The sequence below is a fragment of the Bos taurus genome, chromosome 2 (genome assembly GCF_002263795.3).
Source record: "Bos taurus isolate L1 Dominette 01449 registration number 42190680 breed Hereford chromosome 2, ARS-UCD2.0, whole genome shotgun sequence".
NCBI classification, from domain to species: Eukaryota; Metazoa; Chordata; class Mammalia; order Artiodactyla; family Bovidae; genus Bos; species Bos taurus.
The window spans coordinates 4,675,378-4,797,273 of NC_037329.1; the positions used below are offsets into that span (position 1 = coordinate 4,675,378).

The following is a 121,896-nucleotide window of genomic DNA, read 5'->3' on the forward strand; positions in this document are numbered from 1 at the left end:
AGCAGCTTGGTTAATTGCTTTTCAAACTATTAGGTGTCATTTCAGGGGCTCTGAAGTGCTCTGGTACCACAGTCCTTTATGTCTCAGTACAGAAAGAATTCAGCAAGAGGCAAAGAGGAAGATGAAAAGTGACTTGATTAGAACAGGATGCTCCTGAGGTTTACAACAGGCGGGCAAGGGGATGCCATCTCTGAGAACTTAGTGGGCTACAGTTTTATAATCAAAGGAAAAGTGAGGAGGGGGAGAAGAACTTTGTCTTGAGTACAAGTTATGCTTTCATTATCCGCTCCTTCTGCTGGTTGGGCATGGGTTTTCTTATCCCTACATAGTCCAGCTAGGTCCACAAATTATTTTTTATATGTGCAGAAAGCATGTCCTAGAGATCATTAATTTACTGGGCTCACTAGGTAGGATATGGGTCTCATGCCACCATTGTTTTATTGCTTTCAGGCCTGTCTCCCACTTCTGTAGCATGGTTTTGTTGCTAAGCAAACCAACTCTCTTTAGTAATCATTAACTAACAGGGATCTTTCCTATTTTTTCTACTTAAAATTCTCTAGTGGGATTAACTATTTAATCACCTACATGGTTGCGCAGTGGCAAAGAATCCACCTGCCAGTGCAGGAGAGGCAAGAGACAAGGGTTCCATCCCTGGCTGAGTAAGATCCCCTGGAAAAGGAAATGGAAATGGCAACCTACTCCACAGTTCTTACTGTGAAAATTCCGCTGACAGAGGAGCCTGTCCAGCTATTGTCCTTGGGACTGCAAAGTCCATACCACTGAGTGAGCACACTTGTCCCTTGACTCTGTCCCTATCAATGGCATGACCACACCACAACTTATTTTCTGGTACATAGGTTCCTCTGTCCACAGAAATCTCCAGGCAAGACTACTGGGACAAGTACCCATTCCCTTCTCCAGGGGATCTTCCAGACCCAGGGACTGAACTCAGGTCTCCTGCATGCAGGTGGATTCTCTACTGTCTGAATCACCAGGAAAGCCCTATTACAAATAAAGCTGCTATGAACATTCTCATGTAAACCTTTGGTGGACACGTGCACTCAGTTCTCTTGCAGGGTAACTGCTGCGTTTTAGGGTGAGTGTATGCTTAGCTTTAATAGACACTGTGGAAACAGTTTTCTAAACTGGTTGTACCCTAGGGCTCAAGTTTTATGACTCACTATCCACTCTCATTTAGAAAGGAGCTACTTTAAGAGGCACTGGGAATGCACAAACGACACAAACGTGCTTGACTCAGCTCGGTGCGTTTCTTCAAATTCTTAAGATATTGTCAGCCAGACCCCCTAATTTCACGGATGAATAAACATATTAGCAACTGCAGTACCGCCCACGAACAAATTTCTCATTCAAATTTTCCAAAAAGGGGTATTTCTAAGAGGACCAGGGTTAGCTCACAGGGTGAAGAAAGTAAGGCGGCACCACCTCCCCTAGTTCCTTCTCCCCAAGGAGTGCGGACCTCCTCTCAGCCGGAACAAAGAAGTCGCTCCTAGAGGCCGCGTGAGGTTCCGGTCAGGCCCCGCCTCTCAGCTAAGCACATGCGCAGAGTCAGCCCTACGGAGCCCTTCGGCCCAGGCGCGCGTGACGTAGAAGCGTACGCCGGTGCGTGATGACACACGGACGTGCGCTCGGTGGCTCATAGGGGAAGATGGCGGCTGCTCTTTTGGAGGAGTGGGATTGAGAGGGGAGGAGGGAGGGGGCCCGACGGGAGAGACATTCCTGACTGTGAAGACGAACATATCGCTCGCCAGTCGTTAGGACCTCTGATCAGCGCCCGAGGGTGAGTGCGGCGGCGGCATGGGACCGCTCACCTGCAGCAGGCGGCCGCACTCCGCCATTTTCGTGCTCGGCCGTTGCGTGCTTTGGGGACCTCAGGGGTGCCTGTGGACGAGTTGGAAGAGCTGGGAGGATCGACCTCCCGAGGGCTCTTTGAGGCGGGTTTGGGCCTTACGGGAGGGGGCTAGCAGCTTGAGGCAGACCAGGAAGGGCGGACATGGTAAGGCTAAGGCCCTGACTTGGGACCTGTGGCGACGCGAAGACGTAGGTAGGGTAGGCCGCGGAAAACACTGAAGTTTGGAGGAGTGAAGCGCCTTAAAACTGAAATTGGGGGCGGGAGTGGAAGGGGTTGGGCCGAGAATTGAATGGTTTGAGTGGTTGGTTGAAGAGGTCATGGAAAGTTAGTTAATACGAAACCTGTAAAACGGCGAAGGTTTAGTTAGCCTCGTTTTTATCTTGACCTAAAGTCTGTAATTTTAACACGTATAAGTCCACAGCTAGATAGGCAAAAAACCCCTGCTCCTGCGGAATAGCTTTATTATTGTTTTGTTTGGTTTAGATCGTGCTCTCTGCAGGTGGCCGTTAGTAACTCCCTGCACATTTCTGATTTTGAGTTCTGGCAGTTAGATACTTAGGATCATAGAAGGCATTCTTTTTTTTTTTTTTTTTGAGGAAATATAAAAACTGTTGATACATGCATGTAAACCCTTGTAATTGGTGGTCCTTCCGGAGAGAGGAGGCGGGTCGATAGGGAATTCAGTAGTTGGACATGTTTAAATCAAATCAGAAATGCATAGATTATTTCTAGAAAACCTGTCATGAATGATTTGAAGTATTTTCTACTCAGATGACATTATGTTGAGTGTTCCGGGAACTTTGGAAGACTAGAAAATGAACAAAAAGCCTGTGTAAAAGGAATACCTCTTACGAAGCCTGAATGGACTTTTTTAAAGTACCCTCTGGAGATCTAGCACACGCAGTATTTTTTGCCTGTGAAAGTGATGCAGAGGTAGACCTATTTAATTCAAACAAAAACTTTTAGTTAAACGTGTTCGTTGTTCCCCGATGGCATTTTTTCCCAGCTAATCTTAATTGCATTTGGCCTCTCTTATTACCATACAGTACTTTTGCACTTTTTAATTGGTTTCCTTGCCTAGAAGAAGACAAAATACTGTATCGATTAGTATTTATGTTGAGGCCTTACTTTCTGTATTTGGCCTTTTTTCTTGAAGTTTAGAGAAAATTTTTAACTTTTGGTATTTAGGGGAAGAATTTTAGTAGAAAGTTGGCCTTAAATCACAGTGCTTTAGGAAAAAGATAAATCCTTATCTCTGAAGTTGATGGCTTAACTTGTATTCTTTGGTTGGTGAAAAATATTAAAACGCAGATTTTACCCTGACCTAAGGCTTTAATTACACTTTTAGTAACCATTTAAGGTGCTTATTCAGAGCTCTGCATGCTAAGTAACAAGTTCTATATATTTTTCACACTACTTAGGGAAAAATGTTAATTGATGCTGAAACTATTTCATATTTCAGAATAAGAATGAAGAAAGTAAGGCAATGTAAAGTTTTATAACTGTCACAAATATTTTGACAAAGATATTAGTGAAAGCTTTTCACGTAAGAATCTGTTTATGTAATCCTTTTGAGGTTGCTTAGCAAAAAATAGGACTTTTAGATAAAGTAGTATTAATTAGAGCCCGAAGATTTGAAATCTTCGTTATCAAAGTATATTTAGTTGTCCAGCTCACCAGTTGTTTCAGTATTCCAGATTTGTTTTATAAGATTCCAAATTGTCCTAGTTTTCTGCCAAACATTATTCCAGGATTTTATTTGTGTTGTAACTTTTGCTTATAAGAGATTGTTTTTTTCTTTTAGATGAGTGGAAGTTTCTCTGAGACTCATATATGGCATTGTATTGGAAAATCTTTACATTACTCTCATCCTTTCTGGCCTTAGAACATTTTAGTATTTTCTGGTAGTGACTGACTTTATAATGTTTGTATAGTACCTTATAATCATAATTGAGTGCTTGTTATTTTCTAAGATCTAGGTAGTATTGGAAAGGCTATGGGTTTTAGCAGTAGGTAGACCTAGGTTTGAAGGTCTGTCTACTGGTTAGTCTCACCACTACCTAGTTTTTTACATTTGGGCACTTACATGCTGAACTTCAGTTTAAAAATGTTAGTTATAGTACTTATCTCCAAGGTAAAAAAAAAAAGAGTCTAGTACATAGTAAGCAGCAAATTTTGGCATTTTTCTTTTGTGACTTGAATTTGATGAAGTCCTTTTTTTTTAAAATTGAGATGTTAGTTTTAGGTGTACATATATACAATAATGCTTCACTGTTAGTATATATTGCAGAATAATCACCACAATAAGTCCATCACCATACAGTTATAATTTTTTTTTGTTATGAGAAATTTTAAGATCTACTCATTTAGAAAATTTAAATATGCAATATAGTGTTAACTGTAGTTGCTATGTTTAACTTACTTTAGAATTGGAAATTTGTATCTTTTGACCCCCTTCATCCATTTTGTCCATTTCTACCTTCCCCATTTTTAATTTTTTAAAAAATTAACTCAAATGTCTTTGTTGGAAACAAAGATTGGATCAACCTCATTCCTCTGGTAAAGTAAATACTCCCTTCCCTGTGTTATTAAAGAGTTTTGTGTATATCTCTTCTTAATGTGTTTGTAAAATTTACTTAATTATTTTTGGCTACTCTGGGCACGTGGGTTTTCTCTAGTTGTGGGCTCTAGGGTGCGCAGGCCTCAGTTGTGGCACAAGGGCTCAGTTGTCTCATGGCATGTAGCATCTTCTGGGACCAGGGATGGAACCTGGGTCCCCTGAATTGGCAGGCAGATTCCCAACCACTGGACCACCAGGGAAGTCCTATTTAATGTATTTTGATTGGAGCATAACTTCTCCACTACTTCGTCAGCTCTTAGAAGGCAGATGCCACAGGGCCTTATATATTTTGTGTGCTCATAAAGCCTAAAGCATTATAAAAATTGAGTGAATGATTTTTCTACAAAAATTCCCATCATGACTCTCCTGAGATCTGTATTTCACACAGACTGGGTTTATTTCTGCTCCTTTGCCCTTACTGGTGACCTGTTTGCCCATCCCCCTCCTTTCATACTGCATATCCTGTCCATTTCTCAAAGTCCAGCTATGTCTTGTCTCATTAGTGAGGTCTTCAGTGAATATATGTTTATTTTCAACTGTGCCTCTGGTTAACCTAAGGTCTGTGTGACTGCCGTCTATTACTTTAGCACCTGACACTGTGCCTTACCTTTTGAGCAGGTCCTTGGGTGTGTTGACAAACACACAGCTGTGCTTTAAGGCTGACTTTGTAATATAACCACCTGCTCTGTTTACTGTCCCACTTAGTAAGATACGGTTTAGGAGCAATTTCTCTTTATTTGTGTGTAGGGTATTCTGGTAACTTTTTTTTCTTTGTGTGTTGGGATAAATCGCAAACATCCAGAAAAGCTGAAAGAAGAATGCAGTGAACACCTATTGCCTTTCATTTAGATTTATCTGTTTCTAACATTTTGACCATTTTGCTTTAACTCTCAGCATACCTCTCCCCTCAACAACCAGTTGAAAGTAAATGCTGATATCATGCTATTTGTTCCCTGCTGCTGCTGCTAAGTCGCTTCAGTCGTGTCTGACTCTGCGACCCCATAGACGGTAGCCCACCAGGCTCCCCCGTCCCTGGGATTCTCCAGGCAAGAACACTGGAGTGGGTTGCCATTTCCTTCTCCAATGTATGAAAGTGAAAAGTGAAAGTGAAGTCGCTCAGTTCTGTCCGACCCTTAGCGACCCCATGGACTGCAGCCTACCAGGCTCCTCCGTCCATGGGATTTTCCCAGGCAAGAGTACTGGAGTGGGGTGCCATTGCCTTCTCTGTATTTGTTCCCTAAATACCTCTTTAAACTAATGCCATTTTTCTACACTTTATATATCGTTATTGCAAACTAGCCTCCGGCTGAATGCTTTAGTCAGTTAACGTTAACCCTGGGTCGGGAAGATCCCCTGGAGAAGGAAATGGCAGCCCACTCCAGTATTTTTGCCTGGAGAATCCCATGGACGGAGGAGCCTGGTGTCCATGGGGTCGCGAAGAGTTGGACACCTGAGCGACTTCACTTTCAATTAATGTTGTCTCTGGCATGGACTTTTTAAAGAATATGCCATATTTGGGATTTTCTGACTGAATGCTTAAAATGTCATTTAACTTATTTCTCTATTTTTAAATTTCCTATAAATTGAAAGATCTAGAGAGATTTAATTAAATTTGGGTCAGTATTTTTGGCACAAATACTTCCTAGATGGTAGTATGTAATTTACATTGCATTGCATCAGGAAAAACAGAATTCTGGTTCTCCTCTTTCTAGTGATCTATTAATAAGGTGGTGAGGACTTCCAGATGTTTGCCCCACTGTTTCCAATGCTAAATTTACTTGGTTGGTGTGGTGTCCATTGAATTTCTTCATTGAAAAGGTACATTTTCCCCTGTCACCTAATGGTTGATGATTTTTGGCCTAGTCATTTAATTTGGAGTTATAAAAATTGAATAAGTGAACTTTCTATAAAAATTCTCCTCACGGCTCTGTTATTTCTTGGCTGTTTTCTGTTAATAAAAAAAGTGCTTCCCCCTCCTTTATAGTTTTTAAAATTTTATTTACTTACGTTTTTTGATGATCTGGGTCTTTGTTGCTGTACGTGGACTTTTTCTAGTGTGGCAAGCAGGGGCTCCTTTCTAGTCGTGGTGCACAGGCTTCTCATTGCAGTGGCTTTTCTTGCAGAGCACGTGCTCTGGGCATGCGGGCTTCGATAGTTGCAGCCCTTGGGCTCAGTAGTTGCAGCTGGCAGGGAATTCCGCCTATTCCGTGTGTTTTTTCCTGAAACATCTGGAGTCCTTGATAGCCACTGTGCATCTTTCCCGTAAGAACACCATTCTCTTAAATACCCAGAATATTAATAGATTCTACCGACTGGAGTTTTGAGCAAGCTTTGGGAATTGGGGATGGACAGGGAAGCCTGGCAGTCCAGGGGAAGCCTGCAGCCCCCTGCAGTCCATGGGGTTGCAAAGAGCCGGACGCGACTGAGCGACTGAACTGAACTGTAACTAGGTACAGTATCTGATATTCAGATTTCATATTCCAGTTTCTCCAGTTGTCTCAATAGCATCCCTTACAGAGTTTTTTCCCTCTGTAATTTAGGTTCCAGTCTAGAATTGAACGTTGCATTTAATTGTCATGTTTCTTTAGTCTTTATAATTTTTTTAAACTTAAAAAAATTTATTCGTTTTTGACTCTGCTGGGTCTTCGTTGCTGAGTGAGCTTTTTTCTAGTTGGCGTCTCCTGGGCTCTAGAGCACAGGCTCAATAGTTGTGGCACATGGACTTAGTTGCTCTGAGGCATATGGGATCTTCCCAGATCAGGGATCAACCTGTGTCTCTTGCATTGGCAGGCAGATTTCTTTACCACTGAGCCACCAGGGAAGCCCTCTTTAGTCTTTGGTTGTTCAGTCGTTTCTATGGCCTTTCTTTCTTTAACGAGTAACTTTTATTTAAGAGTCTAGTCTACTAGTTTTGTTTTCTCCTGATTTTTGGAGTATTACTTTTTTATTTTTAATGTGTTAGTTGTAGCTGTTATTGTTTTCCATGCTTAAGTTGTTGCAGACTTGGCCAGCGTGAGTCCCTCTTTAAGCTGGTTCTTGTATCCCCACCCCCACCCCGTGGTTTTTTTTTTTTTTTTGGTCATCCCACGTGACTTATTCCAAGATCAGGGATAGAAACCATGCCCCCTGCAGTGGAAGATCTGTATTCACCAGGGAATTCTCTCTTGTGTCCCTTTTGGCTGAACCTAATTAATCTTTGAGAGCTTTTTTCTTGTTTTTTTTAGCAAAACAAAATAACCCATATCTTTCTTTGTTTTCCTTTTTTGTTTTTTATGTTTTTCTATTTCTCCAAAAAGTCTTATTTTCTTTTGATAGAAAATGATATTTATAAATTTAAGATTTGGGTGCTTGGTAATATATATACTGTTATTAGAATGTCTGTGTTCTAGGCTTCCTTCATTGGACAGAGCTAGAAAATATGTTTTCAGAAACCATCTGTTTATATTAGTATTTTGAATTCCAATTTATTATTTTATTTTTTTATTATTTATATAAATCTGTTTTACTTGGAGGCCTAATTACTTTACAATATTGTATCGGTTTTGCCATACATTGACGTGAATCCTCCAGGGGTAGTTTAAAGTGAGCATTATTATTGGGATTTGTTACAAAGAAAGTAGATTCAACTGAGTGCAGTTGATTTCTTTTCAGTCCTTTTTCCTTAGACTGTATTCCACTGAAAATGAGCAGTTAGCGGACGTCCCCTGGTAGGCCAGTGGTTGAGAGTCCTTCCGCCAGTTCTGGGGACACTGGCTCAGTCCCCGGGCTGGAGAGATCCCACGTGCCGTGGGCAGCTAAGTCCGTGGGATCTAGACCCCGGGCTCGGCAACAAGAGAAGCCACTGCAGTGAGAAGCCTGCGCACCCCAGCCAAAGAGCAGCCCACCACTGCCCCCATCACTGCAACGAAAGAAAGCCTGCCTGCAGGAGCAGAGACCCAGCACAGCCGCCGCACCCCGCCAAAAAAGAACTGTGTTCAAAAGTTGCTTGAAATGACACCTTTTTGTTTATTTGATCAATTTGATTAGTTTTGACTATCAAGTCAGACTTTTTGCTTTTTGTTCATGATTGAGTGTGTTTTTTTCTTTACTTTTTAACATAGTAAATGTTTACGTGGCTTAAAACGTGATACAATATTGAAAGAGTATATAAATCTTGCTTCTGTTTCTAAGCTGTCTATTCCTTTCTCACCCATCCAAAGTATGGCGTGTTTATGTCTGCATCCTCATTTTCTCTTTCTTACAAAAGAGGCATACTGTAAACAACTTGTGAACTTTGTTTTTTCCTAGTAATTTTATTCATTTATTGGCCGTCCTGGGTCTTTTCTGCAGTCGTGGCCTGCAGGCGCTGCCTTCTGGTTGTAGCGCGTGGGCTTGTCGTTGCCGTGGCTGCTCGTGTTGCTGCGTCGTCTAAGACTTGGGGGCTTTAGTAGTGCAAGGGCTCAGTAGTTGTGATTCCCGGGCTCTAGAGCACAGCCTCAATAGTTGTGGCATATGGGCTTAGTTTGCTCTACGGCAACAGGATCGTCCCAGACCAGGGATCGAACTCGTGTCTTCTGCATTGGCAGGTGGATTCTTTACCACTGAACCACCAGGGAAGCTTGGGTAATTTGATTTTTGTTGTTGAGTTGTAGGAGTTCTTCATTTATTCTGAATATTAACCCCTGTTGGATTTGCAGACGTTTTCTTCCATTCTGTAGGTTGCCTTTTCACTCTGTTGATTGTGTCCTTTGCTGCACACAAGTGCTTAAGGTTGATTATATTTTCATTTGTGTGTGTGGGACCCTTATTTTTTCCTAACAGTGTATCCAAGAAATCATGCTATATCAGTTCAGTGCTCCCCCATCCCCCATGTGATTTATAGTAAGAAGTGTGTATTTGGTCTTTGTCAGGTTTCTGGCATAGAACTCCTAAAACTCTTGGAATTTTCTAAATGGTTAGAATGATAAAGGTGTTTTGATATTCATGACAAACCCCTGAAATCACACCTGAGTTTGTGTTAATGAGGTGACTTTTAGAAAGCACCTAGGGGTGAAGGGAACTTTGAGTCCCACCCTCTAGGAGAGGAGGGGGGCTGGAGGTTGAATTAATTGCCAGTTATTTAGTCAAACATGCCCAGTTTAGGAAGCCTTCATAAATACTCTGAAAGAACATGGCTCATGGTTCGGAGAGCTTCTGGATTGGTGACCACATGAAGATTCTCAAGAAGACTGGTGGGCTCTGAGAACTCTGAGACCCATCCTCCATACATTACCTTGTGCATCTCTTCTACCCGGCTTTTTCTGATTTCTGTTGTTTATAATAAAGAGGTAGCCTAGTAAGTAAAATGTTTGGTTGTTTTCACTTCTTGATTATAGCAAGTAATACCGCTATGAACATTCGTGTACAAGTTTTTGTGTGGATAATAATACTTTTTGTTCTCTTGGGAATGTACCTGCTAATGCTGAGTCGCTTCAGTCGTGTCCGACTCTTTGCGACCCCATAGACGGCAGCCCACCAGGCTCCCCCGTCCCTGGGATTCTCCAGGCAAGAACACTGGAGTGGGTTGCCATTTCCTTCTCCAATGCATGAAAGTGAGAAGTGAAAGTGAAGTCGCTCAGTCATGTCTGACCCTCAGCGACCCCATGGACTGCAGCCTTCCAGGCTCCTCCATCCATGGGATTTTCCAGGCAAGAGTACTGGAGTGGGGTGCCATTGCCTTCTCCGTGGGAATGTACCTAGGATTAGAATTATAATTATATCCTTAGAATTTAGGGAAGTTCTGAACTGGTTTCCTAAGAGGCTGCACTATTTTATATTCATTTCTACCAACAGTATATGAGGGTTCCAATTTCTCCACATTCTCACCAACCCTTGTCATTTTCTTCTTTTTGACTATAGTCACCTTAGTGGGTATGAAGTGTTTTCCCTTTGTGATTTGATTTGCATTTTCCTAATGATGCTTAGCATCTTTTCATGTGATTATTAGCCGTTTGTTATCTGTAGAGAAGTAGCTATTGTCCATTTAAAATATTGGTTGTGTTTTTAATATTGAGCTGTGAGAGTTCTTTATATATTCTAAATGCCAGTCCCTTATCAGATACATGATTTGTAGGATTTTTTCCTAATGATGTGGATTGTCTTTTCATTTTCTTTTTTTCTTATACTTCTGTTTATTTTTGTCTGTTCTGGGTCTTGGATGCTGAGGTGGCTTTCTGTAGTTGCAGAAAGCGGGGTGGGGGGAGGCTCCTCTGGTTGCTGTCCTCAGGTTTCTCATTGTGGTGCCTTTTGTTGTGCAGCACAGGCTGTAGAGCGCACGGGTTTCAGTAGTTGCGCCTCCCAGGCTCTAGAGCACAGGCTCAGTAGTTGTGGTGCATGAGGTTAGTTGCTCCATCGCGTGTGTGATCCCTCTGAATCAGGGATCAAACCCGTGGCTCCTACATTGGGAGGCAAGTTCTTTACCACTGAGCCACCAAGGAAGCCCTGTCTTTTCTCTTTAAAGATGGTTTTATTGAAGCACAAAAACATTGTAATTTTGATGATGTCCAGTTTGTCCATTTTTTCTTGGGTTGATTATGCTTTTGGTGTTGTATCTTAAAAAGGCTTCACCTAACCTGAGTCACAAATATATATATTTGCTGTATTTAGTGCAGTCAAGCAATTGATTTTTCCAATGAAAAATGTAGATTGTTGTCCATGAGTATGCCTAAGAAAATGAATTTGACTGTTTAGAAAGCTCTAGTGAGTTTGCCTTTGTGGTTATGTCATGCGAGTGTATGCTCCTTGGTTTTTGTCTCGCCACAGCAAAGATTTGGAGTGACGGACATTAAAGCCCCCTTGGCGTGTCACAGCTCTCGGGTCTTGGACAGACTGTGTTATAGCTCTCAGACAAATCAGCTCTATTTTATTTAGAAGAAAACAGGAAAATCCATCTTCAAGGTGTGAGGGCACGTGGATCCAAAGATGTGAAGAGAAGAGCGCCCAGGCGCGCAGGGGAGAGAGAGAGAGAGAGCCCTTTGGCTCCTCTTTTTATTGTTTTTTTCTTCCCCCTGGGCCTGCCCCATGCAAATTGGGCTTAGTCAGGAGTGCTCTTCTACCTGAAGTCCTCACTCTGGTCCTGGACCTTCCTTTGACCTTCCTCTGTTCTATTTTCGTGGGCTTTTCTCTTCCTTGTCTTTTAGCTTTTAGCCACTGCCATTTTGGACTCCTTTTCCCTATTCTAACTACCTAACAGTTAGAAATTAATAAGCTTTAGTTTTAGCTGTAATAAAAGCAATTTTACGTAACTATACTGAACCTTTATAAAGGGGAGATTCACATAAAAAATAAAGGACATGTGTTTCATTGGTGAAATATTTTTAAACTTTACTTTTTAACTCGGTAATTATAACCTTAATAACCACTGTATTTTTGAAATTCTGACTGATTAGTTTGAAGGGAAGGACCAAACTAAGACAGTATGTGTCATAAAGACACCACAAATGCCAGTGACTGAGGAACTAGTTAGGCTTGTAGGCCAGTGTGGGTAATAAAAGCAGAAGCAGAATCACTGTGCCAAAAGCAGGAGGCACCCAAAACCTCAAGCTTTTCATTTTATCTTGCTGTTGACAAATTTGAAATAGTCAGGACCATCTGCTTAGGATTCTGCCTTTGGTAATGATTGTGTATTTTGTTAAATGTTTTTACATTCAGTTTAGTTGTTAAGCTAAATTTAAAAATGAGATGAAGAGAAACTGGAAAATTCTCACCTGCTCTCTGTATAATCTTGAAATTTTAGAATTATTTTAACTTTAGAGGCCATAAGATCTAGACTCTTAAAAAAGCAGGATTGAAGAGATTGAATTTGTTCAAAGTCACACAGTATAAGAATGCAGGTCACTTGAATACCTGTGTAGTGTTTTTTCTCCACCTTAAAAAAACCCCCCAAAACCCATCAACATTTCAGTGTAACTTTGAAGAGCTTTTTTGTTCACTGTCTTTGTGAGAGAGCTAAAATTATAAGTTTGCATAGCCAGAAAAGTCTAAAATAGGAAGATCTTCCATCAGGAAATAAGTGATCATATTATTCTGTGGTCTTGAAGTTGTTATATCTAGCTTTGTTCAAAATTGATTACCACCTTGGACTTTGGTATACTTCTATTTTAGTAACAATGATTTCAGCCTTTAAATCTAGTATTTGACAGAATAGTTTTTGGTAGATATTTTAGAAATTAATTATATTATTTGGTCGTGCTGGGAAGCTTGTGGGATCTTAGTTTCCTGACCAGGGACTGAACCTGAGGTCTCTGCAGTAGAAGCGAAGAGTCCTGACCACTGGACCGCTGGGGAATTCCCTCTTGGTAGATATTTGTTATCCAAACATGCCACATCCCAAACGAGTAGCTAGGTTCCTCCCTCATATGTGTCACGTTCTCAAATTATAGTTTATAATATGAAGGAGTTTTTCTTTTTTCCGCCCACATTTTCTACCCACAGTGCTCATTTGCGGCTATGTTTTTTACAAGTTTCGTGCCCAGAATATTCATTTCCAGTTCATTGCCTGTGTTCATAACCCTACTTAGTAACTTCTTTTATAAGTTACTTTATCTTTATGCATTTGTTCATTCATACATTTACTTTTATACTGCATTCGTGCTAAGTCGCTTCAGTCATGTCCTGTAGCCTGCCATGCTCTTTTGTCTGTGGGATTCTCCAGGCAAGAATACTGGAGTGGGTTTCCATGTCCTTCTCCAGAGGATCTTCCCAACGCAGGGATCAAACCCACATCTCTTACGTCTCTTGCATTGGCAGGTGGATCCTTTACCACTAGCCTCATTGCCAAAAAAAGTGAAGACTATAAGAGGATATACAGTGATCTGTCTCTTCCCTGTGGCTGTCCTCCAAGCCTCTTTCATTTATCCAGTAACTAGAGTTATCAGTTCATTGTGAATTTTTTTTCCAGAGATAATTTGTGTTATATATATAGAAAATGTGAGGCTTCTCTGGTAGCTCAGCTGGTAAAGAAACTGCCTGCAATGCAGAAGACCCTGGTTCTATTCCTAGGTTGGGAAGATCCCCTGGAGAAGGAATAGGCCACCCACTTCAGTATTCATGGGCTTCCCTGGTGGCTCAGATGGTTAAGAATCTGCCTGCAGTGTGGGAGATCTGGGTTTGATCCCTGCGTTGAGGAGATCCCCTGGAGGAGGGCATAGCAACCGACTCTAGTATTCTTGCCTGGAGAATCCCCATGGACAGAGGATCCTGGTGGGCTACAGTCCCTGGGATCACAGAGTCAGACCTGGCTGAGGGACTAAGCACAGCACATAGCAAATGTATTTCCTACAGATGTGTGTGTGTTCCTTTTTTGTTGCTTTTCACATCCATGGTGGTAGTCTGTACACTGTTTTGTACTTCTTTTCACTTAATACATCTTGGAGATTCTAAATAGAACTACCTTCTTTATAATAGTTGCTTAATATGTATTGTATGGGTGTTTCATGTTAACTAGTTCTCTAATTAATAGACGTGGGTAGTTTCCAGTCTTTTGTTATTAAAAACAGTGCTCCATTGAATAACCTTATGGATATGTGTTGGCGCATGTGTGAACACATGTAGGGATAAACTCATGGAATGGAAGTGCTTGGTCAAAGAATGTGCACTGTCAGTGTGTGAATAGGGTGTTTTTTCTCACACCAGTCTGTCACTTCTACTGTCATAGTTTCTGCTTTCTTGAATGATGTGGCTTCCTAGTAAATGATGAGTCATTTTCAGCATGAATAACAAGGGGAATTTAAAATCACTAATTTGTCCCTTTTTGATAATTTTCATGTGATATATGTTCCAGGGATGATTTATCGTTACGTACAGTAGTGCTTTCTATACTTTTTGGACCCCATAGGAATCTGATAAAACTTACATATTTCTTCCTAGGAAAAAAAGTGAATATCCATATTAGAATTTTACCTGTAATTATGAGGTGGGAGGGTCATTGAAATCCTTTTTTCTTAAATTTAATTTTTTTTTTAACACTCAAATCATTTTGTGTTGGGGTTTAGTTCCAGTTCAGTCCCTCAGTTGTGTCCGACTCTTTGTGACCCCATGAACTGCAGCACGCCAGGCCTCCCTGTCCATTACCAACTCCTGGAGTCTACCCAAACCCGTGTCCTTTGAGTTGGTGATGCCATCCAGCTATCTCAGCCTCTGTCGTCCCCTTCTGCCCTCAGTCTTTCCCAGCATCAGGGTCTTTTCAAATGAATCAGCTCTTCGCATCAGGTGGCCAAAGTACTGGAGTTTCAGCTTCAACATCAGTCCTTCCAGTGAACACCCAGGACTGATCTCCTTTAGGATGGATTGGTTGGATCTCCTTGCAGTCCAAGGGACTGTCAAGAGTCTTCTCCAACACCACAGTTCAAATGCATCAATTCTTTGGCGCTCAGCTTTCTTCACAGTCCAGCTCTCACGTCCGTACACGACCACTGGAAAAACCATAGCCTGACTAGACGGACCTTTGTTGGCAAAGTAATGTCTCTTTGCTAGGTTGGTCATAACCTTCCTTCCAAGGAGTAAGCGTCTTTTAATTTCATGGCTGCGGTCACCATCTCATGTGATTTTAGAGCCCAAAAAAATAAAAGTCAGCCACCGTTTCCACTGCTTCTCCATCTATTTCCCATAAAGTGATGGGACCAGATGCCATGATCTTTGTTTTCTGAATGTTGAGCTTTAAGGCAAGTTTTTCACTCTCCTCTTTCACTTTCATCAAGAGGCTCTTTAGTTCTTCACTTTCTGCCATAAGGGTGGTGTCATCTGCGTATCTGAGGTTATTGATATTTTCCCCTGGCAGTCTTGATTCCAGCTTGTGCTTCTTCCAGTCCAGCGTTTCTCATAATGTACTCTGCGTAGAAGTTGAATAAGCAGGGTGACGATATACAGTCTTGACATACTCCTTTTCCTATTTGGAACCAGTTGTCCTAACTGTTGCTTCTTGACCTGCATACAGATTTCTCAGGAGGTAGGTCAGGTGGTCTGGTATTCCCATCTCTTGAAGAATTTTCCACAGTTTGTTGTGATCCACACAGTCAAAGGCTTTGGCATAGTCAATAAAGCAGAAATAGATGTTTTTCTGGAACTCTCTTGCTTTTTTGACGATCCAGCGGATGTTGGCAATTTGATCTCTGGTTCCTCTGCCTTTTCTATAACCACTTGAACATCTGGAAGGTCATGGTTCACGTACTGCTGAAGCCTGGCTTGGAGAATTACTTAACTAGCATAACATGCCAAAAATGTTGCTTTTTTCTTTCATCTTCAGTTTTAAAATAGCTACACAAAAATGCATGTTTAAAATGTTGCTTTTTTCTTTCATCTTCAATATTAAAATAGCTACACAAAAATTCACCAGTGTTGATTTTTTTTAAATGCACGTTGATATGACAGCTGTCACAATACAGTCTTAACAAGACTGTTTTCAATGAAGTTAAAGACAGCTAAATGATCCTAGAGATAGCTTATGGAAAAAACTGAATGAGTTTCTTGGCCAGCCCAATATTTATTACCATTTTTAGTGTGCCAGGTTGTATGCTAGACACTGGAATACAGAGATTAAAAAATGTTCAGTTCTTGCCTAAAAGGAATTTATATTTTAAATAGGCAGACATACAGGTTTTACCAGTATAATGTATGCTTTTCCATGATTATGGCATAGTATACTTTGGAAATGCAGACTGCTGAATAAATTTAAGTGTAATAAATAAGCATAAGTTTACAAAAGTAATTGAGAGCATTGGTATAGAAATACACCAGCAAAGGATGTGAGAGTATTTGGCAGACTTAGAGATTTCAGAATAGCATTGAAAAAAGTGAAAGGAAAAAGCTCCACTCCTAGCTGCTTCCATAGATCTCCTTGTCCATTGTGGACAACTTGGAAAAACTCAAGGTGTAAAGAAGACAACAGAATTTTACCATGAGTCCATGCTCTGTTATCTTCGTTATGTGTTCCTTCTCATTTTTTGGCTTTTGAGGAAAAGTGTACAGTTCTTTTAAAATAATTGCAATTGTTTCACAGTCTGAATTTTCCACTTAATATTAGATCATGTGCAATTTTTAAAATATTTCAAGTATTTTAATGGTTATCTAAAATTTCATAATATAGATATGCAGAAGTATTGATAACTCAGGTTGCTTACTGTGCTTGTGAACTGAACTGAAAAACTTTGTTGTAAGACAGAATTTCTTAGTTGGCTACGTGAATCCCTATTAAATCATAGAATGGTTCTCTGAAATTTATAAATATATAAAGGTACTCCTGGCACAGCTAGGTGCAGCATGCTTTAAAAATTGCAGAAGCTTTCTTGCATTTCAGATAGAAGATATAAGTCATTCTGTGCTTTACAAATTTTAACTATTGGGTAATATTAATGGTTCTTAATACTATTCCTTCATTTTCAAAATTAAGGGAAAAAAGACCCAGAAGTATCACAGATTTCTTCAGGGTAGGAGAGCCTTAAATAGAGTCCTATCTTCTCCACTTGGTTGTTGTTTGCACTCTAATGATACAGTATGCCCTTCCCCCAAGGCTTAGGGGTTCTAGGGAGGAGTTGTGAAAAGCATTACAGTGGTACAGCTTTGCTGTATATTTTTTTTTTAATTTCATTTGCTTATTTTTGGCTGCGCTGGGTCTTTGTTGCTGTGTGTGGGTTTTCTCTAGTTCTAGCGAGTGGAGGCTACCCTAGTTGTGGTGTGCACGCTTCTCATTGCAGTGGATTTCTTTTGTTGCCGAGCACAGACTTCAGGGTGTGTGGGTTTCAGTAGTTGCTGTGCGTTGGCTCAGTAGTTGTCATATTGGGTCTTTCATTCAGGCTCATGGACTCTAGTTGTGACACTTTCGGGCTTAATTGCCCTGCAGCATGTGAGATCTTAGTTCCCCATTTAGGAATTGAACCTACGTGTCCCCTGCATTGGAAGGCAGATGGTTAACCACTGGACTATCAGGGAAGTCCTTCTTGAACTTACTTTTAAGATGTAGCTTGAAGAAAGGGATCTACAGTTGAAGGAGTTTTATAAAAAATGAGAATTTCCTGGTAATCCAGTGATTAGGTTTCTGTGCTTTCACTGCTGAGGGGCCAGGTTCAGTTCTTGGAGAGAAAAAGATAATGAGAACGTCCTTGAGAACATCTTTGAATTCTTTGTCTTATTCAGTCTTCTGTTTTTCACTTGTGAATAGTAGGTGCTGCCAACTCCAGTTGATTCTTGTTATTCATAGCACTGGCAGGTCTGGGAAGTCTCTTGTGGGGTCACTGGTCTTTTCTCCTGGGTCCTGGTGCGCACAAGGTTCTGTCTGTGCTCTCCAAGAGTCTGTTTCCCCAGTCCTGTGTATGTTCTGGTGGCTCTGTGGTGTGGTTAATGGCGACCTCCTCCAAGAGGGCTTATGCCATACCCAGGTCTACTTTACCCAGAGCCCCTGCCCCTGCAGCAGTCCACTGCTGACCCGTAGCTCCACAGGAGACACTCAGACACAGTTCTGTCTCAGTCGCTGTGGGGTCTCTGGGTCCTGGTGCGCACAGTTTGAGCCCTCTGAGCATCTCTGGGGGATATAGGGTTTGAGTTTAAACACGATTTTGCCCCTCCTACCATCTTGCTGGGGCTTCTTTGTCCTTGGATGTGGGGTATCTCCTAAAAGTTGTTCCAGCTCCTGCCGTCTTGCTGGGGCTTCTCTGCCCTTGGAGGTGGGAAATCTCCTCACAGTCGCTCCAGCGGTGCACTGTAAAGAGCAATATTGCTGTAAAGAGCAGTATTGCATAGGAACCTGGAATGTTAGATCCAGGAATCGAGGCAAATTGAAAGTGGTCAAACAGGAGATGGCAAGAGTGGACATCAACATTTTAGAATCAGTGAACTAAAATGGACCGAAATGGGTGAATTTAACTCAGATGACCATTGTATCTACTACTGTGGGCAAGAATCCATTAGAAGAAATGGAGTAGCCATCATAGTCAACAAAAGAGTCTGAAGTGCAGTACTTGGATGCATTCTCAAAAACAACAGAATGATCTCTGTTTGCTTCCAAGGCAAACTGTTTAATATCATAGTAATCCAAGTCTGTGCCCTGACCAGTAATGCTGAAGAAGCTGAAGTTGAATGGTTCTATGAAGACCTACAAGACTTTCTAGAACTAACACCCAAAAAAGATGTCCTTTTCATTATAGGGGACTGGAATGCAAAAGTAGGAAGTCAAGAGTTACCTGGAGTAAAAGGCAAATTTGGCCTTGCAGTGAAGAATGAAGCAGGGCAAAGGCTAACAGAGTTTTGCCAAGAGAACGCACTGGTCATAGCCAACACCCTCTTTTAACAACACAAGAGAAGACTCTACACATGGACATTACCAGATGGTCAATACCGAAATCTGATTGATTATATTCTTTGCAGCTGAAGATGGAGAAGCTCTATACAGTCAGCAAAAAGAAGACTGGGAGCTGACTGTGGCTCAGATCATGAACTCCTTATTGCCAAATTCAGACTTAAATTGAACAAAGTAGGGAAAACCACTAGACTATTCAGGTATGACCTAAATCAAATCCATTACAATTATACAGTGGAAGTGAGAAATAGATTCAAGGGATTAGATCTGATAAACAAGAGTGCCTGAAGAACTATGGATGGAGGTTCAATGACACTGTACAGGAGGCAGTGATCAAGACCATCCCCAAGAAAAAGAAATGCAAAAAGGCAAGATGGTTGTCTCAGGAAGCCTTACAAATACCTATGAAAACAAGAGAAGCAAAAGGCAAAGGAGAAAAGGAAAGATACACCCATTTGAATGCAGAGTTGCAGAGAATGGCAAGGAGAGATAAGAAAGCCTTCCTCAGTGATCAGTGCAAAGAAATAGAGGAAAACAATAGAATGGGAAAGACTAGAGATGGAACTTTTCATGCAGAGATAGCACAATAAAGGACAGAAATGATATGGACCTAACAGAAGCAGAAGATCTTAAGAAGAGGTGGCAAGAATACACAGAACTGTACAAAAAAGATCTTCATGACCCAGATAATCACGATGTGTGGATCACTCACCTAGAGCCAGACATCCTGGAATGTGAAGTCAAGTGGGCCTTAGGAAACATCACTAGGAACAAAGCTAGTGAAGGTGATGGAATTCCAGTTGAGCTATTTCAAATCCTGAAAGATGATGCTGTGAAAGTGCTGCACTCAGTATGCCAGCAAATTTGGAAAACTCAGCAGTGGCCACAGGACTGGAACAGTTCAGTTTTCATTCCAATCCCAAAGAAAGGGAATGCAAAGAATGTTCAAACTACTGCACAATTGCACGCATGTCACACGCTAGCAAAGTGATGCTCAAAATTCTCCAAGGCAGGCTTCAACACTACATGAACCATGAACTTCCAGATGTTCAAGCTGGTTTTAGAAAAGATAGAGGAACCAGAGATCAAATTGCCAACATCCGCTGGATTATCGAAAAAGCAAGAGAGTTTCAGAAAAACATCTGCTTCATTGACTGCACCAAAGCCTTTGACTGTGTGGATCACAATAAACGCTGGAAAATTGTTCAAGAGATGGGAATACCAGACCACCTGACCTACCTCCTGAGAAATCTGTATGCAGGTCAAGAAGCAACTGTTAGAACTGGACATGGAAGAACAGACTGGTTCCAAATTGGGTAAGGAGTATATCAAGGCTGTATATTGTCACCCTGCTTATTTAATTTTTATGCAGAGTGCATCATGAGAAATGCTGGGCTGGATGAAGCACAAGCTGAAATCAAGATTGCCGGGAGAAAAATCAATAGCTTCCGATATGCAGATGACACCACCCTTATGGCAGAAAGCAAAGAAAATCTGAAGAGCCTCTTGATGAAAGTGAAAGAGGAGAGTGAAAAAGTTGGCTTAAAACTCAACATTCAGAAAACTAAGATCATGGCATCTGGTCCCATCTCTTCAGGGTAAATAGGGAAACAGACTTAATTTTGGGGGGCTCCAGAATCACTGCACATGGTGACTGCAGCCATGAAATTAAAAGATGCTTACTCCTTGGAAGAAAAGTTATGAGCAACTAGACAGCATATTAAAAAGCAGAGACATTTATTTGCCAACAAAGGTCCGTCTAGTCAAAGCTATAGTTTTTCCAGTGGTCATGTATGGATGTGAGAGTTGGATTCCGAAGAAAGCTGAGCACTGAAGAATTGATGCTTTTGAACTGTGGTGTTGGAGAAGACTCTTGAGAGTCCCTTGGACTGCAGTGAGATCCAGCCAGTCCATGCCAAAGGAAATCAGTCCTGAATATTCATTGGAAGGACTGAGGCTGAAGCTGAAACTCCAGTAACTTTGGCCACATGATGCGAAGAACTGACTCAGTTGAAAAGACCCTGATGCTGAGAAAGATTGAAGATGGGAGGAGAAGGGGACAACAGAGGATGAGATGGTTGGATGGCATCACCGACTCAATGGACATGAGTTTGAGTGAACTCCGGGAGTTGGTGATGGACAGGGAAGCCTCACATGCTGCAGTCCATGGGGTTGCGAAATGTACTCGAATGAGTGACTGAACTGAACTGAACTAATTCATCAAAGTTATGTTCTATGAAGTTTCCACAAACACTGGACTGGCAAATACTGTGCCATTGGTCCTCGGAACTTTAGATTCCTGTGAGCCTGTGTGACACTAGTTCAATCAGTCTACCAAAGCATATCCTTAGTTTATATGTGCTTCTGTTTAAAGATACCTTGTGCTGTACTCAGTCATGTCCAACTCTCTTCAATCCCCTGGACTGTAGCCTGCTAGGGATCCCTGCTAGGGAAAATCCCTTGCCAGGATTTTCCAGGCAAGAATACTAGAGTGGGTTGCCATTCCTTTCTCTAGGGGATGTTCCCAGACCCAAGGATTGAACCCAGGTCGCCTGCTTTGCAGGCAGATTCTTAAGCAATGAGCCACGTGGGAAGCCCTTAAAGATAACCTTAGTTATTAATATGTTAGGTTGGTACAAAAGTAATTCTGGTTTCAGACACTGAATTTTAAATCCTTATAACTAGACTCAAACACATCTTTATTAATCAAAATAGAAACACATTATAGTCAACACATTTTTGCCAGTGAGAAATAAGTTTATTCCTGTAGCATAAAGATCCATGCTTTGGGGTTTGATGAACTCTTGGGACGCGTTTTCTGCCTCCCTCTGGTTGTGGAAGCATTTTCCCTGCAAAAAGTTGTCGAGATGCTTGAAGAAATAAATGATGGTTGGCAAGAGGTCATGACAACTCCTGACCAGACATCACACAACCAGTGCTTCCAAAGCTGAACAAATTGGGCTGTGAAGTTTTGTCTCATCAGCCATTTTCTCCTGACCTCTTGCCAACCAACTGTAACCATAGTTAATAGAATTATTTTACCTCAGTAATGTGCATACGCATGGTAAGTCGCTTTGGTTATGTCTGACTCTTTGAGATGCTATGAACTGTAGCCTTCCAGGCTCCTCTGCCTCTGGGATTCTCCAGGCAGGAATACTGGAATGGGTTGCCATTCCCTCCTCCAGAGGATCTTCCAGACCCAGGGATTGAACCTTAGTCTCTTAATATGTCTCCTGCATTGGCAGGTGGGTTTTTTTACCACTAGCACCACCTGGGAAGCCCACCTCAATGATAATCTTTATCATATTTCAAAATAACTGTCTCTATATGGGACATTATTTCAATCTTTACTGACTCATAGGCATATGAAGGTGGAGAAGGCAATGGCACCCCACTCCAGTACTCTTGCCTGGAAAATCCCATGGGCGGAGGAGCCTGGTAGGCTGCAGTCCATGGGGTTGCTAGGAGTTGGACACGACTGAGCGACTTGACTTTCACTTTTCACTTTCATGCATTGGAGAAGGAAATGGCAACCCACTTCAGTATTCTTGCCTGGAGGATCCCAGGGACGGGGGAGCCTGGTCGGCTGGCGTCTATGGGGTCGCACAGAGTCGGACACGACTGACTCTGTGCAGGCATATGAAGGAGTGCCAGCTTCTGCTTCTTCTTTGTTCTCTTCTTTCAAAGTAGATGGCATTATTTAATGTGTTTAATGCAGGAGAATTAACACTTTACAAACATACACAGTTAAGGTTAAAGTAATTGACTAGGGAGCTTGCATACTCAATTCAAAATTTAATGTATTTTCCTCCATAAATACTTAATTTGTCATACATAATTGTCATGAGACAGCAATTAGGTTTTCAAAAACCATATTTAGGGATACATTCATAGGACTGATTAGATGGTCCAAGTGAAATGGTTATAGATACAGAGACAGTGGCATCTCACAATAGTCATTTATATATCAAACTGTATTTTCTGAAATGTACAAAAACTCTGAAGTTTGCAGAAAGGCTGAATTCTTCAAACTAATTATGCCTTCTCCAGCTAAGACACTCTTCTCTTGGCAAGAGCCAGCTGAAACTTACCCATGAAGGTAAAGTACGTGATGCTAAACTTTTCTTCTAAGCTTAGATTTGAACTGCTTAAAAAATGGTGCCCCAAAAACCAGCTTGGTCTTTTTCTACATTTTTGCTATCTTAAGTAAATCATGTCATATTTAATGGAACATTTAGGAAGTTGTTAAAAACATTTGCAAAGCCTTCTGTAATATGGAAAACTCTTAACCTGTAATTTTTAAGGGGGAGAAAGTAAATAATTTAGGTATAATCCATGATTCACGTACAATTAACAAGCAACAATGGGGCTATATAGTTGTCTCTAAGTCTCATTGAAGGATTGGTTAGAGGCATAGTGTTTGCATAACCTACAGACATCCTCCCCTATATTTTAAATCATCTCTAGATGACTTATACAGAATGTAAATGCTATATGAATAGTTGTAAATGCAAGAACAATGTTTTAGAAATAGTTCCTACTATGTGGCAATTTCAAGTTTTTTGAAACTTTCAAGAATTAAAAAAAGTTTTTTCCCCATCCACACTTGGTTGAATCTGGGGGTATAGAACTTACGGATTTACTTCCTCTCTCCTTACTTTCTCCTTTTCTCCCAGATTTCTATCATCACCCTATATTGTTTTACAGTGGATCAAGGTTTAAAAATATGTAAATTGTTGATAAGAAATGCAGATTTGGGTTGGGCTTCCCTTGTGGCTCAGCTGGTAAAGAATCTGCCTGCAATGCTCCCCCATTCAAACCCGAACCTGGGTTTGATCCCTGGGTTGGGAAGATCCCCTGGAGAAGTGAAAGGCTACCTACTCCAGTATTCTGGCCTGGAGAATTCCATGGACTGTATAGTCCATGGGGTCGCAAAGAGTTGGACATGACTGGGTGACTTTCACTTTCATTGCAGGTTTGGGTTACAGTATGTATTAACATATCATTAGTGTCTGTATTAATTTGACACTAAGATGAAACAGGATCTTCAAGTGCCTTCTAATAGTCATTCAGTTCAGTTCAGTTCCATTGCTCAGTCGTGTCCGACTTTTTGCAACCCCATAAATCGCAGCACGCCAGGCCTCCCTGTCCATCACCAACTCCCAGAGTTCACTCAAACTCATGTCCATCAAGTCAGTGATGCCATCCAGCCATCTCATCCTCTATCGTCCCCTTCTCCTCCTGCCCCCAATCCCTCCCAGCATCAGGGTCTTTTCCAATGAGTCAGCTCTTTGCATGAGGTGGCCAAAGTATTGGAGTTTCAGCTTCAGCATCAGTCCTTCCAATGAACACCCAGGACTGATCTCCTTTAGGATGGACTGGTTGGATCCCCTTGCAGTCCAAGGGACTCTCAAGAGTCTTCTCCAACACCACAGTTCAAAAGCATCAATTCTTCAGCACTCAGCCTTCTTCACAGTCCAACTCTCACATCCATACATGACCACTGGAAAAACCATAGCCTTGACTAGACGGACCTTTGTTGGCAAAGTAATGTCTCTGCTTTTGAATATGCTATCTAGGTTGGTCATAACTTTCCTTCCGTGGAGTAAGCGTCTTTTAATTTCATGGCTGCAATCATCATCTGCAGTGATTTTGGAGCCCCAAAAAATAAAGTCTGCCACTGTTTCCACTGTTTCCCCATCTGTTTCCCATAGGGCGAGGTTAAATTGTGCTACGTATTGCAGCATGGTTTTCATTTATTTGTTTAGTTTTTCTTTTTTCCTGAACTCTGAAAGATACAGACTTTTAAAATTTCAGTGTTCATCATCTATAGAAATAAAGAAATTTTCTTAAATGATTATAATGGTGTTATCAGACAAAAATTAGGAATAATTACCTCATTATCTAATTCTTACTCTAATTTAATAAGGTCTGTTTACCAAATTTGCCTAATTGAATTGTATCAGTTGAATAAATTATCTTATATAACTGTTTGGCACTTAAAAAGCTGAAGTATAATTGATATAACATTTTATTATTTTCAAGTGTTCAACATAATGATTTCATATATGTTTACAGTGCAGAATTATCACCACAATAAGTCTGATTAACATGTTTTACCTTATTTAGTCACAAGTTATTTTTCTTTTGATGAGAACTTTTAAGGTCTGTTCTCTCAGCAGCTTTCAAGTATGCAATATAGGATTATTAACTGCTGCCGCAGTGTTGTTCATTACATTCCCATGACGTTTATAACTGAGAGTTTGTACCTTTTGACCTCTTCACTCATTTCACCTACTTTGCACTCCCTCCCTCTGGAAACCACCAATGTATTTTCTGCATGAGTTCTGTTTTTTGTTTGTATTTTAGATTGCACATATAAGTGAGATCATATATTATTTGTCTTTGTCTGACTTATTTCAATTAGCATGATGCCCTGAGGGTTCATCCATGGTGTCACAAGTGGCAAGATTTCATTCTTTTTAGTGATTGAGAATAATACTGTGATACATAATATGTGTGTGTCTATAGACACATTGTTTCTGTATCTGGCTATAATAAATAATGTTGCAGTTAATGAGGGTGCATATATCTTTCTCAGTTAATATTTTTGTTTTTTTTTGGGTAAATACCCAGAAGTGGGATTGCTGGATCGTATGGTAGTTCTGTTTTTAATTTTGAGGGGAACCTCCATACCATTTTGTAGCTTACTTACCTTGTAGTGATAATCATCAATCTCCAGCGGCTTTTCTAATTAGTATCTTACAGTTTGGGAATAGAAAGAATTGCTTAAGCACATAGGAAAGGACAACTTTTTTTGAAAGTTGTACTTCCTATTTTAAGTTAATTTTGGTTACAGATGTTTCAGGTAAACTCTAGATATTAGACTTGTGCCTTATTCATTTAAAATAATGTTGTAATGAAGCTGATTGTCAGGTCTCTAGAAGTCGTGTATTGGACAGAATTCTTCATCTGGAGGGACTAGTTCCGTACATGGCATGCATGTTGTTTTTCAGTCTTACAGAGCTTCCAGCTAAGAACTATCTCAGGTTTTCTATTGAAAACTCAATCCAATAGAGAGTTCACAACTGAATTTATATTTCTGTCACATAAATTGATACCATCCAGTCATTAAACGAGATTTAGTTAGACTTCTTTTGTTTTAGAAAGATTATGTTGTTGTTCAGTTGCTAAGTCATGTCCAACTCTGTTCGACTCTATGGACTGCAGCACGCTAGGCTCCCCGTCCTTCACTATCTCCTGGAGTTTGCTCTAACTCATGTCCATTGAGTCGGTGACATACATACCATATACTGGAATGGAAAAATATTAAAAAAAAAAAAATGAATTGTCTTCTGCTTCCCAAGTTGAATGAGGGTGGAATTTAAAAAAAAATAGACGTATATGTTTATTTTTTGGCTCTGGTGGATCTTTGTTGCTGCATGTGGGCTTTCTGTAGTTACGGTGCTGCTGTTTGTTGCCGAGTTGTGGTGGCTTCTCCTTGAGCACAGACTCTGGATGTATGGGCATCAGTAGCTGCAGTACATGGGCTCAGTAGTTGTGGTGCATGGGCTTTGTGGCTCCTTAATATATGGAATCTTCCGGGACTGGGGATCAAACTGATGTCCCTTGCATTACAAGGCAGATTCTTATCCACTAGGGAAGCCCTTAAATTGAATTTTTAATGTACCAAATCATTATATATTTAACTGTGAAAGAAACTTCATTTGCTTTTGGGGTGATACATATATAGTCTAAAATTCAAAAGGTGTTAACTGAATTTCTTTTTTTCTAAAAATTTGATTTATAAATTGTGTTAATTTCAGATTCACAACATGGTGATTCAATTTTTTTCTTAGATTATATTCCATTATAGGTTATTACAAGATCCTGGGTATTCCCTGAGCTTTACAGTAATCCTTGTTGCTTATCTACTTTATGTACAGTAGTTCTTAAAATTTTTTTAAATTGTTTTTGGCTGAGATGAGCCTTTGCTGCTGCACTTGGGCTTTCTCTGGTTGCAGTGTTTGGACTTCTCACTGTGGTGGCTTTTCTTGTTGCAGAGCATGTGCTCTTGGGCACGTGGGCTTCTGTAGTTGTGGTGTATGGGCTTAGTTGCCCAGCAGCACGTGGAATCTTCCCAGACCAGGTATTGAACCTATGTTACCTGCATTGGCAGGTGGATTTTTTTACCATGGGATCATCAGGGGAGTCCTGTATAGTAGTTTGGATTTGTTAATCCTGTACTCTTAACTTGTCCCTTCACCCTTCCCTTTGATAACCATAACTTTGATAACCATAAGTTTGATTTTTACATCTGTTTCCATTTTGTATATAGATTCACTTGTATTATTTTTTAGACTGCACCTATAAGTTTATCATATAGAATTTGTCTTTCTGCCTGACTTATTTCACTAAGGCTGATATTTTCCAGGTCTGTCCATGTTGCTACAACATGTTTCCTTCTTTTTTTATGATTGGGTAATCTGTCACATTTTCTTAAGCCAGTTGTCTGTTGATGGGCACTTGAGTTGAGTCCATGTCTTGGCTGTAGTGCTGCTGCGAATGTTGGGGTACAGGTATCTTTTTAAAATTTTTTCCAGATGTATATATACCTGAGTGGAGTTGCTGGATCATATGGTGACGATGTCTTTAGTTTTTAAAGGAACCTCCAAACTGTTTTCTACAGTCACTGCACCAGTTTCATTCCCATCAGCAGTGTGTGTATGCTGCTGCTGCTAAGTCTCTTCAGTCGTGTCTGACTCTGTGAGACCCCAGAGACGGCAGACCACCAGGCTCCCCCATCTCTGGGATTATCCAGGCAAGAACATTGGAGTGAGTTGCCATTTCCTTCTCCAATGCATGAAAGTGAAAAGTGAAAGTGAAGTCGCTCAGTCGTGTTCAACTCCTAGCGACCTCATGGACTGCAGCCTACCAGGCTCCTCCGTCCATGGGATTTTCCAGGCAAGAGTACTGGAGTGGGGTGCCATTGGCTTCTCCAGTGTGTGTATGAGGGATCCCTTTTTTCCACACACTCTTCCAGCAATTTTTATTTGTAGACTTTTTGATGTTGGCCATTCTTACTGGTATGAGGTGATACCTCATTGTGGTTTTGATGTGTATTTCTCCAATAATTGCTGATGTTGAGCATCTTTTCATGTGCCTGTTGACCATATACATCTTCTTTGGAGAAGTGTCTGTTTAGATCTGCTCAGTATTTGGATGGGATGGGTTGTTTGATACTGAATTGTATAAGCTGTTTGGAAATTAATCCCTTGTTAGTTGTATCAGTTATAAATCTTTTTTCCCATTCCTAGGTTGTTGTTTTGCTTTATGATTTCCTTTGCTGTGCAAAACCTTTAAGTTTGATTAGAGTCCTGTGTGGGTTTTTTTTTTTTTTTTTTTTAATTTTTGCTTTTGTTTCTTTTGCTGTGGGAGACTGATCTGAGAAAACATTATTATGATTTGTGTCAAAGAATGTTGTGCCTATGTTCTTTTCTAGGAGTTTAGTCTTCCTGATAAATTCAGAACAAGACAAGGATGCTCATTCTTACCACCTCTATTTAACATAGTGTTGGAAGTCCTAGCCATAGCAATCAGATAAGAAAAAGAAATAAAAGGTATCCAAATTGGAAGGGAGGAAGTGAAACTGTCAATATTTACAGATGACATGATACACTATATATACAGAATCCTAAAGTCTCTACATGAAAAACTGTATTGGAACTAATAAATTGTTTCAGCAAGGTAATGGGATTTAAGACTAATACACTGAAATCTGCTGAATGTCTGTACACTAATAATGAACTGTCAGGAAAAAAATCCTGTTTAAAGTTGCATCAGAAAACTTAAATACCTAGGAAAAGATATAAGGAAGGAGGTGAAAGACCTATACGCCAAAAACTATAAACCCTAAGGACAGAAATTGAAGATGATTCAAAGAATTGGAAAGATATTCTGTGCTCTTGAATTGAAAAATTAATATTGTTAAAATGGCCATACTACCTAAAGCAATCTACAGATTTAGTGTAATCCCTACCAAAACACTGATGATGTTTTCCACAGAACTAGAATAAATAAACCTAAAATTTATGGGACCACTAAAGACCCCAAATTGCCCAAGCCATCCTGAGGAAAAAGAACAAAGCTTGGAGGTGTAACCTTTCCAGACTTAAACCTATACTGTAGAGCTGCAATAGTCGGAACAGTATTCTACTGGAGCAAAAACACATACATAGATAGCTCTGTGGGACTTAATAGAGAGCCAAGAAATGAACCCATGCATCTGCAGTTACTTATCTACAACAAAGGAGGTAAGAATACACATTGGAGAAAAGCCAGTCTCTTCAAGTGGTGTTGGGAAAGCTGGACAGCTGTGTGTGAAACAATGAAATTAGAACATTCTCTCACATCGTATACACAAATAAACTCAAAATGTAAGCTCTAAATGTAAGGCATGACCCTGTAAAACTTAAAGGGAGCATAGTTTAAATTTCTTATCCCGAGTTATCTAATTCCCTTCCTGAGGTCATCACTCATAATATTTCTGGTGTATTTGTCTGTAAGTGATATAATCCTATAAAAACATGAGTGCACTTATAAAATAGCCGGCTTTCTTTATTTCTTTATTTGTTTTATCACAACCAAGTTTAGTTTTTTTTCTTTTTTAGATCCTGTAGAGCTTTCTGTTTCCTTCTAAGGTTTATTTCATCAGATGAAAGTGTAACTTGATCATTTTCATCAGTGAATTTGAAAATGGAATTAAGAATGGATCACTTTTTTAGTATTAGTTGTCTGCTGTGAGTACTATGTGAATACCTTAAATTCCTAATAATTTTTGCAGTTTATAAAATTTTTTTCTATGCTAGTTATTTGAACTCAAGTCTGTAAGGCAGTGGTGAGTTCTCAAAGAGAAGTCAGAACTACTAATGCTTCTCAGGTAGCACTAGTGGTAAAGAACCCCCCTGCCAATAGGTGTAAGAGATTCTGGTTCGATCCCTGGGTGGGAAAATCCCCTAGAGGGGAGGACATGGCACCCACTCCAGTACTCTTGCCTGGAAAATCCCACGGACAGAGGAGCCTGGCAGGCTGCAGCCCATGGGGATACAAAGAGTTGGACACGACTGAAGCGACTTAGCACACAAGATATTACTAGGCTTTTTTCCTATATTGACGTATGCAGTTCTGGTATAAAAGGCAGTAATGGATAAACATGCTGACTCCTTAACATGATTCAAGGCAGTGGCACCAACTGTGTTAGTAGTCATTTCATGTTTACTGTCTCCTTACACTGGTAGTTAAAGTGAAGAAAGCTCAAGGATGGCATTGGAAAGCAGTAAAAATAATTTATTCAAATGTTAATTGTTGAATGTTGGTTTTTAAATACTGTGTAGTGTACTGTGGACAGAATCGTGTCCCTGTGAAATTCGTATGTTGAAACAGTAACTCCCAGTGTAATGACATTTGGAGATGGGGCCTTTGGGAGATCGTTAGGTTTAGATGAAATCGTGAAGGTAGAGCCTTTGTAGTGGCATTAGTGTCTTTACAAGAAGAGACATCAGAGAACTTCCTGTCCCTTCTCTGCCCCATGAGGAAGCAGGAGGAAGGTGGCCACTGGCAAGCCAGAAAGGAACCCTCACTGAGACTTGGACGGTGTTCGTACCCTGGTTTCAGATTTTCAGCTCCATAACTGTGGGAAAATAAATTGTTGGTGTTTTAAGTCTTTCAGTCTGTGGTAGTTTGTTATGGCAGCCTGAGCAGACGATGTACACTGTGTAATGAAATGAGAAGTACGGATAAAGCAGTTTTTCCCACTTAGGAAAGTATGGCATTTCTCTTGATGGAAAATTATGTAATGATTATACTCAGTTTTTCCCATGGAACCCGTTTTTTACATGAAAGAATGACGGGCTGTTCATAGAGAAGTGTGGCAAGTATAGAGGGCAGGGGCCTAAATTAACCATCAGGAATGAAAGAAGGGCTATCACCACAGAGTTTACAGACATTAAATGACAATGAGGGAATACTAGGAAAACTCTGTGCCCTAAATTTGATAGCTTGAGTGAAAATGATCAATTTCAGTGACAACACAAACTACTAAAACCTACTCAAGAAGAAATAGATAAACTGAATAGTCCACATGTTTGAAAGAAACATATTTTTTTCTTAGTTAAAAATCCTTTCAAAAAAGGAAACTTGAGATTCAGATGGTTTTACAGGTGAAGTTTATGAAGCATTTACGGAGGATATAATACATTAGACTTTACTGGTGGTCCAGTGATTAAGACTGCTCTTCCACTGCAGAGGGCATGGGTTTAATCACTGGTTGGGGGACTAAGATCTGGCATGCCAGCAGCCAATTAAAAAAAAGAGAGAGAGAGGAAATGATACAGGTTTTATAGTCTTTTCCAGGAAATGTTAGAAGAAACGCTTTCCAACTCAGTATATAAGGCTTAATATAAAAACCAAATACAAGAAAGTAAAATATATCAGTACACCTTGTAAACACAGATGCAAAAGTCACAAAATATTAGTGATTCACATATAGTCAATTATAAAATAGTAAGTCATGACTAAATGGGATTTATTCTGGAAATGAAAGGCTGTTCAACATCTGAAAATCAGTTAGGGGTAATTTATCATATTAATAGGCTAGTCTTTGTAGAGGTTAGTCATTTGATACAGTTTTTCATACTTTCCTGCTAAAAATTCTTACAAACTGCATTCTGGCATGCCATGGAAGGAATGGGAGGGATTTTCTTTTATCATGAAATGTGTGCACGCTCAGTCGTGTCTGACTCTTTGCAACCCTATGGACTGTAGCCCACCAGGCTCCTCTGTCCATGGGATTTTCTAGGCAGGAATACTGGAGTGGGTTGCCATTTCCTTCTCCAGGGGATCATCCGGACCCAGGGATCAAACTCCTGTCTCTTGCCTCTTGTGCATTGGTAGGTGGATTCTTTACCACTGGCGCCACCTAGGAAGCACCATTCACTCATGAACGGCAGCTGTAAAAGTTTATGACTAATGTCATATTTGGGCTTCCCTGGTGGCTCAGACAGTAAAGAATCTGCCTGCAGTGCAGGAGACCTGTGTTTGATCCCTGGGTCAGGAAGGTCCCTGGAGAAGGAAATGGCAGTCTACTCCAGTATTCTTGCCTGGAAAATCCTATGTACCAAGGAGCCAGGCAGGGCTACAATCCATGGAGTCATGAAGAGTCAAACACAACTGAGTGTCATAACACGATGTCGTATTGAATGGTACATACTTTAATGGTGAAAGACAGTGCTTTTGCTCTTAAAATTTAGAACAATGTAATAAGACAGGGGAAAAAAAGTACAGAGGACTTTCAGAACAGAAAGGAAGAAATAAAATTGCCTCTATTTGCAAATGACTTGATTGTCTATGCAGAAATCCCTAAGAAAACTGCAGGAAAGCTTCTAGAACTAGTGAGTTTAGCAAGATTTCAGCATATATAGACAATTTATACAATTAGTTGTATTTCTGTGTACCAGCAATGGAATTAGGTCAAAACTGGTTAACATTTAAGTAGCACCAAAAAAATAGATGTAAGTTTGGCAAAATGTGTACAGGATCTCTGAGCTGAAAAGTATAAAACACTGATGAAAGAAATTAAAGAAGGTCCAATTATAGAGAATTTACTTGTTTGTGGTTTTGAAGACTAAACATTAAGATGTAATTTCTCCTCAAATTGATCCACCAGATCAGAATCCCAGAAACATTTTTTGTAGATAAGAATGATAAGCTGCTTTTAGAAAATCATAGAATGGCAAAGAAACACAGATTGCTAAAAGGCTTTTGCTAAAGAACAATATCATTGGAGAATCTGATATGAAATTTAGCTGATTTCAAGGCGTTCTTTACAGTTAGAGTAATCAGGGTGTCAAGGTAGACCTCTGGAAAATGCAAAAGGCTGTTTAGTAGAAAAAAGAGTTTTTTGTAATTGGTTACAGAATAATCGAGAAATGTAAAACAGTAAAATTGACACGAGAGAAAACAGAAAAATCTTTGTAGCCTTGACTTAGATAGAAACTTCTTAGATATAATCAAAAGCACAAAATCAATTGATTTGATTTAGTTAACACGGAAACTTCTACTCTGAAAGAAACGGAGAGAATGAAAAGTGTTAGATTGACAGAAAATACTTGCAGATCATATATCTGATAAAGATTTTGCTTGTAGATTGTTGAAAGAACTTTCTAGAAACTCAGCAGTAAGAAAACAGCCCCAGGCCATTGAAGTCCAGTGATTATGGCTCCCTGCTCTCAGTGCCAAGGGCCTGGTTAAATCCCTGGTTGAGGAACTAAGATCCCACAGGCCATCAAGTGGGGCCAAAAAATAAAAGAAGGAAAGAAAACAGTCCACTTGAACAGTAGTAGGCAAGATTTGAACAAAAGCTCTGCTGAAAAGATTTGAGTGACAAGTAATACCTGAAAAGACTTCAACATCATTAGTCTCTAGGGAAATGCAAATTAAACCTCAGCAAGATGCTACTTCTTGGGACTTCCTTGGTGGCCCAGTGGTAAAGAATCTTCTTGACAATGCAGGAGATACATGGGTTTGATCCCTGATCCTGAAAGATCCCATATGCAGCAGAGCAACTAAGGCCAAGCAAGCACCACAACTCTTGAGCCTGTGCTCTGGAGCTTGGGAGCTGCAACTGCTGAAGTCCGTGTACCCTAGAATCAATGCTCCACAACAAGAGAAGCCACTGCAGTGGGAAGCCTGCATGCCGTAGAGTAGCCCCTGCTCACCATAACTACAGAAAAGCTTGCATAGCAGTGAATACCCAGCACAACCAAAAGTAACCAAAATTATATACATAGTTTTATTTATATGCCTGCTTAGTTGCTAAGTCATGTTTGAGTCTTTGCACCCGCCATGGACTGTAGCCCACCAGGCTCCTTTGTCCGTGGGATTTTCCAGGCAAGACTGGAGTGGGATTTCAGTTCCTTCTCTAGGGGATCTTCCGACGAAGAGTGAAACCCACGTCTCCTGCGTTGGCAGGTGGTTTCTTTACCCCTGAACCACCTGAGAAGCCCGTGGGTGTGGGTGTGGATGGGGGTGGCTGTGGGTGGCTGTGGGTGTGTTTACCCCTGAACCACCTGAGAGGTGTGTGTGTCTTTTACTACTTCTCAACTATTAGAATGACTAAGAAGCAAGACAGCCTTGTCCTCCACTTAGCGGACTATATACCAAGTGTTGGTGAGGATGTAGGATAGGACTGAGCTACTGAGCACACAGCAGAGAGCAACTGAAACTTCTACATATTGCTGTTGGGAATGCAAAAATGGTACAACCACTTTGGGTAACAGTTTGTTTCCCATAAAATTAAACTTACATGACCCAGTAGTTTCAGTCCTAGATATTTACTCAAGAAAAATGAGAATTTATGTTCACACAGAAACTACTGTGAATGTTCATAGCAAAACAGTAACAGCTGGTGAGGATATGGAGCAACACAAAGTTGCATTCACTGCTGGTGGGAATGCAAAATGGTGCAGCCACTCTGGACAGTTAGTTGTTTTACAAAAGGAATTATACTCTTTATCAGTGGACCCAGTAATCACACTCCTTGGAGTTTAACCAAATGAGTTAAAAATAAGTGCATCGAAAAGACCTCCATATGAATATTTACAATAACTTTATTCATAATTGCCAAAACTTATGTAACCAAGTTGTACTTTATAGGTAAGTGGATAAATATGATCCATCCAGACAATGAAATGTTAGTGCTGAAAAGAAACGAGCTAACCTATTGTGGAAAAGACCTAGAGGGGTTTAAACACATATTTCCATGTGAAAAGCCAATCTGAATACATCTTTGAAAACGCATAGGATGTACAATACTGAGAATGAACCCTCATAGAAACTTCGGGCTTTGAGAGGCAATGATGCATTAATGTTGGTACACTGGTTTTAACTTTCACTCTGATGCTGAATGCTGTGGGGGAGGGGCACTGTGTGTGTGTGTGTGTGTGTGTGTGTGTGTGTGTGTGTGTAGGAATTCTGCGCTTTCTGCTAACTTGCTGTGGAGCTAAAAACTGCTTAAAAAAAGAAGTATATTTACCAGGAAGGTGAAAGGCTTAACATGCTGAGAACTGTAAAACTAATAAAGGAAATTGAAGATGACTCAGAGATATGAAAAGGTATCCCGTGCTCTTGGATTGGAAGAATTAATATTGTTAAAATCGCCATACTGCCTAAAGCAATCTGCAGATTTAATATGATCCCTGTCATATCACCCATTATGTTTTTCACAGAACTAGAACAAAGAATTCTAAACTTTACATGGAACCATAAAAGACCCAGGATTGCCAAAGCAATCATGAGGGAAAAGAACCAAGCAGGAGAAATCACCCTCCAGACTTCAGACAATACTGTGAAGCTATAGTAATCAAAACAGCATGGTGCTGGCACAAAAGCATATATGGATCAATAGAACAGAATAGAGAGCCCAGAAACACCCCCCCACACCTACAGTCAGTTAATTTTTGACAAAGGAGGCAAGAATATACAATGGGGATGAGATAGTCTTTTCAGCAAATGGTGTTGGGAAGGTTGGACAGCTTCATGTAAATAAAGTTAGAACATATCCTCACATCACACACAATAATTTAAAATGGCTTAAAACTACATATAAGAGACTATACTATGAAACTCCTAGAAGAGAACATAGGCAAAACATTCATTGATGTAAATTGTACCAATATTTTCTTAGGTCAGTCACCCAAGGCAATAGAAATAAAAGCAAAAATTAACAAATGTGACCTATTCAAACTTACAGGTTTTTACATAGCAAAGAAAACCATAAACAAAAAGAAAAGACAGCCTAGGAAATGGAAGGAAATATTTATAAATGATGTGACCAACAAGGGATTAATTTGTAAAATAAAGTTATATTAAAAAACCCTATCAAAAAAATGGGCAGATCTAAATAGACGTTTCTTTGAAGAAAACATAGATGACCAATAAGATGTGAAAAGATGCTCAGCATTGCTAATTATTAGAGAAATGTAAATCAAAACCACAATGAGGTATCACCTCACACTGGTCAGAATGGCCTTCATTAAAAAATCTACTCAGAATTCTCCAACCCAGGCTTCAACAGTACATGAACTGTGAACTTCCAGGTGTTCAAGCTGGATTTAGAAAAGGCAGAAGAACCAGAGATCAAATTGCCATCATCCATGGATCATTGAAAAAGCAAGAGAGTTTCATAAAAACATCTGCTTCATTGACTACGCCAAAGCCTTTGACTGTGGGGATCACAACAAACTGTGGAAGATTCTTCAAGAGATGGGAATACCAGACCTCCTGACCTGCCTCCTGAGAAATCTGTATGCAGGTCAAGAAGCAGCAGTTAGAACTGAACATGGAAGAACAGACTGGTTCCAAATCGGGAAAGGAGTACGTCAAGGCTGTGTATTGTCATCCTGCTTATTTAACTTCTGTGCAGAGTACATCATGAGAAATGCTGGGCTGGAAGAAGCACAAGCTGGAACCAAGATTGCTGGGAGAAGTATCAATAACCTCAGATATGCAGATGACACCACCCTTATGGCAGAAAGCGAAGAACTAAAGAGCCTCTTGATGAAAGTGAAAGAGGAGAGTGAAAAAGTTGGCTTAAAGCTCAACATTCAGGGCATCTGGTCCCATCACTTGATGGCAAATAGATGGGGGAAACAGTGGCTGACTTTACTTTTGGGGGCTCCAAAATCACTGCAGATGGTTACTGCAGCTATGAAATTAAAAGACACTTGCTCCTTGGAAGGAAAGTTATGACCAACCTAGACAGCTTATTAAAAAGCAGAGACATTACTTTGCAAACAAAGGTCCATCTAGTCAAAGCTATGGTTTTTCCAGTAGTCATTGGATGTGAAAGTTGGACTCTAAAGAAAGCTGAGCACCAAAGAATTGATGCTTTTGAACTATGTTGTTGGAGAAGACTCCTGAGAGTCCCTTGGACAGCAAGGAGATCCAACCAGTCCATCCTAAAGAAGATCAGTCCTGAATATTCATTGGATGGACCGATGCTGAAGCTGATACTCCAATACTTTGGCCACCTGATGTGAAGAACTGACTCATTTGAAAAGACCCTGATGCTGGGCAAGATTGAAGGTGGGAGGAGAAGGGGACAACAGAGGATGAGGTGGTTGGATGGCATCACCAACTCAATGGACATGAATTTGAGTAAACTCCAGGAGTTGATCATGGACAGGGAAGCCTGGCGTGCTGCAGTCCATAGGGTCGCAAAGAGTCGGACACAACTGAGTGACTGAACTGAACAAATTTAAAAATGCTAGAGAGGGTGTGGGGAAAAGGGAACCCTCCTACACTGTTGGTGGGAATATAAACTAGTGCAGCTACTATGGGAAAATAGTATGGAGCTTCCTCAAAAAGCTAAAAATAGAGTTGCCATAGATCCAGCAATTCCACTCCTGGGCATATTATCTGGATAAAATGATAATTCAAAAAGTACCTGCACCCCCCTATGTTCATACATTACAGTAATCAAGACATGGAAACAACCTAAATGTCCATAGTCAGATGAATGCATAAAGAAGATTTGTTTGTATAGAGTGGAATGCTATTTATTCATAAAAAGGAATGTTGTTTGCAGCAATATGGATGGATCTAGAGATTATCATACCAAGTGAAGTTCAGTCAGAAGGAAAAAGACAAATACCATATGATATCTTCTGTGGAATCTAAATTATGACTCAACTTATCTATGAAACACTCACAGGCAGAGAGTACAGACGTGGCGGTTGCCGAGGGAGAGGGAGGGATGGAATGGGAATGTGGGGTTAGCAGATACAGACTATCGTATATAGACTGTATAAACAAGTTCCTGCTATATCACACAGTGAACTATATTCAATGTCTTGTGATAAGCTATAATGGAAAAGAATATTAAAAAGCATGTATATATGGGTATGTATAACTGAATCACTTTGCTGTATAGCAGAAATTAGCACAACATTGTAAATCAACTATAACTTTAAAAGGTGTATAGAGTATTAAATTTAAATGGAAAGGGTGACGAGCTATGGCATTCAGACTTCTTGAGTATGTGTTAAATATTTTTCTTGACAGTAAATGTAAGTAGACTGTTGCTTCAAGGAAAACAACTGTTAGTATTTGTTGCCAGTGATAAAAATTTAGTTTTCAAGCAAGAATTACAGTTTCGGAAAACTTGTGTCTATGAGGTTGACTTTCCCAGTAGTTAGTAGTTTTTATGATGAGGTCAGTGGTGATTTTAATAAAAATTACATATGTTTATAAGAAGTGTGACAGATGAAATACCTAATTTTGTGGAACCATTGCTTTCCAAGTGATCAGTACATCATGTTGTAAAATCACCCATGGTTTAAAGTTTCAAAGTGCAAAATAAACCAGTGTATTTTAACATAATAGTACAAAAAGCTTATTGATGTTGCACTACAGTTAATATTTAATAAACTATCACATCAAGTTTTGTTGGAATATCAAAAAGTACCTATAGTTTTCTTCCTGTTTCCTAATATATATTTCTGTGTGCCCAGACATTTTTCCTGTATTTTAAGTAACGTACTGTAACAGATTGAATACAGAAGCTGACAAGAGGACTTCTGTGGTGGTACGCTGGATGAGAGCCCACATGCCAGTTCAGGGGACACAGGTTTGCCTCCTGGCCCCGGGAATGTTCTGCACGCCACGAAGCAACGAGTAAGCTCGTGCGCCACAACCACAGACCCCATGCCCTAGAGCCTACACACCGCAGCTAGAGAAAGCCCTCCAAAAGCCCTCACAAAACCCAGTGCAGCCAAAAATAAAATAAAGAATTTTTTTTGAAAAGGTCCAACTTAAAAAAAAAAAAGACATGAGATTTCGCCTGTTTCAGTTAAGCTAGACATTAAAGAAATTTGCAGAAATGTAAAACACAATGTGATTCTCACTGGTTGTTTTTGGTGAAGGGAAAATAGTTATTATGAGCTTATCTTTGTTCTAAAATAGGTTAAATACTTTGAATTTTTCTAATTTTAAAATTTTAATTTCTTTAATTTCTAATATGGTAAGTATCTATAGCTATAAATACCACAATAAACAAAAATTGGGTGGAAAGGAAGCCTCAATTTTTAAGAGTAAATGAGCCCTGAAATAAGAATTTGCTACTGTAAAGAAACTCTTTGAGAGAATTCTGTGGCTGTCTGTTGGTTAGTATTTGGCATTTTCACTGCTGTGACCTGGATTTGATCTTGTTGGGAAACGAAGATCTCACAAGATGCTGAGTATGGCTTTTTAAAAAAAAGAGCAAGCAGCTGTTTTATAACTAGGCTATCCAAGTTATTTTGTTCTGTGGTTCCCAAACTTTGCCACACTAAAGTATCACCTAGAAGTTTTTAAAACTCTCAGCTGCCCAGTTCATATCCCATACTATGAAATCTGAATGACGTTGAGAGCCGTAAAGTCTAACCTTAGGAACTGCTGACTTCAGCTCATCCTTGAATGTTTGAATTCTTTGTCTTTAATTTAATTTGGGAGGTCACTTTATGGTTACCTTAGCTGAGGCATAGCTTTTGTTTACTTGTGCAAAGATGATTCACTAATCCAGTGAGAATTTGTTTAGTTTTTATTGATTTAAACAGTTAATAAATTAATGTATAATTCAGTTTTAAAAACTGTAATAACGGGAAAACCCTCTTTCTATGGTAATGACAAGCGGGGGGCGGGGGAAACACACCCAATAACCACTGACTTTATTTCCATTGAAAACAGTTGATGGTACAGGTTCCTTATCCCAGAATCACACTTTTGAAATACTAAGTTGTACTGTCTAATTAAGTAGACAGATTTGTGGTCATATGCATTACAGTTATTTTTAATATTTCTGTGCCTTTAAAATGGCACAGAAAACTGAATGTAAAAGCCCAAATACAGTATCAGGAAACATTCATTAAGCTGATCCAGTTCAATATCCACTAAAATGTCTCAGTTACCTTGTACCTAGGTACACAACCAAAGCTGCTTACCCCAAGTAAGTACAAAAAATGGTGTAGTTAAATCTGAGGCTGAAAGCAATGAAAGTCGGAAAACTCCTGCACTGAGGATTAACTGAAATTGATTTTTAATGTCATATTTAGTTATCAACAAGATACAGTCACGTGAAGTTTTTTTTTCTAATGGAGAGTTGATTTTATTTTTTTTCCCATTTTTAAATGTAAATATATTTTTAAAATGTTAACAGTGTTCTGTTGGTTTCTGCCATATGATGACGCAAATCAGCCATAATTGTACATACCTCTCCTCCTTCCCTAGCTTCCCTTCCTTCCCTTCATCCTATCCCTACAGGTCATCACAGAGCGCCAGACTGGGCTCTGTGCTACACAGCACGTTCTCATCAGCCATCCATTACACATCCATTACAGCTAATAGTGTGTATATGTTGATGTTACTTTCTCTTTTTGTCCCACTCTGTCCCTTCCCTACCGTGTCCACAAGTCCAGAATCATGTGAACTTTTATAAACTACTTACTTAAACAGTTTCCTTCCTGTTTGTTTTTCTGTGGAATGGTCTCAGTATAATGTCTCCTGACTTGTTCAGGATTCATATTTATCAGTGATTGGACATCCAAGAGAGAATACAATGTTCATTTTGTTATTGGTCTTTTTTTTTTTTTAACCACTCAGCGTAGAAAACTCCCAAGTTTTGTGACAGTTCAGTTCAGTTTAGTCGCTCAGTTTAGTTGCTCAGTCGTGTCCAACTCTCTGCGACCCCATGGACTGCAGCACGCCAGGCTTCCCTGTCTATCACCAACTCCGGGAGTTTACTCAAACTCATGCCTATTGAGTCAGTGATGCCATCCAACCATCTCATCCTCTTGTTGTCCCCTTCTTCTCCCGCCTTCAATCTTTCCCAGCATCAGGGTCTTTTCAGATGAGTCAGTTTTTCTCATCAGGTGGCCAGAGTATTGGAGTTTCAGCTTCAGCATTGGTCCTTCCAATGAATATTCAGGACTGATCTTCTTTAGGATGGACTGGTTGGATCTCCTTGCTGTCCAAGGGACTCTCAGGAGTCTTCTCCAACACCACGATTCAAAAGCATCAATTCTTCAGTGCTCAGCTTTCTTTATAGTCCAGCTCTCACATCCATACATGACTACTGGAAAAACCATAGCTTTGACTAGATGGACCTTTGTTTGCAAAGTAATATTTCTGCTTTTTAATAAGCTGTCTAGGTTGGTCATAACTTTTCTTCCAAGAAGCAAGCGTCTTTTAATTTCATGGCTGCAGTCACCATGTGCAGTGATTTTGGAGCCCCCAAAAGTAAAGTCAGCCACTGTTTGCCCCATCTATTTGCCATCAAGTGATGGGACCAGATGCCATGATCTTTGTTTTCTGAATGTTGAGCTTTAAGCCAACTTTTTCACTCTCCTCTTTCACTTTCATCAAGAGGCTCTTTAGTTCTTCGCTTTCTGCCATAAGGGTGGTGTCATCTGCATATCGGAAGCTATTGATATTTCTCCTGGCAAGCTTGATTCCAGCGTGTGCTGCCTCCAGCCCAGCATTTCTCATGATGTACTCTGCACAGAAGTTAAATAAGCAGGATGACAATACACAGCCTTGACGTACTCCTTTCCCGATTTGGAACCAGTCTGTTCTTCCATGTCCCGTTCTAACTGTTGCTTGTTGACCTGCATACAGATTTCTCAGGAGGCAGGTCAGGTGGTCTGGTATTCATTCCCATCTCTTGAAGAATTTTCCACAGTTTATTGTGATCCCCACAGTCAAAGGCTTTGGCATAGTTAATGAAGCAGATGTTTTTCTGAAACTCTTGCTTTTTCAATGATACAATGGATGTTGGCAATTTGATCTCTGATTCTTTTGCCTTTTCTAAATCCAGCTTGGACGTCTGGAAGTTCTTGGTTCACATACTGTTGAAGCCTGGCTTGGGGAATTTTGAGCACACTTTGCTAGCGTTTGAAATGAGTGCGGGTATGTGATAGTTTGAGCCTTCTTTGGCATTGCCTTTCTTTGGGGATGGAATGGCGGCTAGTCCTGTGTCTACTGCTGAGTTTTCCAAATTTGCTGGCATATCGAGTGCAGCACTTTCACAGCATCATCTTTCAGGATTTGAAATAGCTCAACTGGCATTCCATCACCTTGAGCGTTGTTCATAGTGATGCTTCCTAAGGCCCACTTGACCATCCATGTTGCTGCAAATGGCATTATTTCATTCTTTATAATGGCTGAGTAATACTCCATTGTCTACGTTTTCTATATGCCACATTTTCTTTATCCATTTCTCTGTTGGTGGACATTTAGGTTGCTACCACGTCTTGGCTATTGTAAACAGTGCTGTAATGAACATTGGGGTGCATATATCCTTTCAGATCATGTTTTTGTTTATACAGTTTTTATTTTTACATTTTTTATAGTTTTTATTACTTTAATCAGACAGTCTCAGTGAAATGAGTTATTGTTTCACACAATTCAGCATGAAACTTGTAGTGACTTCTTTAAGAAAAATATTTGTTTAGAGACTTGCTTGGCAGTCCAGTGGTTGAGACTTTGCCTTCCAGTGAAAGGGGCATGGTTCAATCACTGGTCAGGGAACTATGATCCTACATGCTGTGCAGTGTGGCCAAAAAAAGAGCATTTGTTTGTTTTCCCTATCTTCATTTGTAATCTTGGTAATATCAGATGACTAAGATTATAAAAGAGGTTATTTTGTAATAGTTGGGACAAGAAGCAGAATTAGAATGCTTGTATGGATTTGCATGCTCAAGCATCTGAGAACTAAGTCTGGGTATTCCAGTTTGTTCACAGACTAATCAGTACATTGGCTAAAGGAATAATATATTTCATACAAAATAGTATCTTTGAGCAAAAAGTATCTTTGGAGTTACTTACATTAAACTGTTGTCCAGGTTGAGAAAACAGATGGAGAGAAGTTGCATGACTTGCCTAATTTTGGAGAAAGCTGCTTGCTTTTGTGGATTCAGGAGTCTTTGTATTTGCCAAAAATAGGCGTGGGGACCAGACACCACAAAGTACGAAATCGGTTCTGTGAACTCAGAAGTGATACTCGTTGAGTCAGAACAATACGTTGTACCTGATGTAAGGTACAATAAAAAGTAGGCACTTGGTAAAATTGTGCCGGTTCCTTGCAATGTTGAAGGTTAGTGTGTATGAGAAAGACAATGAATTCAGTGTTTCAGGTGGAGTTTTTTTTTCCTTAGCAGTTTGGTTCTGTTGTTGGTATGTATTTAATAATCATACACAAATTTCTTGTTCTCATTCTACCTCAGTTTCTGTCTTGCCTACAGCCTCCTTCCCCCTACCCCAAGCTCCACCCCAGATATGAGATAAATACACTTTGGGGATGACCCTGACTACTAGTTTAAATTTGTCGTTTCTGTTAGTGTAGCTCAAAAGTGAATACTGCAATGAGTAGAAATTACAGTAATTATTTTTATGAAAAGTACAGCTCTTCTTTTTTTGTATTTGGTTATTTATAGGGTTTCTTAAATTACAGTCTACTGAGTGAAGCTTGGAAAGAATAATTTCAGTGATTTGATTGATGGTTCTTTCTATCTAGGCCACTCAGTTTTAACCTCATATATCAAGTTTTCTGCTGTTGAAATCAAAGAGACCTATTATATCATTATTGTAGACATCTTTTGGCAACCCATGTTGAAGGAGGATCAGGAGGTCTAGGTGCTTTGCTTTGCCTCTGTGTTAATCTGCTTGGGTTGCCAGGACAAAGTGCCATAGACAAGGTGGCTTAAACAGCAAACAATTTTCGCACAGTTTTGCAAATTAGAAGTCTAAGAGATGGTATGGGGAGGGAGGAGGGAGGAGGGTTCAGGATTGGGAACACATGTATACCTGTGGCGGATTCATTTTTATATTTGGCAAAACTAATACAATATTTTAAAGTTTAAAAATAAAATAATTACGAATAAGGAAAAAAATGTAAAAAAAAAAAAGTGAATTTAGAACTCCCCCCCAAAAAATAAAAATAAAAACAGAAAAAAAAAAAAAAAAAGATGTGAGCAGGGGATTAGTTTCTTCTGAGACCTCTCTTCCTGGCTTGTAGATGGCTGTTGTCTTCCCTTGTTTTCACATGGCTCTCCTTCTGTGCATGTCTGTGTCATAATCTCTTCTGATTAGGGTACTAGTCATAAGGGTCAGAGCTTTATCTCCACATACAGTCATATTCTGAGGTATTGGAGGTTAGGACTTCACATGGGAATTTGTGAAGGTAGCAGCTACTAAATGGCTTTGCTTTTGACTTTGGACAAGTTATAGCGGTTTGCACGAAGTGATGCTGACATGTGTTAAGACATTTATGAAGATTGATTACTGTATTGTCAGGAGGTTTGTTTATGTTTTATTTTAGGGCTGGATTTTGATTTGGAATATACTTTTTTTTTCCTCTTTTTCTTCATGCTGGACCTTTCTTTCTAAAATACAAGTGGTACTTGACCATCCACGGAAAAGTGAAAGGCCTTTTTTTTCTGAACAAGTTTTATCAACAGATCAGTAAGTGGAAATATATTTTCTCCCACCCTCTGTAAAGTCTTTTTGAAAGCTCTATATCTATTTGTCCATGGATTGGACACGACTGAGTGACTGAGCTGAACTGTGTTTAGTTTAGTCTTGTTTTTGACATACTTCGTGGCATGTGGGGTCTTAGTTCCCCAACAAAGTATGAAACCTGGGCGCCCTGAATTGGAAGCATGGATCTTAACCACTGGACTGCCAGGAAGTACCTGGCAGTGATGTCTTAAATGAAAGAGTAATTTTATTTTCTAGCTTTAACAAGTGAATTATTTAAAAGTGTTAGTAACAACATATTGATTGGTTTGCATTTGACTTCAGCATTGACTTCAAATATTTTCTCGTATTTGTACAGTAGATCCTAGGTTTGGCTCTTGATTAATGCTTTATATTCGTGTACCCATCACCCAACTTTAATAGCGTCAGCTTCCTGTAAATGTCTCATCTGTGGTGGTGGGTTAGTCACTAAGTCCCGTCTGACTCCTGTGACTCTATGGTCTGTAGCCTGCCAGTGTTTCCTTTACTCCATATGAAATTTTTTTCCAGTGGACTAAACCCCTATATTTTAAGTGAGGTAGAAGTCGTATAACATAAAACTCACTGTCTAACCATTTCAGTGTCTAATTCAGTACTAAGTGCATTCTCTGTTGTGCAGCTGCCACCTCTTCCTAGTTCCAGATACTTCCACCATCATCAGAGGAAGCTCCATCCCCATTCTCCCTTTGCCTGCCAACCACTAGTGCGCTTCTGCCACTGTGTATTGGCCTGTTCTGGATTTGAGTGCACGTGAAGGCGTATATTACGTGACCTTTTATCTTTGGCTTCTTTTGTTTACGTAGTGGTTTTGAGAGTCATCATGTAGCATATGTCAGCACTTCATTCCCTTGGTTTTTTGGCTGAATAATTAAGCCTCTTTTGATATGTATAAAAATCTTTATTCTCATTTGATATCAATAATAGAAACTAGAATATTAGGATAATTTTATTTTAATAAAATTAGAAATTTGATGATTATAAAGTGAAAAAATAGTAATTTAAAAGTATACTTACCAAAGCTGCATTCTTTTAGAATTATTGACAGAGGCATCGAAATTAAAGCCTTTATTTGAAGTCTGGATGCTGAAACTTAATTGGACTCATGAGATAGCTGAATAAACAGATTCCCTCACCAGCTTTATTGAGGCAGTTGTAGTCTGTTTAATTCATACGTGCACAGCTTGAAAAGAGAGACAGAATGTTTCTCATTGCACTGGTGTTGTTTTTAGTTGCTAAGTTGTGTCCGACTCTCTGTGACCCCATGTGTTATAGCGTGCCAGGCTCCTCTGTCTTTGGGATTTCTCAGGTAAGAATACTGGAGTGGGTTCCCATTTCCTTCTCCAGGGGATCTTCCCAATCCAGGGAATCCAACCCGCATCTCTTGCATTTAGAGGCGAATTCTTTACCATTGAGCCACCAGGGAAGCCCTGTCTCATCTCATTACAAATTAACATTTGTTAGGGTCTTCCGTAATTGTTCTAGAGTAGTGGAAATAATACTACATTCATGTCTTATTGTTTTGCTATGAACAAAGCTAGTGGAGATGCTGGAATTCCAGCTGAGCTGTTTAATTAAAATCCTCAAAGGTTATGCTGTTAAAGTGCTGTACTCAATATGCCAGCAAATTTGGAAAACTCAGCAGTGGCCACAGAACTGGAAAAGATGAGTTCGCATTTCAGTGCCAAAGAATGTTCAGACAACCATACAGTTGCACTCATTTCACATACTAGCAAGGTAATGCTCAAAATCCTTCAAGCTAGGCCTTAGCAGTACGTGAACCAAGAACTTCAAGGTGTGCAAACTGGGTTTAGAAAAGGCAGAGGAGCCAGAGTTCAAATTGCCTACATTCGTTGGATCATAGAGAAAGCAGGGGAATTCCAGAAAAATATCGACTTCTGCTTCATTAACCACACTAAAGCCTTTGACTTTGTGGAACACAAAAAACTATGGAAAATTCTCAAATAAATTGGAATACCGGACCACCATACCTATCTCCTGAGAAACCTATATGCCAGTCAAGAAGCAGCAGTTAAAACTGGACGTGGAACAATGAACTGGTTCAAAACTGGAAAGGAGTATGTGAAGGCTGTGTATTGTCACCCTGTTTATTTAATTTCTCTGCAGAGTACATCATGCAAAATGCCAGGCTGGATGAATTACAAGCTGAAATCAAGATTGCCAGGAGAAATATCAACAGCCTCAGATTTAGAGTGGTATTATCTGCATATCTGAGACTGTTGATATTTCTCCCTGCAACTCTAATGGCAGAAAATGAAGAGGAACTGAAGAGCCTCTTGATGAGGGTGAAAGACGAAAGAAAGAATGCAGGTTTAAAACTCAGCATTCAAAAAACTAAGATCGTGGCATCCAATCCCATCACTTCATGGCAGATAGAAGGGGGAAAGTGGAAGATTTTATTTTCTTGGGCTTGAAAAATCACTGTGGATGATGACTGCCTCAGTTAAATTAAAAGACGTTTGCTCTTTAGAAGGAAAGCTATGACAAACCTAGACAGCAAATTAAAAAGCAAAGGAATCACTCTGCTGACAAAAGTGTATATAGTCAAAGCTATAGTTTTTCCAGTAGTCATGTATGGATATGAGAGTTGGACCATAAAGAAGGCTGAGTGCTGAAGAATTGATGCTCTTGAACTGTGGAGCTGGAGAAGACTCTTGAGAGTCCTTTGGACTGACTGCAAGGAGATCTAACCGGTCAACCCTAAAAGAAATCAACCCTGATATTCTTTGGAAAGACTGATGCTGAAGCTCCAAAACTTCAAGAGCCAGCTCACTGGAAATGACCCTGATGCTGGGAAAGACTGAGGGCCGGAAGAGAAGGGGCAACAGAGGATAATCGGGTTGGATGGCATCACTGACTCAATGGACGAGTTTGAGCAAACTCTGGAATGTAGTGAAGGATAAGGAAGCCTCATGTGCTGCAGTCCATGGAGTTGAAAAGAGTTGGACATGACTTAGCAACTGAACAACACCAACCACAACAACATGTTTTATTTCTCAAATTAAAAAAAAATTAATTTCAAAAGTTTGTCTGTGCTGGGTCTTCATTTCGACACGTGGGCATATCTGGTTCCTGCACATGGGCTTGGTTGCCCCAAGACATGTGGGATCTTAGTTCCCCCACCAGGGAGTAAACCCAAGTCCCTTGCATTACTGGACCTCCAGGGAAGTTTCTGTTTATTTTTGGTATCATGGGAGTCAGGACTTAATCTCCCCACTCCCACCTTTCCTCCTCCATTTCCTTTCTGTTACCATCATCAGATGGTTTCAGGAGACAGTAAAGTGACAAGGATGTATTAAGTAGTACTGATTTTCATCCACAGGAAATCACAAATTTATTTTCAAGTCCTTAATTTAGTGTCTGGAATTAAGAAAGGCAAATGTAAGAATATAGAAAAATAATCATTGCTCTTTTTGAAACAAAAATGCAGAAATGCTAACACCCTTTATATATTTTTCATGATCTGATTTTTAAAATATGCTTGAAATGTGTTTTTAATTCATGCACATTTGTATTATTGGAATGTAAATTTAATTGGAGAGCACTCAAGTTGAAAAACTAAGCCCCTAACATTTTTTCTTCAGATGTTAGCCTAATATTGCCTGTATAGAAATGTAGATGTACATACTGAGAAATACATTTCTGTGGTTGTTACTTTGAGCCTGAAATTAGATAGACATACTTTTAGTATTCATTTGAAATAAGATAGTTTATTCTACTTTTTACACTCGTCCTAAGAAATTTAAGAGGATAGAAATGAAGCTGAAGGTTTTTTTAAAATAACTTGTATAAAATGAGGGTCTTACAATAAACTTAAAATGATCTGTTTTATTATCAAACATCTGATGAAAACTTCATTTTAAAAATGTGAACAGTTCTCAAGTGATTTTACCTTCCTTTCCCCTGCAGTTTAGCCACCCTACACGTACAAAATACACTTGCCCCAAGCTCTGAAAAACAGATGTTTCCTTCCACCAGGCTAAATTTTACAACAAATACTTACTAAATTATTTATTTATTCTTTTTTGGGGGCTGGTGTGCTGGATCTTCATTGCTCTGCATGTGCTGTCTCTAGTTGGGGCTGCTGCTGCTGCTAAGTCTCGTCAGTTGTGTCTGACTCTGCAACCCCATAGACGGCAGCCACCAGGCTCCCCTGTCCCTGGGATTCTCCAGGCAGGAACACTGGAGTGGGTTGCCGTTTCTTTCTCCAATGCATAAAAGTGAAAGTGAAGTCGCTCAGTCGTGTCCGACTCTTCACGACCCCATGGACTGCAGCCTACCAGGCTCCTCTGTCCATGGGATTTTCCAGGCAAGAGTAGTGGAGTGGGGTGCCATTGCCTTCTCCCTACTTGGGGCAGGCAGGGGCTATTCTAGTTGCCGTGCTCAGGCTTCTGATTGCAGTGACTTCTCATGGCAGAACACGGGCTCTAGGGGTGCACGGGTTTTAGTAATTTCAGCACATGGACTCAGTAGTTGCAGTCCTTGGACTCTGGAGCATGGGCTCAGTAGTTGTGGCTCACAGGCTTAGTTGTCCCATGGTATATGACATCTTCCTGGACCAGGGATTGAACCAGTGTGCCCTGCATTGCAAGTGGATTCTTAACCACTGGACCACCAGGGAAACCCCTACAACAAATACTTATTAGCACTTAATCTGTCAATTGACCTTTTTTCAAATTGTAACTGGTTTCTGCCATTAAGTCAAATTGTTCATTTTGTAAATAGGTTGACTAAAAGCTAGAAATGATGCATATTAGATAAAGGTACAGGAGTGTAAAAAAATGTTCATTTAAAAATGTTTTCTGGTAGTGTTACAGTGCTGACATATTTGTAGTGAAAGTACTTTTTCCTTTCCCAGGTGTCATAGAACGAAAACATCGCCATGGCTACAGAAATTGGTTCTCCTCCTCGGTTTTTCCATATGCCAAGGTTCCAACACCAGGCACCTCGACAACTGTTTTATAAGCGACCAGATTTTGCACAGCAGCAAGCAATGCAGCAGCTTACCTTTGATGGAAAACGAATGAGAAAAGCAGTAAACCGAAAAACCATAGACTATAATCCATCTGTAATTAAGTATTTGGAGGTAAGTTCAGTTAATGTGCTTTAGATGACCAAACTTCGGTTTTTTAAAAAGAAGAAAAGTTTTAAAATGTAGGGTAATGAGTATACCTGTGTTTTTTGCGTTAGGAGGATGAAATAACATTTCAAATGAGGCCAGTAACCTCAATTAAGTAGAGTACTGGGTGGGTTTTTTTTTCCCTTTGAATGCATGAATAATTTCAAAAAATTTTAAAGACACTAGTTTAAAAATACACTTTGTTCTAAAGGTTCACAACATATATCAGAAGAGAGTACTTTTGTTCCAGTTGTAAAGCACTCATTAAACTTGTATGTAAAATGTTAAGAGATTACCAACATAAGGATATTTGTACGAGAACATGTGTTCAGAGTAAGTGATGTGTGTGTCCAGTACGCTGGACTCTTCAAGGCCCTCAAGGAAAGGGCCTCTGTTTACTTAGAGGATTGAGCATGTGCTACAGTCTTGTCGGGTGAAACTCTAATACGGCTCTGATAGGGCGTGTGAAGGCAGAGTAGGGGTCTACCTAAGCCTGGGTCAGCTTGACAGATCTCCCCTGTGAGTTCTTTATTTATCTTAACCTTTTTTAAGTCTCTGATTTGCTTTTTATTACCATCTCCACTTTAATCGGGTTTTGGTCTGTTTTGCTTCCTATGAAGAAAATTTGTCTGCTTTTCATTGCTGCTGCTGTTAGGTCGCTTCAGTCGTGTCTTCTGTGGACTCTGTGCGACCCCATAGACGGCAGCCCACCAGGCTCCTCCGTCCATGGGATTTTCCAGGCAAAAGTACTGGAGTGGGGTGCCATTGCCTTCTCATTACCTGAGACAAATTGCTAAAAGACCTATATGCCTAATTTGTATGTTGCAGGGACTTAGCAGAAAAATATTCATTCAGAGGTAAAGGTAGATTAAGGCTTTTTCAGATGTTTCAGTTGAAAAACTAGACTAAGAGAGTTTGGGAGGAGTTAAGAAAACCAAGACCAGGATAAGAGGAATTGTTTTGTGCTGAGAAATGTGAAGGAATTGGGAATGTCTGTCTATGAGAATGTGTTGGGGTCACCAGCATCTTGGATGATTGGTTGGGCATAATATGAGCAAAGAGAGGAAATTCTAAACAATGTCAGTAGGAAAAGGGGGAAATCTCTTAAGATAAATACTATTATCTATGTTTTAGAACATAGTGAAAAAGTTTTATTCTTCTTTTTCCCCATTTGATGACAGCTTACATTCTGTAAATATTTACTTAAGCTTCAAGTTGAGTATAGACTATATATTGATTGATTGATTGATTGATTTTTAACAGAATAGAATATGGCAAAGAGACCAGAGAGATATGCGAGCAATTCAGCCTGATGCAGGTTATTATAATGATGTAAGTATAAGATATGTCATATTTGTTTAATAAAAACCTCTTTGCTTGGACCTAGGAACTATGAGATCTCTAATTTAAACATGGACTTTTCTTTTTACATTTTTTTTTTAATAATTAAAACATTCCTGAAAGGATAGTGTATCTGCATAAACCATGTTTTTTTTTTTAACCTGCATTTAAATTTTTCTTTTAATCTGATAATGGATGAACTTTTGATTTGGGTCTTAAAGCAATGTCCAGCAAAAGGTTGCACTGCCTAAGAGTCCTTATAAGAGAGAAGTTAATTTTAAACCTTGCTTGTTACGAATATGTTTAAGTGTGTTGACTTTGAGAAGTAATTTGGGAAATCTGGCCCTTGATTTTATTGTTTATTTAGTAATAAATAATAGGCATTTAACTTTCCTGTACTTTCATTTTCTTCATTTGATTACTATAGACTAATATATTACAGTACTGTCCTGTATGGTCCTGAATTTGTCTTTAAATGTTGAAATAATTACCTTACCATGTCCCTGGTTTATACCCTGTGCATGATCAGAAGCTCTTTAAATCTAATTCTCTTTTTTTGTAGCTGGTTCCACCTATTGGGATGTTGAATAATCCTATGAATGCAGTAACAACAAAGTTTGTTCGAACATCAACAAATAAAGTAAAATGTCCAGTATTTGTTGTCAGGGTAAGTATTCTGTTTGACACTTTTTGGAAAAATTAATTTTGAAAAATTAACCTGCAAATATATTTAATAGGACAAAGAAAATGAAGCAGTGTTTAAAATATATAAGTGGGATAAAAATCAGTGTATTGCTTTTATTTTTATTTTGGACTATCCAGTTTATCTATTATATCCACGTTTAGTAAGGTAGTACTTTTGGATTGCTTTTATGTTGCAATTTCTGTAGAATTCTCTCTGAGCTGGCCATGGATATATATTGCAGCAGGTGTCTGACTTGCTCTTGAATAGAAATGTTCTGTTGCAGTTTAGAGAACAGCATCTCAAGGTGAATCAAAACTCTTAGGGTTACTGGGAAGGGAAACACCCAAGAAGAGCTGAAGCCCAAAGGTAGACCATAGTTGTCATCAGTGAAGGTACATTGTGGGTACTCAATACATTTTCGCTAAAATTTTTAAAATATAATATTAAAATAAACAGTACGTTGACATGGTTCAGATTATTAAAATTTGAAGGATTTGTAATAAAGAAGTCTTCCCATCTCTGTGTCCCAGGCATCCAGCTAATATTCCTATAGATAATAGTATAATCTTTTTGTGTATGTGTTTTGCTAGTAAGAAAGTACTTGTTGGTTAGCAGTATATCAAGTCCAGAAACATAAGATAGTTAATAGTCAAAGTTGAGTGAATAAGAATTGAAAAAATAATGGGACAGAGGAAAGACATTTGTGGCAAATGAGCAAAATAAGCAGGTCTTCTTATTAGAGAGGTGTGATAGACAGCCCAGAGAACTCAGAGGGCTGAAAGAGATGCTGGCTTCAGCTCCATACAAATGTGACAGTCAGTCAGGCCTCCTCTTTGTTTCGGAGGCCTATTACAGTAGAAAACATTAGAAAAGGAACATTATTTGAATGGCTTTTGTGTTAGTAGAGCCAACCAATTTGTAGTGTAATTTTGTATGGCAGAGGATTTGGTGAAAGGAGTATGATGTGCAGCTAATTTTAATTTCTCGTTAGCATAACACAGAAAACCTTTTTGAGGTGAATAGAATCTGAGCATTCCATGTGCTGTATCTCGTTAGATGGGTAAATTGCTCATTTGGGAATCAAGCTATAAGGTCTTAGGAAATTTGCACATAGTGAAGACAAGTCCAGATTACAAGCGTTAAAGACATAAAGACTGTGGGTCCTGTGTCTACAGGGTGGTAGCCTGTAGTCTTTACAGAGTTGGGATCCATAGCAGATAGCAGAAACTAGGAAAGTAGAAGGGTTTTTTAAAATGATAGCAAAATCGTGATCTTCAGGTAAGCAGTAAAAGGCTGGCTTGTCATGTGTATCTGTGTAATTTACCAAATAAACTTGATTTCGTATGTCTCATCCTATAAGCACCCTTGTATTTTTCAGCCCTGTGTCACACTTTTTACAGGGGAATGTAGGATTGTTGTATTGATATTTCTTGTGTTTACATCTATGGAAAACGTGTGTAATCTGTCATAGAAACTTGAAAATAAAAGAAAAAGTACGTTGCGTTTTGAGTTGATAAGCATATGCCACAGATTCCTTCAGAATGCAGATTGTGACGTTGAAATACTGGGGTACTGTTAGTCATGCCTCTGTTGTATTGCTTTTTTTTTGTTTGATGCTAGATTAGCATGAGACTTGTCACTGCTTGATATTGTGAATGAAGAAGAACTTTATATGTATTGTACATTTAGTTTCCAGGAAAAGTTTGATAGCCTTGATTTCCTTAAATTGATATTTATTGTTATACTGTTTTGTTTTGTTATTTTCATAAAACACTGGTAACTTTTCTGCCCAAAGGTCCACTAGCAGCTGTAATAAACCAAATCTTTCACTCATTCAGTCTCTGAGTTTTTCTGGTGACTGACGATCTTATTTATTAGTATGATGATCTTCCATGTATTCTAGAAAAAGTAGATCTTCAGATATTCTGTTTTGAAATGCTCTTTAGGGTGCCTAGGTGTGTGTAACTTAACAGGTTATTGTAATGCACTTACTCTTTTTAATTTACTTAATGAGCCAAGTGCTAGAGTTTTCCTTGGACTGTGTTAATTTCTTTTCTGGCTAAGTATTTGCTTATAAATCTGAGCCATATTCTGAAGTGAAAGTATTGTCCACTTAATGTCAATTGTTGGATATTTTATAAAGACTTTCTGAGTGTTTTAACAATTAATTAAGGTTGTGGATTTGTGACCTTGTATAATGTCTTTTTCTTTCCCAGTGGACTCCAGAAGGAAGAAGGTTGGTCACTGGAGCTTCTAGTGGGGAGTTCACCTTGTGGAATGGACTCACTTTCAATTTTGAAACAATATTACAGGTAACAGTAATCATCAGATGGTAGCATCATTCTGTGTTACTGGCGTTTTAAAACTTATAATTGGACAGATCATTGCCTTCCATTGTATCGTCTTTGATATGATGTTTATAAATGTTTTGTGTTTTCACAGGCTCATGATAGCCCAGTGAGAGCCATGACTTGGTCACATAATGACATGTGGATGTTGACAGCAGATCACGGAGGATATGTGAAATATTGGCAGTCGAACATGAACAACGTCAAGATGTTCCAGGCACATAAGGAGGCGATTAGAGAGGCCAGGTTTATACACAATATACCATTTTCTGTAGTCCCTATTGTCATGGTTAAATTATTCTCTAAGTGTATTCTGGGTGCAGAGATGCATGGGTTCTGTCAGATTCTGGGAAACTTTTTGCACCCTATAAACACAATATTTTTCTTTGTTTTCACACATTCACCATTTTGCTGGCACTTTTCTGAAGTAGTGTTGTCCCGATATGAGCCTTTGCAATATGTTAGAGATGTATTGTCTGCCGCATTTTGCACTGGTTTTCTCTTTTCATTTATGGTTAATAATGTGTATACGTTATTCATTTTTATTACCTACTATGTAAGATAAGAATATTTAATTCCAAATAAAGAATTCAGTCTTTAATTATACAACTGAATAAAATCTAAAGCCTACAGAAAACACCTTCAGAGTTCTCACAAAATACAAGAAAAAAAAGGCTTAAGTGAAGACCTGGTTGGCTTGGTTATGCCACGACTTCAAAAGAAAAGTATAGTAGGGCTAAAAAGTCTCCAAGTAACTCTGGATGTGGCAAACATTAATGGATTAATGAGCGGGTTCTTTCAAGCTTTGGAGCTGTGAGCAGACCATTGTCAAGAAGACTGTAGGACTTTCCTTCTGATTCACTGTTGTTGACATCAGTAATGCAAATGTATGATAAGTGGGAGTTTAAAATATTTTCATTAAGTTGTATATTTTTACATATCAGTGAGATATGTATAGTAGAAATGGAAAAGAAAAAGTTTCAAAAACAAGCTTGAAGAAATGCTGCAGCTTCAGAAGAAAGCTAAGCAGCGTTCTTTATGGTTGTGCCACCCACACGAGGGAGGAGGTTGACATCTTTATAGAAACATCGTCCACTGTAGTCACTTGTTTCTACTTTCAGAATCTTAACAAAGACTTATTGGATAAACACACATCTGCAAAGACTGTGCCTTATTCTCCTGACTATACACTGAATTTTCAAAAGTGGTCCTTTCTTAAGCATAAGGTTCAGAAGTTCAGGGGAGTTCTTAGAGTTAAGTGAGAAACTTGATGGTCTTTTACAGGGAGGAAGAAATGGATCCCTCCTTTGCAGCATATTCTTTGGCTTTAAACAGTCGGCATGTCCCCATGTTAGTTTCCTTCAAAAAGTGTAACATTCATGGGATAACTTGAGTGAAAAGAAGGTGTGAACATTTTCCACAAACCTTTTACATAAGTGAGAAACATCATATGAAGGAATGTTTTAACAACTAGTCTTAAAACAGCCTGCCTGAAACTTTTCAGCTTATCATTATATGAAGTTCAAAGCAGAAGCTGATGCTGGTTTTTTTGAGCAGTATTCCTATGTGATTTTAAAAGACTTTACAGGAATATTGCAAAGAGAATTTGTTTAGTTCTATACTTAATCAGCTCTATGTTTTCTGTTGATACCATAGGAAATACTGTACTGTGGGGAGTCTGGATAGCATTAGTACTAATAATACCCTCATTAAGTTCTCTGAATATTGATGATTGAAAACTAAGAAGCAACTACTGTGAATTATTCTTTTGTTGAGATAGGTTGTTAGCTAACAGCAGTCTCTTTAAGGCCCTTCACGTTGGATGCTTCCCTCTCCTGTTTATCGCGCAGCGCAGTGTTTTATTTTTCCCTGTCTGAGACGCGCAGATAACCTGTGAAATGCTGACTTCTTTCCCCTGCTGTGTGTCTTCACGTAACAGTTTCTCACCCACGGATAATAAATTTGCTACATGCTCTGATGACGGCACTGTTAGAATCTGGGACTTTCTTCGTTGCCATGAGGAAAGAATTCTCCGAGGTACGTGTCCTAACAGTACTGATTGGAATATTTAAATAGGGAAGGCATTTGTGGTTTAAATCATCACAGTACCACAATACCAGCTTACATCTTCATTCAGTTGTTTTACATACACACCATCTCAACCAGGCTCTTGAAAGAAACCTGAACTCTTTCTGGTTCACAATCACTTTTTGTCTATTTTTACTATTAATATTTTGAGCTGTAAATTAAATACACACACATTTCCTGCCTTGTACCCCGGACGGCTTTCTCCAACATATTGACGCTATAATTTTATTTATATAACTCACATTCTTCTGACATTGCTTTTTCAATAGGCATTAACCAAAGTCTCAGTAGCTACACTTCTCAATATTGGTATTTCTGAAAGGAGGTGGTTCTTCAGTATACCACATTTATACTACATGGGCCATTTGTTACTACATATTGGAGGGATTTTTATTTACTTTTATTGATTTCATAGTTATAAACTAACATCTGTGAATTACTCTATCCTAGAAAAGAAATCCATATTTTCACTTGGATTAACTTAGTTTTCTAAGTGGGGCTGTTGAAATAACTCACAGTAGTACATCAGCACTATTGATGTGAATTTAATAGTGTTAGAGTTAAGGAATTAACTGTGTGTTTTATATATTCAATATAAATATTGACACAAAAAACATTTACGTACATCTTGGTTTATTATTAACTAGGAAGGTAGTTTCCTCAGGTATTAACGAAGAGTACATTGTCTTCCATACTCTTGATTCCATTATGCCATAAAAGTATCATCTTCCTCTTACACATACATGCGTAGAGAGAGAATGGGTGCCACAGACATTGTGTGTCAAGAAATTACTATTCAGAGATTGCCCTTTTTTGTTCAAGAGTTGGTAGAGTGAGTTATCTTGCTTGACTTGTTTCTCACACCTTTTCAGAGTTTTATTTACAGCATATAGAGTTTATGCTTTCTAGACAAGAAGTTTAGTGTTCTTGATATTTAACCCATATTTCAAGCCAGTGTATTTTTTAATCACAATTTTTAAACATTCCTGGCTTTACACATTTTGTGGGTTTTATCCAGAGTAATGTATTGTGATAGCTAGAATAAGGATATCATACCTGTCCTATTGAAGGGGTATACTCAGGATGAGGTCATAATATTGACAACCAGAAACTAGATGGAGCCTTTGAAATCATCTAATCTGCGTTCTTTTATGGATGAGCACCAAGACCCAGGAGATTAAGTGAAATAGTCAAGGTAAAATAAGATCAGAGCCAGGACTAGCTTCCTATCACTTGACACCTATCCTAATTCTACTATGAGAAGTCTTAGCTGTTAAACAATGATAGCTTTTTCTAGACTTTGAAAATCCTAAGAAATATAGAGGAAACCAAATAATTTTATGTATTGATGTAATTCTAAAGGATCAAAACCATTAATTTTACAATGGCCTAGACTATAATAACCATGAAGTCTGATATAATACGACTGTGCATCTTGTATTAAATAAAGAAGAAAAACTAGTATAAGATAGTGTCTTTAACCCCAAGTGCCAATGAAGTGTTTTTCAGTTATATTAATGAAACTGTTTCTAAACAGTGCTTAAGAACTTGATTCTTCTGAGATTTAGAGTGTAAGTTAGGTATTAATTAGCAGGTAAATATTTTCAAATTTGAGTCCAGGTGAATTTGGATAAAATTACATGAATGCTGAATCATAACCTGTTCTTCATATAGCTTAAAAAACAGACCAATATCATGTCTGTATTAACTGAGGGTTGAATTTTATATTTGCTGTGGGTATTCTTTTTAAGTTTTTACTATGAATATTTAAAAATGAACAAAAATGCAGTGAACCTCCATGTGCTTTTAGGATCAGTATTGTAGCTTACTCATGTTGTTGTCTTCCTGTAAACAGTGTTATATTTGGTTTATGGTCATGACTGTTTTCTTAGTACCTTAGTGAGTACATGAGAAATAGAAATACAGTCAACCAAGTTAATTATACCACCTAAGTAGTACTTCTGATAGTGGATCTGGTGTAGTGGATGGGTTGTTAGGGTCTAATTATCTGACAGAAAACTATCATTCCTCATTTTTCTAAATTTTCTGAATTTTAGACATGATTATAAAGTGATGAAACCAGTGTTGTTATAATTTTCCTATTCACTTGGTGGGTTTGGGATCAGGGCACTATGGCACTCAAGTTGTCTCAAGGGATGAGGTGAAATTCTTAACAAAGTGAAGTGAATTTAATTTAGTTCTATTCATAGAAAATGGAATCCCCAAGTTAAGCAAATAGGAGGCTTTTAAAATGCCTCTTGCCCTTTATGAAGGTGCGATAGGCTCTATGACGTCAGGCAGGTAAGCACACTTCCACGGCATGTTAGTGTTGTGCATCAGACCATCACCTGGGATTAAGTTAAGGAAATCCAACAACATTTTGATTGAAGGGGATATTTGTGAGCACGTAGTCCAGCTGTTTATCGAATACTTTCCCACATCACTCCCCCAAACCATTTTTCTACTCACAAAACATTTTTATTGATACAGTATTTACTATGCGTGCGTGGTTACTCGCTCAGTTGTGTCCGACTCTTTGCGACCCTGTGGACTGTAACTCACCAGGCTCCTTTGCCCATGGGATTTCTCATGCAGGAATACTGGAGTGGGTAGCCATTTCCTCCTCCAGATGATCTTCCTTACCTAGGTATTGAACCCGAGTGTCTTGCGTTGGCAGGCAGATTCTTTACCACTGAGCCACCAGAGAAGCCCATATGATATTCACTACCTCACATGAACCTCTCAAAAGAGGTTCAGTTTTATGTAGCTCTAATTTTCAGAAAGTTCTTTCTTTAAATCAGAAGCCTTCTTTCTCATAACTTGTCCTGCCTTCTGGAACACAAAAAATTAAATCTGAACTCTTCTACATGGCAGCTCTTCAAGTATCTGAAGACAGCGCTCATATCTTCTTAATGTCTTGTAGCTGTAAGCTTACAGGATCCCTGTGTGTGGCAGAGGCCATTATATGGTACTTTTGAGTACAGAATTTACAGTTGCTTTTTAGTGAGTGTCCTTACTGAGATTGTTCTTATGCTTCTTGGAAAAAGAAGACGTTACACAAGAGAAAATAATCAGTATTTTTAATATTTAAATGAGCATCGATCTATTGTCAGATTTGCTACTTTGAGGTTGTCGTATTTGTTCCATAGATGGGAAAAGGACACACTTGTGAAGCTGAATATATTGCAGCATTGAGAAATACTATGTGTATGCCCACCCATTTCCAAAGCATATGCATATCAGCATAATTTACACACATTTATCTTTCTTTTCTAGTATGAATTACAGCACTCAGTTTAGGGACTGGGATTAAAACAACCTTTAAGCACCAAGAATACATAAGTCTAAATGAGCCTGTAGGTGTTTATGCACTTGACTTCAAGTGAAATAGAGGCATTAAGATCCATTTATTAGTGAGCATATATTGTATTCATGCTATCATAGGTAGAACACATTTTTAAAAAATAAAGTATGATGTCTTCCTACCCTCATGCTTCTTAAAGTTTATTTTCACAAACTTAAAATGTTGGGTATTGAGGGAAAGAGTCAGTGAGAGTCTTAGAAGTGTGCTTTTATCAATATAAAGTTAGAAACAGATCATTTGTGACTAAAATGAAAATAAGAAAGATTGGAGATACAGAATCAATAAGAATACTGTAGTTAATTTTAATTAGAAGTGAAATTTTATTTTTTTGTGCTTAGTTGTATCTGACTCTTAGTGACCCCATGTCTGCCAGCATAATATATACTAAAAAGAATCCAATTTACTAGCTTTAGTATGAATTGTTTTACCTTCTTGATTTTAGCAACAATAACTGACACATTACACTTATTCTAAGTAGTTCATTTAATCTTACCATTACCCCTATGAGATAAATATAGTTTATTCCACGTTTTAGAAAAAAGTGAACTTCCCCAAGGCCATATAACTTGTAAGAGGTGAGGCTCAGATTTGAACCCCTCTCAACTCTAGAGTTCATACTCTGAAGCGTTATGTTAAACTGCCTCTTTTATGTTTTAAAAGTATCATCAGCATAGATGTAATGTCTTCCTGAGCGGTGATGATCAAATTGTAGAATAAAGGTTTTTGTAGGGAGAGAAGAGAAGTATTGGGTAGAGAGAACTGTAGATTCTCAATTTTTTTTTGCCATTCTACTTTAAAGCTGTCCATATAGGGTATAGGTTTTCAATCACAAAGAATAGTTCAAACTGCAAATGAGTTACAAGCTATATACTGGGTTAAATAAATAAACATGAACATAAGGAGTTATACTGAGGCTTACTCAGGAGGTAAGATCTGTTTTCAGTTTTAAAATACACCATTCATGGAGAGGAAATGAACCCTTGAGTACACACAGCATAAGAAAATAATACTGTTAGTATTTTTGATAAGTCTCTGTGTATCTCTGCCTGACTGAATGTGACTGTGGTTCTTTAATGAGATAAGCCCCTCTGCGAAGATCTTTTGGTTTGGCAGTGTGTTTCTGAACTGTGTGAAGACATATTTACAAAGTCTTGAGTGTTCAAAAGTCTCTGATGCTTTTTTATTGATAATGTTTTATTTAAAATTGGCAAACCATGAAGTTTGCGATTAAGGGACCTTTATGTATTTGTACAAAACATTCCACAGAATCCTTTGTGTTCTCCCCAAGATGAAAAGCAAATACTCAGCTTCCTTTAAAATAGCCTGTAGCAGAATAACCCCTTTCACTAACATAGCATGTTTTAATATTAAAAGAACTTAGGGTACATCTTATATAATCGTCCAGTCATTCATGTGGGCCCATAAATATATTGGTTGATAACCTGTTTTCCCTGTGTTTCCTTATTTTGAGGAAGCGTTTATTGAAGGCTCTTTTCCCCCTGCTCCCTTGAACAGACTGGATCATGGTATGTTTTCCTACGTAAATAATTATCTGAGTATATCATGAGAGGGAAGAAGACTTAATATGTATGTCTAAAGCAAATTATTTGAAGAAATTAGTGTAGTAGCATCCTGAAATATTCATTTACTATGGTCCATTCATGTTTTACAGTATCGTTTTAGGTTTTTATACTGAGCTTTGTTCTAACTATGTACTTATTTAAAATATTGCACATATGTTCCAAAAACTTGTTGAAAATAGATCTTGGCTTTCTTGGGATGCCAGGGCTGCACACTGTTACAGTCATTCTGTTTTAATTAAGAGCAATTTCCAGACATTCTTTTGTGTATAGAGATTCCAATTTTTTGACAGCAACAGATCACTATGACTTGTCATCTAGGCAGTCAGTTTTTATCTTTGCATTTAATAAATATTCTGTAATTGTCTGCTTCAGTTTGAGTGAGGCTTAAGTTTTTGTTTGCCAGTGAATTAGTTACCCTCTAGAGCTCGGCTGATGAAGATTTTTATAGTTTTTAAAATTAGAATTCAGGACATTGGAAAGAGCTGATAAAAGTAAAGGTATAGTATGCTTTTGGCATCTTCATTTTCAGTGGGTAGATCCTTTAATAAAAATAGTATAGTTAAAATATGGTATCACCACAAGTAAGTTGTTTGACAGTGAAGGAGGTTAAGTACCAAAACAAATATTGTTTTTTTCATAGTCACTTTCTTTGTTCACTTTTATTATGTATCTGAAAGCCATCTTAAAATTTGATTTAAATCAGATCGTGGGAATTTCTAAGAAGCACCTACAGTGGTGTGATCTCTTTAGTTATAAGAGACTAAGAATTTCTGTTTAAAGGAAGAAATGGTAGTTTCTTGGTCATTTATCCTTTTTTTTTTTTTAACAAATCGTGTCATAAAATAGTCTTAATTTGTCCAAAACACACTATTATGACTCAAAATCAATCTGCTGAGGCTTCTTTTTTTTTTTTTTTTCTTTTTCAGTGAATATATTTTAATATAGTTCTCTCTGAGAGAACTTTACCTTCTTAGCCTGGTTTTAGAGTGTCACGTTACTTGCATTATCCCAGTGAAGTGTATCTACCTTAATTTGATGTTTTTAACTATTGAATTGGTTTCTAGGGAACCCCAGGAAGGGCCCAGCCACCACAAGACGCCTTTGCATAGGGACTGGCAGAGCTCCTCTAGCAGTGTGCAGCCCAGTGTGCTGCTGTGTGATAGCCCTGCCCTGACTGTGCATGCCTCTTTGTAGTTCTCAACAGGCAAAGGTACAGACATGGTGTTGAGATCCAATTTAGGTTATATAACTTTAAAAGTGGCTAAGTTGCTGCTGTTTAAATCATAAGTGTTCTGCCACATTAAAACAGTTAGGAAGTACTGAGGGAAATCAAGATGAATGCAGACCAATTCTAGGCCAGAATACTGGAGTGGGTAGCCTTTCACTTCTCCAGGGGATCCTCCCAACCCAGGGATCAAACCCAGGTCTCCCACATTGCAGGTGGATTCTTTACCAGCTGAGCCACAAGGGAAGCCCAAGGATACTGGAGTGAGTAGCCTATCCCTTATCCAGCGGATCTTCCTGACCCAGGAATTGAACCAGGGTCTCCTGCATTGCAGGTGGATTCTTTACCAACTGAGCTATCAGGGAAGCCCAAAGAGTATTAAGGTGAGTCCAAGAGACTTCGTACCTGGGAGCTCAATATTTTATCTGCAACAGAAACTTCTTGTATAAAACAAAAGTAATTTGTGATAACAGAAGTCACCAAAGGTTAGAGCAGTTGGTCTTAGTCCTGTAAAGCCTACTAATTGCTTTTTAAAAATAGTTTACTCTTCTGAAATGAAATTTATTGATAATAACCCATACATATAAAACTTTTTTTTAAAAAGGTACCAGTGCACATCCAAATAGACTCTGAGAAGGAAAGTCTTTACAGAATGCTTATTAAGGGACATTACTGTTTCCATTGAAAACCAGTGGTTTGGAATAGAAATAGGTCATGCTAAAACAACCCTAGTTTTATAGAATTACCAGAGGGGGAGATAAAGGAATTGTTTTAAACCATAGTCAGTCTTTTGAATTAATCTGTAGGTCATAGTAGATCGTGGCATTATAGCTGCATGACTGACTGTTATTTCCAGAAAAGTTCATTGGATGTTTGTTACCTGTGAGGCATGTATGCAGAAAGTGCTGCAAGATCCTTTACTTGGCCTCTCTCCTGTTTAATATTTTTTATTAAAGATGGCTTTTGCAAGTTAACAGGTGATTCACAACTATAAGCAGAAATTCTCATCTAGAATGGATAGTGTCATCTTAAACCTTGTGAATAGAATATTATTGTATAAATTTTAATTAGAGATAAATGTGAAGTTCTGTATTTAGATTTTCCGTCTCAATTCTGGAGTTTACTAGATTGGTATATGAGAGTTCATATAAAAATAACCATGGGTTTTAGCTGATAGGTGTGAATTCTTGAGGTGTCATCCCATCCCTCACTTGTAAAAAATGTATGTTTCAGAATGATATGAGTGTGTGTGTTTAGTCTCTTTAAGTCGTGTGCAACTTTTTTGTGACCCCATGGACTGGAGCCCACCAGGCTTCTCTGTCCAAGGGATTTCCCAGGCAAGAATACTGGAGTGAGTTACCCTTTCCTTCTTCAGGGTATCTTCCTGACCCATGGGAATCAAACCCATGTCTCCTGCATTGCAGGCATTGTAGTTAGATTTTACGACTGAGTCACCAGTGAAGTCCTTCAGAATGATGGGGCATAGTTATCATGGGAGTTGATTAGAATGGAGAAGGATCTGGAAATCATGAGGAAAAGTACAGCGAAGTTTAGTATTCAGCTTGGACAAGAGAATCTGAAGAAAAATTTTGTCATCTTCAAATATTTAAAGGCTTTTGTATGGGAGTAGGATTGGATTTGACTGTGTGGATCACAATAAACTGTGGAAAATTCTGAAAAAGATGGGAATACCAGACCACCTGACCTGCCTCTTGAGAAACCTATATGCAGGTCAGGAAGCAACAGTTAGAACTGGATATGGAACAACAGACTGGTTTTAAAGAGGAAAAGGAGTACGTCAAGGCTGTATATTGTCACCCTGCTTATTTAACTTCTATGCAGAGTACATCATGAGAAACGCTGGGCTGGAAGAAGCACAAACTGGAATCAAGATTGCGGGGAGAAATATCAATAAGCTTAGATATGCAGATTATACCACCCTTATGGCAGAAAGTGAAGAGGAACTAAAAAGCCTCTTGATGAACGTGAAAGAGGAGAGTGAAAAAGTTGGCTTAAAGCTCAACATTCAGAAAAATAAGGTCATGGCATCTGGTCCCAGCACTTCATGGGAAATAGATGTGGAAACAGTGTCAGACTTTATTTTTCTGGGCTCCAAAATCACTACAGATGGTGACTGCAGCCATGAAATTAAAAGATGCTTACTCCTTGGAAGAAAAGTTATGACCAACCTAGATAGCATATTGAAAAGCAGAGACGTTACTTTGCCAACAAAGGTCCGTCTAGTCAAGGCTATGGTTTTTCATTGGTCATGTATGGATATGAGAGTTGGACTGTGAAGAAAGCTGAGTGCCAAAGAATTGATGCTTTTGAACTGTGGTGTTGGAGAAGACTCTTGAGAGTCCCTTGGACTGCAAGGAGATCCAACCAGTCCATTCTGAAGGAGATCAGCCCTGGGATTTCTTTGGAAGGAATGATGCTAAAGCTGAAACTCCAGTACTTTGGCCACCTCATGCGAAGAGTTGACTCATTGGAAAAGACTGATGCTGGGAGGGATTGGGGGCAAGAGGAGAAGGGGACGACAGAGGATGAGATGGCTGGATGGCATCACCAACTTGATGGACGTGAGTCTGAGTGAACTCCGGGAGTTGGTGATGGACAGGGAGGCCTGGCATGCTGCAGTTCATGGGGTCTCAAAGAGTCAGACATGACTGAGCGACTGAACTGAACTGAATTGAGGATTGGATTTATTGTATATAGCTCTATAAAGGAGCCAGGGAGAAAATTAGGACATCATCATGTGTGCTAAGTCACTTCAGAAGTATCCAACTCTTTTCAACCCTAAGGACCCTTTGCAACCCTCTAGGCCCCTCTGTCCATAGCATTCTCTAGGCAAGTATACTGGAGTGGGTTGCCATGCCCTCCTCCAGGGAATCTTCCCAACCCCAGGGATTGAACTTGGATCTCTTACGTCTCATGCATTGGCAGGCTGTTTCTTTATCAGTAGTGTCACCTGGGAAGCCCTAGGACTTCATATTTGGAGTTAATTATGGAAGTTTTTTTTTTTTTTTAGAAAGATAAGATAATAGGATATTATGTGAGCTATCAGGCTTTCCTTTGCTGAGATTTTGCCATGTTTAGCTTTGCCAGCTGTTAGGGAGATTTGAGAAGGCACTGCTTTTTTCAATTGGATGGTTCTATTTGAAAATAATTAACCTGTATTAGATTGTCTGTTTCCTGTAGTTTCTTGTTTTAAGGCAGACCCAAAAGCCTGAAAGTCAAGCATGTGGATACATTTATTATCAAGGGTTAAAATGGGTAGGGTAAGTCCCATGAGATACTGCCACTTTGCTCTAAAAATACTTTTGGTAAGACGGTAGATCATTTAATTAATCCTATTGTTTGAAGTAGTAAATAGAGCCTCAAAGCCAACTCATGTTTTTAAAGATATTTAAAAGTATTTATACTCTTACATCATTGTACATATGCATATACAGTAAAATATACAAATCTTAAGTTTACAGTATGAGGTATTTTTACATACTTAAACATTCATCTGTAACTACCTCTTAGTTCAAGATACAGAGTATTTTCAGCGTTCTAATGTTTCCTTCATGCTTCTTTTCCCCCTATGCCTTTTATTAAGTAGTTTAGACTGTCAAAGATATTTTCATTCAATTATTTTTCCTTTTTTCCCCACTATTCTTTATTTTGTCGATTTGTAGTTTCTGTCATCTCACCTTCTCTTGTGTATAGCTTTCTTAATTTCCTTTCCTTGATTTGTTTCTGTAGCCTTTTGAAAATGTCTGTTTACTTATTTTGATTTTACTAGTTTTTCATTTTTACTAACTTTTCATTTATTAGTTTCCTGTTACATAATAAAACTTAGTTTATAAAGAGATAGTATTACGTATTACCACAATCACAGGCTCTGGAATCTGAATGTTGGTCACAGTTTTAGCTGTTAGCAGCTGTGTGAGTCACATTGCTTTGGTATGTCCTCGTGTATATAATGGGGATTAATAATAGTGCCGACCGTACTAAGCTGTGAGAATTAAATGGGTTAATTCAGAAGAAGCACTTAACTAGTGCCATAACAAGTGTTCAGTGAATGCTATTTGTCAGGTTCAAAGCCAGTTTCAGAACCTGTTTCCCTAGCTCTGCCTAGTTAAGCGCAAAAATGGTTGTTTCAGAAGTGTATTTTACTTTTCTTGTTAAATGTTTTTCAACCATTGTCATTGGTGTTTCACTAGTACAGGTTTTATTTACAGGTCATCCGTAAATAGGAGTACTTGTTTAAACACAGTTGTCATGATTTTCTAATGTTTTCAGGTATAAAAAACTCAGCACTTAGAACTGGGTTTTCTAGGATCTCATATGGAAACATTCAAGGGATTCCCAGGGGGCTCAGTGGTAAAGAATCTGCCTGCCAGTGAAGAAGACACAGAAGATTCAGGTTCAATTCCTGGGTCAAGGAAGATCCCCTGGAGGAAATCTTCCCACTTCAGTATTATTTCCAGAAGAATCCCACGGACAGAGGAGCCTGGTGAGGTACAGTCTGTGGCATCGCAGAGAGTCAGATGCGACTGAGCACGAACACATGAAGACACTTCAAGGTTCTGTTTTTGTTAGATGACCTGAGTGTCTAATGACTACCCACTGTTCAAGATTCTGTGCTTGATTCTTCTGCGGATACCTGGCACGATCTTTACACTTAAGCTGCATTTTCAACATTTCCCTAGTTTTTATTTTTTCACATGTTTTGTAAATTGGCCTAGTCCCATGGTGAACCAATTCAGAGTGCTGAATAACTGAAAAATAACTGAAGCTATTCAGTCTTCACTGTTTATCACATTGCAGTAGACTGTGGTAATTGGTGTCTAGACAGCTTCATCAAGACAACATTTATTTTTCTCTGGGAAAAGAACAGGTATTTTATGCAATGACCAAATTGATCACAGTTTTAAACTTCAGACTCCATTTAGCAATGTAATAAAGTTGGGCGAGCTAGTGATAGCCCCAGTAAAATGTCATTTTTTGGTCATCTTTGATGAGTAATGTGACCAGCAGATAAGTTAGAAGTCTTGGGGAAAGAATATTCCACATATTTTTTTTTGTCACAGTAGACAAGACTTAAACACAGAAATCTAATATCATCTGTCTGGGCTTCCTGATCATGTTCTGTCCCTGTCCCATCCAACTTGGCAGGTGACAACAGACTGGCTGGGGTAAGGCTTATTTGCTGGGTAGGAGCTAAATCTTTATATAAGGTGGAGCAGATATGGGCCCAGCTGGTAAAGTGAGCAAACAGCATGATGTTATAGGACATACTAGATGGTAAAGAGCATTGTAAGTTCCATGATTTATGAATGTATACCCTGCTTCCCTCTTGAGGTCGTATAGTACAGTGCTCACTTGTAATGTTCTCTGTAGGCCCTGTAGTGTTCTTTCCCAGCTAATGCCTGTACTTTGGGCCTTTCCTAATGACTCAGACGGTAGAGTCTGTCTGCAGTGGGGGAGTTTGATTTGATCCCTGGTTTGGGAAGATCCTTTGAAGAAGGAAATGGCAACCCATTCCAGTATTCTTGCCTGGAAAATCCCATGGAACAAAGAGTCTGGTAGGCTACCATTCATGGGTTGCAAAAAGTCAGACATGACTGAGCCACTAATGCTGGATAGTAGGCCCTGAATGTTTTGAAATACTTCAACCAAAAGTTTTGTGTTTTTAATATTTTACGTATTTTTTGTAATGGTCAAGTCAGGTCATTTTATTTAGTTCTCAGAGATTTAGGAAAACTATTTGATTTACATAGTTTTCAAGTGGCTTGTCAATCTAATTTTTGAGGATATTTTTAGTTTTACAGATTTAATGTTTTAATATATCATAAAAATATAAATCACCAAGGGTGTTCTGGGTAAAAATAAAAGGTTTATTGACACAAACATTCAAGAGTATATGCTAGGCAAGTTATTTGGTTTATTAAATTCTAGCAGAAACATCATTAAATGTTACATAAATGTTACTGTAATTAACCTTTTCAATTAAGTGTTTTAAATGTTTTTCCCTTTATATTTTGGACCATATTTTTAAAAAGGAAAAGTTTCTGTCATCCCACCATGAGGAAATAAGATGATACAGTTCTGATTTGGGGAATTGGATATTAGAAATTGAAGCCTGTGGTATGATGGGTATTAACAGACTCACTATGTTAGAGGAGAATTTTAGTCCTGGTGGAGGCTCGCCAAGGACTGTGATGCTTGAAAGGGACAAGGCTTGGCACTGTTGTTAAGGTCTAGACTGTAAAAAGAATAGTAGTCAGTATTGTGATGTTTCCTTCATCATTATTTTACAGTCACATTTGAATAAATGTGTTAAAATCCAATGGGTGATTAATCCACATTTCTTGAAAGAATTAAATGTAGAAGAGATTTACAGAGGAGGTTGAATTTAGCGGAACAGTCAGCCTTCTTGGATTACTTCTAATACTCTGGTACAAATGTTGGTGAAAGGATATAAAACTAAATAAAATGTAACATGAGTATTTACCAATACTCTCTAAACATTGTGGACTCATTTACCATGTGGACTCAAGGGAGACCACAAGCTTCCTTTTCCTACTGTAAGTTAACACTGGCATTACATGCTTTTGAACATTTTTTATTGATACATAGAAGTTGTGGTTTTTAACTGCATGATCCCCTCAGTTCGGTTCAGTTCAGTCGCTCAGTCATGTCCGACTCTTTGCGACCCCATGAATCGCTGCACGCCACGCCTCCCTGTCCATCACCAACTCCCGGAGTTCACTCAAACTCACATCCACTGAGTCAGTGATGCCATCCAGCCATCTCATCCTCTGTCGTCCCCTTCTCCTCCTGCCCCCAATCCCTCCCAGCATCAGAGTCTTTTCCAATGAGTCAACTCTTCGCATGAGGTGGCCAAAGTACTGGAGTTTCAGCTTTACCATCATTCTTTGCAAAGAAATCCCAGGGCTGATCTCCTTCAGAATGGACTGGTGGAATCTCCTTGCAGTCTAAGGGACTCTCAGGAGTCTTCTCCAACACCACAGTTCAAAAGCATCAATTCTTCGGCGCTCAGCTTTCTTCACAGTCCAACTCTCACATCCATATATGATCCCCTCATATAAGTGTAAATCATTGCTTGTCCTGCTTGTTGAGTAACTGGGTATTCATAGCCTGCAAAAAGTAAATCTGACGAGGGGAATCAGATTGTAACGCGTGTAGCACACGGATAGACGGCAGTGGTGGTGAAGGTGTTTCTTCTCAACCAGAATGCCTACACAGTGCACGTTCCTCAGGAACAACGTGCCTTTGCAGACAGCGACTTCCATGTTTGAGACCTCCAGACTGAAGTTCCTGGCATGTCTTCTGTGGCCAGGGAGGACACAGTAGACACCTGGGGAACTGCATGCACTCACCTCTGTCCCCAACCCTAGACATGATAATCTTCCAGTTTTATCTGGAAAGTAAGTAATGGGTGATTTTTTTTGTTTGTTTTGTTATATAGGGCTTTTTTTTTTTGAAAAGCAAATTTTATAGTTGACAAATTTAAAGATATTTTGTTTTTTTCTTTGGTCCAGAAACTTCTTTTTTATTATTATTATCCTCAGGTTCTTCAAGACTTAATAGTTTTTAACTTCTGTGTTAAACATATAGTTATGAGTAGATTAACTTTAAAATATTTTTTGACAGAATCCTTATTTTACTGTCTGTAGTAGATTTGGTTCTGTTATAGAAACTTGTTTGTTCTAAGTTAGCAGATTAATTCTTACAAAAAAAACATTCAGCTGCGAAGAGAGAGTTTTTCGCACATTTAAACAAATCTTTCAGTGAGAAAGTACATATTAAAATCTTCATTTTCTTCTCATAGCTAACCTGTTATCCAGGTCTTTCCAGTAGTTATGATGAGCACTGTTGTTTAAGAAAAAAGCAAGCAAGAGTTATTTTCTTTCACCTTTTCCTTATATACCTTTGGTTTTATTGCTGTGTATTTCCATGGGACCCTTGGTTTTAAACTGCGTTTGAGTCTGGATGTACGCAGACACTTTGCACATGCCTCTACTTGAAATGACTCTTGATAAACTCCTGCTCATTCTCCTAAACAGCTTGGCTAGATGGGTTTCTCCTATGCCTTTTCAGTATGACTAGCAGTAATACCTGCTTTTCATCTGAATTCTTCAGCACATTTTAGCATGGTTTTGACATTAAAAGCAAAATGGAAGAAATCTTACACCAAAATCATCCAAAGTGGCCTTCCTTATGAATAATGAAATGAGTATTAATACTCATGTTTTAGAGTGTTTAATACCCATGTTTTAGAGTCATTTTGTAACCCTAGAAGACTTAGTCTGTTTTTATTCTGCAATTAGTATTGACAAGTATACCTGCAGTCAGAGACCACCAGAAACATACTTGTAGTTTAACAAGTTTATTTATTACTCGTCACAGCAAAGAACATAGGCCTTAGGGAATTTGAGGTGTCTCAGTAAGAGGATCTTATGAAGATTATATTATAGGCTTTGGACTGGATCATTGGGACGAGGGTTTAAGGACGTGAGGGCTGTCATTCTTTTAGCATAAGAGAGACGTTTGATATTTTGTGCTTTGTGCAGGACCTTATTTTTGTCTCACCTCATCATGATCTCTGACTTAATTTAATAGATGTTTAGTGAGATTGTCCAACAGAACAGAATGGTTTAGCTGTAATTGTCAGATCAGTTTGTAATAACATTGAGGCTTAGTTGTGAGCATTAGATTAGTTCTCAGAGGAAGTGACTGCTCCGACCCCCCGCCCCCTGCCCCCCATAGCTTTTAAGTCCAAGTGGCCTTTGATTATGTAGGAACCAGCTGATGGGGAGGCCAAGATTTAATAGCAGTGACATATTTGGTCTGTCACTTGAACAGGCTGCGATGATATTGACAGGGACATTTTTATAAAACAGCAACTGGGAAGCTTGCCAGTTTTCAGCTGGTTATAAGTAGTTATAGGTTTCCCCCACTATCCTAAAGTAGGACACAGCTTACGAACAGATGTACAAAATAAATTGATCCAAAGCATGGATGCTTACGGTTGCAGTGCACAGCTACCATGGCTTGATGCAGAGATGCTGAGTGTAATTCCTAAGGAAAGAGCTTGATGGCACCACTTTCGTTGTTCAGGGAGACCACTCTTCTATATTGGCTTTCCTGCAAAACCTGAATGCTTTTGCCTTTTTTGTAAAAGCAGAAATCCTCTTTGGATTTCCTTCTGTCAGCGTTTTTCACAAGTTGAGGGTCTGTTGCTAACCCTGTGTTGCACAAGCCCTATCATGCCGTTTTCCAACAGCATCCGTTTTTAATTAAGGTATGTACACTGTGTTTTTAGGTGCACTGCTCTTATACACTTAATAGACCACAGTGTGTGTGAGCACAAGCACTGGGACACCAGAGGTTCGTGTAGTTTGCTATATTGTGGTGTTCTAGAATCAAACCCACAACATCTCTGAGGTATGCCTGTACTAATGTAGGTCTTTCATAAAAGTGAAGCGGTGTAAAGTGAACTTTGGAAAAGCAGGGGATACCTGTAGTGGGTAAAAACATGTTCTTTTTTAAGAAATAAGATCAATAAACTTTTATTAATCTCTCTGGAATCCTAAGGGTTTACTCCACTAAATTTAGCATCTCAGGATTAGCTTTTTGTACTTCAGGAGTTCTTTCTTTACATCTGGGAAGAATCAACTGTCTGTTTTCTGAATTGTCTGTGTTAATACGTAGCCATATACATCAAAGGGATTGTAAAGGTTTTTAAGACTTAAGAACACTGTTTGAAACCTTACAATTAATAATTAAAATAATTGTAAAATTCTTTATGAACTCTCAAGGCAAAAATAAAAGGACCATGTTTTTCATAACTCCACTCTAGTCATATTCATTGAAGGTCACTGAAAAGAAATTTATATTTATCCGTTTATTCATTCCCGTTTTCATGAGCAGTACAAGTGATAGCTGGAGATTTTTAGTTTAAAAGCATCTATTTTAATATCTTCATATATATCCTAAAGTAAGCACTGCATTATTTTTTTTTCCTCTTCCAAGTGTTTTTTTTTTTTAATATATTTTTTTATTGAGGGATAATTGCTTAACAGAATTTTATTGTTTTCTGTTAAACATCAACAAGAACCAGCCATAGGCACACCCATGTCCCCTCCGTCCTGAGCCTCGCTCCTGTCTCCCTCCCCATCCACACTTCTAGATTGTTGCAGAGTCCCTGTTTGAGTTCCCTGTAAGCACTGTGTTATTATAGTGCAGAAAAAAGTATCACTCTAATTCATGAGGTAGTTCTTACAGGTTTGCAGTTTTTAAAGTGGTAACTTTTTAAAATCAGATATTTTAGAACATCTCGTGCAAGTCTAGAGGTAATCTTTTTAAAATTTGAAGGTCTTCAGAACAAAATTGCCTCCTAGGAAACTGCAGAATAGGCTTTTTCTGTTGTATTTTACCTTGAACAATAAACTAAGAGTATTTGCCTTAACACTGAATCTTTTTATCATTTGATAACAGCTTAGTAAGTTTTAATACTGGAAAAGTTAGGTTTGTAATTAAGACTTTATTAAAAGTATAGAGCACATTTGGGTAGTGTCACATGATAGAATTCAAAATGTTTAGCTCCATTAGACAAGCAGACACATTGTAGGTAAACTAGTCTCTTCATGTGATATCACTAGTTCTGCCATTGGTGTATAGAATTTTCCTATAGATAAAAGAATATAATCACATTTTGTCATTAAAATCTTCATGCTAGCTTTGAATGTTTATGAGAATCTCAAAAACCTTTAAGAAAGAATTTAGATTGCAAAACTTTTGACATCTTGATGCTTTTAGTAGAGCACTAATAGCATAAAAAATGTGGTTGATTTGGACCAAACTAAGGATGATAACTTTTCAAAATAAGGTTTTTTCTTAAAGACCATTAAACATAAAAAAATGTATTTAAAAAAAATGTGTTTAATCATGGTTTTAAACACTCTATAATGAACTATTTAGATTTTATTTAATAAGTACAGTAAATATTTTTGCATGGGAAAGAGTATTCCAGAGTTATCACAGATTTCAAGATTGATAGGGAACTTACTATGGTACCATTTTTAATCTGTGTGTACGTTACATGTAAATGCCAGAATATATCTCCTTGTAATTTAGGCACAAAGGTTTATGATATGTTCTCTTGATTTAAAGTAACCTTGATTTAAAGGTTTTATAATTTATCTGGGCAGCATCCCACTTTCATGATCTCCACAAAATTGACTCTACTGTTATTTACTGTAACCAGTAGATTTGCGTTTATGTTTTCTTTGTAGCTGTCCACTTAACAGAAGTACCAGAATAGTACAAGTACACTATGTCTTTTCATAGTCAATGATGTGTGCAAATCTTATTTGTAATGTCATTTTTTTCTATAAAAAAACAGAGGGGTAAATTCTCTGCTATGTGTATTGTTACCTTTAAAATATAGGAGAGTATAGTGTAATTGCTATTTCCAGTGGTTAAGGGACAAGGAAGAAGAAATCATTAATGTTACTGAACCTCCTTCTAGCTGTTCCAAAATTCTGGGTACACTCACAGTTTCTACTTGGGCAGTCTTTGTTTTTCCTCCAGAGTACCTTAAACATTACTCACTTAAGAGCAGCAGGTCTGGCTTTGAATCCCAGCTCTGCTACTGGGCAAGTCAGTCTCTTCTGTATGTGTTTCCTCCTCTGTAAAGTGGGGCTAATGATACCTACCTCACAGGGTTGTTGTGAGGGTCCCAGAAGTACACAGAAGGCACTTCTCATGTTGCAGGCTTGAAGCAAATGTTTGTTGCTTAAATCATATATGTGCTAGGAAAGATGGGGAAAGCATGGAAGATATAAAGAACGTAACATTTAAGTTAACTTGATTTAAGAGGAGGTTGAAATTGATTAGGAAAGATTAAATAAAGGGTTTATTTATGAGGCGAATACTAGATCAAGAGTTGGGATGGGTTATATAAGATTATCCTATTTCGGTAGTGATTCTTAGGTTTAGAAGTGTCATTGATAAAATTAATTGTATTGTAAGCCATATTTAAATAAATAACATTCTACTGAAATGGAAGTATGACTTATTTTTTGAAGCTTTATTTATATAAGTCCTCATACTTTATTTCCACTGTCATCTTAGAACCACAGCACTACCTTAAGGCAGTTGTTCACTTCCATTATTCCCCAGGCACTGTGTCCAAAGTTCTGTTTTTTTCCTTTTTTTTGGTTGCTTGTTTGGCTTTTGAATAGATACTATATTTGAATCTTTCCTGAGAATCACTAGGCTTCCCTGGTAGCTCAGCTGATAAAGAATCCGCCTGCAATGCAGGAGACCCCGGTTTGATTCCTGTGTCAGAAAGATCCCCTGGAAAAGGGATAGGCTACCCATCCACTCCAGTATTCTTGGGCTTCTCTGGTGGCTCAGCTGGTAAAGAATCCTTCTGCAATGCGGGAGACCTGGGTTCGATCCCTGGGTTGGGAAGATCTCCTGGAGAAGGGACTAGCTTACACTCCAGTATTCTGGCCTAGAGAATTCCATGGACTGTATAGTCCATGGGGTTGCAGAGAGTCAGACACAAATCACTAGCTGGTTTTTTGAGTTCTGGTTAGGTAAATTTATACTTGGTGAATATATAAAATATACTGAGATATTCCATAGATACAGCAGAATATTCTGTCCCAATCTTATTACTACTAGGTTTATAATATCTTGAAAAAATATAAAGGCCAAAAAAATGGTACATCTCTGTGGTGTGAGTTATTTGAGCATTTTAAATAGACGTTTTACTTTAGATTGAAATCACATTCTCCAGTTTTAGAGAGATTTATATAACTGTCAATGTGGTCACATTATAAGTCCTTATTCTGTTTTTCTTCAGTCTTTGATTTTCTCCTTTTATTTTTGCCTTTTCTGAAAATTAGTAAATGAAAAGTCATTCTTCAAGCACAGTAAGGTTGAGAAACCTTCATTCTGCCACATTACTTTTATTTGTGTTTGGTGTGATGGCTGAAGATGAGAATTAAATACCAGAAACTGAGAACTGCGTGGTCCCACACTCCTCACCATCACACTGGTCCCACAGAGTGCAGACAGGCGGTGTTGCTGCAAATACCTGGCTAACCTACGTTTTCTCTCTGGGAAACATTGATGACTCAACTTAGTGTGGCTGACTGGCAAAGAAATACATAAACTGTGGTTATGCATTTACACAAGTGTGTTCAAAATACAATCAAGAGACTGGAGCCCACTGTCAGTATTTACCTTTTAAGAGGTGTCCTCACTAGTTAATATGGGTTTATGTTGACTTTTCCACATCTTGTCCTGTCACCAGAAAGATTACAGATGATGAATACAAATTCAGGCTGACTTCCTAACACTTACTGAACCTACATGTGGATATTGTTTGCAACCTTGGCTTTGTTAGCCGCACCATTCCCTAACCAACCAGGCTGAAGACCACATGCAACATTAAGATGCATTTGTTTCCATCAGTTGTTCATGGCAACAAGTATATTCTGTGTAACACATGGAGGTGAGCTTTGGAGAGAACTGTAATGTCTGGATTCACACATTCCCACCCTGTGCCACATGGAAGGCTGAGATCTATGATACATCAGTGTTGGGGGAAGGGAGGGGTGGACAGGTAAGGAAAGAATTGGGTGGGATTAATTTTGAAACTTTACTTTAGAATTTTCTACCTTTTACAAAGGTAATAAAGGTTCATAAAACGTTCAAGCACTTAGAAGTAAAAAGTCAGTGTCTTCCCCCTCCTCGAGAGATAATCACTATTTCCTTCATGGTTTGGTGTGAATGTTTCTGCAACTCTTATGCATCTATAAAAAGACGTTGAAGAAAACCTACTAAAATGAGGTTATACTACATGTATTATTTGGCTATTTGCTTTCCTCACAACACAGTATATCATGATCATGTTTTCATGTTGTTACTATTCCCGTTTTCTCAGGTAACTGCTCTATAACATTTCATAGCATGTGTCGATCATAGCTGATTTCACCATTATCATTGATAGGCGTTTAGGAATTGCAAGGAGTTTTCCCATAGTTGTGCACCAAGCTTTCTGTACCTTTTGGTTGTTCCCACTTATGTAAATTTTCCTTTATGATAGAATCCTAACAGGAAACTTAATGGATAACATTCAAACTTTCTTTTGAAAGATACTTCTGAGATTCCTCACCATCTTGGAGTCATTAATGATTAAGAATGTTATTATGGTCCAGCCAAAAATTATAGATTCTGTAGGCTTAACATTTTAGAAAATTTCTACCATTTAAAAATGTAAGCTTATTTTATTTACGTTTATTTTGGGAGTTCTTTTTTACCGTGCCTCGAGACAGGTGGTTTCTTAATTAGTTCCCTGACCAAGGATAAAACTCACTCACCCTGTAGTGGAAACTCAGAATCTTAACCAATGGACTACCAGGGAAATTCCTAACCTTATTTTACAAATTTATAAATAAAATGCACATGTAGAATTTTCTCCGGCACCACAGAGGGATGGAATTTGGACAGTCCTTCTAAACTGTTTATTTCTGTGGTTACCATCAGAATTTAAAATAATACATTTCTTGGTATATCTGCCTGACACAGTACCTGTTTACTTCCTATCATGAAAGGTGAAGAATTTCAAGTATTGACACCACCAGTCATGCCTTTGTTCTGAATTATGGTTGCTTTGATAGTTTCTCATATAGCTTTAAATGTTCTTAGTTCTTTATTTTTTGGGGCTGTCACCTTTATACAACATTCCTTGACTCACCATTTTGTTACCTAAGGAAATCTATGCCCTCAATGTCTTTCTACCTTTTTTTATCTGTCTTTATTTAAAAATAAACACTAAAAAAAACCAAACACTCCCAAGGATTTTTAACTACTGAACATTCTTAAAAAAAAAAGAAACCAATAAGTAGAATTGTGACTATGAATGATCCTACTGATCTCAGTGTTATCAGATTTATAATAAACTGTGTGGGCAGTTAAAAGTTGTCCTACTTGAATGTCAAGATCAAGTGAGTCTGTTTTCTTAACTGTTGTCTTATAAACTGTTAAAATAATGTCATAATTTAGTTTTTCTTAAAATTTCTAATTTCTTTTCTTTCTTAATGGCACTAAAAGCCTTTATCATAGGAAGTTTTTAAATTCTGCGATGACAGTAAATATTTTGTTTTTGCTTTTGAAGATACTTTTCACCTGTTTCTCTGACTTCTTGCTCTAATTTGGACTGATTGTCTTCTGTGCCTGCAACTGCAGACACACTGGGACTTCTTTGCCTTTCCTTATTAAGTCCACTCCCTGCCTCCCAGTTTAGTAAAAGATATACTCTGTTTACCACCTTCGAACAGTGCTTGAGAGGTAAATACCAGATTTCTTACATCTGGAGAGGTCTATAATTTGTCATCATACTTGACTTATAGTTTGGGTTTCGAATTGTGAATTTGAAATCCTTTTCCCTCAGAATTTTAAAGGCCTCCACTACCTTCTCTCAGTTCTGCTGATTAGAAATCATATGCTATTCCAGTTCTCATTATTTTGTATGTAACCTGGCTTTCCCTTCTGAATGTTTTTTAAATCATCTCTTTTTCTCTGTGGACTTTTTTCTTTTTTAATTTAAATTTCATTTCTTTCTCTCACTTTGATGTGCAATCTCAAATCTTTATTCCATTCAAACAATTTTTGTCTTTCTTTGATTATCATTTCCCATTATCTCTGCTGTCTTAGGGATCTCAGTGTTCACCTCTTGGAGCTATCTACCTTGTATTACCTTTTCTTTCATATTTTCTGCTTCTGTCCTTTGCTCTAAGAACTGGGGGATTTCTTCTGTTTTATCTTCCAGAATACAATCTTCATTCATGCCCAATCTGATACTCAACCCTTCTGGTGAAATGTTTATTTTATCCACTTCATGTTTAGTTTCAAGACCTCCTGTTGGCTCTCTGGCCTTTCCATTTTTAATGGTAGTCTTGTTTTGTTGTTTATTTGAAATGCATGTACCCTTTAAAACTCTTCACATAGCAACTCAGGTGTGTGTATATGTGTCTTTAGTTCGATTAGGTCTGTTCTTCCTGTGTTTTCCCTAGAATCACTTGAGTTTGTTTCTTTTTCCTGGTCTTTCTTCCTGTTTGATTTTTCTCAAATGTCCAGTGATCCTTAGTTGGCCAAATATTTAAATGAAAACTTAGGTTGGTTAGTAAAAGTCACAGTCTTTTATTTCTTTTGCAGTTGAGAAAGTCGACTTGCCCAGAACACTCCTCTGTCCATAGTAGACCTCACTATAGACTCTGTGTGTGCCACACTCACGGGTGTATGTTTGTGGGTAGTGAACTAAATGGGGAAGAACAGTCTTGGCGTAAACAGGCAACTACCACAATTGCCAGAGTAAGTGTGTTGTGTTCTGAGATGGAGTCCTCAGTTTATTTCACTCTTGGTTGGATGGGCCTCCGCTCTTCCCCCTCACCTTTCCTCCTCCTCTCCTATCTAATCTCCCCTCCCCTTTCTTTCTTTTTCACTTCTCCTTTCTTTTTCCTCTCTCCAGGGTCATAGTGTGGCATTGGCACAAGCTTTGTGCTTTCCTCTCCAACTTTAAGTCCTGTCTGGGATTTCTTCCCAGCTACCTTTTGCTTTGTTTAGAAACCATTGTCTGGCTTTAGTTGAATGCAGCTGTTCTATATAAATGGGAAGGCAGGAGGAGAGCCTGGACAAGTTGCTCTATGGAGAGTTCTGTAATTACCCTCATTATAGTATCACAGCCTTTGTCACTGAGCTGTCCCTAGATCCTGTTTTGTTTTTTTTTTTTAAAGGCCCCAACAGTCCATTCTGTATTATGGGTTTTATTTTCTGCTCTGGTTTATTCATCATGAACCCATCTATTTTTGGAGCATGTCAACATTTTAAGTTGAAGTTTTTTGAAATTTTCATAAATTTTATAGTCAGTGACAGTCTTGGAATAAGTACATCCACTGTAAATTTTTAAAAAGTAATTTAGGAAGGAGCTTGGGTACATAATTTTACTTATTCTATTATCTGTCATCAAATGTATTACCTGTTTTTCTTAGTTAATTAAAATACAGTCATAATAAATGCAATGATGACTTCAATTTTGTAGGTCTTCCAATTCTGAGAAAATAATGGCATTAGATCAAGTCTAATACTTAGGTTGGGTATTGGTAATTAGAACTCATGGGTTATTTGAAGATTGAAATTTAGGAAAATCTTAAGAAGTCTGACTTTTGGGAAGTACTTTCCAGTGGATCATTTTCTGCTTTCCCGTACTCTGTCCATGGTAGTGACAGCTCTTGCTGAACAACTAACTCTACATGGAAATCTGTCCTTGTGGTGAGCTTTTTCCAGGAAGAGATTGGATCAAAATAAAGAACTTTTATAATTTGACTATTCAAAATGTGTGCTAGGCATGGTGCTAAGTGCTTCATACATTTCGTTTCATTCTTGAAACTGCCCCCAATAATTGAGTAATCCATTTTACACATGAAAATATTAAGGTTTAGCAAGGGTTATGTAAATTATATAAGGCCAGAACTGGTAAATGACATCTGAGGTTTAAACAGATGGTTTACTACAAATCTTTTCACTATTAACCCTTGTATAGCACATGAACACTAAACATAGTACCTACATAAAATATATTTAATATATCCTTGATTCCAAATGAAACTGTTCTGACACTGTACCTGTGGGCCTGTTGGACAAATCTCATTTTATCTCTTGATTATTTCTTCCAGAGGGAAGTAAATATAGTAGATTGTACGTGAAGTTGAGAATCTGTATAATTCACTCTTGACACTGCTCAGAGAGGGAGGCAAAATAAAACACTCATCTGTTGTTTTCCCCAAGAACACTCTTTTGTTTTGTTTGTTTTTGAACTCTGAGCTTTTCATCATTCATTCAAGTACAAGAAGATGGCAAATTTTAAACACCTCCATGAGGAAATCATGGTGTTCTTTATAATATGTTACATTTAATTTGAGCTGTTTTGGATTTTCACATTTCCTAATAAGCATTACTTGGTTTCCACATTTCTGGAATAGTTAATTTTTTTTTACTTCTGAGATCTATGAGTGAAATTCTGAAAATTTATTATATGTCTTCATTTATAGTGAGTCTTTGGCTAGATACAGAATCCTAGATTCCAAGCTGCCTGCCCCTCTCATTTTAGCACTATCAAGGTTTTGTTTCTGTGTCTTCTTGCTGCCAATGTTTTGATGAGAAGTTTTATGGTAGTTGTGGAATGGCCCTCAATTGGGATTTATCTCATATTTCTCTCATGACTGGTTTTGGTGTGGTGTTCTGGAATTTGGGGAGGAGATTCACAGAGGTAAAGTGCCACTTCTGTCACATCAGAATATGAGGTGTATACTGTCAACATGACTTAATGTTGACTTTGATCACCATGTTGAAGCAGTGTTTGTCAGAGTTCACCAGTGTAAGGCGACTTCTTTCCCTCTTCTCCATACAGTTCTCTTTGAAAGGAAGTCATGAGGCACAGCCCACACCTAAAGCATTGGGAATTATGCTCCACATCCTTGAGGGTAAACCTAAGTTGTTTGGAATTTTCATGTATGAGTGATTCAGCTGCTCTCCTCCTCTTATTTATATCACTGTGAACTAATGGATATTTATTTTATTGGAATATGTTTTCATTATGATGGAAACTAGATAACATGACCAAGCTTCCAGTTGAGGTTTTCTCCATTATCTATTTCTGCTTTGAAATAGAAATGAAAATAATGATCAAGATCCAATTAGAGTGTACGGCTGTATCTGAATATTCTTTTGTAGGAAAAAACTCCTAATTGTAGTTAGAAATTACACAGCCTTCTGGGACTCATGTGATATACACTTACCCCAGCAGTATTTAGGGGTTCACATAACCTTTTTGTTCTGATATAGATAAATTTCTCTAACTTTGCCATTGTTACCTTCCTTTCTTCCAAGGCATGAGTAGTAGTAGATGGGCAGAATTATATAGGGAACCACATTTACCAAAAGTGTGCAAATATTCCCAAAAAGATTCTGGCAAAACTCAAGAGATTCAGAGTACAGTTGATACTGTGCATGGCTATGATTGCCCTGGGGTTAATAAACTGTACTTTGACCTGGATTATGTGTTGTGTTTATCTATCTAAACTTTCAACTTAAAAAAAATGGTCTCTTTAAATGGTCTCATTCAGCTGGGTGAATCATAGTTTTACCTGTTTTCAGAAGGAAAGCTTACCTTTGAAGTACCCAAAGGTATCATTGTAAATGGTTTTGTTTTTTCTTCTTTATTAGGAGCTTCAATTAGGAGTTATCTTCATTCTTGGCCAAGGTATCTTCTGGCATTAATTAGCTTTATTATTAATATTGCATAGGACTGCTCTTTCTGGTAGTCCTATTGATTCTTTTAAAGTTTTTTTTTCTTTTTTTACATTTTCTTTCAATTTTTCAAGCAATGACTATGCTTTTTTCTTGACCCTTTAAAAGAATATTGTACCATCTGTATATTACTGTTGAATTGGGTATATGCATAGAAATGTTTGCTAGAGAACCTTTGACTAGCTAATTACACACAGACACAGACACACACACAGACACACATACAGACACACACACACAGACAGACAGACAGACACACACACACACACACACACACACACACACACACACACACACACCCCCCCCCAGTGTACCCTTTCTTAAAAAGGACTTTGCTGCTGGTTTTTGTGTTGGATGAGACACCAGTTATCTCCCATCTTAGACAAATAAATGGCTGAAGTGCTTTATAATATTTATTGTTAACATTCATCAATGGGGCAGTATATCAGCAATGAGGCTGAAAGAATATTTGGTTGTTGCATTCCTTCTCTTTAATCTTCTTTGATAAATATTCTCCAAAATAGCCTTGTATTTTTTGAATACTTTAAATTTTTTTTTTGAATACTCTAAATTTTTAATTGGACTCAAATTATGCACTTAGTCATATATTCTTTTTTTTTTTTTTCATTTTGTCAGAAGTAGTTACATGGCATTAATTTTATGTGTGTTTGATTTCAATTTTTAAAGTACTTGACAATTTCTTTTAGGTCAGCTTTTGTCAGTACTATATAAGCACATGGTACAAACATACAGAAACCATTTTCCTTGCATATGCAAATTAAATATGTACGTTAAGTAGAAGGTTGGCAAATTTATGATGTATCTACTTCCTATTCCGTATGAGTTTTTCTGTTTGTACACCCGATGCTCTTCTGACACTATATCTTCTACAGTTTTTTATAACCTGATAAACACTTCTGTGTTACCACTCAGCTCTGTCAAACCCTTACCTTTTGGCTTACATATTTATGAATTTTAAAAAGAAGTACACATTACAGATATGGTTAAAGGGCCTTTTACTTGTTCCTCTCCTGCTCCAAAACTGTCTGCTAACCTGAATTTCCATTCATCATTTCAGCTAGCATTTCAGAATTTTGCAGATTAGTCTTTTGAGGGGCTTGGAAGTATTGGAAGTATTCAGGAAGAAAGACTCATGGTCAAATTCTCACCTACAGATGTGTCATATACATTGAAAGCCTTGTAAGGCCCTCAGACATGGAAAGAAACTTGTCAGTCTTTAAAATTCAGCATTGCCCAGCTATTTGACCAGAGAAACCCTTTACCCATGATTCTGTGCACTGTTGCTGCTTAGGAGATGCTTTGTGTAAGCACTGCCTAGAGGTGTACTCTTTCCAAAATTTATTTTCCATTTAATTTAATTTAATTAAATTAATTAATTTATTTATTTTTCCATTTAATTTTATAGTTTTTTTTTTTTTTTTTTAACTAACATACCTTTCTGGATTTAAAAGACAAAGATAGTAATTACTCCCAATTGATGTTCAGTGTTGGATCAAGTTTAAAATCATCCTACAAAAAAGGAAGGTAAAAGTGCTAATAAATCGCATATTCATTGACCAATGTACAAGTAACTTAATGTTCCTTAATTTTTAAAATTCTTAATTCTGCTGATCTGCTGAAATGTCTGGCTATGGACCATGACTACACATTCCCTTTGCCTTAAACTGAACTGTTATATTTTCTGTTTTTGTGGCTGAAAGTAGCTTGAGTTTGTTGTTAATGTTTGACACACTTTCTTGAATAGCAATTCTTCAACTGTTAATGTTGTGCAAAGTGGTACTTGAATTTTGTTTGCTTTTTTTCCTTCCTGTATTAGAAAATCTTGGTGTTTTGTAAGCTATGTATGAAAGAAAACTTTCTTAAGATTTGTTCACATAATGATCTGATCCAGGAAAAATAAAATGGGGAAATGGACGCTATTTCTGACCTTCAAATAAAATTCTGTATCTTGCTTTTCAGACTGTTCACCAAGCCTTGGGACATATGCACTGTCTTAAGGCAGGGCTGTTTACCAATGTGGGCTAATAGGTCCCTTAGGGTCTGGTGAGGCTGTGAAGGAGAGATGAGGTTCTTAAAATGCATAGGGGTACTAAATTCACACACAGTTTCACAGAGGCCAGGGAAGCTCCTGTAAGGGAAGATCCAAAAACAGACCTTATTCCTTTGTTGGCTTCTAGCCTTCACTGCACCATACTTTATGGTTCTGGAATCAGTTCAGTTCAGTCACTCAGTCGTGTCCGACTCTTTGTGACCCCATGAATTGCAGCACACCAGATTCTGGGATAGGAAATTATTGATAAACAGGAAGCCTCCAGTTTCTACAAAAATAAGCCAAATAGCTAAGGACATCTATCCTGTTATTCCTAAAATTTTAGGATTTATTAAGAGTCTCTGCGTTATATTTCTAGGATAGCCTTTAAAAACAATAACATCTAAACATTTTACCATTAGGAAAATGTTTTTTTCCCTGCATTCTGCACCTTATTTCAAGATAGTTACGTGACACTTACTTAAAAAGGTTTTTTATTTGTTTTGTGGACAGCTATCTCTAAAAAACCTGTATTAATTTTTGCTGGCTTAATTTCCATCTATATTCAGAAAACTTTTTTAAGCATTAACTTTCTTAAAAGCTTTTGTGCCTGGACTTTGTGGTTCCACAGATACTTCCCCAGAGTTCAGTTCTGTTTGTTTGCCTGATCACCTACTTTAGAGATTGAGCCCCTGTAATAGGAGCCCAATAAGTACTGTTGAGCACTTTTATTTTGAATTAGTGAACAAGTGAAAGATAGATGAATGCATGAAAGAGTAATCAGGTGGAATAAGTAAAGTTATTAATCTCCCCATTCAGTATAAATTCTAATGCACAATTAATGGTTTCTTTCAGCAAACAAGTGTATGAAGTAATAAGCTAAACAATTCTGGGTGTCAGACACTGGTTAACCCACAAAGCAAATGCTACCTGTCTCCCAGAGATGCTAATTCTGTCACTATTCGTTTAGCGAGGATCCTGAAGGAATGTTTAGCTACCGAAGAAATGATGCAGAACTCACTGCCCTCAAAACTTAAGTTTGAAAATGTATGATTAGATTAATTTGGAATTTCTTTGGGTGGAGTTGAGTCATGGTTGTCACATTTAACAGGACCTTGCTCTTCAAGGTCAATGTGATTACTTCTCAGGTAAAAGTAATTCTTATTTTTGTGTTTAGGTTTCACCCCTAAATTCTTTCCATATTTTCAAGATGGAAAGATATTTAGAAGGTTTCCTTCTGCACCCTCCTCATTTACATTTGTGCAAGCAAAATTTGATAAACAAAAGAAACTCTTTGCCCCTTTATATGGATGTTTTATATTTGGTGAGGTGAAGGGAAGATTGGACACGGGAAGGAGGCAGTCCTGGCTACCAGTGGTCAGTGGACTAACCCAAATAGGCCTCAGTTTTCTCTTGTAAAACTTTTACAAGACTTTATAACTTTGCAGGTCTTCACTAGTTCAAGTATTGATTGAAGATAATTTTTTGTTGTTGCTATCATTTTGTAACTGAGATAGTAAATAAAAATAATGTGATTATGGAGATTTAAGAAGAAAGTTTTTTTAAAAAATAAATGTCTAAATCAGTGTTGTCCGATAGGACTTCTTGTGGTGATGGAAATATTCTATATTTATGCTTCCGATATGCTAGTCATTAGTCACATGGGGTTGTTGAGCACTTGACATGTTGGTAGTGTGACTGAGGGATGTATAAAAACATTTAAATAGCCACATGTGGCTAATAGCTACTATGTTGAACAGTGCAGGTTAAATTCTTAAGTGTTTATAAGCATTCAAAAGGAGTCTCACATGTAGATTTATCATGACAGTCTTATTTTTCATTTGATGAGTTGCAACTGGCATATATTAGAATTTGGCAGTTGTACCTCCAAGTATCAATATTGAAATTTTTCTTCAAGCACAGCCTCCATTTCTAGTTGCTGTCAAATACAGCCAAGCTGGGCTTCCTTGGTGTCTCAGAGAGGAAAGAATCTGCCTATAATGCGGGAGACCTGAGTTCTATCCGTGGGTCAGGAAGATCCCCTGGAGGAGGGAACGGCTACCCACTCCAGTATTCCTGCCTGGAGAGTTCCTGAACAGAGAAGCCTGGCAGGCTACTCTGTCTGTGTGTGGTCTGTGTGGTTGCAAAAAGTTGGATACGGCTGAGTGACTAACACTACTACTGCTACTACAACCAAGATCCTTGTTACCTTTCTCAGGGATCCTAGAGTTTTTATTTGGCAACCATGTGCCTGCATCACTGGCTTCTTAAAGCTCTGCCATCCTAATGATGATTGTATGTGTTTGCTACAATCTACCTGTAGACTCCCATCAGTACCCTACAGATCTATACGTTGTTCCTTTATAGTATCTGGAGCAGGTTTGGTGTTGTTGAGAGTTTTATCTTTGTATTTTTTATAAGCTTAAACCTGAAACATTTAAATGTTGCTTTAAAAAATATTTGGTCTTTCATTGTTAAGAAGTTTTTAGTCCTAAAATCTTGAGCCATTAGCAAGATGTTTTTACTTCTAAAATATCTAGGTCACTAGGCCAATAAAAAGTCATCATGTGGATATATATATATTAATTGCTTTAGCATTAAAAATACCGCATTCTTGAAATTTCCATGTTTGTGGATAACAAAGCACTTTGAATGATTCTATCCTGAAATTATCTTTGAAATAATAAAAATTATTTTATAGGCATTCTGTAGGAATAATGGTTGAAATTGATAAGCCATGTGTTTGGGACTCAAGTCATTTTTCCATGAGATAATAATTTATATAAGGTTAAGTTTTTATATATGGCATGCTAGGTCACAAAACCTAATATCTTTGAACTTAATTCAGTCATACCAAGTCCAAAAGCTTTCAATGAAAACTTGCATTCCCACAGAGGCTCTGAAGTGTATCTCCCTGGGACCCTAGGCACTGGTTAGTTCTGTACTGGCAAACCCAAGTGCTAACTGGCGTCAGTCAGTCCTTGAGTTTTGAATAGAAGGAAACCAGAGGCAGTTGCCGTTATATAGAGTAATAAAAGCACATGTTGGAGATTTCAATCAGTATAGAAGAGTAAATTGCTTCTTAAACCCGTACCATTTCTTCTCCCTACACTATTAACAGCTTATGTTTTCTTCTTTACAAATGGAGCTAAAATCTGCTTCAGATATTAGAAATCAGGTTTATTGAGATATAAATTATGTATAGTAACATTTACCCTGTTTAGGTGTACAGTTCTATGAATTTTAACAAATATATGCATGATAATCAAGATATATAACATTTTTGTCCCTCCAAAAAGTTCCTTCCAATTGCCTCATTTTTGTAACCATCACCATAATCAAGATATAAAGTCTGTCACTCCAAAACGTTTCCTCTTTCAGTTCCAACCTCAATTTTAATAGCTGTATTGTATTGAATTATATTGATGTACCTAAATTTTTCTAAATAGCCCTTTATTGATATAGATTGTTTCCAGTTTTAGAATTCAAATAAGGTCCAATAAATACCTTTAAATATAAATCTTGGTGTGCTTTTTACAGCTGCAAACATGGTAGATTCCTACCAGAGGGATTACAGAATTAAAAGCTGTAAGCATAAAACATTCTGATTGGGCCAAAAGCCCCCAGAAAGTTGTGCTAATTTCCTTTTCAACCAGTTGTGTATAAAATGTCTATAACTCATTAACAGAATCCGCCTGCCAGTGCAGGAGACATGGGTTCAACCCTTGGGTGAGGAAGATCCCTTGGAGAAGGAGACGGCAACTCACTCCAGCATTCTTCCCTGGGAAGTGCCATGGACAGAGGAGCCTGGAGAGCTAGTCCATGGGACTGCAAAAGAATCGAACACAACTTAGTGACTAAACAACCATCTTAACACTGTGTCACCAAAATTAATTTTTGCCAATTTGATGGATAAGATATTACCTAGCAAAGTAGCTTGCATTTTTTTTCTCATTTTAAAAGCACATCAGAAAGTTCATACACACAGTATCTACCCATGTTGTTTATGACTAAAACCACAATATTTTAGGAAATGTGGATAGAAAAATCTTACCTTTATTCTCACAATTTCCAGTATAATTTTCCTTTCCCGCTTATCTGTATGTACATTTTTATAATAATTGTTTATGTGCATTTTTATAATCATCTTTACAGCATATGCATTGTTTGTGCATGTATAGTTTGCTTTTTAAAAGTCCACTTTATTTCAGGGCATTTGTCTTTGTCCCCAGAAGCTTCATTGCAGTAGTTGTACGTTTCTTCTGTTTGGGGGCTGTGGTGCAGTTGATTTAGTCATTCCACTTCTAAACTATTTTATACTTTTTTACTATTATGAACAAGGCTTCAAATACCATGTTTTGAAACTAAGTTTTAAAAAATCCTTTAAAATTATTTTCTTAGGATAAATTTCTACTTGTTTGATTCTTCCGGATTTAAATGTGTCATATTGACAGGAGAGGGTAGAATTTCATCATTTGAAGTAGTTTTTGTCTCTTCATTGGGAATTCAGTAACTTTTTTCCTGGGGAAGGAATCAGTTGCATATTAGTTTCCTTCTATGCCAGCTCAATCTATTTATTTTCTCCTTTTTCATGAAAAATTATGAAAATGACTTACACTACTTGTAAAAGATTTCATAAAGGTAATCAATCCATTAAGTAAATTAAAATTTTTAATTGACTTTTTTTTCTCCGAAGACCATTTGTTTTCAGTATTTTAAAGTTAGCAGATGACACACGGCGAGCTGCCCTTGCCCGTGCTCCCTCCATGCCCAGCCCTCACGCTTGTGGCACTTGCTGTCACCACACTCTCGCGTGTCCTCTCAGACACACGGTCTGTATTTTCAGCACGTGTGTGTCCTCTGTGTGTGTGCGTCTCTCTATTTAAACCACAAAGGTTAGCAAGCTACACATACTTATTGTACATATCTTCTTAGATTATTTGTATTTATTTTTTTAAGTAGATAATATATGTACGTTTTTCAAAGATAAAATAATGAAAAGATTTGCATAGTCCCCCTTGTATTTCAGTACCCTGTCTGAAATATACCGTCCTTTGGTGAGTCTTTATGCATAGAAAAGCAGATATTCAGTAGGAAGGTACGTATTTTTGTTTTCCTCTGTAACTCTCAAACTGACCTTTCACATGTAATAAGGCAGTATGGAGTAGACGACAAGAGCAGTGGCTTAGGGGCCAGCTTGTTGCATTCATATATCGGCTCTGCCACATATCAAGTGTATAATTCTGGGCAAGTTAGTTAGCCTATCTGTGCTTTGTAATCAGATGTAAAATTATGGCTCAGTATACATACTCTGCTTAGAGTAGTACCACACATAAGGAGTATATGTGTTTGCTACTGCTATTATTTTTATTATTAGGGACAGTGACCAATAAAATAATATTCAAGAATCAGTCCAGACCAATTTGACTTATATTAGTGATATATATGAATATGGTGGCTCAGACGGTAAAGCGTCTGCCTACAATGTGGGAGACCCAGGTTCAATCCCTGGGTTGGGAAGATCTCTTGGAGAAGGAAATGGTAGCTCACTCCTCCAGTATTCTTGCCTGGAAAATCCCGTGGACCGAGAAGCCTGGTAGGCTACAGGCCATGGGGTCGCAGAGAGTCAGACATGACTGAGCGACTTCACTTTCACTTTCTTTTCAAGTTCATTTAACAAAAAGGGATGAATGGGATTTCTCACTTGTTTGAATTCTATTTAAATATTTCAGAAAACTTCCAAAAACAAAAGTAAAGCAACTAAAATATACTTTGTTGTTCCTTTCTTATGGGTTGATAGGGTTTTTTTTAGGGGGGGTTTGTTTTTGCATGTACGTTTTTAAACAAGTATACTTTCTTTATGTAGTAAAAGTGTCTCAGAGAAAGTGAGGTAGAGGTGACTGCTAAGAATATGAACTTTTTTTGCATAGTGCATCACATTTAAAAAAATACTTTCTCATGCGCTTTCTACTCAAATTTGATAAAAATACATATCTATACAATATTAAATTTTAGGTGATAGTGACCCATAAAGTTTTAAAATTCTCTGGTCATATCTTTTAAGGATAAAGTTATTAATAAGATTTAAAGTTCTTAAGGCAAGCAAGAGGCCGGGAGCTTGATTTATATTTCTATCCAGTTTTTCCATCCTTAGCTCTTAATGAAAAAAATTAAGGGAACAACAAAACCTCTTTCCCCTTTCCCTTTGTTGGTTACAAAATAATATATATTAATTGTAGGAAATATAAAAGCAGAAGACAGAGAAATAATTACCTTGAAATTACTATTCAGTTTAATGTTGTAACAGCTTGGTATCGAGGCTTCTTGCCTTTTTTCTCTATGTAGCTGGACACACAGTCCCTCATGTTATTAATTTGTTTGCTTTCTACAGTGATAGCATCAGGAATGCTATACACAGTTGTTTTTTTTAATAAACTTAGTATTATGATCACTTTAATCATGCTGTTATCTATAAAATCATTTATAATAGGTGTATCATGTTCCATTGAGCACATATGCCATACTGAAATTTAATTTGTAGTATATTTCCTACTCAAGAGCATTTAAAAATAAACTATATCAGTAAATATCCTTACAAATCAAATTTTATGGACACACATTATATCCTTATGATCATTTCTGAGACATGGAGTTATTGGGTTGTAGGTCATACTCTTTTTTTCATGCTTTTTCATACACATTGCCAAACTGCTCTCCAGATAGTTGGTACCTTCTGAGTGCTTACTAGCACAGGGATGGTCTTTAGTTAAGTCCTTGCCTATTTGAGGTGCGAATTCCCCTTCTCTCCAGTGCCTCTAGAACCATCTCTTCTTCCTTCCTTCCCGATTTTTCTGTTCTTCTGTATCCTTCCTCCTTCCCACTTCATAGAAGCTGGATTTGATCCAGGTTAGAGAAGGAGCTATTTCAAATGCTGTTTACCTCTCTCCATTTGCTTCTTAGTGCATTTGCTGTGTAAAATACTCTTGAGGCTCTTTTTTATGGCAACCAAGTTTTCAAAAATCATGCTCTTTTTTTTTTTCAGTTTTGTAAATTCTGATTTTTGCTTTAGTGATTTTTAGTAAGCTTAGTCTATTACGCGTGTGAAGTAACTACAGTGGTTAAGAGAACTACTATCCCTAATCCAGGAGACTGGGTTCAGATTCTAGCTCCTGTTCTTGTTGAAGAGAACAGCTTTCCTCAGGATTTTGTGAGGATTTAAAGAGGTGATGATTGTAAGTGCTTCATACACTGCCTATCATATAGTGAGCACTTGATTGTCTAGCTTTTATTATCATCTCATCTGACATAAGTGTGAGTGAAACAGGGATTATTTTTCTCATTCTATATTTCAGGAAATGATATCAGAAAGATGGAATGCTTTTCCTATTGTCACGTCTAGAAAGTGATGATGTCTGGATTTATAACTTACGATCTGTAGGGACTGCTGCAAAGTAGGAAAGCTAAAGTGAACAAGAGTTGTTTCTAATACTTAGGATAATACACAGAAGATCATGAAAAGTTTGAAAAGCTTTATATACAGGGGCCTGAGAGGTAAAGCTTCCAAAAAGTCTTGACTGGCCTACCAGCAAGTAAGTGAGAATAGTTCCAGAAGAGAAATGGTTCCTGTGCCTTGTGGCATAGGACAGGTTGCATTTTAAAGTTTAAGAAGACTGAGCACTAGGATCAAAACATTTAATAGATTTCTCTACTTTGGTATAAATTAGAATGGAGTCCTGTTTTAAGTATCTATGTTGATTAGGTTTTTATCTTAACTTGTTTCCGACAGGGCACGGTGCTGATGTGAAGTGTGTAGACTGGCATCCAACGAAAGGGTTAGTTGTTTCAGGAAGTAAAGATAGTCAACAGCCAATCAAGTTCTGGGATCCCAAGACTGGGCAGAGTCTTGCAACACTGTAAGTGATAGGAACCCCACCTTGATCCTTAAAAAAAGGGGAGCACAGCTGACTGGATTGTTAACTCTTAGCCTTCTTTCCTCTCATGTATTCCTGAAAAAGTAGTGTAGACAGTAGATGGATTCTTATCTATAGGCCTTTTATTTATTAAATATGGTTTCTCTCTGAATTCCTCATCAAGTCAGGCTTGATGTTTGTTCTCCCACATACATGTAAATTTAATTTGGGTATCGTGGGGGTGAGGGGTAGGGAGGAGGTGGATATTACTACCACTCTAGGTTACTCATAACACTGATACACTTGGCACTATATAGAGTTGATATGTGTGCCACGTGTGAGACAGCCCCCTTTCTCCTTCTCCCTACAGCTCTTCAGAGGTAGGGAGGGAAAAAACAGAGGGAAACAGAGAAGTTTTCCCTCTGTTTTTAAATCAGTTTTAATTTTTTTTTCTGAGGTGTTTAGTTACAATGCAGCCACATCGTAAAATTTTCTCTTTGACTCATCTGTGAACATTCACAGTTCATTTAATATTGATTGATTGTTGTTGATTTTTTTTTTCCAACTAAGCAGCTGTTTCCTAGTCCCTCTGATTGAGAACTGAGCCATGTCCAGAGTGAGCTGGTTGGCAGCAAGGCTGCTTTGTTGCACAGCTCCAGTGGCCACGAGCAAATAGAACACGTTGTTAATGGTGCTCCTAGGAGACGTGTATTGTCCTGGCCTCAGCAGTTGCAGAGTCTTTAGTTCAAATTAACCCTCAAACTGTCTCAAGTTCTTTTTTAACGTTTGACTTAATAAGAGCAGGTTATTGAATTTCTAAAATTTAATGAGTTTTATTGTATATTAATTTATGTGTTCAAGTGCTTTCCTTGCTTCACAGATAAAATTTTCTACCCAGTTGAAGTTCTGCTGCTGTTTTAAATTGGTCAGTAAAAACTGCTTAGATAATGGACATTATTTCTGTCTTTGACCTATTTCTTTCATGTATATTTTAACGGTAGTCCTGTAATGTTACATGCGTTATTACTTCTAGGCCAAACTTCTTCCATCTTGACTACCGTGTGCTTTTCAAGAAAATGACCATTGATTTACACTTGTTTTGAATTCTGACCAAGGATTATATTCTTGGTACTTTGTTTCTAGTCATGCCCATAAAAACACAGTAATGGAAGTGAAATTAAATCTCAATGGCAACTGGCTACTCACAGCATCACGTGACCACCTCTGTAAACTTTTCGACATCCGAAATCTGAAAGAAGAGCTTCAAGTCTTCCGAGGTCATAAGAAAGAAGCTACAGGTCAGTAGCTATGATATGCTTCTCATTCTATCACTGTAGAATTCTGACATCCTAATAATTTTGTTTTTCTCTATTGTTTTTGTTTACAGCTGTGGCCTGGCATCCTGTTCATGAAGGACTTTTTGCCAGTGGAGGGTCTGATGGCTCTTTGTTATTTTGGCATGTTGGGTATGTGGCACTCACTACATAAAGAAGTTGTAAATTATATGAAGACCACACCCGAAAGTGAAAAAAATGATAGTGTGTTGTATTTTTCTCTGAGTGTTCATATGTCCTGTATCTGTAAACCCAGTTTGGAATAGAAAACATAGCACTTCTCTTTCTGGCTATGGAAGTCATAAAGGGAGAGGAAGACCAACTTCCTTGTTTCCTGTGATAAGGTAATTTCTAAGGCACTTCCCCTCTGAAGTGCTCTTTGGAAAAATGTTATTGATCACAACTGGGTACCTCTGAAACATGTGGAATTGACCAGATTCAAAGTTACCAAGTTTGGTAGCTTTGTATTACGCTAAAAGAAAGTACCTTCTTTGGCAGAGGAGAAGCTGAGTAACTTTTGTGAAAAAGACTGCTTTCTGTGGTGCCGTTACAGAGTAGAGAAAGAAGTGGGTGGAATGGAGATGGCCCATGAAGGAATGATCTGGAGTCTGGCTTGGCATCCCCTTGGACATATTCTCTGCTCAGGCTCAAATGACCATACTAGGTAAGCTTTATGTCAAAAGTAACGAGGAATTGCTGTGTTTATGGAGCAGCTGGAGATAAATGCATATTTAGTCCATTCATAGATGAATGTATTTATTTATTTTCTAACTTACTTTTAAGGACATGTTCGCAGTGGTTTATAAATACACATATTACAAGGAGATTGAGTATTGAATATGACTTTGTTATTTGAATTTTGTTTTACCTTCTAATTTGAAAAAAACTCTCTACATTAAAAATTTTTAGAATAGGGCATTTTAAAACTTTGTTGTTTTTGCCAGAGGACTGCTTACTACTACTGTTAAGTGCCCAGAGATACACTGAAACTCTGCTCCTCTCCTCCTCCCTCCAAATACTTTTATTTTGACAGCAAATTTTGGACCCGAAACCGACCAGGTGATAAAATGCGAGATCGATACAACCTCAACCTATTACCTGGAATGTCTGAAGATGGAGTGGAATATGGTGAGGTTCTTGCATGTTTATTCTTCTTTGAAATATGATATTCTGTAATAAAAGTGTTAAGTATTGAGAAGATTATGTAAAATGAATTTTAGTTTTATAGTTTATTGATTTATGAATCTCTAACAATTTTTATCAAGTGTTAATTTTATTGGCCCACTACATTCATGAAATCTCTATTAACAATGGCTATATTCCTATTTATAGATGACCTTGAACCTAATAGTCTGGCAGTAATTCCAGGGATGGGAATACCAGAACAACTAAAATTAGCTATGGAACAAGAACAGATGGGTAAGAGAAGTTGTTCCTATAAATTTAACTTTTTCTGTAATTTTACCTGTTTCCTATAATTGTGATAGTAAGTTATTTTGAAAATGTCAAAATGATGTATGTTGAGAAGCATTGATAAAAGTGATATAAGCTGTATAATATTTAGAATTTGTTCTTTCAAAAATACATTCACTGGTGAGGTGGCCATTTTCTTTCATTTCCTTGGCTAACCGCTTCTCTTCTTGGTTGCAGGGAAAGATGAATCAAATGAAATTGAAATGACAATTCCAGGTTTAGATTGGGGAATGGAGGAGGTAATGCAGAAGGATCAGAAAAAAGTGCCTCAGAAGAAGGTTCCGTATGCAAAACCTATCCCTGCTCAGTTCCAGCAGGTGAGCAACTCCAAGGGCACCCTCATCCCCTCCCCATGCCCTCCTCATGCGCTGGGGAACTGGTGAGTCTCACTGATGTGCAAGGATAGGTCTCCCTTATATTATCTCATCTGTTGAAGGTATGTCTGTCTGTACTATAGACTTTGTGGAGCTTTCTTCACGTATTTCAGGCATTATTAGACATAGTCTCCATCTGCTGCTTTGCAGTTAGTGCTGAGTTTGTCATGAATCTTCTCTGGATATTCTTTTATTCTCACCTTGTTATTATCCAAGCTATTGGAAGAAGAAAAGAGACTTGGAGTGGAAAGAGTATGTTGACACTCGTCAGCATATTTTTTCTGTCTTCCACTTTGTTTGTCCCTCACACAATGTGCAAAAGTGTACACGCCCTTTTGAAGAGGCAGGCAGGCTTTGCATCTTAATAGCATGTGAAATCTTGCAGCTTTTTCAACTTGGCAGTTTCTACCTAGTAATGTGCTTTGCCTAACTCTATTCCTGTGTCACTAAGAATTAGAGAATTAGAGTTAGCAATAAAGATAATTCACCAGCTGCATGAACTTGTATTCACCAGGTTGGAATGAGCTGGTGATATTATAGAATGGTTTTCTCATTCTGTCATTATAATTTACACACTTAGGGTATACTTTAATGTTCTCTTCATTCCCAAGGCATGGATGCAAAATAAAGTTCCAATTCCTGCCCCAAACGAGGTATTGAATGACAGAAAAGAAGACATTAAATTGGAAGAGAAGAAAAAAACACAAGCAGAAATCGAACAAGAGATGGCCACATTACAGTATACTAACCCACAACTTCTGGAGGTGCGTGACACTTTTGAGGGAATTCAAGATGATCTAAGAAAGTAGTGGTTAATGTTTTTTTATTGATCTGCCCTTGAGGAGAAGGAAAGGAACTCTTACATGGGTCAGATGAGCAGTATAATTTCTTATTGCTACATTAGGAAGCTAGTTTCTAGCAGAATCCTGTTTCTAAGACTTTTAAAACCAGACCAGTCAAGCAATGAGTAGACCTCAGTTGAACATACATTTTTAATAGACAAGGTAAAACCAACAGTTTCAATTTGGAGTCACATATTTATCCATAGATAAAAGAATTTTCTGTTAGCTTTAGAGCAGGTGGTTTGTTCTTTTTTTTTCTACCTTGGAAGCTACTTAGAATGATAAAACACTAGTAAATTGTTGTGCTTTCCCCGATCAAGATGGATATGAATAGTCCTGGCTGCTGTTTCCCAGCACCTGGAAAGAAGCATTTTAGAGTCTGGAAGCCTGAGTACCTTCAGAACATATGAATATCATATGGATTCTAGTTATAGTTGGGGCATTAAGAGGTCAATCAATAATGTCTTTATGTTTGTTTTGAGATTCCCCAAACTAAGTGATAGTAATAATGTCATATTTATTAGCATGCCTTTTCTCTCTTTCTTTCTAGCAACTTAAAATTGAAAGACTTGCACAGAAACAGGCTGAGCAGATTCAGCCTCCTCCTTCATCTGGCACCCCTCTCCTGGGACCCCAGCCCTTTCCAGGACAAGGTCCAATGTCTCAGATTCCTCAAGGTTTTCAACAGCCTCATCCATCTCAGCAGCTGTCAATGAACATGGCTCAAATGGGGCCTCCAGGTCCACAGGGACAGTTTAGACCCCCTGGACCACAGGGACAAATGGGACCACAAGGCCCTCCACTGCATCAGGGAGGTGGGGGGCCGCAAGGATTCATGGGACCACAAGGGCCCCAGGGACCGCCCCAGGGGTTGCCAAGGCCTCAGGACATGCATGGGCCCCAGGGAATACAAAGGCATCCTGGACCTCATGGCCCTCTGGGACCTCAAGGACCACCTGGACCCCAGGGTAATGCTGGTCCTCAGGGTCATATGGGTCCTCAGGGCCCACCTGGCCCACAAGGTCACATAGGCCCCCAAGGCCCACCTGGTCCCCAGGGTCACTTGGGCCCTCAGGGACCTCCTGGTACTCAAGGTATGCAGGGACCACCTGGTCCCAGAGGAATGCAAGGACCTCCCCATCCTCACGGGATACAAGGCGGGCCAGGGTCTCAAGGGATCCAAGGTCCTGTGTCTCAGGGACCTCTGATGGGATTGAATCCAAGAGGAATGCAGGGTCCTCCAGGCCCCCGAGAGAACCAGGGTCCTGCTCCCCAAGGGATGATGCTGGGTCACCCACCTCAAGAGATGAGAGGACCTCATCCTCCAAGTGGACTGCTGGGACATGGCCCTCAGGAGATGCGAGGTCCTCAGGAGATGCGAGGCATGCAGGGCCCTCCACCCCAAGGATCGATGCTGGGCCCTCCCCAGGAATTGAGGGGGCCTCCAGGCTCACAAGGTCAGCAGGGGCCGCCCCAGGGCTCTTTGGGACCTCCACCCCAGGGTGGCATGCAAGGGCCCCCTGGACCTCAGGGACAGCAGAACCCGGCAAGAGGGCCACATCCATCTCAAGGGCCAATACCATTCCAGCAGCAGAAAACAGCTCTGCTAGGTGATGGGCCCCGGGCCCCCTTCAACCAGGTATTACTTATTTCCAACTTGTAGATATTACACTTTGGGAAAATACACTCCACACTGAGGCAGCACTTCAAAATGCTGTGAAAGGAAGGAACAGCTGGTGTAGACGTCTCAGGTAGTGACAGTGGCTTGAGAATAGCATCATGGCTGAAGGAAGAAAGAGTAATTAAGTAGATCATTAAATATATTGCAACAGAATCTTTACTCTCAGCCTCTTCCAGAAGAACTCCCGATTGAATACAGTTCATATTTGTCTCAGGGCTCTAAAAGAGCTGTGGTGCTGAGGAGGGAGCATGGGGGCTCCAGGTCTATTCTGCTGCCTTTTCTGGGCTCTTTATTTCATAGGCTGGTGTTTCATGGGCTTCCAGACAACTGAGCCACTGCCTGCCAGCTCTACTTTTAAGATAGTCTGGGATGTTTAACTCTTGAATATACTGTAGACTATGTTCTCACTATTTTCATTTCCTTGAATACTTTTAGAGATATGAGTTCAGAATTGCATGTTTTCAAATGGTGACCCTTTGGATGAAACTCTATTCAAATTGTTTTTAGTTCACGTATAAGAATATTTTCAAGAGGAAGTATTTTTGCAGAAATTTTCTTGGCTCTCTTTAGAGAATTCTGTTACTGTCAGCCAAGTTTTTTTAAACCCATCTGCTGAGCTGTGCTTGAGAGGTAGTGGAAGTTCAGTTTTCTTGGGCCGAATTACAGAAGAATGCATGGGCACTGTTTGGCTCTGTGGGTTTTTATGTTTTACTGAATTTCATAGTCTGAAAGAATTATTTGGGTAAGAACAACTTTGTTTGTGTCCTTGAAGTCAGTCATGGACCAAAGTGAGTGAATGAACCACTGTTGATTCCCTGGGTCTTCACCTTTTGAAAAGCACTTGATTCCCGCCGAAGAGGGCCTGTTGTGGATGCTGTGTGTAGAACATACACCACCTCTGAGTGTCTGTGATGTGAAGGTGACCAGTGGATTCACCGAATTAAAATAACTAGATTATGGTCCTCTTCAGCACATCTTCCAGAAGTTAAAAATGGCATAGCAATGAAGAATTTGATGGCATTTGAATCTATTTCCAGAATTTATTGGGCACATTTCAGAACTTAGGATGTTTAATAAATCTAAGTTTACCATCCAGAACTGTCCTAAAACTTAAAAATATTTTATATTTTATTAATACAGTGTATATTTGTGTGTGTTTTTTATATTCAGTTCAGTTCAGTTGCTCAGTCGTGTACTACTCTTTACAACCCCATGGACTGCAGCACACCAAGCCTCCCTGTCCATCACCAACTCCCGGAGTTTTTATATTATATTTATATTATAAATATTTATAATATTTACCTACCTAACCTTATGTTAGTGAATGAACAGCTTTCATTTTGTAGGCTAAAAATATGATGAACTTTAGCTATCACTTTGCGACTGAAATTATATAAACGTGTCAGATTCCAGAGGACAGGTCTGTGGGAACAATTTAATGTTTTTATTGTATCATATAGTAGAAGATTTTAGACATGAAAAGCAAAATGGCTCTAAAATTTAATTTACCTGTAGAAATACTGGAGTGAAAATGGAGGATTAATACATTAGAGGGCATTTCACGTCTCAGAAGTTGTCTGATGAAAAGCTTTGCTTATATTTCTTATGCTGATATCTGACTTTCTTCACCTTGATCAGGTCAGTTATTTAAGCCAATCATTATAATTGGTTAAATTTAATGGAATTGCTTTCAAGTGTTAAGGTGATAACATGAAAGATGTTGAAAAGAGCTGCCCTCCAGTAAAAGGCACAGGACACAAAGGCGTGTGGACGTTAGTGGTACTGAGTCCATGGTGGCAGTGTTTAACTGCGGAGCTTGAGTGAGTCCTGCCGAGGCTGCTCTTGTAGCTAGTTTGAAATGTGAAAGCAGTTTTGCTGTTGATGGTAGGTTCAGTCACTAATGCATTTTTTATATGAAGGAATGACTAGATGTATATTTGATTATTTGTCAAGAGTCCAGATCCAAGATCACTGGACAGTGTGGGGAATCAGAATTTAGAAATGGCTAGGTAAAAATACAGAATATTATTTATTCTGTGGAACAAGGACTAGGAACAAGCTAAGGTTGAGCTCTGGGGCTGCAGAGCAAGGAGGTTATGAGGATCAGAGCAGCAAGTACATGTCAGACAGAAGCTGTGAGAACTCAGGAGCCCTGCTAGCGAGCAGTGGGTGCTGGGCTCAGGGGAGTTAGCCAGTAGAGAGAAGGCAGTGAAAGGAGAGAGCAGTGAGTGAGCGCCTTGCTCAGCAGGGGGCCCTTTCCTATGCTCCTGCCCCCATCTTTTAAACCTAGTCATAACCTTTTGAGAGGATGAATTATTTTCTGTAGCTGGAAAGGGATTATGGATGCAAGAGCAGAGTTTACCTGTCCTGGAAGGTCTCCAGGTCTTTACTTTTGCCAGAAGTTCCATCTCTGTGTAGTGTTGTTTTTATGTTATGATTTCCGACTTTCCATTGAGGTTTTGGCTTGGAATTACAACTGAAGATGTAGCTTTAAATAAACCTATCAGCAGGTTTGAAATATATGTTTCCTTTTATTATGGTCAGAGAAATATCTTCTTTCCCCCAATATAAGGACGGTTCTGCTAGCTGTTTATGTATTGCTGGAAGATTTGCGGCAACGTAGTATTTTTATCTTGTCACATTATGATAAAATTGCTGTTCATGAAGCATAAGCCTTTGATTTCACACCCCCGCTTTAAACACATCTTTTCAGGAAGGACAGAATGCAGGCCCCCCACCCTTGATACCAGGACTAGGGCAGCAGGGAGCACAAGGTCGCATCCCCCCTCTTAACCCTGGACAAGGACCTGGCCCTAACAAAGGTAAATATCTGCTCGGCTGAATAAGAGATTATATTCTACCTCCTTTGGGTAAATTTTTCAATAGTTTTACTGGTAAGTAATTGATAGAATGTGATCATTTGAACCTCTAGGAAAAATAAGAGCATAGTCAATTCGGTCATAGCTTTGCCTTATGCTGTCTTCATAGATTTGTTTTGGTTAGCCTGAATGCTGCGCAGAGGGCACAACTCCTCACTACCAGAGGCGGGAGATGAAACCGCTTGGACAGCCACCAGGAGAGCAGGGCCTGTGCTGCAAGCCAGCCTTGTCCTCCTGGGAATGGGAGTGGTTCCTGTGTTAATCCAATGCAAGTGTATCTTTTTAGCATGCCAGAAAACTGAACTGTTTCGGTCTGAGTTTTTGATGGGATAAGGAATTCAGTTTTAGCAGTGTTTCTAGTATTATCCCTCCTTCCCCTCAAGTTGTGTCAGGCAGTGTTTCCTGGTGGCATTGTTCTGTACCTTTGAGAGGACGAAAGCTGTGTTCCAGTGTGTTGTGCCCCAGGTTGTGGATACTGTGAAAAGCAGAGTTAAGAATTTTCAGTGTAGGCTCTGTGGACATTAAGAATCAACCCTGAGTATCAACAGGGGGCACGTGCAGGAGCCACCATCTTGTTTTGCAAGGTGTTCAGCTCTCCCAGGAGTGTGGGAAGAGCAGGAGTGCAGTGGGGAGGGGCAGCGGCTGGAGGCAGTTAGAGGGTGGGGCTGGGAGGGACGTGGATGGATGGAGTTGCTGCCTTTTCACGGAGGAACACACCAGAGAATCATGAATATCGTGGAGACATCACTGCAGAGAAAGAGACCCCTTTTCAGTTGTAATTGGCTAAGCCCACAGCACCTTGTAGTACATGTGAGGTTCTGCCCAGATTTGATCAGATTAGGCAAAGTCCTTGTCAGCATATTCAACCCCGGGGCTTTGGGAATTTAAAGCTTAGCTGTGAATTTATGCGATTTGTTAGAAATAGGAAGGGAGAGGTAAAAGAATTAGGAGAATGTTTCTTCTAGTCTTACCAAGTGGAAGTGGTGACCACCAGGGAAAAAGAAAGCATCAAGAGCCAATCTCTGGATTTGGGGACCCTGAGAAAAGAAGTCTGTTACCCACAAGGTACAGCCATCAGCAAACTGAGAGCCTGCCTCTCTCCCTCTCCCCTACCTGTGTCTGTCTCCACCTACTTCCCTTTCTTCCTCGCTCTTCCCCTTTTCTCTTCACTGCCCCCCAACCCCCACCCCTCTCCTCTTCCTCCTCTCTTTCTCCTCCCAGGGACCAAAGGGAGAAGGGGGAGCCGAGAAGGTGGCCCTGCCATCCCCCACTGGATTAACCAGCGCCGCCGCCCGCTCACCGGCGGCCACATCCCTTCTTATTTGTAGTGGTGGGTTTCTTTCCTTGGAGGAGCCAGGGTACTTTTAAGCATGGTAGAGGTAATGGGAGGATTGTTATTCATGGGTAAGTCCAAATGGGATGTGTTCAGCTTCCTCAGGTCAAAGGTCTGCAGTGTCTGAGGTCACACCACTCTACGTGAAGTCAGAGAATGAGCCATTAGCTGCAGGATCACACTGGGAAGTGAGGGGCTGTTTACCAGGAGGAAATGAGCCTTGAGGTATTTGAACAAAATGGCAGCTTAGAAGACACTTTCCTCAGCGTGGGAGGACTGGCTTAATGGAAGGAAAGTAGGCAGAGGGGATGGAAAAAGCTAAAGAGAAGAGACTTGTCTAATGATGTTTTTAGAAGGAAAACACTTCTCATGGTGTATTTTTCTACTGAGATTTCCAAGTTTTTTACCCATGTTGAATGATGAAGAGGAATTGAAATGGCTAAGAGAAATGAGTAAAAATGAAAGAGGAAGGTGTTGGGAGGGTAAGGATTACGACTGTGACGTAAGGAAAGGAAGTTTGTCTTTATTGCTGGGAAAAAACAGTAAAAGTCATGAGCTGGGAAAGTGCAGGGATGACATTTTTAGAAGTTAGAAGCAAGAGTGTCCGTTTAGCTACGTACCTTAAAAAAATATTTGATTTAAATTGTATGTTGACAGAAAAGAGATGCACATTTACAATGGCTGCAGTCATCATTCAGTAGCCAGGAAAACAAACCCCTTTACAGTTGGGAGATAAACAAAGTGTAATTGGTCTCTTTCCATTTTTATTCAGTAACTATACAGCATATATTAAAATATTTATTAAAAGAAAGCTTTAATTTCCAAACACTGTGAAGAATGGTGATGATACTGTGATGAAGAATCCAGAAAAAGTGTTTATATAAACCCTGAAACTGAAGGACAGCAGGGCACCCAGCAGTTATTAGAGAAGCCCATGCTTCCACGTATGCTACAGAGGATTTTGTTAAGAATCAAAGCATCAGCTAACAAATCAGGTTAGATGGACTAGGAGTTAAAGGAAAGACCTCAGGGCAGTGTGGGCCCAGTGGCCCTGTGGTGGGCTTTGCAGGCTGTTACAAGTGCAGAGGTGAATTTGTTTACTTGGCTTCCTGGCCGAGCTTCAGCATGAGTTCCCTGGGTGTGGAGCAGTGGGCCCAGCAACACTCTGAAGGAATGGGGGCAGGAAGGGAGGCTTATCCTTATACCTGTGATGTTCTTGTGTTCTAAATGAGCCTTCACTGCGGCTGTTGAGTTGCTTAGCCAGTGAATTGATGAAGTTGAAATCTGTATCCCCAAACCCTTGTTCTTTTCATTATATGATGCCTTAGAGACATTTGTCTCCTAAGTACGCTGGGAACCAAGGAGGGAAAACACTCTCAATAAAAGACTGCATTCTGAAATTTTAAGATGCTGAAAATCAGACCTGTGTTGACAGGACTCCTGGAAGACAAGGTAAACATCAGTTTTGTTTCCTTTAGGTGATTCGCGCGGCCCTCCAAACCATCACATGGGCCCAATGTCAGAGAGGCGGCACGAGCAGAGCAGCGGCCCTGAGCACGGTCCCGAGAGGGGGCCTTTCCGGGGCAGCCAGGACTGCAGGGGTCCCCCTGATAGGCGTGGCCCTCACCCCGAATTCCCTGATGACTTCAGCAGACCAGACGACTTCCACCCTGACAAGCGCTTTGGCCACCGGTTACGAGAATTTGAGGGGCGAGGAGGCCCTTTACCACAAGAAGAGAAGTGGAGGCGTGGGGGCCCTGGGCCTCCATTCCCCCCTGACCACAGGGAGTTCAGTGAGGGGGATGCCCGGGGTGCAGCCCGGGGCCCCCCAGGGGCGTGGGAAGGCCGCAGACCTGGAGACGACCGCTTCCCCCGGGACCCTGAGGACCCGCGGTTCCGAGGGCGCAGAGAAGAAAGGTGGGCCAGACACTGTATGGGTCCATGTCCTCCTCCCTGGAGCTTCCCGTCTGTTCTGTCCACATGGATCTCTCTCCTCCTTCACTGGGGGAAGAGTGCCCTCCCCTCTCTAGGTTTTGTGTTTAGACCTAATATGCCTTTTAACATCTGTGTGGTTCTTTATTATCTCTGCAGTTTAGAAATCTTTTTGCTTATTTCTTGGTCCTTTTAAACAGATGGGTGGGCCTGTGTACTATAAAGTTACTTGGATTTGAATAGAAATCTCCAGGTTCTCTTGGTTAGAATGATGAAATATGAGACATCTAGACAGAGAATAAAGGAATTATTGAGTAGATAGTTTTTGTGTAATTGCTTAAAGATCTTAACAAAATGCAATCAAGCTGAAGAATAATCTTGCTGTTCAAATAGGCTGAGGTCAGGCTTGGACACTTGACTTGTTTGGGGTAAAAAAAGGAATAGAGGAAGTAGGGAGTAAAAAGAATTAGTGAAATCTCAAGTGAGACTCAAAATAATCAATGATAATAATTATTTGCTGTGTGCCAGATGTTACTTCATTCAGTTGTTGCCGTGAGTTGTGAGTTTAGGTGTTACTGTCAGCCTGCACAGGTGAGGGATGCCACTGAGAGAGCAGTTGCTTGACTTTGGGAGGTCCCATGGATGGTACGTGTAAGAGCAGCTCCCGGTCTGGCCATCCAGTTGGCAGAGCCATGCTCTGCTGCGCAGCACCCCTGTCTTCCTGCCGCAGTCATCTCTCCCACGTCTTTTCTCATCACTCTATGATTGTTGCTAGTAGGTAATTGAGGTGAAGGTTGGTGATCTCCGTTCTCATGGGTATGTTAGAAAAGAGTGGCTGATAACACGTCCAGGGAGGGTGAAACGGAGGGGTCAAGGGAAGCAGCTCTTGGAGGGGAGTTTTTAATAAAAAGATTTAAGAGCTCACTAAATGATATCCAAGAATTCACTCTTTGAAGTGGCTTTTTATGTCTGCAGGAGCCCCATTTCCAGTGGCCTTGGCACCAACATAACGTTCACTGATTTCTTGAATCTCTGTCTGTGCACAGTTTTAGATTTTACTCTGTTTGTGTTTTATTTCATTTGTCAGTGACAGCCCCACACCTAGACACTGTGCTGTTCACAGTTTGTACTCCTCTTCTGACATGCCAGGCGTATCCTGCTCATGTTGTGCTTGCTTTTTCCTTCGCCAGGAATACAGTCTCCTAGGTGTTTGTGGCTCACTGCACTTGGATCTTTCTTCCTGTCCCTTTCCTCTGCTTTATGTTCCTCAGAGCACTTAGCAGTCCTTGACATGAAGTGATATATTTATCTGTGTATCACTTGTATCTCTCAAAACCGTGGCACATTCCTGAAGGGAGGTCCTCAGAGCCTAGCGCAGTAGTGGTGACGCCCTGTGGGTGCCCAGTGACTGTTGAATACATGAATCTGTTACAGAGGGAGATATATTTTAGAGGGGTCAGCTTGTTAGCAGATACACTACTCAGCTGACAGATACGGACTGAGGGGTTTCAACAACAGGAATTGATTTTTGTCACAGTCCTGGAGGCTAGAAGTCCCAGATCAAGGCCCAGCAGTGTAGGTTTCTGGTGAGATTTTTCTTCCTGGCTTGCGTACAGGCACCGTCTCCCCTTGTCCTTGCGTGATGGAAAGAGACTGAGCAAGCTCTTTGTGGTATCTCTTCTTATTAGAGCATATATCCCATCATGGGGCCCCACCTGCAGAGCCTCATCTAACCTAAATAGCTCTCAGAGGTCCATTTCCAAAGTCACTTTGGGGGATGGAGCTTCAGCATATGAATTTTGTGGAGGGGACAAAAACATTTAGTCCGTAACAGGAACTATTTTCTAACTAGGGCAGATTAGATTTCCTCTGTCCTTCTGTAGTCAGAGCAGTTGTCTAATGGATGCCTGGATAAGAGAAGAGTCCTGCCATGTGTGGGGACTCCTCCCTGAATCTGCCTCGGGGGAGGAGCGCCCTCTGCTGACACTCCTGCTCCACTTCTCGCCCCTGTCAATTCTGCCCTCACCCTGAGTGGTAAATTCCCAGCATCTGGAGTACCCCTCCTTGGCTTGCAGGAGCACGGCTCATTAAGTTACAAAACAGGTGTTAAGAACACATCTAGATCGTTGGAATGGTGGAGTGAAACAAGGAAAGCTCTTTACAGTAAAACAGCAAGTTACAGATGCAGACTTAGAAAATCACTTATTTTAAGCAACCAGTGTCATAATTAATTCAGGGAAGGATCCTCAGCAGATACGGAAAGCCATCATCAAATAAAAGGATTGTGGAGAATCCGTATATTTTCACACTGCCCAGGTATCACTCCACAGATTACTTAATTGCAAAGGAGAAAGTGGACCTTTACAACAGTGAAATTTGGTTGCCATATCACTTTTACATCCTAAACAGTGAGACAGACTGGCATCACTGTGAAGGTATAAGAAGTTTTACCAGAAACGTTTTACCTGAATCTAATCATAGGAAAATCAGAATTCAAATTGTGGAATGGTATGTAAAACCCCTGTATGGACCCTTCAAAAATGTCAAGGTCTATTCCAATAAAAATTAAAAAGTCAAGGTCACAAAAGATAAAACACAAGACGGGGACTGTTGTAGATTAAAGTAGACCAAAGAGATGGGACCGCTGAAAAACAGTGTATGATTGAAAACTATAAAGACACCTGTAACGGACATTTTGAGGACAGAGAAATTAAAATTGGATTGTGTATTAAACACTATTACATGTTATTTAGAATGATAGTAGTGTTGTTATGTAGGGGAAAGTCCTTATTCTTAGAAGAAATCTACTGAAGGATGAAGAGGTGAAGCATTATGTCACAGCTGGTTTTGAAAAGGCTTAGAAAGTGAATTAGTAAATAGATAGTGAAAAGACAAGGTTTGTGTGGCAGAATCTTAAGAACCGATTAATGAATTGTGGTGAAGAATGTCTGGGCATTTGTTGCTCTGTATGAAATTTTTCAAAATGTTGGAGTATAAGATAAACAAATGGAAACTCGGGAGAAAGCAGAAGGCCTGGTGGGCCCTAAGCCCTTGCCCCTCTCTGATCCTTTCTCCAGTTTCCGTGGCCTCTCTTGGTTGCTCACGCACCTTTCCTACTGGCAGGCCCCTCTTTCTGCTTCCTCACAGGCTTCTGCTGCAGCTCTGGCACCCCTCATTAATGGTCCTGCTTCAGTAGCACTCCTGGCCCACTTAGTTTCCCAGTTCAGAATTCTTGAGAGGTGGTGACATGGTCCACTAGCCCAGGCATGAGATGGTCACCTTGGCAGTGGTGAGCCACCCACAAACCAGATGCCTTCCTGTCCATCGGTCAGGTGTGGCTGGGGCCACTGGTGCAGGTTATGGCCCCTAGGCCTGCCCCTGAGTAGAGAGGTGGACCAGGGCACATGGCAGAACAGATGCCCCCAAACAAGTCAAGTACAGTGAGTAGGCATGATCTCTAGTGATCTCTGCCCCCTCCCCCCGCTTTTTTTTTCTGATTATGTAAGCCATGTTTATATATAAAAATGTGAATGGTAAAATGAAAAATATTTGGGAGGCAGAGGTAAAGAGCCTGCACTGAGTGTCAAAACTGGCTGAGTTTAAATCCCAGCACTTAACCATGTGTCCTTAAATAAGTGACTTAACTTCTCTGAGTCCTGTGTAAATAAATACTCAAGGGTAGAATAGTCACTTTCATAAGGTGGTTGTGACGATAGAACAAATGAAATAATACACTGTAAAGCACTTGGCATGAGATAAGCACTTTAAAAATGCTCACTGTTATTATTCCTAAAAGCCTAAAAGAAAATTAAAATAACCCCACATTTTAGTACATTGCCCTCTTGCCCGTATTTACCTGCCATATTATAAAATGGGTACTTTAAAAAATACTTAATTTTGTTTTGTTTTTCTCTCATTCAACATTGTATCATATTTCCTCACATAATTAGGCTTTTTTGAAACATGAACTTCGACCTACAAGGTATTCCATTAGATGGATATGCTGTTGATTTTCCCTAACAGCTTCAGAAGAGGAGCACCCCCAAGACATGAGGGCCGTGCTCCCCCCAGAGGAAGAGATGGCTTTCCTGGGCCCGAAGACTTTGGACCAGAGGAGAATTTTGATGCTTCTGACGAAACAGCCCGAGGAAGGGATCTCAGAGGTCGAGGTCGGGGTACCCCCCGAGGTGAGCTGAGAACCATGGCTCTGGGAAGGACAGGGATGAAGAGTTAGGTGGTTGTGAGCACGCCTGGAATAGTCTGTGACTGTGGTGGTGTTTTGTTTCACTGTGTAGGAGGAAGGAAGGGTTTGCTTCCCACTCCTGATGAGTTCCCTCGCTTTGAAGGAGGACGGAAACCAGACTCCTGGGATGGAAATAGAGAGCCAGGTAAGGCAATAGAGCTGCTTGTGCCTTAGGGTTGCTCTGACCGACAGTTCTCAGAGTGTGGTCTGAGGACTCTCCCAGGGGTCCACTGCATTCTCTCTTCAGCAGCTCACCTCTCCCTGGGAGGCTGGGTTGTCTTCATATCTTTAACCCACAGTGTGGACTGAATGCAGGAGCAGGTGGGGACTTTCTCCTGCTGAGCCAGATATTAAAGAGATTTGTCAAAATGCCACTCTTTTCACTAAACAGTTTTGTTTTTGGAAAATATAGTTAAATGAACGAAAGTTTTCTCAGTCTTAATTTCTCACATGGCAGATGTTGTTAGAACTCTCATAAATTAAATCTATTTGGGGTCTTCAATAATTTTTAAGAGTGTGAAGACGTTCTGAAACTAAAAAATCTGAGAATCACTTTTGTGGACCTTCCCAACTCCTCTTATTTTAGGGGGTGTGTTGATTCCTAATCTTGACCTTTCTGTGTATTCATGATGTCACTGGCCTACGGCGGGTATTTAGGAAATGTTTCTTGCGTGAATGAATATTTGTTTTCAAGTTGCTGCTTAACAGTATAATTTCTGTCTTCTTTTGATCACATTGTACTTTAATATGGGGTTCCCCAGTGGCTCAGCGGTAAAGAATCCACCTGCAATACAGGCGATCTGGGTCAATCCCTGGGTTGGGCAGATTCCCTGGAGAAGGTTATTCTCCAGGGAATCTGGAGAAGGTTATGGCTACCCACTCCAGTATTCTTGCCTGGAGAATCCCATGGACAGAGGAGCCTGACGGGCTAGTCCATGGGGTCGCAAAGAGTTGGACATGACTGAGCAGTTGAGCATGCGTGAACGTACTTAAATATAATGGGATTGTCAGATTCTTAGCCTTGTGGATCTGTGCTTCCTATTTTAGGGCCAGGACATGAACATTTCCGTGATGCTCCCCGCCCTGATCATCCCCCTCACGACGGTCATTCCCCAGCTAGCAGAGAACGGTCCTCTTCTCTCCAAGGCATGGACATGGCATCTTTACCACCCCGAAAGCGCCCCTGGCATGATGGGCCGGGAACCTCTGAGCACAGAGAAATGGATGCCCCAGGAGGTCCTTCTGAGGATCGAGGAGGCAAAGGTAAGTGAGGCTGGTGATTACAGCTTGGGAGCTGTGGGTGCTACAGCCCTGCCAGGAAGGCTTCAGGGTTACTGGAAGCCCCATCCCAGTGTATGCCTGTTCTGTCTGTCCCTACTGGGGCACCCCACACTGGGGTACTAGGGGTCCTTTACCCTCCAGGGCTTAGACTGCAGAGATACATGTTCCCAATTGTGGTGCAGCCAGTGGATGACTGCAAGCTCAGTCTCTGCACAGGTCTCCTCCACTTGCTTCCAGGAGTGCCTGGTTTGTTCACGTTTTCCACTACGGCTCTTTTTCAGACTGTCCCAGCACTTTCTCTGCTGATCTGTGAGACTCTTGCTCTGATTGGCAGATGTGCTCTGGTAAAGACTGCTCTGAGCCCTCGGGGCCGTTGTCAGGGGCAGGGAGGATTATCTTCTCTCAGGTTCTGTGCCTTTGTTTTTAGAAGGAGCTCTGCTTGTGGCCAGAGTCACAAAGACTTTGGGGAACATGGTCTGGAAGTGGTTTTCTTTTCATGGGGGCAAATGTTGCAGTGTCTGTCATCGTAGAGTAAATGTTTGTACCAGGAGTTACTAAAAAGTTGAAATAAAAGTCACATGTAAAACCACTGTTTCATTTCAGGCCGAGGGGGCCCAGGACCTTCTCAGAGAGTGCCTAAGTCCGGACGTTCCAGCTCCTTGGATGGAGACCACCATGATGGATACCACAGAGATGAACCTTTTGGGGGCCCTCCAGGCAGTGGTACCCCTTCTAGAGGGGGCCGGAGTGGCAGTAACTGGGGTAGAGGGAGTAACATGAACTCTGGCCCACCAAGGCGAGGAGCTTCGAGGGGGGGTGGGAGGGGTCGGTAGAAGTTGGGGCTCAAACCCCCTAGGCCTCTCTGGACAGTATTTAAGAGCTTCTGCGGACTTTCCAAGAGAAAGAAAAGGAGACCTGCACCGTGTGGCCCTGAACTCTCTCTGGGCAGCTGAATCCCAGGAGCCCCTACCGAGGTCTTCAAGATGAAGAGACTGCTGCTGGCGACCCAGAGTAGCTGGCCTTGTTTTGTCCTGTCCACCCTCACTGCCCGAAATCCCACATGGGTTTGTGAAGATAAAAGCTGGAATCTTTTTTTTTTTAAGTGTCACAAGACATGGAGCACCTCCACAAATTTAAGTTCATGTCCAATCGAAAATTTGTTTCTATATGTACAGTTGTCAGAGAAAAAACATTAAGTTGTTTTTGTATGAATACAGAATGTGATTTACGCAAGAATTAACAGAAAACAACTAGTCGTCAAGTGCTTGCCTTAAGGAAACCTTTAGTTTCCGTCGCATCTGGTCTGCTGAGAGGTGTACAACTACTGCTTACATTTGTGAACATCCTTGATGGGAATCTCTAAGTCATCTAAATTAACTCATCTGTGAATTTTGTTTTTAAACAAATTCTTATCTAGCCATTCTGTCACACTTACTTTTGTAGCATAGTGAAAAATACTTCAAAACTATAATGTGGTTTGAAGTTAGATTCAAAGCCTTATTAGTTAGACCTGCTGTGGCAAATGGAAAATTATACACTGAAGAAAAAAAAAATCTGGATGTCCAAGCAGAGGTCTCCCTTGGCTGCATCTTCTAGTAATTACACCTTAGCCTTGAGTTGTTTTTTTCTGATTAGAGGAACATAAGCTAGAAATCATCTACACACACCTTTTGAATACTGTAAATCATTTCAAAATGGTTTTAAGTTGAAAAGGAATGGATCAAAATCTTTCTTAAAACAGTTCTGCAAAATTTAAATAATGTCTTCCTCTTCCACACTAGCTCTGTGGAAACACCAGTGTTTAAGGCGGAGGATTGTTCAATTAAAAGTGAGCCAGGAAGGTCTCATCCACAACAGATTCTTTTAGTTTTAAATGAATAGGACAGTTGGCCCACTTTGAATTGGAAGCCAAAAGTTCAGTTTGAGATTACCCCAGGATACTTTCTATACTGACCCCTTACTTTGTTTTTATAAAAAGTCTTTTTTATTCTTCAAAGGACATCCTGTGGTCACCCTCACTACTTCGACAACTTCAGCTGGGCACTGGAGACAAGTTTATTTGACAAATTTAGTGGTGCTGGAAAGTGTCAGTAGTTGCTTAGAAAAGGGATATTGACATAGTTGGCGTATATAAAAACTTCTAATTGGTTCTCCACTAATTTAAAAAATGGTAAAAAGCTAAGTTGCTTATGCAGATAAAATGTTTACCACACATAAACACTGCCTTTTTTAGGGTGTTAGAACCTAGAGGCTTCAAGAGATTTTCTCTTTACTTTGCAATTTGAAACATCCTATTTATCAGCACCTTGCTCTAAACACACCTATAGGAGGCTCAAGATTGCTTTAGGTTTGTGGATATTCTTTATTTGCCCTCTACTGCTGCTAAGTCGCTTCAGTCATGTCCAACTCTGTGCAACCGCATAGACGGCAGCCCACCAGGCTCCACCGTCCCTGGGATTCTCCAGGCAAGAACACTGGAGTGGGTTGGCATTTCCTTCTCCAATGCATGAAAGTGAAAAGTGAAAGTGAAGTCGCTTGGTCGTGTCCGACTCTTAGCAACCCCATGGATTGCGGCCCACCAGGGTCTTCCATCCATGGGATTTTCCAGGCAAGAGTACTGGAGTGGGGTGCCATTGCCTTCTCCATGCCCTCTACTGGTATAGCTTAAAAAGAAGTTGTAATCAAATTCCAAGAGGATAAAAAGGGATCCAGAGCACAAAACCATAATAGACAGTTTATTGTTGTTCAGTTGGTAAGTTGTGTCTGACTCTACGATCCTATGGACTGTAGCATATCAGGCTCTTCTGTCCTCCACTGTCTCCTGGAATTTGCTCAAATTCATGTCCATTGTGTCAGTGATGCCATCCAATTATCTCATCCTCTGTCTTCCGCTTCTCCTTTTGCCCTCAGTTTTTCCCAGCATCAGGGTCTTTTGCAGTGCATTGGCTCTTCATATCACATGGCTGAAGTATTGCAGCTTCAGCATTAGTTTTTCCAATTCAGGGTTGATTTCCTTTAGGATTGACTGGTTTCATCTTACAGTCCAAGGGACTCTCAAGAATCTTCTCCAGCCCCACAACCCAAAAGTATCAATTCTTCAGCACCCAACTTTCTTTATGGTTCAACTCTCACATCCAGACATGACTACTGGAAAAACTATAGCTTTGACTATACAGACCTTTGTCAGCAAACTGATGTCTCAGCTTTTTAATATACTGTCTGGGTTTGTCATAGCCGTCTTTCCAAGCAGCAAGTGTCTTTTTGGAGCCTAAAAAAATAAAATCTGTCACTGTTTCCAATTTTCCCCCATCTATTTGCCATGAAGTGATGGGACAGATGCCATGATGTTAGTTTTCTGAATGTTGAGTTTTAAGCCAGGTTTTTCACACTCCTCTTTCACGCACATCAGGAGGCTCTTTAGCTCCTCTTCACTTTCTGCTATTGGAGTGGTATTATCTGCATATCTGAGGTTGTTGATATTTCTTCTGGAAATTTTGATTCCAACCTGTGATTCAACCAGTCTGACATTTCACATGATGCTACGCTGCATGTAAGTTAAATAATCAGGGTAACAGTATACAGCCTTAATGAACTCCTTTCTCAATTTTGAATCAGTCTGTTGTTCCATGTCCAGTTCTAACTGTTGCTTCTTGACCTGCATACAGGTTTCTCAGGAGACAGGTAAGGTGGTCTGGTAGTCCCATCTCTTTAAGAATTTTTCAGTTTGATGTGATCCTCACAGTAAAGGCTTTAGTACAGTCAATGAAGCAGAAGTATATGTTTTTTTGGAATTCCCTTGTTTTTTCTATGATCCAACAGATGTTGGCAATTTGATCTCTGGTTCCTTTGCCTTTTCTAGAGATTAGGCTCCTTTTTTTTTTTTTTTTTTTTCTGAGACTCATGTGCTAAAAACTTTATCATAAGATTTTAAGGCTTTAACTCCAAAAACACTACCTCAGTAAGCAGATAACCAGGTTGCATTTTGAGAATGAATTCATTTAGAGAAAACGGAAAACTCAACATTTTTATTACTTAATGTATATATCTGCATTTTAAATCATCACTGTCAAAATACATACAATATATTGTGCTTTGAATTTTATAAAAACAGATTTCCTGACAGTGAATTCTTGGGAAAATGCTGGAAAAACAATTTTTAAAAATAGCATCAATATAAAAATGGGCTAAATGCGGTAAAATCTTCAGCCTAAAATTTAGAACTAAAATACAGATTTAACTAGGGGTTAGAGAAAGCAGCCAGTGGTACACTTTCCAGTCAAAAAAATAAAGCATTCCCCCAAAACAGTGGATTTGCTTTTACAAACACCTAGTAGTTGTGCCTCTCGAGGCAGGTAACCCTGTTAACTGATGGGGGGAAAAGCAGGCTTCTTTCAAAATAAGGGGGTAGGAGTAAGTGCCTCTCCAGGCAGGTAACCCTATTAACTGGGGGAAAGCAGGCTTCTTTCAAAATAAGGGGGGTGGGAGTAAGTGCCTCTCGAGGTAGGTAACCCTATTAACTGATGGGGGGGAAAGCAGGCTTCTTTCAAAATAAGGGGGGTGGGAGTAAGTGCCTCTCGAGGTAGGTAACCCTATTAACTGATGGGGGGAAAGCAGCCTTCTTTCAAAGTAAGGGGGGTGGGAGTAAGTGCCTCTTGAGGCAGGTAACCCTATTAACTGATGGGGGGGAAAGCAGCCTTCTTTCAAAGTAAGGGGGTGGGAGTAAGTCTACTTCAGCGACCACTTGGAGCAGGGCTTGTTGGACACTGATCAAGACCTATAAATATAAATTTTGAGGCTGGAGGAAGAGGCAAAACTCTGTTGCCTGACAGCCTGTTTAAGCAATGCTAATCCAGTCCCAGGAAACAATTACTTTCAAGTTGTTCTCAACCTTAGCAGAAAAAGGAAATCATTTGGGAAGCTTAAAAAACAATACTGATGCCAATCTCCCCCTCACCCCACCCAGAGATTCTGACTGAACTGAAATTTGACTCAAGTAACTCTCATGTGAACTGAGAACCACTGGCATAGGATTAAAACTTCTTAAATACAGTTTACTTCCCAGTTAATATGTAGCTAGTGAAAAAATGTTGTTTTATTTATGGACTTAACCAGAATACTGAGCCCATTCTTTCTGGAAATAAATTAAGGTAAGTCCTAGACCAAGGTGCTAAATCTAAAAATGAAGAAAATTTGGCAATTAGGTATGAAAAGCACCTTACATTCCATTAAGATCAGAATATCAAGTGTAAACTATGGTTCAAAAGCACATCATAACATTAGGAATGAAAAACGACCCTGTAGAAATCCACGGTTTCCATCCAATAGGATAACTGGATGTGGAATTATCTTCCTGTCTGCCAGGCATTTCCTTAGCTGAGTTCTGTCCTTGGACCTCTGAGCATTTACGTGCACCTTACTGGATACCATGCTTCTTGGTCCATGGTTTCCTTATGTAATGCAGAACCAGCTGTCCTTTAATTTTATAAGACCTCATGTTAACAATTTCACCAAAATAAGAGAAAACTGAGATAAACCGTATTAACTAAAGCACTTGAAAAAATTACAGTGGCTAAAGTCAGCATTTAATCTGCTAACTCCTATGGATACACTCACGTTGAAGAACAAGGGGAAAATCTTCCAAAAGCGAAAGAAAGCACGTTTAGTGGAACTAAGCTACTGCGATCTACCCCTGGGTTTTTTTAGGTGACAAAACGTGAAAGACAAATCCGGGAAAATAAGGGCAGTCAATCAAAACGGAAAAGCTATTTCCTCTTTTTACTGAGTGTAATCTAAGACCACGGTTAACGCAAAAACAATTTATCACTAATATTCATAGCGTCCTATCACCAATTCAAAACAAAATCTGGTTTTCACAGCACTTGCTGCCGAGTGTAGCACAAAATGCAGAAATCGAGGAGCTTCCCAAACTCCTTGTGTCTCAGTTTACAGTTCGCTGGCACAGTAAAGGAGCAGCTTCTACCCCGTGCGGTCTGGGAACGGACAGGCGCAGTCCTTGGTTTGGCTGGCGGTGGGCCTAGAGCCGGTTGTCCGTGTCCCCTTGATGGCGCATCCTGGGGACGGATTCTGCGTCCTTCCGACGGCGCGGACCGCGGGCCTCAAACGGGGAGCGCCTTGGCGAGGGCGGCGCCCGGGCCCAAGCGCCCGAGTGTGATGCGCAGAGCGGTGCCCGCGCCCCGAGGAAGCACGCCCAGCAACGCGGCCAGCAGTGCGGCCACTTGTGCGCAGGCGCCCAGCGCTGTGAGCAACGTACTCCGCAAACACAGCGCCGCGTATAGCGTCACGCCTAGCGCAAACACGTAGAGCAGCGCGGGCCGCGAGGGTGCCTCCTCGCCGCGTAGCAGGCGTCCACACGCTGCGCCGCCTCGCAGTAGTGTGCCTCCTGCTAGTGCCAACGCCGAGCCCAGCGACCACAGCAGCGCGAACTTCCGGGCGCGCAGCAGCAGTACAGGCGCGTAGAGTGCGGCCAGGCCGAAGCAGAGCGCAGCCAGCAGCAGGCACACGCCACTCGCCGCCAGCCGCTGAGTGCGCGTCACGCTGGGCAGGCACGTCTGTCCCGCCGCCGGCTCCGCGGGGCTCTGTGTCCACGTCCAGCGCAGGCCTACGCGGCTGAACCACGCCCTGGCCCCCGCCGCGGACTCCTTCGCCTCTCCCGCGGCGAGCAGTGGCTCCGTGGCCGCAGGGCCGCCCGCTTTCCCCTGCGCCAGATATTCCTGCAGCTGGCGGTTGAGGTCCGCCATGTTGGATGGACGCTTCCGCGAAGTCGCGAGGTGGGGGGGGGTGCAGCCTCCCACTTCCGGCTCTACTCGGTCGGCTTTGGAAACTGCTCGGACCTCGGGCGGCTGTTAGTCCGCCGGGACGGAAGGGGCGGGGCTTGTGGTTCCACTGCCTACGTGGTCTCGACTGGCACTTGCGCTGAGACCGCGGCTGTACCCCTGCGTGTAGCATCCGGACACCTTCTTCAGTGTCCGCTGTAGGCGCGGACAGGGCTTGGGTGAATTATATTAGCATTAGAAGTTAGTTGAGGGGCGTGAGCTCGTGTGGCTATAAATGAAAGAAACTTGTGTGTCTTGACTTTACGGTTATCAGTATCGTGATTCTGTGCTGTAGTTTTCTAATATTTGGCCATTGGGGAGAAATGGGGAAAGGGTACACGGTCTTAAACTATGCTAATCTATAACTTAATTTTTAATTTAATGTTTTAAGAAGCTCACGCTTCAGGTCGTAAGTGGTTTCTTTGGGAATGCTACAGAGCTGAAGCAGAGTTAACCGCCCACTCCCACTGATGTGCTTCTCTTCTCTTACCCGTTTCAGCATAGGTCTGGCAATATTGTTTCAAGCCCCAGGTCATATATGTATATTTTTGGCCCACATTGTCATGCTTCTGATGCACCTCCGGGTACAAGTTTCCAGACCCATCAGATAATTCTGAAGCGCTTGTTCACGGCTCGGTTAATTTCTGATCTTTTTTCAGAACCTCCTTGAAGTTCCTTGGCTTGTTATGTAGGTCACAGCCATCTGGGTGTCTGCTAGGACTTGTGGTTTCCCTGCTCTCTGGTTTCTGCTTGGCTAATTCCTGTTCTCAGACATTCAGAGTAAGCTGCACCTCTTGTTGTTTACATCTCTCACTGAGGTGCACTTTCTCTGAGTTCTCATCTATCCCAATTGTGAAAGTTTATTTGTTCAAGGCAGTGCCAGCAGCTTGAGGACAAGTTCTCTCTTATCTCCCTTTTCTTTGGACCTGGACAGCAAAGGCACTCAAACGGACGTTGACCTGATTGACACAGCTGTCGATTTGAGTGCAGTAAAGCCTTTGTAGATGTTGAAGCCTTCGGTTGAAAAACCTATTTTTAAAGTGTCTATTGTGAATTTAAATATGATGGTATGGAAGTCTTTGTGATGTAGAGTGCAACCCAGTTAAGTACTACAGCAGTGTATTCTTGTACAGATCTTTGATTTACTTGCCCCAGAAGCACTGGGAATGGGAGGCAAGGCTGAGCGCTGTAGGCTTTCTTCTGTCGCTGACTTTGGAGGCACTGCAGGAGAAAAGAGGGTATCTCCCTGTATCTGTTTCTTTTGTCTGTACTAGCTCCCCTCACTCCTTGGTACTGGCTTCCCCTGCACAACTCCAGCTGATGACTGGTGACCGTCCTTTGTCCTTTATGACAAGATAAGTATTAATGATTTCCTGCTGTTGTCATGTCTGACTTTTCAGTTTTCTTGTTACCTGTGTAACCAGTTTTCCCCTATTAAATTACTCCCTTTAATACTTTGTTTTCCTGGTTGGATCTTGACTGTTGTTACTGAACAAGCAAACTTGGTTCCACTTGCCCAATGTGCAGCAAAGCCAATCTGCTGACCCTGGATTGCGGTGGAGGAACGTATCGTGTTTATTGTAGGGTGGCAAGCGCCTTGCTCACATGACCCGAACTCCCTAATGGCTTTCAGGGACAGGTTTCTGAAACTGTGAGGGAGAGGGTCACAGGGTGCAAGGTCAGCTCATACACAAGTATTGTTGATTAGTTGATGGTGAGGTAACTGGGTGATATGGGAATCTCAACTGCCAACTTAAAAAAAGTGCATAATGGGAGAGTTGTGAATGAAATTTTATTTCGGGCAAAATGTGAGGACTATAGCCTGGAAGACAGTATCTCAGATAGCCCTGAGAAACTCTTCCAAAGAGGTAGGGTGAAGGTCAGTATATATGTGATTTTGCTGAAGGGGAAATATGGAAATAAGCACATATATATATTTTTTTTTTGCAAAAGGTTTCTTCTAGTCATGAGCAGTTGTCACCATCTGAGTGCTTTTCTAGATATGAGAGGACACAAGAATTGGGCTCATAAAATTGGCTCCTGAAAATATCTACCTGAAGACCTGTTCTGCCAATTTTTCCCAGAGCGTCAGTTCAGTTCATTTGCTCAGTCGTGTCCGACTCTTTGTGACCCCATGGACTGCAGCACGCCAGGCCTCCCTGTCCATCACCAGCTCCCGGAGTTCACCCAAACCCACGTTCATCAAGTTGGTGATGCCATCCAACCATCTCATCCTCTGTCATCCCCTTCTCCTCCTGCCCTCAATCTTTCCCAGCATCAGGGTCTTTTCAAATGAGTCAGGTCTTCGCATCAGGTGGCCAAAGTATTGGAGTTTCAGCTTCAACATCAGTCCTGCTGATAGCCTGCTTCATTTCTGCTCTCCACCCTGAACTCCTTTTAGGGAGTGTTGGAAATCAGCAGCTGCAGCAGCACCCACTTTAATCCTTGTAGAGGTGGATGGCAAGTGCCAATGGTAGGTGCCAGTTTGTAGTTAGGGCCCCCTCATGGTAATAAATTTGTTCATGCTTTGAGAGGCATTTTATGACCATTTTGTCCACTGGTGCTAGGAAGGCTTATTCCTGGGTCTGGCAGAGATTTTGCTGCAAGGCCACTCAATATGCTATTATTGGACTAGGTCTTATAAACAATAGCTAAAAGTAATGTTGGATCATCTGTCTGGCTAGTCTGTTATAGTCCAGGAAAAAATTCCCTCTTGTAGCATCTTCCTGTATCAAGAATCACTCTATTACAGTAATTGATCTCATATGGAACCATATATTTGATCAGTTGCTTCAAGTTGCCTAGTCATTATATTTATTGGAAGCTCAGTCACACAGTTGGTAATATAAGGAACAATAGTCTTGTAAAACAGGCAAAATACAAATAATATAGCTAATACATTAATTAGAATTATAAGTAAATATTTAAGCCAAGAACTTCCCATGCCAAATCAGTTTTTCAAGAGATCGTCAAGACTAGGAAGTGGGTCACTTAAGGCAGAAATGTGGTTTCTCATATGATTCATTAAATGTGTTAGAGGATTCATCAGGTACAGGTTTCAGTTTGAGTTATGGCACAAGTGCCTCCCTGAGCTGCTGAAGGATGTCAAATGTCATGTGGTCTTCTAGCACTTTTCTCATTATAGAGACAGAATTCGGTAGACTAATAGCCTGGTTCAGTTCATTTCAGTTTGGTCGCTCAGTTGTGTCTGACTCTTTGCAACCCCATGGACTGCAGCACACCAGGCTTCCCTGTCCATCACCAAACCCAGAGCTTAATTAAAGTCATGTCTATTGAGTCGGTGATGCCATCCAACCATCTTATCCTCTTTCGTCCCCTTCTCCTCCTGCCTTCAGTCTTTGCAGGATCGGAGTCTCGTCCAGTGAGTCAGTTCTTTGCATTAGGTGGCCAAAGTTTTGGAGTTTGAGCTTCAGCATGAGTCCCTCCAATGAATATTCAGGACTGATTTCCTTTAGGATGGACTAGTTTGATCTCCTTGCAGTCCAAGGGACTCTCAAGAGTCTTCTCCAAAATCACCATTCAAAAGCATCAATTCTTCACCACTCAGCTTTCTTTATAGTCCAACTCTCACATCCACACATGACTACTGGAAAAACCATAGCTTTGACTAGACAGACCTTTGTTTGCAAAGTAATGTCTCTGCTTTTTAATATGCTGTCTAGGTTGGTCATAGCTTTTCTTCCAAGGAGCAAGCATCTTCTAATTTCATGGCTGTAGTCACCATGGTGGTGATTTTGGAGCCCCCCCCAAAATAAAGTCTGTCACCGTTTCCATCGTTTCCCCATTTATTTGCCATGAAGTGATGGGACTGGATACCATGATCGTAGTTTTCTGAATGTTGAGCTTTAAGCCAACTTCACTCTCCTTTTTGACTTTCATCAAGAGGCTCTTCAGTTCTTTGCTTTCTGCCATAAGGGTGGCATCATCTGCATATCTGAGGTTACTGATATTCCTTCTGGCAATCTTGATTCCAGCCTGTGCTTCATCCAGCCCAGAGTTTCTCATGATGTACTCTGCATATAAGTTAAATAAGCAGCATGACAATATACAGCCTTGACGTATTCCTTTCCTGATTTGGAACCAGTCTGTTGTTCCATGTCCAGTTCTAACACTTGCTTCTTGACCTGCCTACAGATTTCTTATGAGGCAGGTCAGGTGGTCTGGTATTCCCATCTCTCAGAATTTTCAACGGTTTGGTGTGATCCACACACTCAAAGGCTTTGATGTAGTCAATAAAACAGAAATAGATGTTTTTCTGGAACTCTCTTGCTTTTTTTCTATGATCCAATAGATGTTGGTTTCTGATTTGGTCTCTGGTTCCTCTGCCTCTTCTAAATCCAGCTTGAACATCTGGAAGTTCACGGTTCATATACTATTAAAGCCTGGCTTGGAGAATTTTGAACATTACTTTGCTAGTGTGTGAGATGAGGACAACTGTGTGGCAGTGTGAACATTCTTTGCTTGGTTACCATTATTTAAAACCTCTTGAGTGAATTTTACTAAGGCTTTGGTTTGGCTGATTACATTCTCCAGTCCTGTTGAAGAATGTAACATACTGAAGGCGCAAAAATAGCTGCTAAATAATCATACCAGTGAAATACAGATTTCTTGACTTGTCAGGCTCATACCAATGGTAGATTGGTTGTTATTGGGCTAGTACTAATGGTAAATCGGCTGGGGTCATCTCTAAATTGTTGCGTATATGACCCTGAGTCCAGGGAAGTCCTAGTGTTCATCTTCCTGTCTATCCCAGTGCAAGCCCATGGACTAGTATCACAGATCCAATTAGACACAGCCCAGTGAATCCCTGGTCATCTGACCCATTTGGTTCCATACCAGTCACTATCTCTAAGGGCAATAATATGTAGGCATTGTTCATAAGGCACCCACCCAAATTTCCTAATGTTACGAGGATGACCATCCTTGGTACCATTTAATTTTTCCCACCAGAGAGGAACTTTTAAACTAAATGACCATAGCCATAGTGTTAACTACAAAAATCAATCCCATAATTGTGGGAGGTTTCCTTCTAATAAATGGGAAGTTACAACTTTTAATTGAAACTTAGCTTCTTGTTCTGATTGAGCTTGAGTGACCCTAAAAGAAAATTCATATATATGGCCAGGGTCAGAGCAGGTATTATTAACTGGCCAGGTGAGAGGATCCCATCTAGTAATATCAAGAGTAGCCTGAGCTTACTTTCTTCTAAAATCAGTTTCCTAAGGGCTGGCCAGTCAGTGCCTTGGAAGTGAGAAATTCACCAAAGTAACCAAGAAGTACTAGACATAGGTAATTGGCAACAAACCCAACAATTGGATTGATTTTGAAAACTAGCATAGGATCATGCCCTTGATAGAAAGACATTTGATCTGTATGTAAAGGTTGAAGAAGTTAAGAAAACATAAATGATCATACGAATCAGGTCCAGCATCTTGGGTAAGGTGTCTGCTGATGTCATCTTCTTGTCTTGGTGTGAGTGTAGTTTGTCCTTTGAATGTTGTTTTAAAGTGAGCTTGAGGTCAGCAGGCCTCTCTATAGACCAATCCAATGTGGAGGCCCTTTTTAAGTGAAAAATAGGAATCCAAGAGTCAGTTCCCTTTAGTTTTGTTGCACATGAGCTAGTTAAGAATGCCTGGTAAGAACCTTCCCACCCGGCTTGTAGTGAGTCCTTTAAATGATATATTTGCCAATATATATAATCCCCTGGTTGCAGGGGCATCTGATCTTCATCCAAAGGTAGATTATTGAGATAAGCTTTAGAAACAAACTTAGAGTGTCCTTTTAATAATTCAATTTAACTTTATATCAATATAACTTAACAGCAAGGAATTATCTGGGAGGTGAGTCTAGTAAGTACAGATCCCCATTAACAAAATTGGAATTTAATATTCATTGAAACATACTCTTTTTCTCTCTAAAATTACCCTCATTTTTACCAAATTAAGGCTAGTTTGCCAAATAAGTCTGGTCTCAGTAAACTTGGCCCTATTTACATAAGTATGCTTGGTCAGATAGACATTTTGATTGCTGAAACTTATAAGAACTCTCGGACTGCACTTTTTAAAAGATGTCTCAGGGTTAGGAAAGTCACACCAAGGCCTTGTCACAGATTTCGACAAACAGATTTGGGTGAATTCC

At 39.6% G+C, this 121,896-nt stretch overlaps 2 protein-coding genes across 13 annotated transcripts; one reads left to right on the top strand and one right to left on the bottom strand.

Annotated features, from left to right (window-relative positions):
- Window positions 1-1,620: 1,620 nt before the first annotated feature.
- Window positions 1,621-112,198, top strand: WDR33 (WD repeat domain 33). 12 transcript variants are annotated; one of them, XM_005202212.5, is made up of 23 exons: window positions 1,635-1,798; window positions 38,364-38,526; window positions 49,277-49,504; window positions 50,801-50,869; window positions 51,441-51,545; window positions 53,780-53,875; window positions 54,006-54,157; window positions 55,851-55,948; window positions 91,409-91,535; window positions 92,676-92,830; window positions 92,920-92,998; window positions 93,420-93,530; window positions 93,900-93,994; window positions 94,199-94,285; window positions 94,517-94,656; window positions 95,325-95,477; window positions 96,106-97,194; window positions 99,950-100,058; window positions 102,927-103,365; window positions 107,404-107,567; window positions 107,676-107,768; window positions 108,671-108,886; window positions 109,508-112,198. In XM_005202212.5, the coding sequence occupies exons 3-23, from the start codon at window positions 49,301-49,303 to the stop codon at window positions 109,735-109,737; spliced, it is 4,011 nt and encodes a 1,336-aa protein (XP_005202269.1). In that variant the 5' UTR covers window positions 1,635-1,798; window positions 38,364-38,526; window positions 49,277-49,300; the 3' UTR covers window positions 109,738-112,198. The 12 variants fall into 12 exon arrangements, 10 of the variants coding, with proteins under 10 accessions (NP_001193007.1, XP_005202269.1, XP_005202270.1 ...); NM_001206078.1 differs by lacking the exon at window positions 38,364-38,526 and having other exon boundaries at window positions 1,621-1,798; window positions 109,508-110,157; XM_005202213.5 differs by lacking the exons at window positions 38,364-38,526; window positions 102,927-103,365.
- A 716-nt stretch (window positions 112,199-112,914) lies between these two features.
- On the bottom strand, window positions 112,915-115,687 carry SFT2D3 (SFT2 domain containing 3). Its single transcript, XM_005202239.5, has one exon. The coding sequence runs from the start codon at window positions 115,660-115,662 to the stop codon at window positions 115,021-115,023; it is 642 nt and encodes a 213-aa protein (XP_005202296.1). The 5' UTR covers window positions 115,663-115,687; the 3' UTR covers window positions 112,915-115,020.
- Between the last annotated feature and the right edge of the window lie 6,209 nt (window positions 115,688-121,896).

Bases quoted from the DNA above. Each gene is read 5' to 3' on its own strand.
- SFT2D3 (XM_005202239.5), bottom strand. From the start codon at position 115,662: ATGGCGGACCTCAACCGCCAGCTGCAGGAATATCTGGCGCAGGGGAAA.
- WDR33 (NM_001206078.1), top strand. From the start codon at position 49,301: ATGGCTACAGAAATTGGTTCTCCTCCTCGGTTTTTCCATATGCCAAGG. The intron at 93,531-93,899 runs GTAAGCTTTATG...TTATTTTGACAG, and splicing joins GGCTCAAATGACCATACTAG to CAAATTTTGGACCCGAAACC. The intron at 93,995-94,198 runs GTGAGGTTCTTG...TCCTATTTATAG, and splicing joins TGAAGATGGAGTGGAATATG to ATGACCTTGAACCTAATAGT.